Below are 144179 nucleotides of genomic sequence, written 5' to 3'. Positions count from 1 at the left end.
GTCTAGACAGGAGTAGGGGAGGAAGGACAAGTGAAGAGAAGCCAATGCAAATTGGTAGTGTAAGAGGACCTTTTTCTGCAGCGGAGAAGGAACAGCGGAAGGTTAATAAATTGTGTCTCTATTGCGGCCAGGCAGGACATTTTATACGTACATGTCCCAATACACCTTAGAAAAGTGGGGGAGGGGAAAAGAGTACCAAGGAGGTGGGAAAAGAGTTGGGCTGGGCTTAGGGGGAACAAAGGTACCAGGCCCGATGGAGATCGGTTTCCCCAGATGGGTTGCAAACACAGTGGGGGTAAAACCTCTCACTTATATATTTTGGTGATGTTATGTTTTGCGTTAACTAAACAGGAGGTCCTGGCAATGGTGGATTCAGGATTCAGGGGCTTTTTGTGGATATTACTTTGGCAAAACAGTTAGGGTTGCCACTGTTGGACAAAGTCAAGGTGGAAGGAGTTCAATCAGTGGATGCTTCACCGTTGGTGTCAGGGCCCATATGAAAGCAGACAGAAAAATTGGGCATGATTTGTGGACACGGTCATAAAGAGGAACTCACAGTTGATCTAATAGCAGCACCTCAATTTGAATTAATTATTGGTATGTGCTGGTTAGTTCTTCACAATACAAGAATTGATTGGGAACAGCAGACAGTGTGGTTTGATGAAGAGAGGTGCCAGGAACACATTTTGCAAGAAAAAGGACCAGCAACATTGTTAGTGGAAAAAAGGTCAGAAGATCATAATGTGGGAGCAGTAACAGAGGAACTTCGTTTACAGTATGTGGAGTTTAGTGAGGTTTTTGACAAAAGATTGCTGAGAAATTACCCCCGCATAGACCTTATGATTGGGTTATTGACTTGGAGGAGGGAGCAAAATTGCCCTGTAGTAGAATTTATGCTCTTACAGAAAAAGAAAATCAGTATTTACGAGAATATTTAGATGAAATGTTGACTAAGGCCTTTATTAGACATTCCACATCCCCCGTCTCCTCCCCTCTATTTTTTGCTCCCAAGAAAGAAGGGACCTTGCGCACTTGCATTGATTATCGTGCATTAAATAAGGTGACAATAAAGAACAGATTTCCGTTGCCCTTAATTTCAGTTCTTTTAGATCAAGTGAGGGCAGCCAAGATTTATACTAAGTTGGATTTAAGGGGTGCGTACCATTTGATACAGGTCAAGGAGGGGGATGAGTAGAAAACAGCTTTTAGAACTAAGTTTGGTTTATTTGAATATCTTGTGATGCCTTTTGGTTTATGTAACTCTCCAGCGGCTTTTCAGTTTTTCATGCAATAAGTATTGCGTGAATTTATTGATGCTTTTGTCATTGTTTATATTGATGATATCTTGATTTATTCCGAGTCTCCAGAGCAGCATGTAAAACATGTAAGAACTGTGTTGAAAAGATTACAGGATTGTCACTTGTGTGTAAAATTGGAGAAATGTGCATTCCATGTGACACAGGTGGAGTTTTTGGGATTCATATTGATTGATACAGGGATTTTGATGGACCCGAAGAAAGTGCAGGCCATTAGAGATTGGCCTTCTCCCCAATGTGTAAAGAACATACAATCATTTCTAGGGTTTGCCAACTTCTATAGGCGGTTTATTAGCAATTTCTCTAGGATTGTCACTCCAATCACGCATCTATTAAAAAAAAGCGGTGAAGTTTACTTGGAGTTCTGAAGCAGAGAAAGCCTTTCAAGAGTTGAAGTTATCATTCACTACTGCTCCCGTGTTACAACATCCCAACACAGAGAGGGCATTTCAAGTTGAAACAGATGCAATTAATGTGGCAATTCTGTCGCAAAGAGATGAGGAGGGAGTGTGGCATCCTGTAGCATTTTATTCCAGAAAATTGTCAGGGTGTGAGCAAAATTACTCCATAACTGATAAAGAGTTACTGGTGATAAAGTCCACATTCTTGGAGTGGTGACATTACTTACTGGGAGCAAGGCATCAGATGGTAGTAGTAACTGATCTCAAGAATTTGCAAAAAACTGCCCAAACACTAAGTCCTAGACAATTAAGATGGTCCCAGTACTTTAATGAATTTAATTTTGTGGTTACCTTTAGGCCGGGTAGCAAAAATGGAAAGGCGGATGTTCTCTCCAGGCAACAAAATTTGGATAATGTAATAGGCGAAGTGAAGACCATTATCTCGCCAGAAAAGATTGTTGGGGCCATTACTACACAGGTCATTGAACTGGTCAAGAGGGGCCATTACTACACAGGTCATTGAACTGGTCAAGAAAGCGTTAACATCACGACAATTGTCAGAGTGGCGGAACAGTCATCCGGCACAAACAATAAGGGAAGGGTTGCCATATCATCATAATCGGTTATATCTACCAACTAAAGAGTTACAAGATAAGGCTTTGTTTTGGTGTCATAAGTCTCCTTTAGTGGGACACGCAGGTAGGAGAAAAATGCACATTATGTTGGAAAAATATTTCTGGTGGCCCACATTGAGACAGGACATGAAGAGATATGTGGATTAATGTGAGAATTGTGTATGTAACAAGGCAGAGCATGTTAAGAAATCAGGTTTGCTGCAACCATTACCAACCCCTGAGAACGCATGGACGCATATTTCTATGGATTTTATCACTGATCTGCCACCCGATAATCAATGTGATACCATTTGGGTAGTGGTGGACTTTCTATCAAAACAAGCACATTTCATTCCATGTGAGGGAATACCTGGGGCAGGTAGATTGGCCAAGTTATTTTTACAACATGTGGTAAGACTGCATGGGTTGCCAAAGAGTATTGTCTCGGATAGGGGCTCGCAATTTACCTCCAGATTTGGTTGTGCTTTTTGTCAAATGGTGGGAATCAATTGTGCTCTTTCCACAAGCTATCATCCCCAAGGAGACGGACATATAGAGAGAGTGACTCAAACTCTGGAGCAATATTTACGAGGTTACTTGGGTGATGGCAGGGATTTGTGGGTGCAAGCTTTATGGTTGGCAAAATTTACCTACAACAATACTTACCACACCTCTTTGGGAATGGCACCAAATTAATGTTTGTATGGTTATGAACAGAATATGATACCAGAACATTTGCCAGAGATGGAAAGTATGCCAGTGTTGCAGGAGCGCAAACAGTTGCTTCTCGAGATTAGGCCGAAGGCAGGAGAAAATATGGAGAGAGCCAAGAGACAGTACAAGAACCAGGCTGATAAGCATCGCCAGGAAGGTCCTAAATATAAAGTGGGTGACAGAGTGTGGTTGTCTACTCAAAATGTGTCTTTGATTGGGGCACGAAAATGTACACCTAGGTTCATTGGACCATATAAGATTAGTAAATGCATCTCTACAACTGCTATGAAACTGTGTTCGCCTAAATATTTACCTATACATCCGGTGTTCCATGTATCTTTACTTAAATCCGCAGCTCCAGGCATGACTACGAAGAGGCCTCCAGCGATCATGAAAGAAGGTCAAGAAGAATATGAAGTGCAATGCATTCTGGATGCAAAGAAAAGGAATCGTCAATTATGGTATTTGATTCAATGGAAGGGTTATGGGCCGGAGGATTGTTATTGGGAGCCGGCAGATGCAGTACATGCTTCGAGGTTGGTCACACAATTTCATCGGCAACATCCGGATAAACCACATACTGGGAAGGGCCCTGGGAGAAGAGGTAATGTCAGTTAGTATGGAACAGAGGAGGTGGAAGGGTCAGGGACTCAGGAGAAGGTATATTAGGAAATGAACTACATTACCCAGCAGTCATGGGGACATTTGGTAGTTCTTGTCATGCACGCTTTTGGCCAGCTGGCACTCATTAGTACAGCTTATCAAGGGCAAACGGCGCACAGCAGGTGTGACTTATTCTGTTTACTGGGACAAAGCCCTGCCGGAGGACACAGGGAGACAGCTTGCACCTGTATTGATTCTTTCATAGACAGGCAACATGAGCTTGCAGCAGCTATAGAAGGAGAAGTTTCTGGGCCGGTGTTTATTTGCGAGGAGCAGGCACGGGATGCGCAGCAGTGGAGGAAAGACGCATGCATCTTCTACGGCTACACGAGATTGTGTCCGGGAAGGCTTCCGAGCTTCCCGGATGAAAAGATAAGTGTGGGATGGGGTTGTGAACTCTCATTGCACACAAGTTAAGCGGGATGTTCATTGCATTTTTGGATATGAGAAAGCATTGACTGTCAATGGGCATTGCTAGTGGGCGCAGAACTCATCAGTCGCCAGCAATTGTGTTGGAGGACTAACCGTTGTTCTCGCCACAAGTTTTCCTATTAGGGTTTAACGCACGTGGCATTAGCGCTGGGAAGAAGCATGGGTGGTACTTGATTAAAAGTGCTGTACTAGGGTACTTAGAGGGCGTTCAGGAAGACAGCATTATGGTTATGTCTGTTTCGTGTCTAGGCCACTTCATGTTTTATGTTTGTATGTGTGCTAATGCCTGCCCATAGGGCCATGTGTTATGTTTTTCATGCTGGGAAAACCTCCCAAGGGGTATTTTCAATTTTCGCTTGCTTATATATGCTCAATACTATTGTACGTGCTCAATACTATTGTATGTCCACCAGTGCCTGTATCAAGGGGTACTAGAGAATAAGTGATCCAAGAAAGTGTACCAGGAAACTGTATTAAGGGGTTTTGCTGGGCATTGAATTTGTGTTGATGTTCTAGGGTATGTTTGAAGACATTAGGCAGTGTAGGGTTTTTTCCTGACCCTTCCCTGATCCTATCCAAACTAGGCATTCCCTAACCCTCTATCCGGTGTTCCTATATCCCCCTTCCCATCTGCAATCTCTCCCTAACCCTCTTCCCTCCACTGGCTGCCACATGGTATCCTGTATTTTGCATGGCAGGTATCTGTGCCAACCAGGGGTGGAGGGTCGACTTCATTCGGATTCTGTAGTTCGGGGGAGAGTATCGTCACATCTCACCCCATTATTCTGTACTGGTTTTTGACATGCTGTTGGTATCCTACTCTGGTCCTGCCTCTTCTTCCCTGACTCTGAACATTTTTTTCACAGTTGTCTGGATTGTCCAGAGGTAGATGCTACCTGGCCTTGTTCTCCCTCATCTTGTTCACTTCCACGTGTACTTGCACTGGTTTCAGAGAACGTTACAAAATGTCTATTTTTAAGTCTCCCTCCAGCGTATCTTTGTGGATAATGATAACCCCTTTTTGATAAGAATCCAGTTGTAAAAAATGATAAGTCCTTTCTTCTTTGTAGTTAGCTAGATCATTTTTAAACTTCCAAATATGAGTATTTAAATTTAGCTGTCTGAATTTTCCAATTTCTTCGATCAACTTTTCAGATTTTACTTTACCATCTCTGACTTTAGCGTCATTTATATATTGACTTTCTAATGCTTTTAATTCATCTTCTTGTTATTTGAGTTCCTCTTCAGCTGTTTCTATAATTAAAATAATCCAGTCCATGCAGCACTTATTTCCTACCCTGCTGAAAATTCCTTTACATTTGGGGTTATCTATAACAATGCAGAGAATGTTTTTTTTTACTTTTTATCCTTCAGGGATTATTCCAGCTCTCAGGTACTCCGACATAATTTTCCCATGCAGCTTTAATTTTTTTCTGATTTTGCTCTATGGCAACTAACTGGTTTTTACCAAGCTGATTGTGTTATATGAGAAAGGGCAACACATTTGTTAATTAAAGCAATTGAAAGTCGAAACCAGTGCTTTATTTCCTTATGTGAAAAGATAAGACAAAAAATGAACAAAATAATCTGTGAAATAATGGTGCACTTTACTACCCCACCACCTAGCTTCGGTGTAATGATTGATTTGTATTCTATGGGGTGTTTACACATCTGCTTCTTTTATAATTAAATATGTTTTATGATTGATAGATGTATATGTGTGGAGGTTTGATATATGAATAAGGGGGGGTCGGGGCATTCTCATTAGGGTTATTCCACTGCCTTGGTTAATATCGCCTCACTCTAACGATTAACTGTATCCTCTCTCCGCTCTTCTGTTCCTATTTACCCTGATTGTATTGTTGATTTTAATTTTACCATTCTTTTATTTTTGTACAAGCACTTTGACAAAAGCGCTAGTTAAAGTAAATGAAATACAAATGGTGATACCTGAAGTATGCAAGGAATGTTGTGACAAGTTGAACAAGCTGATGCTGTGGGAGAACCTAAGAGAAGGAATCTGATACAAGAAATCTGATACTTAGGATAGGTTTGTGAAACGGTAATTGTATAGTGCCTCCTTTGTGATTAATATTGGCCTAAACCCAGTCGCTCTACGAGGAAAACCGCGTTGCAAATTTCCGATTTTGGATCGACTTCGCTGCCATTTTAAGATTCATCTGCCATTTTGATTTCTGTTCATACGATTCTCTATTCTAAAATGGTGGACTGTGTTTTCATCTTGCAACCAAACCTCCTGACCTTTGAGCCCTGTTAATGTTTAGGCTGTCCGAGAGCCGACTGCTTAGACTAGGTAAAGAGACCTTGCGCTCCATATGAACTGTCATCTAAGTATTGCCTGCTTAAGACTCATCCTTGTATAAACGTTGGGACAATGAAGAACAAACCTCGAGTGTATACTCAGGCCGAACTGCATTGTGCAGAAATGTAGAATAAGGCTTACTGCAGAATCGGAGAACATACACCACCATTGTGCCTTCATGGAAACGCAAACCTGTGTAATCCTTTGCATATTATTGTATAGGCTGTATGTGAACTAGGCACTAACTCTAGACCACAAATTATTAACATGAAGAGAGACTGGACAATATTATTTGAAATTGTATAAAAGCATGCATGAATGTTTAGATGTCCAATACTCTCTCACCTCTCTTTGTCAGGCTGGTATACGTTGTGGGGTGTTGAGAGCTAGGTAGCTATCTGTGTTTCTTTGTAAACTGTACAGAATAAAAGATCTCTGAATCTTTTCAGCCCTTGATTGGTGCATTCCATTTGTGGTACTCAGCCTCGATATTTCATTGTTCTTACAGATGGCACCGGAATAGGGACCCTCAAGATTGATGACATCACGTTGAAGAGTAGACGCGGCTATCGGACCGGGATCAGACGGTGAAAAAGGGAGCCCCTTCTTGGATGAGACTCGACACCTCAACAGTACTGCTTGACCCGATCCCCAGACGGTGAGCTCGCGGTCCGAAACGGCATCTTGACGAGGGTCCATATATATCAAGGCAGCCAGTTTTGCCAAAATCACTAACACGAGGGTCCTTTGTTGTCCATAGTAATCCGATCGGACCTCCCTTAGTCCTATGAATCAGGTGAGTCATGCCCCGATTCCTAAGTATCCTGATATTTGATTTGGAGTATTGTCCTCGCGAGTACAATTATTGACCAGGTAACACCAGTAATCTCACATGCCTTGGAAATTGTCTGCTGTTTCTGGGTGTTATTCCCAGAGACAGACAATCTTTGGAATTTGGCCGTCCGGCACCACAGGAGGGGTCACCGGCATGTACTATGTACTGTAAGTATGGCATTGGTAGTATAGTGTTTAACGATATTTGGTACAGAAAAACTAGACATGCTTCCCAACTTCAGTGGCCAATTAATGGTACCTTTTATAGAATATTTAGAATCTATATTGTTAAAAAAGAAAGCTAGACCTGCAGCATTTGATATGTTACAAAATTGGAAAAAAGAAGCTATGCAGCAGCTTAAAATTAGAGAGAAACATGAGCGCCGACATATGTCAAACACCGAGAAAGTGTTATAGTATGATCAGCAAAAACAATCAGAGTTAGTTAGAAACATGGATAGGGCTTTTCAACTTGAGTATACAGAAAATATAGCCGTCTAAAGATTTTCATGCATCAGATGAATTGATTGATAAGCTTTTAAATGAATGAAGGCCTGGTGCTACTCCAGCACCACCTTATGTACCTATTCCTGTTACCTTAACTCTTCCTGCTGTCGTTCTTCCTTCCTTAGTAATTCCTGCTCTTCTTGTTATTCCTCCTACTGTTCCTCCGCCGCCAGCTATTGCTCCGGTTCCTATTATACCTCCATCTTTTCCTGCTGTTGTGATTCCAATAGATTTGTCTTTTTAACGCCAGTAATAGCACCATCATTACCTATTGTACAAGATTTGTCTACATTCTCTCTCCCAAGTGGTTCCGTTCTCCTTTTAGTTGATAAGGGTGCTGAATCAAAAATTGTAACTTGTAATACAGTTTCTAAAGAAAGAAAGCGAGATCTGAATACATGGGCTAGACAGTGCATGGAGAAAGGTGAACAATCTGATGTTTTCACTACGCTCTCCAATCTAGAATGTTTTCCTGAGAAAAATGTCTTTAGTCTTTATTGAAGGGATAGGAATCCATTTATCCGTAATATGGAACAGGCTGAATGATGTAGATATCCCACAAGGGTTAAGGGATCTGAATGTTTTAGCATATTCAAGAGATACTGTGGAGAAAGTATATGAGCACGTCGAGAGGGTGTTTGAGTTTAGGAGGGAGTTAGAAAGGTTACGGAATGATGAAATAGATGGTGATAGTTTGAATGCACCTTTTTTGTACAGAAACGGTTCCTTCCTCCTTGTAAGTCGATAAGTGAAGAAACATGAATTTGCACACGAGATGCACTTAGATGGATTTCAGACCAAGTTATTTTTACAACATGTGGTAAGACTGCATGGGTTGCCAAAGAGTATTGTCTCGGATAGGGGCTCGCAATTTACCTCCAGATTTGGTTGTGCTTTTTGTCAAATGCTGGGAATCAATTGTGCTCTTTCCACAAGCTATCATCCCCAGGCAGACGGGCATGTAGAGAGAGTGAATCAAACTCTGGATCAATATTTACGAGGTTACTTGGGTGATGGCAGGGATTCGTGGGTGCAAGCTTTATGGTTGGCAGAATTTACCTACAACAATACTTACCACACCTCTTTGGGAATAGCACTGAATGAATGTGTGTATGGTTATGAACAGAATATGATACCGGAACATTTGCCAGAGATGGAAAGTATGCCATTGTTGAAGGAGCGCAAACAGTTGCTTCTCGAGATTAGGCAGAAGGCACAAGATGCACTTAGATGGATTTCAGACATGTCAATATCTCCTGTAGAAGTATATGACACGTATAGTCAGTATACACCAGAAATTCAGAGGAAAGTGATAGAGGTGATGGTAGAATACCTGCAGGATGAATGTATAAAAAGAAAGATTTGTTGTACCGGAGAATTATTGAATATCTATAGAAAAGCTTTTTCATCTGACCCTGCTTCCACTGCTTTAGCACTCGATTTAGCTCTGTTGCTCAGTAAGCTTTCGGAGTTGCCTGTTACTCAGGTACCAATGAGAGAGGTTCCTCTGACATTTGTCCCTAAAGTCAAGGTTCCGGCTCATGCCGCAACGGGTGTAGCCGCCTATGATATTGACGCACATTATGTATCGCAGTGTGTTCACGTCCCGTTCTCAAGACAGGAGGTGAATACGATTAGACAGTCCATTCCAGATATTAGGAAGAATCCGACAGGGTTTTAGAAAGAGATAGAATCTGTCTTGAAGTCGTCAGTGTTCACTGTGGGTGATATAGAATTGCTATTTCCCGTGCTCCTACCTGCTGACTTGTGGAAACAGATTAGGACTGTAGACGATGCAGCGGGGTTAGGTGACACATGGGATAGCTTGGTTAGGCAAAATAGAGAAAGGATAGCTGGTGAAAGACCACCGCAGGTGATACTGACTTTGCCTGATAGAATAGTGGCAATATTAAAGACTTTAATTCCCGAGAGAAGGATTGTTTGGGACAAACGTACTGCTTGTATTCAAGGAAAATCTAAAAGTGCTACCGAATTCTTTAATCGGTTTGAACAAGTATTTTCAGATTTTAGCGGGCAGGATTTAAGCACCGAGTCTGGAAAAAGATTATTTGTGGACAAATTTGTGAGTGGATTGTTACCTGACATCCAAGCGCAAATTATGACTTCCGAGAGTGCTTGGCAAGCTAAATCGCAGTCCGAAGTATTGTATATGGCTCAGTATTATGAGAACAGAGTCAATAATGAGCAAGAAAGGATTAAAAAGAAAAAAGGAGATCTGAAAACTAAGATATTGTTGCAACTTATAGTAAGAGGGCCTAGAGGGGTAGTACACATTTTTGGGGTTAGTATGTCCCACTGGGTAATGTGCCGTTGGGTCCTCTACACGTGACCAATGTGCCTATTGCAGACAAGAGGGTCATTGGCGAGCACAATGCCCGATCCTCAAGCAGAGGTCGAATTACACATTTGGTATCATGGGCAGACGATCCAGAGGCCACCCTGGCATAGGGGGTCTTGGTAGAAGCCAGTTTTCTCAGAATTCCCAGTATTTTTTGCAAGATAATCAGCAACCGAGTATGTATAATAGAAATATTTTTGAAAATCCTTCTACTGCTTACCTCTCTGAAGACCTTCCTTTTGGTGATATATTGTTTCGCTAGGATTGCCCCAAGCAGGGTTTGGAACCAGCAGCTATTCCTGTTAATCAGAAAGGTCCCTACATTGAGATGGTGGTGGGAAATAGAAAACATCTATTTTTGATAGATATAGGAGCACAGAAATGTTCCATTGATCATTCACGGGTTCCAGACATTCCACTGTCAGGGCAAACAAATGTTTCTGTAGGGTTTTCTGGAACGCCAGTGGTTAATCCGGTTTCTTTGCTGGTACCGATTTCACTGGGTCCATTCACGGATCACTGTCTGTTTCCTTTGACATCGAACTGTGAAGAGAATTTGTTGGGGTTGAATCTGTTGCAGGAATTAAATGCGGTAATTCATTGCTCTTCGGATGGAGTGCGTTTGACGATTTCAACACAGCAATTTTCTAAGTCACAGTTTCTGACTAGACCTTTGCCACCAGAATTTAGTGACGTTCCGGGGGGGGGGGCGTTGAATGGACAATTGATGACAATGATGTTGGTATTTTACAAATCGAAACTGTTAAAACTGTTTAAAAACCAGGAGTTAAGTTGCCACAAATTTCACAATATAAGATTTCAGTTGATGGTGAGCAAGCTTTGAAGTGTATAGTTTCTGATTTTGTACATCGTGGGGTAATTGAAGAAATTGCAGGAAGTTTATGCAATAGTCCAATTTTACCAGTGTATTAAAAAGGGGATAATGTAATTCCTTTTCATTTTATTATCGATTTACACACTATCAATAAGATTGTTGCTCTACAATTTTCAATTATGCGTGATGTAACGATGATATTAACGATGATTCCAGCTTCTGCTACTCATTTTAGTGTTGTGGATCTTAAGAATGCCTTCTTTAGCATTACTATACACGAGGATAGCAGATATGTGTTCGCGTTCACCCTAGGGGGACGCTCGTTTACATTCACACGTGCACCACAAGGGTACACGGAAAGTCTGAGCATTTATAGTAGGGCTTTGAAAGAGCAGCTTGATATACTTGAGTTGCCTACTACTGTCAGGGATGGCACTCTATAAAGAGTGGCACAGGACACCCAGAAAGGGTTTGGGTGGTTGTGCCAAAAATAAGTGGACAGATAGGTACACACACAGCAGAAAGGAAAGAGAACGAAGAGTAGGCAAGAGTAGTAAGGGGAAAGGTACAGAATGAATTCTCTCTTGGGGTGTATGCAGTTATAGGAAAAGAGTATTCCACAAACCTTAGGAAATACTTTAGCCTTCTGCACAGTTTGCTATAACAGAGGCCCACGCTGTTTGCTCATGGCTTGGAACAGCAGCTATGGGTGTCTGTAATGTAGAAACGAGACAAGGGAAGGGGCAGAGGTTGACTGATGGAAACCAACAGACAAGCTCTGTACAAAAGGGTCTACCAACAGTACAAGAGAAGATACTTACAGACAAATCCAGGAAAGGAGGTTGATAGCAAACTAGCAGAAGGAAAATGAAGGGAAAGTCGTGTAACAGGATAGAATAGAGAGGACAGTAAGGAACAAGGTTGAGAGCTTAGAGGAGCAGGAAAGCAATGAGCAAGCCCACAGGAGCAGGGCTGTAAGGTAGAGAGCCCAGAGGGAAAGGGCTTAGGGCAGCAGAGTAAAGCAGGCTGCACGGCAAGGAACCCAGAAGGACTGGGCAGCAAGGAGTGAGCCCTGAGGGGCAGGGCCGCTGACCGTAGAAGGTTGCAGAGGACTGTAGAGGGCTGCTAGGCCGAGAACCCAGCGGAAAAAGGTAGGTAGTAAGCAGCGGAGCGTGATCAGCTGCAAAGTAGGAAGCCCAGAGGACAAGGGCTGTAGGCAGCCGGAGTGAGGCAGGCTGCAGAGCAGGGAGCCCAGAGGACAAGGGCTGTAGGCAGCCGGAGTGAGGCAGGCTGCAGAGCAGGGAGCCCAGAGGACAAGGTCTGAGGCTGGAAAGCAGCAGAGCGTGATCAGCTGCAATGTAGAGAGCCCGACAGGGCAAGGGCGTAGGCTGGAAGGCAGCAGAGCGTGATCGGCTGCAATGTGGAGAGCCCGGCAGGGCAAGGGTGGAGGCTGGAAGGCAGCAGAGTGTGATCGGCTGCAATGTGGAGAGCCCGGCAGGGCAAGGGCGGAGGCTGGAAGGCAGCAGAGCGTGATCGGCTGCAATGTGGAGAGCCCGGCAGGGCAAGGGCGGAAGCTGGAAGGCAGCAGAGCGTGAACGGCTGCAATGTGGAGAGCCCGGCAGGGCAAGGCTGTGAGGAAGAGAGCCTGGAAGGCTATGGCTGTAGGCAGGGAAGAGTAATAGGCTGCAAGGCAGGAAGCCCAGAGGAGCTGGACTGAGGCAGGGAGCCCAGAAGGCTAGGGCTGTAGGCAGCAGGGTGTAGCAAGCTGCAAGGCAGGGTCTAAGCAGGAGTGATGGTAAACAGCATACAAAGATCCGTAGAAAGACACGAAAGGTGGAGGAAGGTCTCTCAATGCAAGAGGCTGAGCCACTGAAGGCAGCAGCCTTTTATACTGCCTAGCCCAGCACAGAGGCAGGCTAATTGGTTGCACCTGGCTAAGCACACCTGCAGACAATCGGCCACCTCCCTCTCTGTTCCTGAGCTGGTGGAAGCAGAGCCAATCCCTAGGGCTTCTGGGGGGTGTAGTTCCTTTGATGACCAATAGGAACAGCCAGGAATCGATGCTTATAGCCAAGTGCATTGTGGTATGCGTAGTTTGTTGGAAAAAATAATAAAGCACCAAAGTCTCGCAAATGGGAAATAAAGTCCCCAAAGTAAATATAGATTGATCCAAGAGTCTGTTGTAAATAAATGATAAACAAATAGTCCATATTGAGTGCAAATGGATGCGCCCATGGCGCAGGCATGGCAACTACTTGTATATTGCTTCAATATGTTGACGATCTTCTTTTGGCTGCCGATTCAGAAAGTGATTGTAAGGAAGGCACTGTGTTATTGCTTATTCATCTAGCGAAACATGAACATAAAGCTTTACTGAAAAGGTTTCAATATTGTCAACAGGAGGTCGCCTATTTAAGCTATCGCCTGTCAAAGGAGGGATGAAGATTGACACCTGAATGAATTAAAATCATTTCTACCATGTCTGTCCCAAATACACAGAAGGAAGTCAGAGCCTTGATAGGAATGGCTTCTTACTGTAGACAGTGGATCCCAAACTTTTCACTAGTGATCAAACTAATGTTGGCTTTGACAAAGAAGCGCATTTCTTTGCCATTGCCGTGGAACTTGGAACACCATAAAGCTTTTGATATGCTCAAGACCGCACAGTGTTCAGCACCGGTTTTGGGCACACCAAATCATGAAAAGGCCTTCGAGTTGTATGTGCATGAACGTGATGGATGTGCTTTGGCTGTGTTAACGCAGGAACATGGGGGGAAGAATATACTGTGTGGTTAATTTTCTTCCACCCTTGATCCTGTTGCATGCGCTTTGCCGAGATGTCTGAGAGCTGTCACTGCTCCTGCTGCGTCTGTAAAACAGAGCGAGGGTATGGTCCTAGGCCATACTTTAACCTTGTTGGTACCTCACTCTGTAGACGTTCTATTAATAAGAACACAAACACAACATCTTACTTCCGCGCGATTAATGAGATACGAAATTGATCTTGTTTGCACTGCATATCCAAATTAAAAGATGTTGTGTATTAAATCCTGCTGAATTGTTACCTCTTCCGCAAGATATTGCTTGCAGTGATGAAATGTCACACGACTGCCTTTTTTACCACAGAACAAGAAACTAAAGGCAGGATTGATTTGAAAGATACACCTTTGAATGATCCACAAGGGGAGCTGTTTTCCAATGGCTCCTGCTTCAAACTTCCGTATGTACATCCACTGCTGCTTTTGCCATCACTACACTAAGCACGATTGTGTAAACCAAGAGTATTTTGCATAACTCCGCGCAGGCCGCAGAGATTATAGCATTAACTCGAGTTTGTAAACTTTCTGCAGGGCTTAGAGTGAATACATTTACTGACAGCCAGTATGCCTTTGGAGTAGTTCACAACTTAGGTAGACTTTGGGCAGAACAAGGTTTCTTGACCTCACATCGAACGAAGATTCAAAATGGCACCTTGATAGTTCAGCTACTCTCAGCGCTTGCACTTCCCACTCAGCTAGCAATTATGAAGTGCATGGCACATCAGAAAATCATAGACGATGTAGGAAAAGGGAACACTTTCGCTGACCAGATAGCCAAACAGACTGCTACTGATCTCTATTCAGAAATGTATACTACATGGGAAACCACAAATGTCTGTACTATAGATGAAGGAATTGATTCCATAAAAAATATCCAAGTCGATGCCACTCTAGAAGAAACTAAACAATGGGCTGAGGGCTTGGCGAGGTTGGATGATGATGGGTGTTGGGTGGATAACTCAGAGGCAAAATGGATGTTGCCAGACGCCTATGTCACTATGATGGTTTCAATGGCTCATGGTCCCACTCACATATGCGCTAAGAAAATTTGCAAAATGTTAGAATCTGTCCAGGTAAATGTTAACATCCCGAAAACTGCTGAGCGTTTTGTCCAGAGTTGTATGGTCTGTCTACAGGACAATGTGGGGAAGCGTATATCGACACCAAGGGGTAGTTTTGGTCCTCCTTCTGTCCCTTTTATTGAAATGGAGCGTAGTAACAATTTTAAATACGTTTTGGTAGTTATTTGTGCTTTTAGTAAATGGGTTGGAGCCTTCCCTGTGAAAGATGCCACAGCAATGACAACAGCGAAAACCATGCTTAAGGAATATTTTCCTAGGTTTGGTTTGCCGAGGGTCATCTGGTCGGATAATGGTCCACATTTTATCGCTGCTGTTATTCTGCAAGTATGCGCAGGATTACAGATCGATAAACGGTTCCATTCGGCTAGACATGCTCAAAGTGCTGGACTGGTAGAACGACACAATGGTATTCTGACAAAATTGATAAGGTTTGCGCCGGCACCAATCTGAAATGGCTGGACACCTTACCAATAGCTCTCCTTTCAATGCCCACAACCCCCAAAGACTAGGACTGGGATCTCCCCTTATGAAATTATTATGGGGAGGCAAGCTAACATTTGGAACATCCCCAAGCCTAGATATCTAAGAGATGTGGAGCACTTACTTCTTTCTGAGTATTGTGAACGGTTAACTCAAAATCTGTATTTGATTTATCAACAGGTGCGAGAAGCCCTCCCAGTTAAATACGAGGGGCCAAGTCACAGAATTTGACCCGGTGACTGGGAGCTCATGAAGTGATTTGAGATAGCATCCAGTCTTGCACCATGCTGGAGAGGGCCTTTCCAGGTCCTATTGGACACACTTACTGCCGTACGAGTAGCTGGAATGAGACACTGGATCCACGCGATGCATGTCAAGAGGAAATCTTTCCCGTTGCCACATGACGGAGAAGACAAGGAGAAACATACTTGCTCTGTTCCCAATGATCGATCAGCATTGAGCAGCATCGAGGGTGTTTTGGAGACACTTCCTGGGCCCGCAGGGCCTGGTGTAATTGCTGCTTTGTCTCCAAACTCTTCTACACATCCATTTGCACCTTTGTCCGGTTCTTTTGCCAATTCATCACTTCCATCAGGAAGCAATGACGCACTGTTCGCAGCTCACACAGTACCAGGAGTCACAAGGTACAATCTGCGACCACAGACCTAGACTTACTGCACAGCACAGCTGTGCCCACAGGGGAACAACCACAGAGCTTGTCCTTTGCCACTCTTTTTGCACCAAAGGAAAAATTGGTGGCTGGGGATAGGGAAAGACTAAGAAACCACGGTATCAGGAGATCACCATCAAACAGACTACAGAGTTTTTCACAGGAATCTTTTCGGAGAAGAGCTTCAAGGAACAATGCCTGTTATCATCCCTACTCGTGCGGAACAAACAAGTGACTGTGTGGCTAACAAAGACATTGGACGATCAAATACATGGTCCGTGAGGATGTATTGTTTTTCTCATAAGTGCATTAACCAGTCTTACTGTATTGATTGCTTTCGGATTTTGGTATATGGAAGAAGTGCACCCACTTGAAACATTCTTGCCTACTGAGAATGTTCCTACTATGTCTACACTTTCTGTGCATCTGCACACTCTATCTCCTAGGGACGCCCAACATAGACAGATCTATTATACCAATACACTACTGTTAATAATGAATGCAACTCATGTGATTTTGAATAGGATGAACTGCTGGATATGCTCTCACTTACTGCAACATGGGGAAAAAAGGGTTGGGCTGGTATATTCATCTTTAGCCTTTAATTACTGCATGTTATGCCACTCTAAGGGCACTATTCTTTGGGCGGTGGAATGATAGCATCTAAGGGAATTTTGATGGGACAAATTTGAATGAATTTGAAAGGCGAGTCCTAACGCCTCTGGGATGCTCACTCTTTGCAAATAGGAGCAAGCTCAATGTTGCTTCTATTAGGCCTTCTGATAGACTGTCCTAACCTTTCCAATCACTAATTTCTTTCAAGATGGCTCCTTTAGGCAACAGGGATGCCACGCCACCTTCCTATACTGTTAACCATAGTCCCAACTCTGTCGCTTTCTGCATACAAAGGAATGCTACTCATTCAATGGGTGATTTCGAGAGTTGTACCAATGTTGCAAACTTGACCAGTGAGAACAGCCCTTTGTATGTAGGCGAACCTATCTACTTCATTTGTGGTAATGAGGCTTTTCCATGGCTACCTAGGGATTGGCAGGAACTTGATATTTGGGAATTCTGCTACCAGTGGTATATGTAGCCAGTACCACTGAAATCTCTAGGGCTCATCCAAGGTGGGACGAGAATGATGATACTCCTTCACAAGTTCTGGGCGATGTAGCAAAATCTTTTGTACCATTTTGGGGGCAAATTATGAATTCCGAGGATATTAGGAGACTAGCAAGAGTACTGGAGAGAACCATCAACCATACCACTGACATACTCTATAACATGACTCTAGAACAAAAAGCGATTAGATTAGTGGCACTACAAAATCGGATGGTATTAGATGTCATCTTGGCTGACGTGGTGGAGTATGCAAATTAGTGGGTTCTGCTTGTTGCGTTTTCACACCAGATTCCTCCCCAACCATATTCAAGGCAATACAAAATCTGTACGTCCTAAGTTCAGAAGTGCACGTTCCAAAGGGAAACTGGGATCTTAGTACTTGGTTCTGGGACTCTTTACGGTCTTGGGGATGGAAGCTGCTCTCGTTTTAATGATAATCTTTGGCATTTTGCTGTTTTGTTGTTGATGCATACAATGTCTTCCTGCCATATGTTCAATGCTACAGGGATGTTGCGCGCAAACAGTAGTAACATTAGGACCAAAAGTACATGCGCCTGAGAAGATGACTAATGTATTTGTGATGAAGGACATTACCGAGAAAGACCTAATGGCGATTAATATACCTGATGAATATGATTCAGGATGCATGGATATTGAAACGTGTAGTTATGAGTAAAATGACTACTTTTAGTAAAGATCTTGGCTTAAGCCAAAAGGAGGGTTTGTGAAACGGTAAATGTATAGTGCCTCCTTTGTGATTAATATTGGCTTAAGCCCAGTCACTCTATGAGGAAAACCGTGTTGCAAAGTTCTGATTTTGAATCGACTTTGCCACCATTTTAAGATTCATCGCCATTTTGATTTCTGTTCATACGATTCTCTGTTCTAAAATGGTGGACTGTGTTTTCAACTTTCAACCAAGCCTCCTGACCTTTGAGCCCTGTTAATGTTTAGGCTGTCCGAGAGCCGACTGCTTAGACTAGGTAAAGAGACCTTGCACTCCATATGAACTGTCATCTAAGTATAGCCTGTGCACTTAAGACTCATCCTTGTATAAAAGTTGAGACAATGAAGAACAAACCTCGAGTGTATACCTAGGCTGAACTGCATTGTGCAGAAATGTAGAACAAGGCTTAACGCGGGATCCGAGAACATACACCACCATTGTGCCTTCATGGAAATGCAAACCTGTGTAATCCTTTGCATATTATTGTATAAACTGTTTGTGAACTAGACACAAACTCTAGACCACAAATTATTAACATAAAGAGAGGCTGGACAATATTATTCGAAATTGCATAAAAGCATGAATGTTTAGATGTCCAGCAATCTCTCACCTCTCTTTGTCAGGCTTGTATATGTTGTGGGGTGTTGAGAGCCAGATAGCTATCTGTGTTTCTTTTTAAACTGTACAGAATAAAAGATCTGTGAATCTTTTCAGCCCGTGATTGGTGTATTCCATTTGTGGTACTCAGCCTCGATATTTCTTTGTTCTTACAGGTTTCCAAGGAGATGGAAAGAACAGTTTAATTAGGAGACTCAATGCTGAGAGTCAACGCCGGAATAGCTTCACTAGAAGATGTTTGTTATTCTGCAATATTAGCTTACGGATGGACATTTAATGATAGGCTTTTGAAGGATATGTTTGTTGGCCAAACGCTGGAACATTTAAAAAACCTACAAGGACTTTGTGTTATGACATTCTGACAGAAACATCTGAATAGTTTGTAGCTTGGAACCGAGTCCTAGGGCCTCATTAGGAGGCAGGCAGCCACGTAATGAACGGTGCCGGTACCAGACCGGTACCATTCATTACTGGCTGCCCTATGACGAGGACTGCTGCGGGACCCGCTAAGGAACGCCTGGTCAGACCAGGCATCCTTAGCGGGTCCCGCTAACAGTCTAGGATGCTAACAACAGGCCTGTCAATAACGGGCCCGTTGTTAGCATCCTGCCCATTCCCATTGGGCCCTATGGGGCTTGAATGGGAATGGGGAACGTTTTTTTCTGGAGCTCAGAAAAGGTCAATAACCGGGTCCGCCAAGGTGGGCATCACCCAATTATTGCCCTTTTCTGGGCCCTGGAAAAAAATCATTACCGGTGGCAGCTGTGCCCTTAATAAGGGCATGGCTACTGCCAGGGTCCTAATAAGAGTCCTAGACAATGCTTTTCTCACATAACTTTTTCATCACACTTAACTGATCTGAATGTTTCTAAAGCCTTTGAAAAATATGATTCCAATTCCCTTCGCTCTAAAGGTGATACAAAGTCAATGTTCTCATGGTTAAACATGCTCAAGCAGAACAATGATACACTTTTCATTTGAAGTAATTGGTTCTGCACTTCTTTATTAGTTAGCTCTTCAGGGAAGGAGTTGGCTAAAGCCTATGGAATCTAGGTTCAACATCATCTGGAGAGTCACAGGTTGCAGACTCCTCCATTAAATTGTCACCTTAAAGTCACTTCAACTAACAGTTATCCACAAAATTTCAAAGAGTTGATTGCATGGAACCTATTCAACTAACTACCTCTTAATCAAAGTGGTTCACTGAATTTGAAGTGTTTTATTATGCTATATCCTACACCACCTGTAGTACTAAAGATGTTTGCTTTTCACATCATCACAGATGTTATATTCAATCTCATCAGTATGTTTCTCTGCTACGCACCATACGGTTTCCTTAATTATGTCCCAAGGACCCAGATTTTCTCAAGAGATATCTTTATGAGAATTTAATATTTTGTAATTATCACAACAATACTTCTCATCAGTCATGATGTCATGGCCATTAAAAACATGTTACTACGCTTGCAGATAAGATTCTCATGAACACATCATTGAAACTCATGAGAATAAAACTGTGACAAATCGACTTCCGGGGACCAGTGGTCCCGGGATGAACTCAATCAACCCCACACCTCTAGTAATCCAGAAAGGATCCAAGCAGATTGGAAACACAAGCAAATTATAAACATCCTTGTCCAATTTTGGTAAATGTGGAGAGAATGCAGGCTTTTCTCTGAAAGGTACTGGATCGTTGGCTAGTTGCAACACAGCAAAAATACAATTGTTACCCAATGATAAAAGGGGCTGTCCATTCAAGGTTGTATACAAATATCTACTTTATAATTATCACAACAGGCAGTTTTAGCACACTACAAAATACAACCCACCCTGTAAAGGAATTCAGAGGACAGACAGTTTCAAAGAAGTGAAAGGGATGCAGTCTGTATACTGACAGGAGAGTGGACAGTAAAGTAAATAATTTCAATAGTTCAAGGATTCTTGGTTTCAGCACAAAGGGAGGGATGAGTCATAAAATGTCAATAGGGGCCTTCGGAGAAGGACCAGGCTGACAGAAGCACTATGTACCTTGTGCTGTAGTAGTTCTTGGTGCACCACAGGGTTGAGTTGGTTTGAGGGTGCTTTGCAGCTTCTGCGACAGAGTTCAAGATGGGAGACAGTGGCGGGTATCGGGTGGCTGGCAGGTTGGCATGAAATTTTAACAGACAGCTGCAGGCTGGCTTACATGGTAGCTCAGGGTCAGGCATCAATGTCTCAGTGCTGGTCGGCGGTTTTGAAGTACTGGTTGAGGTGTCTCAGAAGACATTCTTGCCTTCCTTCACTGGTGAAAGATGTATGGTAGACTATACCTTCAGCCAGGGTCCAATGATGAGTTCTTCCTACTGCTTCTGGTGATACCTTCAGACGATCTGCCAAAAGAAGGGATCGGGCCTCATTTAAAACCAAATATACCACAGGGATTGGTGTAGTCTAATCCTACCTTAATGAAACAATCCTGGTTCCCCAATAACAATCTTCTGTTTGCGTGAGGTCATAACCAGAGTGCTTTGCAAAAGAAAAGAAAATCTAAAGGGGTGGAAAAATGTTACTAAGTCCAACCCATCTTCCTGTCGGTTGTGGATCAACGTGTCTCTCTGGTTAACAGAGCTTTCTGTAGTTCCCTATTAAAGTGGCAGGTCTCCCTTGAAGTTGTGGCGAGACCGGACTTTCTGGCTTCATCAAACCACATACTCATACCTTTTAAATGGGGTCTCCCAGTGGGTATGACCACTGTAAACACACAGTCCCAGACATGACATTTCACTGATAATCGATACTGTGGGATGGGACCTGGCTTCAGCTTGACTCAGTTGCATATGAAAGTTTAGAGCCAATTACCCCCACCAAAAGCACATATCCCATGCTGCCTATATGTTGGGAGCCAGAGTGTAAGATGTGTGCAGTACCAGTGAAAATACCTATACCAAAAAGTATCTTGAAAGTAAGATTCCCATTGAGAAAGCCATACATGCATTCACAACAATATGTGTCCATTTGAATGAAATCCCGCAGGAAGTGTGAAAACGGAGCAAATGGGAAGACTGGTGACATCATGAAAAGCAGAGCTGATGCACCAAGAAGAGATGCAGAGATGAGAAACATACATATTCTTTAGGGTCTGAAGAGAAGGTGTTAAAGATGAACAACATTTCGGGCTCAAGATGAAGCTGCTCATGCTACAGAAATAATGAAGAAGATATCAAGTCATTTTATAACTGTACAGATGCAGTAACGCAAGCAGACAAAGTATTTCTAAAGGCTGGCTATGTAGTGAATAGATTGCAACAATGCCCCAACGTATATAATAGGAAATTTAAGGACTATGGATGATTCCACAATGTACTTTAGCAGAGCTGGATCCCGTGAGCAGAAAGACTTTTTCAGTGTGTCACAGTTAGAAATAGAAAACTTAACCCTGGAGGTGAATTAAAGAAAGGCTTGGTTGGCCCAAGACCAGGAAGTCAAGGCCACCGTCGGCCTGAATGTTCAAGCAGTGGTTACAGAATGTGTGAAAAGAACAAACTCCTGTCTTAGGTGAGAAGTGTGAACATTGAAGACATCAGCGTTTCATCATTTAATAGTATTTTAAATGCAGCAAGACTCGAAAACATGGTATGCAGTCAAGTGGTCAGATGGAAATAGACAGTAGGACAAACTGTATCGAAACCAAGAAGACAGAGTATGCCTATACTCCCTTGTATTCCCCAGAGCAAAGAACATTTCCAAGGCCAAGTTCAAAGTCTTAATTGACTAGAAGGCTGCAAGAGTGATGATAGATGACAGGCTATTTGGTGGGAAGCTATGGTTATGGCCAGCCCACCAGCACCTGGGCGCAAGCCTGCATGCTGCTTATATTTATGAAATATTACAGAGGGGTATGAGGGCGCCAACCAATTATAGAGGGCTACGTAATAGAGAGCCCTAAAGTTTGTATAACCAATTGAACGTTGTGTATTTGAGGACGTTTGTAGTGGCCTGCACTAGAGGAGGGCTTATTTGACCCACCTGATGATAGAAATCCAATCACCTTCCCTGACAAGTATGGATCATATACCTAGAGGTTCCCTGTAATTCTCTCACCTTCCCCAGTAGGTTTTTGTAGTTTGCTACGTAGGTAGACATCAATGATGATATATGAACTACATTTCATATGAAATGCATTGAGTGTGAGGATCGGGCAACTTTGTTGATGTATGTTGTAACTCCCTTTTTCAGATTATTTATATTAAAACAGATACACTTTGCCATCTTCCTGAGTAAGTTTGATTATTGATGTTTGAGTATCTTCATACATCTCAAAGTATTGCTACCTTGTCTTAAAGGGCTGAGGCAGATACCCCAGTTCAGGTTGTTGGGGTTTCATGTCTCCTTTATTAGCCTCTGCAGCCAGGCCCTATGTGGGATTGTTTGATATAAACTTTGATTAGTATGAAAATGAGTCTATGCTTATGTTGTGCAGTGAGCATAGGAAAATGTGTGTGGATTTACCCACACACATTTCTAGAGGTTGAGTTACCATCATTCAGTTTCATTGAAAATTTCAAAAGAACCCAGACGAGAGCAGACCTACCATGCCGATGGTCAAATTCCTCACATGCCCCCCAGTCTCACCATGTGAACTGCCACCCTACTGAGGTTCTGGTACATCATCAAGGTGAAAGTACCAGCTGAGGCCATATGGATTTACATACTGGGAGACTGACCTCGGCTGCATGTCCACAAATACTTGCTGTAGGGATATGACCCATCGCAAAAGCTTACGGTTCTCCCCTTGCATGGCCATTAACCATTTAAGATGCCAGTGATACGTTTGGACCAAACATCGTTACCCAAACATGTAGGGTTTCAGCTTCTTTATGTCCTGCATGACTGTGTAAGTGTCTTTTTCAACAATGGCCCAGTTCCTTTCTCTTCTTGTCAATTGCCTGCTAATGTAGGCGACAGGTTGCTCTACCACTTGAGTATTCAACTGAGTTAACACTGCTCCAATCCCAAAATCACAGATGTCTGTCTGGATAATGTACTCCTGACGATAGTCTGGCACTTTCAGAACTTGGGCCCTGCGCAATCCATACTTTACATCCCGAATGGAGGTATGATAGGCAGCGGTCCAAGTTACCTTCTCCAGAATTTTCTTGGAGGTTACATCATTCGGGGACATGGTAATGGCCTCATACTCCTTGATGAACGACCGATAGTAACCAGTGAGATGTGGAAAGGTTCTAACCTGCAGCTGTTTGGTGGGGATGTAGTGGGGATGTCCCATTCCTTCACAGCCTACACCTTCACTTCGAGAGGTTGTCACTTACCTCCACTGACCAGGTGGCCTAGGTACGTCACTGTGGCTGTTTCATGGGGCACAGTGACAAACATAGTATTCCGGTGCTGGGAAGGGCTCAGAAACTAATGGCAACCAGCACCATGAAGACACATGCCTCTAATAACAGAATACTGCCATACAAAAGACTATTATGTCCTTTCTGCAGGAAAAACAGCTCACGGACTACATCTCCCAAGCACCCCCGGGCCAAGAACTACATATTGCAGCCCACGTCATGAGGGGCACGCGCACGCATGCGCACGAGATCATCGAGAGCACGGGGCTTGTGCTCAGGACAGCAACCAGAGAAGACGTGTTCTCCGGAGCTCCGAGCAAGGGGAAGCTCACGAGGGGCCACACCCCACTCATCCTCCACCTGGGCCCCTCAAGCCCTTCAGATAAGTACCGCAAGCCACAGGCAGCGTAAGCGGATATGGGGGAAGGCGCGCAGTGCTTTGTTGAACCGTAGAGAGTCAGAGGATTCAACCAGCAGCTGCGGTCAGGGGCACGCACAGGGGGGCTCCGCCCAACTTTCTCATGTTCCCCCCCCTGCTCCAGCAAGCTAAGTGAAAAGCCTTGAATACTAACGCCATAGTGTCTGCAATCTGACCTACGCGCAAACTATAGGAACCACGCACCGCGTAGTAAAGCATGTTTTAACCCACTAACAGCCGTTCATGATTATGCGGATACCTGAGAGGCTACAACTTATTCAGTGTGACATACAGCACGTGTTGTTGCTACGCAGGAGCCCTTTAGTGGCAATTACATTTTGGGCAATAACGGACGCGGTGCCACGCGCGGCTGTAATCCGCTCGTAAAGGGGGAATGTTAACAGCTGCATGTACCTAACTACTCGAGCACGTTAATGGTGCATTAACCTCTAGTGCGAGAGTGAGTGAATGTAACGTTTGGTGTGGGATGTAACACGCAGATGGTAATTCCCACTCTCTTTTCAGCAATAACACTTCTCCGGATTCTGGACCTGAGAGTGCGCAGGCAGGAGGCCAGCACTCACCCCCTGAGATAAGTCCCTTTCTAGTTCTAGCCCTTGTTGTGGGGTGTGGGGGGGGAATTGTGCATATTGTGAATGTGTGTGAATGCGCAACTGTTGCATTGTGTTATCCTATGTCCCCTTCCCTAACCACCTCCCCTTTCCTAGTCCTCTCACCGGTTACCCTTGCTACGGAACCTATCCAACCATCGAGATCCTAAACCTCTTTCCCCGCCCGGGTCGCGGAAGCTTGTGTAAGTTTAACTTGCAGGCGCCAAGACGCTGGAGGGGTAGGTTGGTTCGTGCCATTCCTGAGCCTGGAAGCTGAAGCCATGACAGGCTGGCACTATCTGGCACTTTGTAGCCTTTATAGTCAGACCTGCATTCTGCAGCAACTGAAGCTCTTGCTTCAGGTGGGATAAGTGATCCTGCCAGGTATTGCTGGACCCAGCAATGTTGTCTAAATAGCAATGTTGTCAAAATAGGTGACACTGAAGTCTTCCAGCCCAGACAAAACCTGGTTAAGCATCTGCTGAAAAGTGGCAGGGGCATTCCTCATTCCAAAGGGCATCACAGTTAACTGATAATGTCCTTCTGGGGTTGTGAATGCTGACCTCTCTCCCACTCCATCTGTCAAGCCGACCTACCAGTACCATGCCGCAAGTCAAAGGGTACTCATGTACTTGGCAGCGCCTAACTTGTCAATGAGCTTATCTGCCCAAAGAATGAGGTGAGCATCTGTTTTCGTGACAGAATTGAGCCCCCTGTAGTCCACACAAAAGCAGACTTCATTCTTCCCACCTCTGGTCTTTTCAGGGACGAGTACCACGGGGCTAGTCCAGGGGCTGTGGGATGGCTCTATCACACCTAGGGACAGCATCTTGGAAACGTCCTCCCTGACCTTATCAGACATCCAGTGAATCCTGCTCTTCATCAGCTTACTTTCTCCAGTGTCCACATCATGGATGCAGCAATTTGCGCGACATTGGGTCAGCGAAAAGAGATCAGCAAACTGTCCCAGTAAATGGCAACTGTTTGTCAGTTGCTGTTCTGATAGGACAGTTGAAGGGTTGGTACCTTCAACTGCCCCATCCGTGGCTTCAGTGTGCAGGAGGTGTGGGAGGGGATCTGTCTGCTCCTCAGTCCCTCCATCAATCACTAATACCATGCCCAAGTCATCCCGGCTATAATGGGGTTTTAGCCGGTTGACGTGAAAGACCCTGCACATCTGTTTAGTTAATTTTACGGCAATGAGATAATTTAACTCACTGACTTTTTCCAGCACACAATAAGGCCCAGTCTACATGTCCTGAAGGGCACTGGATTTAACAGGCTCCATAATCCACACCCAATGGCCTGGACAATAGACTGTCACTGTGGCTTTCTGGTCATGCCAGGACTTCATCAGCTCCTGACTCGCTTTTAGGTTTTTCATCGACTGTTCTAGTTGCCCTGCCATCCCTCTTTCACTAGACTGAGGGGACCTCAAACAGGGTGTCCAAACAGATGCTCAAAGGGGGTAAACCCTACTCTGTTCTGTAGCACCTCCCTGTAGGTGAACAGAAGGCATGGCAGGAGAATATCACATGTTCTACTGAGCTGCTCATCCAAGCCACCTATCATCCCTTTCGGGGTCTTGTTGAACCGCTCCACAAGTCTGTTTGTTTGTGCTAGAAGGATGTAGGTAAGCGGTAGGTGACTCCACACTCTTCCCACATAGCCTTCATATACGCTGAAATGAAGTTGATCCCCCATCAGAAATTACTTCTGTGGGGAGAATATCCCAATCAGAGCCTATGCAGATCCTCAGTGGGACATCCTCAGGGTACCTCGTGGCATCGTCTACTACCACCAAGATGTATCTATTCCCTTAGCTGGTTTGAGTATCCAAGGGACCCACAATATCCATGCCTATTCTCTGAAAAGACCTACCAACCAGGGATAGTGGAATTAAGGGAGCCTTTGTGGCACCAACTGACATGTTGGACAGGGCCGGACAAATTCCTTAACTTTTACGTCGGACTGTGGCCAGTAAAAGTGTGCAGACAACCATGTCTGATGTCTTAGTCACTCCCAAGTGACCCACTCAAATAATTTGGTGAGCAGAATCTAAAAGGACATTTTTGTGACAGTGGGGAACCACCAGCCTTCTAGTGCTCTCACAACAAGAGTCTTTTGGCTCACTGAACAGGAGTCCTGCCTTTCAGTACACTTTGAACAGTACAGGGGCCTTGCCCATAGCCTGCTGTCCTGTATGCTAATGCAGACCCGCCAGAGCGGGACACTCTTTCTGGTCTTTAATCGTCAGTGTGATCTGGGCACTATGCTGATGCAAACTCATCCAGCTTGGGCAGGCCCTTCAAATCTGCACCCACCTGGTCCTCCACTTCAGGTTCATGCACAGCACCAGGCAACTCTTTAGTCATGGAGTCCCTTGCTACCAAATTAGGGTGATTAGTGACTACTCACCCTTTTCCCACAGGAGTAGGTGACTCAGCAGTCTGCAGAACTGGACCAGGGGCTACCGGCTATGCAAGAATTTCTGAAGCACTCCAGGCTGTAAGGTTTGGAGGGTGTTCAATCTGGCAAACCTCAATCGGGTAGCTGCTGTGACTCGGAGTCTGGAAGATCATTACCCAACAGGATTGGAGTTTTCACTGCTACACTGTGCTGGGTCGTTTTTACCTCACCAGCTGAACTCTTCTAACGCCAAAGGCACATACTCTTTCCGTTAAACCCACTGACTCTACAGTCAGGCCCATCAAATTACTGACCTGGCTGTACCCACTGCCGGGTGACAGCAGTGAGGCTAGCCGCAGTGTCTCAAATGACAGGAGTTGTGTGTCCATTGATACACATGTTCCAGATAGAGTTGAGTATTATTGGGAGCTTTCCGGAGACCTGCTACCATTCCGACTCATTGTGACTAATCCACATTCAGCCACTCCCTGCCCGAGTGGGAAGTCCTACTCTAGGAGTCCCACACTAATGATATCCTCCTCCAAAAGTCCAACATTCATTAGCTCCTGCATAGGTAAGCCCTTGCAAGCAGGACCCCCTTTCCTTTGGCCCAGCTCCTTATGGACAAAATAACCTTTGGGTGGAGAGAACGCAGGTGTTCCAGTGTAAGGGTTCTTCTTTTCAGGGTGTACGGCTGAATTAAAATGGCCCCCTCATATGCGAACTCATTCATGCACAAATTTGAAACAGAATATGTCTTATCAAATCACCTATGGAATCAAGATCTTATAATCTGGATCAGATATATTGAAGACATTTTTGGCATTTGGAAGAACACAGAAATACGCTTATTATAATTTTTCGAATACATTAACAGCATAGACCCTCGGATACAGTTTACCTATGAATATTCACAGAAATCCATCCACTTTTTAGATGTAGAGATTAACATTACAGAAACTGAATATCAAACAACAATACACCGGAAGAGTACAGACAGGAATAGTTTGTTACATCGGTTGAGCTTTCACCAACCAAGTTTGATTAAAAATCTACCTTATAGTCAAATGCTTAGGGTCAAAAGAATAGTCAGCAGCCCAAGCGAATATGAAGCAGCAGTCAAGGCGATGGGCAATACATTTCTTGAACGAGGTTACTCACAGGAAGAAATTGCATTGGCAGAAGCACGAACAATGACACAGAATCGAGAAGATTTACTTAAACCAAGAGAAACTAAGAAAGATATTTCATCTCCACTAGTTTTTGTTTCTAAATATTCACGACAAAGTAATCGCATCAAGGCAATTATAAGGAAAAATTGGAACACTGTTACATGCGATAAAAGAGTTGAACATCTATTTAAAAAAGTTCCCACGTTTGCCTATCAAAGAAGTTCCAACCTCAAAGATAGATTAGTTCACACGAGGCCACCACAGAAGAAGAAGAACACAGACCGAATAGGTACTTTCCCATGTTTAAACTGCAGCAATTGCAGCTATATTATGAAAGGATAAACAATCAATCATCCATATACTGGAGAGAAGATAAGATTAAAAAGCTATGCAACATGTGACACTCCAGGTATTATATATGGGATCAAATGCCCATGCGGATTGTATTACGTTGGACAAACGCAACGTACAGCTAAAACAAGGTGGAACGAACACAGATCGTGTATTAGGAACAACATTGCAAGTTCGGCGGTGGCAAGACATTGGCAGAATAAACAACATAATTTGGCACAGATAAAATTTGTGATCTTAGAGAGGATCCAAAAAAGAGAGAAATATGAAGATTTACAGAAAAGACTGGATCAACGTGAGACATTTTGGATCGATAGATTAAGTTCTCTCTCCCCAAAAGGAATTAATGAAGACATCAATTATATGTGCTTTCTGTGATGAACATAACCTGACGAATATTTTGGGATGGACATTTTTGTAATTAGTATCATTTACATGTGGTTTCCTTTATTCAGCTTACAAATATTGTGAATAATGTGGACGTAATTTTTTGCAAAGGGATTTTGTTCCATATATATCATAAGGAAATCATGATAACAAACAGATGGTGTATTCCTGAAATGGCTACATGTTTTTTCCTTAATTGAGATGTTCCTGTTACATTTATATATCGTTTAAGTATCTACTTTTTTATTTTAATTTGTTTCGTCTTCATTTTTCTAGTTATCTGGTATGTATGTCTTTTTATTATTAGATTTTCGATCTAAGATTGAAGAATGAAATGATTATATATACATTAAGATTTACGCACAGAACAATCTACTTTTTTTCAAAGTTCTATGACACAGACCACCGTGGCAACAATCCCGCCCACCTGCAGCAATGTAGAGGGGTGGGACCCGAGGCGTACGTACAGCATCGCTCGCGTTGCTCTGCGTCGCCCCGCCCACATTCCCATGGCGATCTTTGATAGCGTCTGAGTTCGCGGGCATTACACTTTCGCTTTCAACGCGATCGGTTCTACGTGGGAGCTCTACGCATAAAGGTAAGATATCCTTTAGTATAGAGGTATTAGGTATACACAAATGTATAGATAGAAGTTCTTAGACTCACTTATCATTACTTAACAGGAATGTTGGAGACAACTATTGAAAATACTGATACGAGAGGACAACCAATTTAAAGCAGGTATAGACTGCCGTAATTTGGGAATAGTTGTACACTGGAAACGCACAGTTGTTCAACAATATTGACATGCTTTTTGTTTTGTTTTCTTCCCTTTTGTTTCCTTCCCTTTTTCAATCGCACGGATCCATTTGGGGGTACGTGCTTTATCTGTTTTTGAATGATCCTTTAATCACTATATGTTTTGTGTTGAAATGCTATATGGTTTTATGAAAGATTAGTTGTTGGTATATCCACTAAAGCATGGCCCTGACGAAGGTCGTAGACCGAAATGCATTGGCATATGTGCTTATTGATAAAACAAACTTATGCTTTTCAAGGTTGCCTCACTATAAGAAAATTTAACTGGTGATACTTAACTAAGGAATGTGAATAAAACATTTCTTGCTGAAGAATTTACTACAATTATTTGAGATTTTGGAATCGACATAGAATACTGGACTGTATACTCAATAGGATATTGCAACCCTGCCAAGGGTCAACTGAGAGCTCTAGTCTTTGGTAAGGAAATATTACCTTACTTTTCTTCTTTAATTCAAACTGGTAATCAGCCTGAATACCTTAGTTTAGAGCATCATTGGCATTCTAAGCACTGAATTCTGTTTTCATTTCGCGCCTATTTTTTCAAAAATGCCTCTTAGTAAAACTTCTATAACTTCTTCATTTCTTAAGATAGAAACCTAATTTCAACTCTCACTGATACCTAAGACCCTTAGCGACATCACAGATCAGTGTATTTGACCGGTTTTGATAAAAATTTGCATAGTGAAATTTTGCCGCAAATTTACATGTTAGCAAAAGTTTCCCACGTGTCATTTTCCCATTCAAAGTGTTTCTGAACTCCCATCCTGATCTAACGTGTCTACTGTTGTTTATCATGTAGCTCATGTTTGTTAGGACCTGTTTAGTGTTGCTTTCCTAAGAATTTTTATCCATGTACGCATTTTTGCCCACTTTGCATTGCCATTTTCACCTGTCAATTTAAAAGTGTCAATTTGACAAAAATTGTTTTCTCTCTTGTTTGGGGAGGGAAGCTTGCATTGAAACTCTAGAAACTGTCTTTCATTCCTGAATAACTGCTGCTTACTTACATCTGTGTAGGATTGCTCATTTGCGCCTTAAAACTTTGCAGGGGGAAATATTGGCCTAAACGCTATCTTTTCACAAACCAAACCTGTTCTTTTTCTTGTGTTTTCTGTTATGCATTACTATAAGTGAATTCAATTGCTTTACTTATTTTTGAATTTTATTGTCACCACTTGGTGATTGCTGCCCCATATATATATATTAAAACTTATGTGTGAGTTGAATTTTAAATTAATACATACATCTTTACCTTTACCACTAGCCTGATTCCTGGTCCAGTGTGACCTGGGGGGTATTTTGAGATGGATGGGATATGAATGGTATATCATTCAGAATATTGAACTTATAGACATAATAAATAAGTATTTAATTGCGCACTACATGCTAGGCAAGACCCGGGTGTGTGCCTGATTGAAATCCTTAACAGATTTTGGGGGCTTGTGCCTTGATTCTAAGTTCGGGATACCACCCGTGACAGTCTAACACAGCATACTAGCCTGCAGGGTAGAGACACCTTACTGGGTTGGTGTACTGTGCTACACTGTACTAGCACCACTCAAAATAAATACCCCAAAAATAGGGCCTGTTTGTAAAAGTGCATTAACTCTAAAATAAGTCATAAGGAAATTGATATTTCCAAAATGGTGACCCCAGTAGAAATTAATATGACTAGGGAGCACCTCCCTGATTGTCAGGGGTGAGTGGCCAGAACAGAATGAGCAGATCTGCCTACAAGAAATCAAAGAACAGGTCACTGCCATAGACCTAGATACATGGCAGGACAAAGTCCCATTACACCGAGCTCTTAGTGAACTGTACATGGCCCCAAAAGTAAAAGAGGAGCAGACAAAAAATGCCAGGATAGCAGCCTACCTATACCTCCATATAGGTGTAATACAGGAAAAGCATGCAGAAAACATAGTTCTGGCAAAGAAGCAGGTGGTGACACTAGAGACAATCCAAACTAATCTGGACACTGTAGCGCATAGGCTCCAGAAGAGCCCAGAATCAGAGACAGAAGCTAGGCAGTACTTGACAAAACTAAAGGAAGATTTGGCTCTCTTACAGAAAAGAAGGCAGAGCAAGATACCAAATTAAAGACACTGCAAGATGGGTGTCAGGAATGGGTTAACTCTTTACAACAGGGTCACCAGAAGCTGGCACAACAGATAAAATTACAACAGAGCATGCACAGAACAGATAGTCACATTACAGAACCACATAGAATCCTTGAAAGAGGAATATAATACATTAATTATTAAAGATCTGGAATCTCAAGGAGAATTTGATGAGGAGTGCCAGAAGTCCAGTGCATTCAAAAAACAGAGGGACAACCTGGATGAACAGAGGGGCACTCTAAGTCAGGAGAGGGACGCCTTAGGCCAGGAAGTCAGCCAATTAAAAACTAAGTTAGAGAGAAAAAAGCTGGCCCTCCAGGAGATTAGTGAATTTAAAACCGAATATGAGAAGCTACTAGAGTACATCAGATGGATGGAGGATGCTCTGGAAAAGAATACTCAGACAAATAATGACAAAACTCAGGAGGTGAGTCTCCTGCAGCAAAAATTGGCCCAGTATTTCCAAACCAGGCAGGAAGCACAGAGAGACAAAGAAGCTCTTTGTGAAAATAATGATAAACTCCACAAACAGATAGCCATGCAAGAACAAATCATTGAGACCAGTAAGGCCTTAATAGAGGAGCAAAAGAGTCAGATTTTGACATGTCACCAGGGAATAGGGGCTGAAAGAGAAGAGGTAGGAAGGGACAAAGAAACCCCTGAGCATAACATCTAACCCCTTCAGTACCATGGACTCTGCTGCCTTCATGTCCACTGGCTCATATGGACCAAGGGCCACAGGGATGGTAGACTTCAGCAGAATTGGCAACATGGGACTGACAGATCAGCGCCTCCCAGAAATGGATGGGCGGGTGTCTCTGTACAGATTCCCCAATGTTAGGGCTAGCCTCTCTAATCAGTAAGGCTCATGTGAGGGGAGAATCAGGGAATTGGATCCACAAAAATACTGCCTACCAAAGGATCAGTCTGTCAAATTTGGAGAGGGACCCCAGGAAAGCAGGCCCACAAAGAGTATCTTAAAGACCTCTTCCAAGCTTGGGCAGTGGGGAGGGGGGTTACTCAGCCAATCCTGGGAGCAGTGGAGAGTCAGAAACTCTTCTGAGCGCCACAGGCATCAAGAAACTAGGCCCCCACATTCTGCCAACCATTCTCAAGCTCGCATAATCAGGGAGAGCCTAGAGGATCAGATAGCCACCTCCTGTAGCAGTGCCTCTGACTCAGAGGATGAATGGACTCAGGTGACTAAGTCCAAAAAAGCCAATATAATTAAGGGGGCTCGCCTAAAAGATCCCCTGAAACAGATCAAGGTGATTAGGAGTGTCATAACTCCCTAGCACAAAAATGCCAGGTATTCAGTTTGGGAGCACCTTGGTTATACGAGCAAATGATGGCTACTATCCATCTGAAAGCTAGCCAGAGTTGCATCCAATATGTTAAGCTGACATTTTCCCCTGAATACTCCAGCTTCTTTGTGGGGTTGGAGGATCAGAACCACTCAAGATGGTCCACCTGCAGGGAGGCCATCTTAAAACATTTTTCTGTACATAGGAACCCCCAAGAGGCCCACAAGGCAGCCTACAATCTGCAGTGTGGGGAAGACTAGGCCACACAAAAATATGTGTAAGAATTAAAACGTGCCTTTGTGCAGTCCACCAAGAGGGTGCACACAGACAGTAGGGAGTTCATTAATACCTTCTTTCATGCACTCCCTAAATACATCATGGCCCAGCTGGTGTGGGACTTTCACGAGAAGAGATCACTAGACTGGGACATTGAACAGGTGACCTGTATTTATGAAGTGCAGAAACCGGTAGAGAATAAAAATACAAATAAAAACCCCAAACCAGCCAACACCCCTGCTGCTGCTAAAGTGGCGGAGGTGAAGGTTTCCCCCATTTTAGATCTGAAGATGGGGGGGCCTAAAAATATTCCTGTACAGAATCCATATTCTAACCAAAGAACCAGAAGGCCCTCGGGCCAATCCCAAACAGGTAGTCAGGGAGCTAAACCCACAAATGGGACCCCTAACTCCCCTGATTATATTAGCCCCCGTTACAAGGGCAACACATCCATCCTGAGGTATGTGTGGACTCCCCCAACCCACGTGGGAGGATCCAATCAGGTAGGCACCGCCCCAGGAAACTTCCCTCCTAACTTTCCCCAGGAGGACAGTAATCCCCCAAATGCCGGTTGAGCTTCTTTCCAGGGTACCGCAAAACTTCAACCCACAAAACAGCCCGCCTTTCTTTCCCCACTTTCCTGAGCCCAGACAGCCCAATCCGGGAGAGGGAAGGCCAAGGGTGGAGGGTTACCAGAACTATCCCAACCAAGGGTATTATGGGAGAAGTGACAGTTACCCTTCCCGTGATCCACCTAGGATGAACCAGAGACCCCCGTACCAGCCAGAGCGGGTGTCCCAACTCGAGCGCCAGGTCCAGAACTTGTCACAGGATCTGGGTCACATGTTGAGGGCTCAACAAAACCTTCAGATGAACATGGCGGCCCAGAACTCCACAAACCTAGGGTCTGGTACTCCAGAGCAATGACAGGGAGAGAATCCCGACAACCCACCGGTTCCAAGGGAGGAGGCACAGGGGAAAAGGGGGTGTAAAGCCTTAGAGGAAGCTTCCTTCCCCACTTGTGAAAAGCCCCTGGAAACCCAGGAACCGGATTCAAAGTCTCCTGCCCCTGAAAGTCTACAACCTAAGGAACAGAGGGCGAGTAGGAGGAATAAAGAACCTAAAAAGACGCATTTTGTAGAGGAAGTTTTTGTCCTCCAATTTGAAGGAGAGGGGTCCTCAGAGGACTGTGAGAAAAAGATCTTCTCTTTCAGGGATGGGGGAACTCCTCCCAAGGAAAAATGGGTCCCGAGAGATCCTAATTAAGACTGGATAAATGTGGAGATGGAGTTAGAACCGCCCATCATTGAACCCCAGAATAGTCAGCCAGAAAGCCAACTTGCCCAAACTTATTCTGGGGACTGCCTCCAAAAAGGAGGAGGCAGCCCAGATTCAGAACTAGGGGAGCCCGAAACTCCCCCAATATCAAACTGCCACATTTTTCTTACAGATTCCCAAGCTCCCACACCGAATCCTGCCCAAACTACCCCTGTGTCAGAATTAAGAGTCAACAAATTAACCCACCAACTGGCCCAAAATGCACATTATCTTTGCCCCTTGAGGAGAAGGAGGGAAGATTTTATGACCCGGTCCAAATACAAGGGCAATGTACATGTTTGGCACAGGTGGACTCTGGTTCCCAAGCCACCCTCTGTCAAAGAGGGCCTTTGATCAGCTGAATTCAGGAAGGGGGTGAGATACCAGACCCCTCTAACCCCTCTTCCTGGACAACTTCAGAAATTCGATGGGAATGAAATTCAGGTCAAGGGGACTGCGGATTTGGAAATTAAAATTGGGCAACACAAGGTGAAACACCGGCATAGTTGCAACTCCAGAGGGCACGCCATGTTTACTGGGGAATGATATCTTGCGTAGATTGTCTTCCCTAATAGATTTTGTAAACAAGGTCCTCTGGACCCAGAATAACCGACCAATAAAATTAAAACATAGTGTCAACCACGTTAGTTTAAATGGCACATGCCACATGGTTGAACAAAAACAGGTTCAGATTGAATTCCATTTTCAGAACAATCAAATCCCTGACTTGACAGTAATTGCAGTAGGACGACAAACTGGTGATGGGAATTCCTCTCTATTTCTGAAATTCAACCTTCCTTCCAGTCTCAAGTGGCATTCCACACTGGAAGAAAATAATCTGAAATTCTATACCAATTCACAATCAGAAAATCCCACTTCCATAGACCAAAATGATGAGAAACCAGCTCAAAGCTTGGCTGAAATTCAGAAAATTGGAGAACAGTTGTTCATCCCTATTCAGTTAAATGAGGCAAAGGACTCTGTTCTCACCCGAGTGTGCGTGAACAACTGTAAGAGCTTCATTAGCGAAGCCATGTTACGAAAAATCCCAAAAAATATAGCCATTCCCATATTTAAATTGATAGACAAATGGGAGATGGACCTGGAAACTCCCAATTCCAAATATCTCCTGCCTAGCAGGTGTATGCTCAAAATGTCCATAGGCAACAAAAACATAGTGCATAACTGCTGGGTCGTGCAAGATGTCCCTGCTGCATTTTATTTAGGCAGTGACATTCTCAATCACTTTGCCATTTGTTTGGACCTGATAAACTTCAAAGCCTGGTCCCGATTAGTGGGTAATCCCATGGACTTTGATGATTCAGAGAAAGCTTTTTGATCAGCTCAACTGCTGCCATAAGCAGATGAAGTTCAGATTGGAGAGGAAGTCACCATCCGAGAACGGACCCAACTATTTCCACTTATGGTAAAAATTAAAAGAGGACAGAAACTGCAAAATCCTGATGCATATGTTTACCTCAATGCCCATCTCCAACAGCAAGGGTTGGGATTAAACCCAACACCACTAGTCAATACAGAACATGACACTATTCCAATAGTGGTGGATAACAGCGACCTTAGGAGTATCACTCTGGGCGCAGTCACCATTATTGGAATGGTGGATGATGACTGACATTTTTCCATAGATTTAGGTAATTAACTGATCGGACCTATCCCCAATGAATGTCTTGACAGTGATAGCGACAATGACACAACACCATACAGGATCTTCACCCAGAATGGGGGGAATTTCCTGGTGTACTCTGCCTGCCCTTATGGTAAAAAAGAGGTGACCTGTGACTTCAGGAGGGATGAGGTGATCTTTCAAGTCCACCAGGACTGCCTTCCCCACCTGAAACCTGAAGCCATCAGTCCAAGTTAGTACTTTAACCTGGGAATTCTCCACACAGCTGGAGGAGGTCGCTGAGATAGCCAAACCAGAACTCTTTCTGGGCTTCAGGCAAAGAGTTGAAGAAAGAGACAACCTAGCTGATGCCTGTGAGACTCTGGAGCAAAAGCAAAAATTGAAACAAGTTTTCTAAGATTTTCAGGATCTCTTTGCGGTGGACTCATATGACTGTGGTTGCACCAAAATCCATACAACAATTATTCCCACGGACCCTGGTATGACTACTGCATCCATGGAGTCTGTCACAGAAATAATTAAAAACCTTGAGTCCCGTGGGATAATTCTTCCAGGCCACAGCACCTTCAATAATCCGGTGCTGGGGATTTTGAAACCAAACAGCTAGTGGAGACTCTGTGCTGACCTGAGAGAGCTAAACAAATGGGTCCACACTTCCTGATGGCCTCTTCCCTACATTGCCCAAGGGCTGGCCCAGATCCAGGGGTCAAAGGTATACACTGCCATTGACCTGACCAATGGGTACTGCACCGCACCTGTCAGTAGGGAGGACCAATACAAGCTGGCCTTTACCTTCAGGGACCTGGACTCCCTTTGGATATGTAGATGATGTTCTGATCAAAAGCTCAGCTGTGGAGGAACACATAGCGAAGATCCATTATGTTTTGACACAGTTGAGGGCTGCCAGAGCAAAACTCTCTTTCCAAAAGACACAGTGGTGCAGGACCTGTGTCAATTTCTTGGGGCATGAGATAACTCCTGTCCGCAGGAAAAGAAAATAGAAGCACTCCTGAAACTTAAAGACTGCACAACTCTGCATGAGTTAAGGAGCTTCCTTGGGCTGACTAATTACAGTAGAAAGTTCATTGAGGATTACGCAGAGATCTCAAGACTCCTGATTCATCTGTTGAAGGGGGAAGTCAAGTGAGAGTGGGGTCCAGAACAGGCTGAGGCAGTAAGACAGCATGAATTGAAGCCTCTCACAAGCACCTTGCCTAGCTTAACCTGTAAAAAACAAGGAGTTCTTCTTGGAGACAGGGTTCTCAAATACATACTTGACCGCAGTATTATACCAAAAGCATGACAAGGTCAATAAAGTCATCTCCTATGTGAGTAAGACTTTATCCTGTGTGAAGGAAAAATTCAACGATTGTGAGAAGGCACTCCTAGCAACGGTGTGGGCATTGAAGAATTACCACCTGTTCATCCAGGGGGAACACATCATAGTGGAGATTCCACACCAGCCTCTGCAATATCTTCAAAGTGACAGAATCCGGGCCAGAAATCTGAGTAATTCCCAAATTACTTCCTGGATTCTGTCAATGCAAGGCTTTCTTGTGGAGGTCAGATATGGCCAAAACAAGAAGAGTCACCTCGCGCAAGGTCTGGCTGACTTGCATGATTGTGCCTTTGAAAACTGTCTCGAGGACTAAAGTCTTAAAATCAAGGACGACATGGAGGCGTACCTCAATTCCCCACACAATGTCTATGAAGAAGACAAGTGTGAGGGAAAGTCCACTGTGTATGTGGATGGGTGCTCCTACCATGTTGACAACAATGGGGAAAAGGAATTAGTGACCGACGTGGGAAATGTCTGGGTAAATGATGCCCCAGAAGCCTCCGCTGGGTACAAAATCAGCCCCTGTAGTAGTCAAGTGGCAGAGCTGATAGCTCTGCATCAAGCCATCCTCACTGCTGTCCAACACCAACTCCACAAACTGGACATAACCACTGATTTAGATTATGTCCGGAACGGTTTTGTGGAGCACCTGGTTAAATGGAAAACCAGAGACATGCTATGTTCTAACAATAAACCACTAAAACATGGAAAATTAATCCAAAATATTGATGACCTGGTCACCTCTAGTGTGATGACCATCTACTGGAAAAAGATCAAGGGTCATTCCAAAGTAGAGGGACGAGACAAAACCGGAGCCATCCAAGGGGATCTACTTGAGATCGAGTCCCTGTTGGGGGAAATCCAGGTCACTGCTATCACTAGGTCCCAGACAAATGCTCACAATGAACTCTCAACTGCCCAGTGGAGTAAGGAGACCACAGATGCTGATTTGATTACGGCTCAAAAAGGGGATCCAATAATTGTTAAGTTTTATCAACAAATTGAGGCCCCTGAGAACTTTCCCCTGACGGATACTGATTGCATTGGGAAAGAGGGCCTCAAAGTGTTGATGAAATGTCCAAAAATGTTCCATAACCAAGACGGTTTGTTGGTAAGGAAAGCCATATCTGGCTGTGACCAGTGAGTGGTCCCTACCTCATTCTGAAGCCTGATGCTAATTCACGCCCATGATGCGGCCACAGCCGGTCATCGGGGGTTTCATACAAGATTAGAAATCTTGCGAGAGGTTGCATTCTGGCCACCCATGGGGCTCGACCTCGACCAATACTTGAAGGGGTGTCTTGTGTGTGCACAATTTCAGCCAACATCACTCACACACCATGCTCCCCTCCAAAAGAGGGGATGACACTGCATTGGTTAGATTTGCAAGTGCAGTCAGTAGAAACCAGGCCTCATGGACTGACAGCAACTAAGAAATGTATTTCATGCAAAACAAATCCCAGCACTCAAAGACAGGATAATGCTGAGTTTAATGTGTGTGCTGCATAAGAAAATAAGATGTAAAAACCCGGTTTAAATGTGTTTCTTTTTCCTGAAGAAATTGTAAAATTCGCCTATGTAAAGCATGTTTGTGAAGGGCTTAATTCGTTTCAATGTTCAAATCCCTTGTAAACTGTGTTTAGTTTGATATGTTTTCAATGAAGGACCTTAAAGTGAATTTTAAAGTAACCCAGTATGGAGTAACTGGTTAATTCTGACTTGACAGTGCCCAGCCTGAGAAAAATGACACTTCAGTCGACACCCTCCTGCTACAGGAAGACTCAGTGGGTTCTGGAGATTCTCGCATATTGACACAAAGAGAGCATCAGACATGCGTCTCTGGCCAGCCAAGGACAATGGCAGGCTGTTTATTGATCTCTACAGGGTAGCTTCCCTCTCAAGGAAGATGATACCCCTCCCTGATCAAAGGGAATGTGATAGCTGTTGCCTGTTGAAAGGAAGTTACAAAGAGAAAAAAAAAACTGCTCAGAACTTTTGGCGTTTAAAGGCTTAATTGTGATTAAGTTTGAAACTCTTTAACTGTGCAACCTGAAGGAGGATAAATCTAAAAATGGGTAGATGTTAACCTAATTTTAGGCCATTGCTTTGAAGACATTAATGAACCCTGTACCAAGGTTACAGGAAAACCAGAATTGGAGAAAAACTATTAATGCTGCAAGTCTCAGAATGTACATTCATGCTCTGCTAATAATCGCCCAGATCTGTACTCAATTAGGAATTATTAGTCCAAACTGTTATGATTAAAATGGATAAAATTCCATACAATTACAAAGATAGCTCTCACAGAGATGGGGATTGAATGGCCATTGAATGGGGATTGAATGTGAAAGTAACCAATCCAATGTGCAATATATGTGTCTGATTTTATTAGGGGACATCATTTTAGAAATGTACCTTTGTGCAAAAGTTAGGTTTTGGTCAAAATCAATGTGGGTGTTCCTAAATCCCATCATAAAGATGACAGCCAACCAGAACAAGTCAAGTGCCTGTGGCCACTCACAGCCATGGGGGTGTGCTTTGAAATTCTGGCCACGCCATAAACTTTGTGATGTCACTTGGTAGGATAAATATAGGAACTTCACCACACATAGGGACACACTGCTTCCTGAGCACATCCAGATTTCCGTGCAGCACTTTGTTCCAGAACTCCTCATCTTGCAGCTGATTCCAGAATTCTTTGTAGACTCCAGACCTTAGCATTACTGAACTCTTTTTAGCTAGGCCCAAATTCAACCATCCCAAACTTAAGAGAATTGAATTCTGATCCAGCCTGGCTTGCTACCATCACGCTTGCCTACCGAACTCACCATCCAGCTAAATCTTCCATGTCCAGTGACCAGAAAGGCCAATCCAAATCCAGTCTGAGGTGCAGTCCAAAATGACCAGAACCACCGCTGACCATTCCCCCAGAAGTGCCCTGCAGCCGGTAGACCTGACCCAATCTGATGACCAGAACCCTGACGCTCCAATATTAATTACAGTGGACTGTAAATATCAACAGGAATAACAGTGACCCATAGTATATTGCCTTGTCTTATCCCATTCTCAACCTATCCTCTCTTTCACTTAAGAACTTGTAGTAGTGTCATTCCAGTCTGAAACCTTGCTTTTATTTCTTGTCATAGTAATAATTTCTTGAAAATCCTTTTTGTCTTTTAAAAAATCCCAAATCCCTTCACATTATCCCATGGGTAATGTGACTGAGTCCTCCATGGCGGACACAGAGGTGCGGGGTTGGTTTCAGCGGACCACTCCAGGGCTTACTGTGTTTCAAACTGGCAACCAGCCTGAATACCCTAGTTTAGAGCATCATTGGCATCATAAAAGCTGAATTCTGTTTTCATTTTGGCGCCTATTTTTTCAAAACGCCTCTTAGTAAAACCTCTATAACTTCTCCAATTTTAAAGATAGAAACCTAATGTCAACTCTCACTGATAGCTAAGACCCCTAGCAACATCACAATCAATCACAGCACAGTGTATTTGACCCGTTTCTATCACAAATCACATAGTGAAATGTTGTTGTGAATTTACATTTTAGCAAAAATTTCCCACATGTCATTTTCCCATTCAAAGTGTTTCTCAACTCCCATCCTGATATAAAGTGTGTACTGTTGTTTATCTTGTAACTCATGTTTGTTAGGACCTGTTTAGTGTTGCTTTCCTAAGAATGTCTATCCATTTAAGCATTTTTGCCCACTTTGCATTGTTTTACAAAGTCATTTTCACCTGTCAATTTAAAAGTGTAAATTTCCTAAAATGTTTCTCTCTCTTGTTTGGGAAGGGAATATTGCATTCAAACTGTAGACATTGGGGGTCATTCCGAGGTTGGAGGTAAGTATTGGTTTTTACCGGCATGGCAGAAAGAGCGAGTCCGATCTGGTACCACGCCGCTATTTACAGGCTATTCCGATCTCGCGGGCACAAGCTTTCCGCCATGCCGGTAAATCCCCTAGCGGCATACCGCTAAAGTGCCCGTTAAACCCCTTACCGGCGTGAAGCGAGACGTTCTTAACAACACCGCCATCGAAGCCTCGCCGTCCGTAATTAGCATTGACCGTAATTTACAGATACCGTAAATTACGGTCACCGCTAATTAACGGATACGGAAATTACGTCATCGCACAGGAACGGGAAGGAGCGTGGCGGCCATCTTTAAAAACACAATCCATTGCCATCCTCTCCAGGCAGCACCCATGGGACGAACCTGAACCTCGGAAAAGGCCTACACAACCGCCAGCTATGCCCAAAGCACCGAAGAAGTCAGCGGACCGCCTCAGCAAGCAGCGCTTCAGCCCCGAGGAGCTGCAGGCCATGGTGGGCCACCCGGAGGAGCACACAGACGTAGTGTTCAGCAGCGACATGCGCAGAGAGGCAGTGGTCCGGAAAAAAACATATGGGCAGAACTTGCCCAAAGGGTGAGTGCAGTAGGCACCACCACCCGCACCCTCAGGGACTGCCGCAAGCAGTGGGACTACTTGCAGTTGAGGGTGCGGAGCATCCTCGCAGCCAACCGCAGCCAGTCACTGCAGACTGGAGGTGGACCAAGTTCACCAATGAAACTAGCGCCATGGGAGGAGACCTCCACTGCATTGATTGGCACAGAATCAATCGAGGGCGTCGGTGAAATGGAGTGTGGGGCTCCGTCGTCTGCTGATGGAGGTGAGTGTCCAAAGTCAACACCGCCAATGGCAAATACATGCTGAATACACTTCAAAGCCCCGTCCAATGCACCTTGTCATACTGCCCTCCACCCATTCTGATAATGGCAAGACAACTGCCACCAAGGGACGAGTGCTACCACATAATGCCCATCAAGTACAGTGCAGTAACTAGCACATCCCAATAAGCACACTGTGCAGCAGGCTTGGCAGTGTGCGAGTCAGACTGCACATGAGTAGGCCAGGATTAGTGACTCCCCCACCTGCGTACATATCCGACACATCCGTAGAAACCAGTGATGTAGTAACGGCCAAAATGCCACCAATCCAAAATGACAGAAATGTGAATGCTGCCATTAATGACATTAGCGTCTCACACAACCACTCATGTTGTACCTTTGTTCTACACCCACAGGCAGTGAGCATGAGGGCGATGAGCCTGAGAGAAGCCGTCCCACCACATCCAGTGCCAAAGGCAGGGACCACCGCGTACCGGCCAGAAAGGACAAAACCACCACAGCTCCTCCAAGGCCCATTGAGGTTGCACCACCCCCATCCCTCACTGCATCAGCGCCTGCAACAATCACCACACCAAGGTCAGAGGAGTCCAGCATCTCTGGGGAGGTGGCAGCCACGGCCCCTCTGCAAATCGTGGACAGCCCCTTGTCCATCTGTGGGGCGTAAGAGGAGGACTCCTACCCCACTGTATGCACCCCAGAGCCCTGCAATGTCTCCCAGGTGTCGTGCAGTGACTCTGGGGAGGGTGACACACCAGTCCGAAGTGCACGTGGCGATGCACCGGGAGACGCATATCCCGTGCCCAGTACCCCATTCGAGGCCCTGTCAGGGCATGTCGACCCAATCCCCTGCAGGGATGATACGCCATCCCAGGAAGCACTACGTGCAGGACAGCTCACTGCCCTCATCACTGACTTCAATGAGGAAAACCGCCAGGGCAGGTTGGAGTTACTCGAGGAGCTCAGGCAAATGCGTCAGGTGTTCACGGAAAGCACCAACCGTGTGTGTGAGGCACTTGGACGCATTGCAGACGCCCTTGTGGCAGCATGTCCCATTCATGCGACTCAACAGGAGGACGCCCCCTCAACCAGTCCCCCAACCCCGGCAAGCCCAGCGCGCCGCTTGCTGCGTTCTCATTGGTGCAGGAATATGCCCCCTCGGGCACCGGGAGCATGGATCAATAGACAATGCTGCCACAGGTGGCCTCAATGTGCCACACGGGACTACTGTTGCAGAGTTGTGGGAGGGGGGAGGGTGTGTATGGGAGTTGGGGGTAGCGGGGTGAGGATGTGTATGGGTGTTGGGGGGAGGGGTGTGAGGGTGTGTGTGGGAGTTGGGGGGTGTAATGCTCACCTGACTCCCACGAAGGCGCTGGCCTGGTTCGCACTGCTGTGACCTCTTCTAAGGTGATGTGCAGGGTTCGGAAGACAGACTGGACCGGGCCCCCCAAATCTGGCTTGTCTGGCTCGCAGAAGTATCCTTCTGTAGGCAAAAATAGGGGATTAACTGTCTGCGGGGTAATGCAATCAGCCTCCCACTTTCCCCTCTCACCCTCCTCGAAACCCTTCTGTGATTCCTCGTAGCGTCTCACCTTAGGGTCTGGAAGGACGAGCTCTCCATCCTGCTTCTGCTGCAGGGGCGCGTTGGTATCCAGTTACTTCACTGGATTTTCGGATTGGTCAGAACCAAACTTGCTTGGCTTCCAGGTAAAATGTTTCCAAGCACTTCCATAATGAGCCTGGCGCCTATGGCGCCAGTACTGATGTCTTTTATGAGCCTGGCGCCATAGGCGCCAGGACACTGTCCAAAGGGCCCCTATATGGGGTTGCTGGGTCCTTCCTTGGGGACTGGATGTCCGCTTTTGGGGACGCAGGGCTTGAACCAGCTCCCCGGGAGCGGGCATCATGACAGAACTCCCCCCCAAGGCCCCTCCCAAGGTTGTTCCCTCCGGGGGTTTTGGTTTGTCTGGGAAGAGTCGGTGGAATTTCCTGACTAATCGAGGTGCATGCACATGGTTGCTGGGTTCCCACGACCTCTCCTGAGGTCTGTACCCCTTTCAATCAATTAGGTAGAACAGTTTTGACCTAAACATTTTTGAGTCTAAAATGTTCTTCACTTCGAATTCGGGCTCCCCATCTATTAGAATGGGTTCTGGAGGTTTAAGTAGTCGGGTTCCGGGTACCACTGGTTTCAGAAGTGACACATGAAAAACAGGGTGAATTTGCATACTAGCTGGTAAATCAAGTTTAACAGCCACTGGGTTAATTATTGCCGTAATAGAATAAAGTCCCAGATATTTTGGGTTAAAAGTTCGAGGCCCTTTGAGTGGTAAATGTCTGGTAGCTAACCACACTTGATCCCCAATCTGATACGGAGGTGCTTCACTCCGATGTAGATCAGCATTCTCCTTGTATTTTCTCTTGGCTTGTTGTAAATGCGTAGTTGCCTCTTTGAAGGCTTGGGTAATTGTAGAATGCAGATGTTCTACTGCAGGCATTCCGAGGTTCTGAGGTGAGTCAAGGTTTGAGGTTCGAGGGTGATGCCCAAACAAAGTATAAAAAGGACTGTGGCCAGTTCCAGAGTGTACCGAATTATTATATGCGTATTCGGCTATCCAAAGAATGTCTTTCCAGTTGCTTTCAGATTGCTGTAACATACACCGTAAGTATTGCTCAAGGGTCTGATTTGTCCTCTCGGTCTGACCATCGGTCTGAGGGTGGTAACTGGTCGATAATCTTACGTCGATCTGCGCCATTTGACAACATTTGCGCCAGAAGTGGGAAATGAATTGGCTTCCCCGGTCTGAGATTAGTATAGATGGGAATCCATGTAGCCGAACAATATTTTCGAGGAATTCTTTGGCTAGGACAGAAGCTGAAGGTAAACCTTTCAAAGGAATAAAGTGGGCCATTTTGGAAAACAAATCCACAATTACCAGAATAGTATTGTACCCCGAACAAGGAGGCAGGTCCGTAATAAAATCCATTGATAGGGTGTGCCAGGGTGCTGGCGGTATGTCTAGAGGTTGAAGAAGACCGGCTGGTCTTTTCTTTTGACTTTTATTATGGGCGCAAACACCACAGGACATCACAAAAGATTTAACATCTTTTCGCCAAGAGGGCCACCAAAATTGTCGTTTCACCTTTTCCTCTGTCTTGGCAATACCGGGGTGTCCCTCTATTAATGCATCATGATAACCGGAAATAACTAGTTAGTGTAATTCCTTATGTGGCAGGAATAAGCGTCCTTGGAAATAAGGTAAACCATTATCTATGGTAAAGTCTGATCCCTTTTGTATCCAATCCTGTAAGGTTGTAGGATCCAGGAGTTGTTTCACTCTGGCTTGAATGTCTTCAAGCGTCTGTAACGAAGTCATGCCTAGAATCCTCTGTTCGGGAATTATTGGTACTGGTTCTGAGTTTGTATCAGATTCTCCCATTCCAATTTGGGATAAGGCATCTGCTTTGCCATTCTTGCAGCCAGGTCGATAGGTAATCACGAAATCAAATTCAGCGAAAAACAAAGCCCATCGGAGCTGCCGTGATGAATGAGCCTTGGCGGTTTTCAAATACTGTAAATTCCGGTGATCAGTGATCACTGTGATGGTATGTCGAGCGCCAAGCAGATAATGCCGCCAGGCTTTAAAAGCGGACTTAATGGCTAACAGTTCTTTGTCCGTGATTGCATAATTAACCTCGGGTGCCGAGAAGTTTCTGGACCAAAATGCTACGGGATGCAGTTGGTTGGTTTCGGGATCTCTTTGGGACAGGACAGCTCCCATGGCTAGGCTGGATGCGTCAGTCTCGACGACATAAGGGAGATCTGGACGCGGGTGTTTCAATATAGGTGCGGAGGTAAACTTAGCTTTTAAATCCTGAAAGGCCTGCTCGGCTTCTTCAGACCATTCAAAACGTTTATTTTTCCTCAAGAGTTCCGTAATGGGTTGTACCACGCGTGAAAATTCCGGGATAAACCTGCGATAGAAATTGGCAAAGCCGAGCATGCTTTGAACCCCTTTTACAGAGCTAGGTGATGGCCATTTGAGGATGGCATCCACTTTTCTTGAGTCCATTCAGACTCCTTTGGGTGTCAGGATGAAACCTAGAAACTCGACTTCTGTTATATGGAAAACACATTTCTCCAATTTAGCAAATAGTTTGTGTTGGCGCAGTTTTTCAAGTACTGCCCTGACGTGTTTTCTGTGATCAGATTCTGAAGAGGAGTACACCAGAATGTCATCGATATACACGACAACACAAACATCGATGAGTTCCCGAAGGACATCATTCATGAAGTATTGGAAGGCAGCCGGCGTGTTACACAATCCGAAAGGCATCACCTGGTACTCGAATAATCCGTATTTATTACAGGAGGCAGTTTTCCATTCGTCGCCTTCTTTAACTCGTACCAGATGATAAGCCCCCCGGAGATCTAGCTTGGTGTATATGCAAGCGTCCTTCACCAGGTCAAGGAGTTCAGGGATCAGAGGCAGAGGATAACGGTTTTTAACCGTTATCTGGTTCAATGCGCGGTAATCGATACAAGTTCTAAGGTCGCCTTCTTTTTTAGGCATGAAGAACAAAGCCGAGGATGCCGGGGACTTTGACGGGCGAATAAAACCATTAGCTAGGTATTGATCCAAATATTGTCTCAAATGCAGATTCTCAGGTTCGGTAAGGGCATAAATCCTGCTACAAGGGGGTTGTGCACCGGGCACCAGATCGATTTGGCAATCGTACGATCTGTGAGGAGGTAACGTGTTGGCCTGTTCCTTTTGGAAGACGTCCTGAAAGTCTTGGTATTCCGGAGGTAGTTGCATGGAGGCAGAGGTTACAGATGCTAGATTAATCTTCAGGTTTTCTGGGTAGCAGGTTTGTGTACAATCCGGGAAGGTTATTCTCTTAGCTCGAGAATCAATTCGAGGATTATGTGTCTCTAACCAAGGGATTCCAAGAATAACCTGAAACTGTGGAGCCTTGATTACATCAAACACAACACCCTCCCGATGGCTGTCGGGACCAATAAGAGTGACCTCAGTAGTGGAATGTGTTACCGGTCCAGAGGCAATTTCAGTTCCAACGACTGTGGTGATGACATCTTTGCTGGTTTTAGGATGGAGAGGGAGGTTAATCCTAGAGACCAATTCACGATCCACATAGTTTCCAATAGCCCCACTATCGATGTATGCCTTTATTGCATGCAACCGCTTAGGCTGTTCTGGATCTACGAGAACCATTGGCACAATGAAATGCGAGGTCTGAGAGTTAGTTTTCAAGCTCGGCAAATGTTTCCAGGTAGATTAATCTGCACAGGATTACTGGAAACCACAGGAGCGGGGTTCCCTCCGGAACTGGGTAGAGGAGTTTGCCCAGCTTGACCTTGCAAAAGTTGTCTGGCCAGGTCATCAGTTCTTTCCTTTGATATTATTAATTCCCTCCTGAGGGCATTTGTCTCTTGACGAGCGGCATGTACTTCGGCCCATAATTCCCCCAGTAATTGGGCCAACTGATCAGTCTCAGAACTTTCCATAGCGCCTGGGTGGGAATTTGTAGGAAGGCTTTGCGTTCTGTAACGCTCACCTGACTCCCACGGAGGCGCTGGCCTGGTTCGCGCTGCTGTGACCTCTTCTAAGGTGATGCGCAGGGTTCGGAAGATGGACTGGACCGGGCCCCCCAAATCTGGCTTGTCTGGCTCGCAGAAGTATCCTTCTGTAGGCGAAAATAGGGGATTAACTGTCTGCGGGGTAATGCAATCAGCCTCCCACTTTCCCCTCTCACCCTCCTCAAAACCCTTCTGTGATTCCTTGTAGCGTCTCACCTTAGGGTCTGGAAGGACGAGCTCTCCATCCTGCTTCTGCTGCAGGGGCGCGTTGGTATCCAGTTACTTCACTGGATTTTCAGATTGGTGAGAACCAAACTTGCTTGGCTTCCAGGTAAGTTCTTTGATAAGAGCTTCCCCTTGTGTCCATGCATTAATGTACTAATGCTAGTGTCTTTTTCCCCATAGGGGCCGGGGTACGGAATGCCCGGGAACAGGCACCGACCCTAGATGAGTGGTGAAATCCTTGTAGAAATCAGGTAAGTCTTTAATGAGCGTTTTTTGGTAATGTCTTTTCATTCGCTCATTAACGCTGATGTCTTTTTTTCCCCTTAGGGGCCGGGGTCCGGAAATGCCAGGATGCGGCGTGGACCCGAAATGAAGAGGGAATGAATCAACAAGTAAGTCTTAACATGGAGATTTAGCTTTCCTTATTCCCTTCTCTCTCTCATCTTTTGTTCTTGTCTTTTTCTCCCTAGGCGCTGGGGCGTGACTGCGAATCCGGATGATCGCTGCTGAACATGGAGGCGCCCTGTAAAGGTGAGTGGAATGCGGCGCTGCAGCGATCGACGCGATGAGCTTTTAAATAAAAGTCTTCCTTTTCAGGATTGTCGGCGAGATGTCTCTGGGATGCGGATTTAGCAGGTAAGGACTTTTCCTTCTTTTGTTCTCTTCTTCTCTTCCTTTGCAGGTGATCCAGGATGCTGGCAGGCGTGGCAGAAGTCAGGATGCAGGAGCAGACACGGTGAGCGTCCAGCTGCTAGATGCAGAACAACGCAAAGCACCTGTGGCTGTTCGGTGGAGTTTAAATAGCCTTGGAAGAAGTTCCAGGTATGTATCCTTCCTCCAATCAGGTATGTATCCTTCCCCGACCACGCCCGGATGGTAAATTAGTCTCACAGGTAAAGTAGTTCCTTTCAGACCTCAAGGAGGCCGGGATCCTGCAGCATGGTCTGCATCAGGTAAGTGCACCCAAGCACTTCCATAATGAGCCTGGCGCCTATGGCGCCAGGACTGATGTCTTTTATGAGCCTGGCGCCATAGGCGCCAGGACACTGTCCAAAGTGCCCCTATATGGGGTTGCTGGGTCCTTCCTTGGGGACTGGATGTCCGCTTTTGGGGACGCAGGGCTTGAACCGGCTCCCCGGGAGCGGGCATCATGACAGGGGAGGGGGGTGAGGGTGGAGGTTTTGTTGTTCACGTGTGAACCTACTAATACAATACACCGGTTGTGCATAATAAATATCAGAGTGGACATTGATCAATGCGCATGTGTCTTTTAATGACTCACAGTGCATTGTGTACATGCATCCCCACAACCAGTGCCCGATGCCCTGTCATCCTGACACCCTCAGCTGACTTGAGTGTCAGAAATATTGTCCAATCAATGATTGCCACACGGCACATCCCTCCTGTGCATCTGCACTGTGATGCTGTCCTGCCAATTCTTCATCCACCCCCTCATTATTATCTGGTGGTAGCAGTCCCAGGTCAGGGGACAGTGGCACGTTCTGACGGATGCACATATTGTGCAGCTTTACACATGCCATGGTGATCCTAGCCACCTTCTCGTGGCTGTTGATGAGTGCTCCACCCGAACGGCTGTGGCAACAAAATGGTGCCTTCAACAGGCCAAATGTCTGCTCTATGGCCACCCGTGTACGGGTATGGGCTTGATTGTAGTCCTCCTCATGCATGTTCTGTGGGTTGCGGATAGGTGCCATGAGCCACGGCTTCGAAGGGTAGCCACATCACCTGCATGGAAGGGGAATGAAGGTAAGTGTTTGTACATTGATGGTGGCGAACTGTAGCAGTCTTGCATGGCAGCTGGTGATTCCTGGCCATACACACATGTCCCTGGTTGCATCAACCCCATTACTGGCCCGGCTATGTGTCCTGTGCCATGGAATGATGGAGGGGTAGCTGCTTCAAGATGGCTTATGGTGTGCACTCACATCTTGTTGCACGTGCACCGTATATGCGTGCAGCAGTGTTGGCCTGAATTCATTGATGTGTTGGGTTCTGTGAGATTTGGTGGCAGGGGGTGTTGACTGTAGTCAGTAGCATACTTGTCTTACTGCACTGATCAGTACCATGTTGACTTGCACCACTACTATGGGTGTGCGGAATCAGTGACACGCTGCTGTATCCCTGTTGGGCTCACTTCTATGCACTCCCAGGGACATCTGTTTTGTGTGGTGGGATGCAGGAGGCTGCGAGATAGTGCATATGCAGTGCATGGTGCAGGATGCCCTTACGGTGTGTGAGGTCCGCCGATGAGTGGTGCTTGTGTTGTGGTATTGGGCTAGGTTACCTGTCGGACGAGTAGGGTTGTATTTTCTACATTCTAGCATCGCTGTGAGGTTAGGCAGTCATGTGCCATATCGATTGCCTTGGGGCACTGTGTTCTGTGGGGTGCACATCGTGCACCGGCGTCAACATTCCCACACAGGTGTAGTATGCACCCCCCCTTTCCCACCAAGTTGGGGTGTGCATCCACCCTACTCATGGCCCCAATGCGCTGCCATGGCCCAATCAGGTGACTCACCAAGCAGCCAGGCACGTTGTCCAGAATGTTGCTCCATATAGCGTGGTAGCGTGGAGTTCAGCAGGACCAGGGGGTCATGTGTTGATCGGGGGTATCGGGCACAGCAATGTGTGATGGCTTTACTGGCATTACATACCATCTGGACGTCAATGGAGTGGTATTGCTTGCGGTTGTGATACGCCACCTCCATTGCATGTGGAAATACCAATTCCACGTGGGTGCAGTCGAGGGCACCTATGCAATTTGACATGCCTGCCAGTGCATGGTAGGCAACTTATGTATCCATTATCTCCTGGGGTGTCCGGGGTAGGGATATGTAGTCCCTTGTGTGGTTGATGAGGGCATCCAGCACTTGGTTGAGTATCTGTGAAAATATGGCCTGTGGTATGCCATGCATGTGCCCCACTGTATGCTGCTACGTGCCTGTGGCAAGGAAGTGGAGAACAGACACTACCCTGAGTAGAGGGGGGATTGCAGTGTGGATTTCTATGAGGCTCACTATGTCGGCATGTGTCAGGTCCACTATGGTGGTGATGGTGTCCCGTTCAAGGCGGTACAGGGTGTGGATCTGCTCTGGTGTGAGGTTGAAGGGGGAGGCTCTGATGCGAGGGATTGGGGGCTGCCGGCGTGGTAATGGTGGCTGCACCGGTAGGGCATGCTGGCCTGTCTCACCCTCCTTCTCCTCCTGTGTATCCTCTGTGGTGGGGGCTGTGGTTGTTGTTGTTGCTGTTGTTGTCGTTGCTGCCTTGCTAGCAGGGCCTCCAGCTCCAGTAATCCTGCTACAATTGGTATCATCTTGGTGTGGGAGGGGGTGTGGTGAGTGGGTGTGCTCCTTTTGTGCTGTGCCAGACTTCATTGCCTCCACCTGTGCTGATTGAGTACACCTGTGCCTCTTGGAAACACTGCTCAGGGTTCTTAACACCTTCTCAGCGATGCCGGTATTTACTCCATGCCGGTAAGGTACTTTGCGGCCTTGTAGAGGCCGTTTTTTGCATGTCCGCATGACTTGGGATCAGCTCCGGTTTACGCCATGCCGCTAACTTCGGCATGCGGTGTCGTGCGCATGCCACAAGACCGCTATTTACGGCCTCGTACTTTACAGCGCTGTAAATAACGGTCTAGAGGGTCAGAATGGCCCGTAAAGGTAAACGATGCCGGTAATCCTTTACCGGCATCGTTTTTCACTTAACGCCCAACTCGGAATGACCCCCACTATCTTTCATTCTTGAATACCTGCTGTTTACTTACATCTGTTTAGAAGGGTCATTTGTGCCTTAAAACTTTGCAGGGGGAAATATCGACCTAACGCTATCTTTTCGCAATCAAAACTGTTCTTTTTCTTGTGTTTTCTATTCTGCATTACCCAAAGTGAATTCAATTGCTTTACTTATTTTGTTATTGTATTGTCACCACTTGGTGATTGCTCCTATATATATATATATATATATATATATATATATATATATATATATATATATATATATATATATATATATATATATATCAAAACGTATGTGCTATTTGAATTTTAAATAAATAAATAAATACATTGTTAACTTTACAACTAGCCTGATTCCTGGTTCATTGTGACCTGGGGGGTATTTTGAGATGGTGTGATATGAGTGTTATATCATTCAGAATATTGAACTTATAGACATAATAAATATCTTTTTCATTGTGCACTACTTGCTAGGTGAGACCCGTGTGTGCCTGATTGAAATCCTTAACATTTCACTACCCTCCCAGAAGGTCTTCGTCATTTGGGTGCATTGGGTCTAGCCCATTCCCTGGGGTCTTCTCCCCAACTGCCCTCACTTCTACCCAGGCTTGGAGGCTGGTCAGCAACTCAGGTTTATTAACCATAGTGCTGAGGGGAAGTCCCCTCTCTTGACATTGGACACAAAGGACATCCTTGCTTATGTCTTTCACAGTCTCTATGTCAAGACCCATGAATATTTAACAATACCTAGCAGTGTCTAAATGTAGCCTGCAACAGTACTTTTATCGTTGGTTGACTAAGCTGTGCACAAGGCTCCAATTAGACCTGGCCACCCTCCACCAATGTGACAAATCAACTTCCAGGGCACCAGTGGTCCAGGAATATTGCTTTCTAAACCATCAATGAGCCCCACACCTCTAGTACACCAGAAGGGATACGAACAGAATGGAAACACAAGCAAAGTATAAACCTCCTTGTCCAATTTTGGTAATGAGGACGGAACGACAGGCTTATATCCGAATGTCGTGGATTGTTAGTTAGTTGCAAAACAGCAGAAATACAATTATTACCCAATGATAACAGGGACTGTCCAGTCAAGGTTGTAAAAAATATCTTCTGCATTATTATCACAACAGACAGTTCTAGCTCACTACAAAATATAGCCCAACCTGTTAAGGAAAGCAGAGGAGAGACAGTTCCAAAGAAAGGAAAGGGATGCACTCACGAACGTGACAGGAGGGTATTCGTTATAGTAAATAATCGCAATAGTAAAAGGATACTGGGTTTCAACACAACGGAAGCAATGGGTCATAGAATGTCATGAAGGGCCTTCGGAGAAGAACCAGGAGGAAAGTACTGCAATGTACCTTTTGCTGTAGGAGTTCATGGTCCTCGACAGGGTCGAGTCGGTTTCAGGGCGCTTTACAGCTTCTACAACAGAGTTCAAGATGAGAGACAGCTGCGGGTATCAGGCAGCAGGCAGTTGGGCGAGCAAATTTGGACGATGGGTGCAGGCTGGCATACACTACGGCTCGGGGTCAGGAATCATTGTCTCAGAGCTGGTCAGTGGTTCTGAAGCACTGGATGAGGCATCTCAGATGGCATTAGTGACTGCAGCATATCAACAGTCAGCAGTGCAGTTGGTTGCAGCTCGAGGGGTTTGACTGGCATGAAAATGTCCTATAGAGTGGACGTTGATAGATGCTTGCAGATGCAGTCCTCCTAGCTTCTTCAATGTTGTCATGCCGTCCTTTAAGGTGGATGCCCCAAAGCTGAGGAGAGTGTTGCAGGCTGCTGCCTTGTCCTTAGTTTGGTTCAGAGACTTTCTGGCTCTTCCCACCTAGGAAGCTTTCTGCATCGACTAGCAAGGCACACTCTGTGCTGGCTGGGTACTGGTTCTCGAGCTGCTGGAGGGTCTTCTGGATTCAGTATCTTCCTTTGTTTTCTGGGGTGCATTTACAGTCCCTAATAGAAATCCTTCCCCTTAAAACTGCATTTAAACTTTGCCACCAGAAATGGTTGGTTTGTGTTCTCCCTGGCACGTGCGTGGCAAGCATCTGAATACTGCATCCCAGAAAACTGCCCTACAATGGTTGTTTCTTTCATCTGAACCATAAAGTTGTGCACTGCATTCAAAACAGCTATACATTTGCTGTTCTGTTATCTGAAGATCAAAGTTGTGCACTACATTCAAGACGTCCCTGTGTTTGCTATTCTTTCATCAGAAATACTACAAAGTTATGCACTGCTTGAAAAACAGCCCTGCATTTTTTTTTATTCCATCTGAACGCCAAAAAGTTAGTCAATACATCAGAAAGCAGCATTAGCTGATTGTTCATTCATGTGAGGGGCAAGGATTTCACATTGCAACCCGACACAGCTTTTGTTTTCCCTTTTATGTAAACCCAGTGTTCAAAAACACTGCAAATGAAAGTAACGGCTTGGGTTTTACTTTTCATTTCATGTCACATAAAAAGAACCCTGTACCCTATCTCCCATTTCCATGAACCAACAGTCATTGCACACCCACCCAAAAGGCTAAGCTAAAAAACATCCCTGATGTACATAACCACATTCCAACAGTAAATGAAAATGCGGCTTGCACACTGGGGAAAGAACATGAGAAAAAAATTACGTTTTAAAGCCATTGTGAAACAATAACTTTTGCTTGCACATACATGTCAGTGTGTGGGTGGGCTACACATGTACAGTATTTTCTCCCCCACAAGACTTCAAGTACCTTGAAACTCAGAATACTAGTAAAACCAGTTTTTGGGCTCAATTGGAAGCCTGGCCTCCCACTGGAAGTCACACTCATAGGTGAACTATTCCACAATCACAAGTGAAGTGGCTGGAGTGTGCTGTGTTACGAAACTGTGACAAAGTGGGGGCTTGTGCCGTGATTGAGATGTGTTTTCACCCATGACAGTCCAACACAACAGACTAACCCTTTGAAGGTAGTGTACTTTTAGTGGCTAGAAAACTGTTACAATCAAAGGTGCCATCCCAAAACGTATACCTTAGGTATAAGGTCTGTGTCTCAATAGTGTAACCCTAAACTAGGCAAGATTAGGATAGAGATTTTGTCCTTGCATAGCTAACAAAAGGTAGAACACACTTTGTAATGAGCACCGCAGAAATTAACATAGCTAGGCAGCACCTTCTGTCCAAATTATTCATTAGAGGGGAATGGGAAGAAACCTGGCTATCTAGTATGATGCAACATGTGACCTCTATAAGCATGGATGTGTGGCAGGACAGTGGCCTGTTACATCAATCCCTAACTGAGTCTTATGCTATTCAGAATATCAAAGATGAGCAGATTTAGATGGACCGACTCACTGAGTACATGTACTTCCGCATGATAGTTATGGAAGAAAAATACCAAGAAAGTGTCAGTCTGAGCTTTTAAATCAAATACATAGTGAGTTGAGGCAGGCAGAGGCGAAAGTGCGAGAAAACCAAAACTCTGAGTTAGAATTAGGAAATACCATTCAGCAGCTAAAGAATGAGTTGCCAGCTCAGCAACAAAAGATTCAGAACAGGAGGCCCAATTGCCTGCATTGAAAGTGGAGTGAAAATGAAGGGTTGATTCCCTGAAGGTGAGTAAACTAAAATTGAACCAACAAGTAACATACAATAGAGTCTGCTCAGTTAAGATATAAACTTTATAAAATCAGATCAAGAAATTGGAAGAGGAGAATAGTAAGTTAATCATGAAAGAGGTCCATTCCCAAACAGATTTTGACCAGCAATGCCAGAAGCTAGGAGTTATAAAACAACAGAGAGATAACCTGACGGAAAAGATTGGCACCCTGAATCAGGAGAAAGATGCCCTATGCCAAGAAGTGTGTAAATTAAAAACAGACCTGGAGAGAAGTGTGTCATGTTTTCAGGAACTGACTAACTTAAAATTAGAGAATGAAAAATTAATGGGGCATATAAGGCAAATAGAACATGATCTAGATCAGACAATACAGAACAAAAATGCTCAGAGTGAGGAGATGTATATCCTGCAATAGAAATGGTCTGAGTACTCCCAGACAATACAAGAGGCCCAGAAAGAAAATGAGACCCTTGGTAATGAGAACAGGGGACTCCAGAGCCAAGTAGTAGCACAAGGGAATGCCATAGAGGGTAGTCAAGCCCTGATATCAGAGCACATGGCTCAATCCTTTGCATACTATAGGGGCTGAGAAATAGAAATTTGAGAGGTTAGAAAAAGAGTGTGCTAGGTTAAATAAGGACTTGAGGAACCTTGAACATTTATAGAGTGGTGCGGCAACACCTTATCACAGTGTGATGCCCTTTGTACCGAGGGCCTCAAGCCAACCTACCACAATGTATGCGCAAGGCACTGCTAACCTCATGTCCACCAGTTCACAAGAACCAGAAACCATAAGGCAGCCGGACTCAAGCAGACCTAGCATGATTGAGCTGGCAGGTCAGCGTCCATCAGAGATTGATAGCCGTGCATCCCTGTTCAGGTTCAAAAATATTGCCCCCCATGTATCTGACGAGGAAGACTCCTATGAAGAGAAAATCAGGGAGTTAGACTCGTAGAAACATAGTCTACAATGGAACCACCTGGTCACTTTGCGGATAAAAAGGAGTTTGAGTTTAGGCTCAAAAGAGTATTCTGAAAACCTCCACCCAATCAGGGAGGGGGAGAGTTCCCCACCAACCCCGGAAGAAGGGACTAGACCCCATCATTTTGTGAGAGGCTCCCAGTATCAAAGAATCAGAGAGAGCCTAGAGGTTAGGGATGAGACCTCAAAGCTCTGATTCTGAGGGTGAATGGAGTCAGGTACAACGGAAAAAGAAGGCTGCCAAACAAAAGAGAGCACTGGTGAAAGACGCCATTAGACAGATAAAAGCCATTAGAAGTTTCATGACCTCCTACTACAACAATGGCAAGTACTCAATCTGGGAGCATCTGGAGCTGTATGACCAGATGATGACCTCATTCAGCATTAAATATTATCAGAATTCTATGGAGTCTGCCAAATGGACATTCTCCCCTGTATACTCCAACTTCTTTGCTGGGCTGGAGGATAAAAACCATTCAAGGTGGTCTACCTACAAGGTGATCATCTTGAAGCACTTCTCCAAGCAGAGAAACCCACAGCAGGCTTGCAAAGTGACCTACAAACTGCTGTGCGGAGACGACCAGGCCAGAGAGAATTTGTTCAGGAATTGAAGAGAGAATTTGTGCAAACCACTAGGCGGGTGCACACGAACAGTAGCAAGTCCATCACTACCTATTTTCATGCACTCCCCAAACACATTATGACACAGTTGGTTCAGGACTTCCTCAAAGAAAGGACGCTGGACTAGGTAAAAGAGCAAGCTACCCGGATCTATGAGGTCCAAAAGCCGGTAGAAAATAAGAATCCTCCCAAAAACTCCAAACAAACCAACACCCCCGCTGCTGCCAAAGTGACAGAGGTGAAGGTTAACCTCATTTTGGACCTAGAAATGGGTTGGGCTAAAAATACACCTTCTGCTAACCAATCAAACCAGAGGCAGAGAAGACCCTATGACCAGCCTCAAGCAGGTTGTAGCCAGGCAGTGTACCCCACAAATGTGTCACCTGACTCTGCCACCTACATCAGCCCCAGGTACAAGGGAAAAAGTCCCATCCTGGAGTACATATGGACTCCCTTGGCCCAGTGGTGTGGATCCAACCAGGTACGTACGGCCCCAGAAAATGTTCCTCCAAACTTCCCTCAGCAGGGCAGTAATCTTACACCCTCTAGTTTAAGTTTCTTCCACAGGTACCCTCAAAACCCCAATGTTCATAACAACCCTCCTTTCTCTCCACGCTTTCATGAGTCTAGACCACCAAATCAGGTAGAAGGAAGGCCAAGGATGGAAGGTTACCAGGAAACCTTCCATATCAAGACTACTCCGATAAAAGTGACAGTTACCCTTCCAGAGAGCAGCAAAGAGTGGACTCTGGACCCCTTTATCAGCCAGAGAGGGTGTCCCAACTGGAGCGCCAGGTCCAACGCTTTACCCAAGACCTGAGTCACGTGTTGAGGGCTCAGTAGAACCCTCAGATGAGCATGGCTGCTCAGAACAGCTCGAATCCATGGTCTGGCACCCCGGAATAATGACGAGGAGAGAGCTCCAACAACCAGCAGGTTCCAGATGTGGAGGCCCTGGAGGAAGGGGGATGCAAAGCCTTAGAGGAAGCTTCCTTACTCACCCATGAAAAGCCCCTAGAAACCTCTGAACCTGAAATCAAATCTCCTACCCTCGAAAACCTACAACCTAGAGAACAGAGGGTAAGTAGGAGAAACAAAGAGACAAAGAAAACCCACTTTGTGGAGGAGGTCCACATCTTCCAGTTTGATGGAGAAGAATCCTTGGAGGATTTTGGGAAGAAAGTCTTCTCTTTCAAGCATAAGGACATTTCTCCCAAACACAAATGGATCCCAAAAGACAATAACCCTGACTGGGTAGGTATGGAGACTGACCTAGAATGCCCATCCCTGAACCTCAGAAATGTAATCCTGAGAACTTAGAAATCACAGAGGGATCCTCCCTACAGACCGGTTCAAGTGACTGTCTCTGGGAAAAGGCGGACTGCACAGAATCAAAAGAAAAAGGGGATTCCAAAACCCCACCAATCTCGGGATGCCAAATTCTATTTACAGATTCCCAAACTCCGAACAAAAAACTGCCCAAGATAACACAGTGTCAGAGTCCAAAGAGTCCAAAATAAAGAAATTAATGGGCCAGCTGGCCCAAAATGCCCATTTCCTTTGCCCCCTGGAGGAGAAAGAAAGTAGGTTTTATGCCCCCATCCAGGTGCAAGGACAGTGTGCAATATCAGCGCTGTTGGACACCAGATCCCAAGCCACTCTCCTGTCCAAAAAGGCATTTGAACAACTTAATTCAGGAAGGGGGGAGAGTTACCAAATTCCCCTCACACCTCTTCGTGGACAACTCCAGAATTTCAACGGGAATGATATTCCGTTGAGGGGACTACATATTTGGAGATCAAAATTGGGCGACACAAGGTGAAACACCGGGTCATAGTCATAACTCCAGAGGGGACCCCCTGTCTCTTAGGGAATTACCTCCTTCGGAGGTTGTCTCCACTAATAGACTGTGTGAACAAGGTCCTCTGGAGGCATGCTAACTGGCCAATAAAATTAAAACAGAGCACCAACTATGTCAGTTTAGGGTTGAGCAGCGATCTGACAAAATTGAGTTCCATTTTCAGAACAATCAAGTACCCAACATTACTGTAATTGCTGTATGACAACAAACTGATGAATGGAACTCTTCTCCACTCCTGAAAATCAACCTTCCTTCCAGTTGCAAGTGGCATTCCACACTGGAAGGAAATACCCTGACATTTTATACTGATCCACAATTTGAAAACCAAAGTCCCATGATAAAAAGTGATGAAAAGCCAGCTCAGAGCTTGGCCAATATTGAGAGAAAGGGTGAACATCTGTTCCTCCCCATTCAGGTAAATGAGGGGAGGCAGTCTGTTCTCGCCACAGTATGCCTGAATAATGGAAAAAGCTTAATCAGTGAAGCATCATTCAGGAAACTCCCAAAAGATCAGACCATTCATTCCCGCATTTAAATTGATTGATAAGTGGGAAATGGGCCTGGAAACTCCCAATTCCAAACATCTCCTGCCTAGCAGGTGCATGCTAAAAATGTCTAATGGTGATAAAATCATAGAGCATAATTGTTGGGTCGTGCGAGATGTCCCCTCTGCATTCTACTTAGGCAGTGACATTCTCAATCGGTTTGCAATTCATTTGGACCTAATAAGTTCTTGTTTGAATATTTTTGACTGCCACCAAGATCTGCACCTCATTAATTGCAAAGCCTGGTCCCAACCGGGGGCCAACCCCAAGGGCTTTGACAATCCTGAGAAAGCATTTTGGTCAGCTCAATTGCTACTGTATACGGTTGAAATTCAGATTGGAGAAGAAGTCACCATCCCAGGATGGACCCGACAATTCCCACTTTCCCTAAAAATTAAGAGAGGACAGAAACTCCAAAACCTGGACGCTTATGTACATTTGAAATCACCAGCCCCAACAGCAGGAGTTGGGTTGAACCCAACGCCATTAGTTACTTAGAACACAACACCATTCCAATAGGGGTGGATAACAGCATCCCTAGGAGTATCACTCTGGGTGCAGACACCTTTATTGGAATGGCGGTTGATGACCAACATTTCTCCATGGACTTAGGGAATGAAATCATAGGACCGATCCCCAATGGCTGCTGTGAGTGTGACAATGACATACCGCCAGAAAAGATTTTTACATGGCAAGGCGGGAATTTCTTGGTGTACTCTTCCTGCCCTTAAGGGAGGGAAGAGGTGACCTGTGACATCAGGAAGGATGAGGTGATATTCCAGGTCCACAATGACTGCCTCTCCTACCTGAAACCTCCTGTCCAGGCCAGCACTATTACCAGAGATCTCTCCATGCAGCTGGAGGATACTGCTGAGATTGCAAAACCTGAGGTCTTTACAGGCTTCAGACAGATGGTTGTGGAACAAGTCAACCTTGCTGATGCCTGTGAGACGAGGAGCAACAGCAAAAGCTGAAGCAGGTGTTTTTAGATTTTCAAGAAATCTTTGCTGCGGACTTGTACAACTGTGGTTGCACCAAGATACATTCTACCTCAATTCCCAAGGACCCTGGGATGACTCCCGTATTCATGAAGCAATATTGATTGCCCTTTGTGTCTATGGAGTCCCTTAAAGAAATCATAAAGAACTTAGAGTCCCACGGGATAATTTGTCCAGTCCACAGAACCTTTAACAATGCGGTACTGGGTATTCCCAAACCTAATGGCCAATGGAGACTATGCGCAGAGCTTAGGGAGCTGAAAAAATTGTTCCACATGTCCCACAGGTTCCACATGGCTTCTTCAATATATTGACCATGGACTGGCCCAGATACAGGGGACAAAGGTGTACACCACCATTGACCTGACAATGGATATTGTACAGTACCTGTAAGTAGGGAAGACCAGTACAAGCTGGCCTTCACCTTTGGGGGGCAGCAGTACACATGGATGTGAACTCCCTTTGGATATATAAATGCAAGCAATTAATTTAACATCTTTCTGCATAGGGCCATGCCCATTTTGGGTGAAAGGGGTAACCTGGCCTATGTAGATGATGTCCTAATTAATATCCCAAATGTGGAGGAACACATAGTGGAAATCTGCTATGTTCTGACCCAGTTGAAGGTTGTCAGAGCAAAACTGTCTTTCCAGTAGGCGCAGTGGTGTAGGACCCGTGTACATTTCTTAGGACATGAACTCACCCCTGAGGATCACTGTCCCCAAGCAAAAAAAGTGGAAGCACTGCTAAAATTGAAAGACCCCACAACTCTGAGTGAATTAAAGAGCCTTCTTGGACTGACTAATTACAGTAGAAAGTTCATTGAGGATTACGCAGAGGTCACAAGACCCCTGGTCCATTTATTAAAGGCCAGGTTAAAGTGGGAGTGGGGTCCAGAACAAGCTGAAGCAGTGAAACAACTGAAGAGAAGCCTCTCACAAGTGCCTTGTCTTTTTCTTGGAGACAGTGTTCTTGAATATGTGCTTAACAGCAGTATTATACCAAAAGCATGACAAGAACAATAAAGTAATCTCCTATGCAAGTAACACTTTTTCCTCTGTGGAGCAAAAATTCAATGATTGTGAGAAGGCACTCCTGGCAATGGTGTGGGCATTGAAGAATTACCGCCCATTTATCCAGGGAGAACACATCATAAAGGAGACTCCACACCAGCCTCTGCAATATCTTTAAAGTGACAGAATCCAGGCCGGAAATGTGAGAAATTCCTGAATTACTTCCTGGATTCAGTCCATGCAAGGCTTTCCTGTGGAGGACAGGTACGGCCAAAACAAGAAGAGTCCCCTCGCACAAGGTTTGGCTGACTTGCATGATTGTGCCAGAGAAAACTGTCTCGAGGACAAAAGTCTCAAAACACAAGACAACATGGAGGCATGCCTGAATTCCCCGCACAAAGTCTATGAAGAAGACACGTGCCAGGGGATTCCGACAGTTCATGTGGATGGGTGCTCAACCGGTGTTGGAAATGCCTGAGTGAATGATGCCCCAGAGCCCTCCACTGGGTACAAGATCGGTCCCCACAGTAGTCGGGTGGCAGAGTTGATGGCAGTTCACAAGGCCATCCTCACTGCAGTGCAAAAACGACACCACAAACTGGACATAATCACTGATTCAGATTATGTCTGGAACGGGTTTCTGGAGCACCTGATTAATTGGAAAAGCAGAGGCATGCTGTGTGCAAACACTAAACCACTCAATCATGGCAAACTAATACAGACCATTGAAGATCTGGTCACCTCTAATGGGATGACCATTTACTGGAAAAAGATCAAGGGACATTACAGAATAGAGGGACCAGACAGAACCAGAAATTACCTGGCTGACTATTTGGCCAAAACCAGAGCCATCCAGGTGGTTCTCCTTGAGATTGAGTCCCTATTAGGGGAAATCCAGGTCACTGCTGTCACCAGGTGCCAAACACTTGCCCAAAATGAACTCTCAACTGCCCAATTGAGTAAGGAGACCCCAGATGCTGATTTCATCATGGCACAAAAAGGAGATCCGTTTATTGTGAAATTTTATCAACACATTGAAGACCCCATGAATTTTCCTCTGACTGAAACCGATTACGTCGGGAAAGAGGATCTCTGGGTGTTGATGTAGTTTCCCAAAATGTTCCAAATCCTAGATGGTTTGTTGGTAAGGAGATCCATCTCTGGATGTGACCAGTAGGTGGTACTTCTCACTCATTCCAAAGCCTGATGCTAAGTCATGTCCATGACGCGGCCAAAGCCGGTCATCAGGTGCTTCATACTACTTTGGAAATCTTGCGAGAGGTTGTATACTGGCCACACATGGGGCAGGACCTGGACCAATATTTGAAGGTGTGTGTTGTGTTTGCACAATTTCAGCCAAGTTCACTAACAGACCGAGCTCCCCTCCAGACAAGGGGGAAGACACTGCCATGGTCACATTTACAAGTAGATTTTATCGGTCCCGTGATTCGCTCCTCTAGAGGAAACAATTAAATGTTAACAGTAACATGCTTGTTTACCAAATGGATGGAATGTCTCCCGGCCCCAATTTGCAAGGCAGAAACAGCAGCTGCCCTGATGATCAACCACATTTTCTCGAGTTTTGGCCTTCCCCAAAGGATTGAGTCGGACCTAGGAGGTAACTTCACCAGTGTGGTGATGACAAAGATGTGGGAGATACTTGGGGTAAAGAGAAAACTCCATATTGCCTACCACCCAGCCTTTAGTGGAGGAGTTGAGAGGTACAATAAAACAATTGTAAGCATTATTAAAAAGTTTGTGGCAGACTCTGGGCCTAGTTGGGACATCCGACTACTGCTTGTCCTGATGGGCATTAGGTCTATTAGGTATTAGGTCTACTGCGACCAAAATGCCTCCTTTTGAGCTAATGACTGAACGAAAAATGGTTCTACCCCAGCATCTGCTCTACAGAACACAAGAGCAGACACTGATTAACAAGTCCACCACACATGTATATATTGAGAATCTGAGAAAACACCTTCAGCATGCTTTTGCGTACGCTCAGCTGAATCTGGAAAAATAGGCAGACGGGATGAAAAACCACTATGATTACAAACAACTCAAAAAGAATATCAAGTAGGAGACGGGGTCTACTTGTACCATTTTAATAAGAACCAGAGGAAGGGGTGAAAATTCCTCCCCTCCTGGTGTGGCCCCTTTGAAATTGTAGACAAAATCTCACCTGTTGCCTATAAGATAAGAATCCCCAACGGAAAAGAGTCCGAAGAGAAATGGGTCCACATCAATCAGTTGAAAAGATGTCACCCCAGACACGCCTTGTGGCTGATTGATGAGCCAAATGAAAATCGAGTAGAGGAACCATCGGAAGAATGAAAAGAAAGAAGGAGAAAAGCAGACTGAAGTATTGAGAAGCATAGGGATATCTATATAACAGGGAGTCATTTTCTTGGTGTTGTTATAAAAATGAAAAAGAAGAGTAAAGTGATATATGGAAAAAGAATACAAGGATAAAAAAGTCTGATAAAAGAATTGCAAACATTATTATTGATGTTGTTCCCTTGTTGTAAATCTTTTAGGAATAATGTCAGTAAAAAGTACTAAAACTGTATTTTGTTATCTTCTATTAGAGAAATATCATCCTTGCATTCCAGTCTGGAGAGGGAGACCCCGGGGACCTGGCATGTAAGGAAGGAAAGAGGGTACCGTGCCACACTCTCCAATGCTGAGACGGAAGGAGATCCTGGTGCAATACTCCATGATGAAGGAGAACTCTGCCAAAAGAAAACCCACTCTGCCCTACTCTCCCCCAACAAAAAGTCATGGAAGAGCATGGGGGGAATCTGTAGGATGCATTTACAGGCCTTAACAGAAATCCTTCTCCTAAAAAACACATTTAAACATTGCCACCAGAAACGACTGTGTTGTGTTCTCCGTGGCATATTTGTGGCAAGGATCTGTACACTGCATCCTGGAAAATGGCCCTACAATTTTGGTTCATTTCATCTGAACCATAACTTGTGCACCTCATTCAAGATGGCTCTACATTTACTGTTCTGTCATGTGAAGATTAAAGTTGTGCTCTACATCAAAGACGGCCCTGTGCTTGCTGTTCTTTCATCAGAAATACCACAAAGTTCTTTACTGCTTGAAAAACAGGTCTGAATTTGTTTTATTCCATCTGAATGCAAAGAAGTTAGGCAATACATCAGAAAGCAGCATTATCCGACTGTTATTCACGTGAAGGGCAAGGATTTCACATTGCAACCCAACACAGCTTTTGTTTTCCCTTTTATGTAAACCCCAGCACTCAAGAACACTGAAAATGAAAGAAATTGCTTGGGTTTTACTTTTCATTTCATGTCACATCAAAGAACAATGTGCCATATCTCCCCTTGTCCTTGAACCAACAGTAATTGTAAACCCCCCTAAAAGGTTAAACTAAAAGAACATCCCCTGATGTACAGAACCACAGTCCAACAATAACTGAAAATACGGCTTGCACACGGGGGAAAGAACATGAGAAAAAAATGACGTTTAAAGCCAATGTGAAACAGTAACTTTTTCTTGCACAGAAATGTCAGTGTGTGGGTGAGGGTTGGCTACACATGTACAGTATGTTCTCACCCACATGACTTCAAGCACCTTGACACTCAGAATACTAGTAAAACAAGTTTTTGGGCTCAATTGGAAACCTGGCATCCCACTGGAAGTCACACTCATAAGTGAACTATTCCACAATGACATGAGGTGGCTGGTGTGTGCCGTTTTATAAAACCATGACAGTTTCCTGGGAGATGATTACAAGAGGGATCTTGCTTCCCTCTTGGAGGTATTGGTCTTCCTTCACTGGCGGAAGGTGTAAGACAAACTGTGCCTTCAGCCACGGTCCAATGTTGAGTTCTTACTTCTGCTTTTGTTGAAGTCTTTAGAAGATCTGCCAAAAGAGGGCCTCAGCTGTTTTTTAAAGCAAAATGGACAACAGGGATTGGTGTAGGCTAAGCCTAACTTAATAAACCAATCATGGGTCCCCAACAACAATCTCCTGTATTTGTGAGGTCATAACCAGAGTGATTTGCAACAGAAAAGGTATGGGGTGAAAGCATGTATTACTAAGTCTCATCCAGCTTCCTGTCTGTTGTGCATCAAAGGATCTCTCTGGTTAATAAAGATCTCTGTGGTTCCTAATTAAAGCGGCCGGTCTCCCTTGAAGCTGCAGCAAGACCAGACTTTCTGGGTCCGTCATACCACATACTCATACATTCTGAATGGGGTCTCCCTGTGGAAATGATGACTACGGTAAACATGCAGTCCCAGACGTGCCATTTCACTGTCTGTTGATACTGTAGTTGGGAGCTGGCATCAGGTTGATGCAGTTGCGTGTGAAAGGTTGTTCAGGTTTCCTGTCTCCTTTGTTAGCCTCTGCAGCCAGGCCATGTGTGGCCAAGTTTGAATTAAACTCTGATAAGTATGTGAATGCTGCCACCAGCTACAGGGCACAACAAAACGAAGGGCAGATTCATGGAAGCTTTGTTAGGTAATTTGGCTGGCCATGGCAGGGGGAAGGTTTGGCCCTCCCCCTTCTGGAGATGCATCATGTACTCCACCTGTCAGATCCCAACGAAATATATCAGGGGGGACTGCACTTTGTAGGCTGCGTCCACCCAGAATGCACCAGTATATGCTTATGTCATGCGGTGAGCATAGGAACATGTTTGTGGATTATCTCCACACATTTTCCAGAGTTGGATTTATCATCATTGAATTTGTTCAAATTTCTCACAAAAACACAACAAACAATATGATCTCCGATACTACACAAACTCAGATGTGCTCAATTTATCCACCTCCTCCTTCAGGGCAAACGTTCCCAGCACAGCATTATTGTCATTTTAACCACACATTTTCACACCCAAAATGTAAACCAAATTCTCATGAGAATGTGAACTTACTTGCAAAAAGATTACATGAATTGAAAGAAATATCACTAGCCAGCCACAAACTCTCAAACTTCTCAAGCAACTGTTTCACCCTCCCCATATCTACCCGGATGGCAAACATCTCATTCCCTATCCTCTAATATGAATTTTAGGGATGTTTTAATTTTCCCCAGAAAATGGAAGCTTTCCATTTCTATAAAGCTGGAGTCGCTGCAAAAGTCTATTGTAGAGGAGCAGGTAAATGCTTTCTCACTAGTCCCTGCTCTCTCACCAATGTCATACTGGAGCAGTCGTCGTAGAGCAGTAAATGAGATCCCTTGTATTGTTTCCATGCTGCATTGAGTGTATGAGAGATGTTATGCTCTAAGACAGCTATACAGAATGTATCCTTGTACTGAACGTGTGTAAGGATGCTGCGTGGAAGGATGCAGTGTGGAAGGGTGCCACATGGAAGGATGCTGCTTGCCAGGATGTCAAAATGCACCTATGGACATCATGGATGTACGATAATGATATCTGACGAGGACATAGTGATGTCATAAAGAAGATATATGAACGTATGCAACAATATGAAAATACTTAAGAGTAACAATGCAACTGAAGCACTAAGAGAAACATGTACCTAAAGCTAAAGTATTCATGGGTATAAAGAAGATGAAGTAACTTGCTATAGAGGAATATATAATGTGGCAAGGACGGCCATAATGGGAATATGGACGCTGGCTGATGTTGAACCAAGCTACCTCAGAGACAGGCTGAGGCTATCGAATCAGGAGACGTGGAAACACAGCCTTGTGTGCAGAGCCGATGATGAGTCAAGGTTGGCCCAGAAATAAGGATGCTATTTAAAGGGATAAGCACAAAGCGCAAAGGGAGTACACACATAAGCTCTGAATGTGGGCCGTTCCTCAAGAAGGAAGAAAAAGAGAACATCTGTCAGAGCACAACTGATGGTCAATAAAAAGTATAAAAGTTCATGTGAGATAGAGTGTGGAAGTCTCTAGAGGCCAAGAGGAGCAACAGCACCTTGCATAGCGGTAAATAAAAGTCTGAAATGGACAAATTTATGGTCTCTTCGCACATGACTCAGAAGTTGAAAACAAAGGCTATTCATTAGAGCCTCAAACTTCCCTGAATGTTCCAGGACAGCGGGCAGGAAAAAAGGTGAGAGATGATGGATTCATTGGAAAAATGAGGCGCAGTCTGATGGGATTCAAGCACCTAAGTTTCATTTCATGTACCTGCGGCAAAAGATTCAAAAGTCCAAGGTTGGGATAGTTAGCCAAACAATCAGTGGGGTTGGGGGACAACCTAACATACAATGTTTCATAGACTAATCCACTGTTGTTTTGTCCAATATAATCAGTACTATGCATATTTAGAGGTAGTTCAAGGTGGACTTGAGGGATGTTGTGACCCACTAGGCTCTGCCCTGCGACATCCCTGTGTGCTGATGGTGAAAGAATCATCAAAAATGGCCTCAAAAGCCCTATGTGCACCAAAACGTATGAAAATTGTGCTTTGAAACCGGAAAAGATGGCTGCCAAATCTACTTTGCCTTTTGTCAGTAGTGGGAAGGAGACAGCACTGCTGAAATATGCCACGGGGCTGCCTACCAAGGAAAAATGGAAACTGCATGAAAGGCAGTGCTTTATTGCAAGAAACCCGGAAGTTGATTTTAAATCCCTTTTTCTTGGTTACAGAAAATACAAAATACCAGACCTAAATACCACAAAACATCCAATATCTTTGCTGGGTGTTACCCGCCACTTCATTTAAGGAATCATTATGAACACACAATGTCAGGAAAAGCAGAATCTATCATCAGAATATCCACAGTAAAAAGTGTGCTTGCCTGCGAAAATCTGTCAAAATATGGGTGCAGTCCCAGCGTCTGCCTGTATGACAGCTGTCATTAGTTGCATCAGAAGCTTAAACTTGTATAATTGAAATCAAATGTCTATAAATTAAGTGACCTGTTATCAAAAGTAATATAGGTTGCAACTATTTAATCTCCATGGTTTAGAGACTGGAATTAGAGTTCGAGTTGCCTGTTTTAAAATTGCAAGTTTATTTTCAACAAAGAAAAATGTAACAAAGTGACTTTTAAAGGAAGCCTGATGCAAGCCGAAACTACAAAGCAACTCCCCCCACTGGGCAAGGCACCTCCCTCTTCTCTCTGGACCAGGAACTCACATTCAGGTGTTGATTAAGAGGGGAGGGGCACTGGGGCTTCTCCTGGGAGAGACAATGAACCTTCCTTGGCTGAAAGGATATGCAGATTGTAAAGTGTCAACAGTGGCCTCTGCCAGAGGAAGAAGTTGGGGATTGCTCTTGAGCTGCATGATGAAGATGGAGGCGGAGACAGACATTTCACAAAGAACAGAAAGCATATTTATAAAAAGGCTGATAAAGGACTGCGAATTTGTAAAAATTGTAGAATTAGTAGCAGTGTTCATGTGATTTTTTTGTGCACATTTTGAGAGGTGCCAGAAATCTGTGCAATGTTCTGAGAAGACACTGTGAAAATTCTGGTTTTGCAGCAATTGTATTTGTGTCAGAAGCATGAAACTTCATACGATTATGCCCAGATATCATGCACACATATGTACAAAATTGTCGACAAATCAGAAGTTGTGTCCTGGACAAAAAGTGTGCAATTTTGTCAGATCCAGACCCAAGATCTCACAGCAATGAGGCTGGGAAGAGGGTGTGCTCCACAAAATATGTGATCTATATATGTCATTGATAAAAAGATTGTACAAATGTAAGGATGTATTATATCAAAAATAGATTTTATGTGCAAAAGGCAAAGGGGAGGATGTTTTGCCTCATAAACTACATCATCATGGTGACACACTGTTTTCTCCCTCAATCAAGGGAGAGAGCAGACTTTAGCCAATAGACTACCTAGGGGGTGCGCCTAGGATAATTCAGCATACCCACACCTTTATCAAACACATATATAAAAACAGCTGAGGACCAAGAAAGACACTGATCCACCCACCATCCCGATACTGGTGAAGCACTCTGAAGGAGATCCATACATACTCCTTGTTCCAGACTCCTGAAACTTTGCAAGCAAAAAGGCTCAGAGCACAGCTGAACCACTTTCAGCTGGGCCTAACTTCCAGAACCCATCCCTCAACTTAAAGGGGAAACCAAAGAAGCAGCCAGGCTGTGCTTTCTTTAACTGCTTGCCTGCCAAAGAATTATCTTCATAACCAGAAGGGAAGATTAAATCCCAGTCTGGTTCCGTGCCGTGCTGTGCTCTGCAGACCAGAGAGCCATTGCAGATCCAGGGAAGTCATGCTGTGCAGTGTACACCAGAGTGCCTTACTGTCCAGTCCTGCCATGCGGTGTCCAGAGCGCCTTGCTGATCGCTGAACCAGACCAGTCCAGTGTGCCCAGCAGTCTGTCCCGGAAAGTATCCCTGACCAGAATACCTGACAGTTCCATTCAAAACATTGGTAGTGAGTATCCATAGCATAGGATTGTCACTAGCTTATGTACTGTCCCTAGTCATCCCTAGCCAAATCGAATCTATCTTATATCCAGAACTGTATTGTTAGAAATCCTTTTTGTCTTGCCTGAACGCTCTCTCTTATCCTATAGTCCTTTTGTAATAATACTGTTAAAATCACCTTTGCACTGATGTATCCATCTGAAGAAGGTAAGCATCTCGGAGGGCAAAAACCTGATCTGAGATGTCCTGGTCTGGTGGCTCTGCTGTCGTGTAGTTTGTTTCTTCATAGTCCATCCCTAGTTTAAAGAAACCTTGTTTGTATTTTACATTTTTGCCTCTATCTGAAAAAAATGACCTCAGCGAAAACGTCCATAACTTCTTCATATTTTCTGCTAGAAACGAAATTTAAGTGTCTACATGTAGCTAACATCCTAAGCTTTCAAAAGAACCTAAAACCACATCTCAACTCATGGTTTTCCGCGATCGCGTTTACTGCACGCAGAAAAGTTTGCCGCAAATTTTTCATTTGGCTAAAATCTATAACATGTAAAATAGCTTTTCATTGCACCTGGCCTCAAAATTAAGTTTTCAACTTGCTTATTACTCTCAAATCATTGTTAGTGTTTGTCCACAACCAGATAAAGTGGTTCCCATTAGTATTTCAACAATTTCTGTGATTTAGCCCAGTTTCATTGTTTTACCTCTTCCATTCTAAGCCAACTTTAAACCATTTTTGACAATTTGCCAATCAATTCTGTTTTTCTCTGGTGTTTGCTTGGGGGAAATTGGGATTGATATATCTGCTTGAATTCTGCATTCCTGAAACCTGTTCTCTCTCTTTCTATGTCTTCATATTGCATATTGGGGGGATTGAAGAGTGTGCAGGGGGAAATATTAACCACATTGCCATTTGATTGAACAAACCCACAAAAGTACTATCTCTGTGCTGCATTATTTTTCCCATCATTACTCCTTCTGATTAATTAGATTGTTTAGTGTGACATCACCCCATTGGTGATCATTGTATACCCATTAAAATAGTGTGATATATATATTGTGAAATCCATAAATAAATATTTTAACTCTGCAAACCAGTCTGCTTCCTGGTTCAGTGTGACCGGGGGGATTCAAAGAGAGGGGTATGATATAAGTGGTACATCATTCAGAATAAAAGAACTTATAGACACAAATAAATAATTAAGGGTTTCAGTTGTGCATCCCATGCTAGGCATTGACTTAGGTGAAGTGCCGGATTGAAAACACTTACAAGATTGGGGGCTCGTCACAAGATTTCTGAATTAGACATACCACTTGTGACAGTCTAATACTGCATGCTAACTGATGGGGTACGTAAACCCTGTTGGGCTACCACACTGTGTTACACTGTGAAAAGCACCCTTCAATAGGAAGGATCTAAGGAATTGGTCTGTTTGCAAAAATAAAATAACTTCCGGAATTATTTCCGGAATGGTGACCATAGTAGAAATTAATATGGCAAGGGAACACCTACTGCACAAATTATTTGTCAGGGGTGAATGGACAGAGCAGGATCAGAATGTGTGGTTGCAGAAAATCAAAGAACAGGCCACTGCAACAGGATGTAATATATAGCAGGATATGGGTCCATTACATATGGCACTGAGTGAACTGAACTATATATGGCCCCTAAGGTAAAGAAGAGCAAAGTAAGATTGCCAAAATAGCGGCATATCTGTACCTCCAGATTGGAGCAATACAGGACAAATATGCTGAAAACCTAGATCTTGCAAACAAGCAACTACAATCATTAGAAAAAGCCCAAACTGATCTGGACTCTGCAGAGCAAAGGCTACAAAAGAGCCATGAATCAGAAAATGAAACCAGGCAGTACCCGATCAAAATAAAAGAAGATTTGGATATCCTGCAGCAGGAGAAGGTAGAGCAGGATACCAAAGTACTGGCGCTGCAGAAGTGCCAAGAAAGTTTGGACTCTCTACTGCAGAGCCAGAAAAAGCTGGAACAGCAAATACATTTTAATAGAGCATGCGCAGAGCAGGTAGTCACCCTGCAAAACTGCGTAGACCAAAAAAAAGAAGAGAATGCTAAATTAATTCTCAAAGACCTTGACACCCAGACAGAATTCGATGAGGGGCGCCAGAAAGCTGGTGCACTCCAAAAACAAATGGACAACCGGGCTGCACAGAGGGCTACTCTTATTCAGGAAAGGGACACCTTAGGCCACGAGGTCAGTTATTTAAAAGATAAGATGGAAGAAAATCACCTGGCCTTCCAGGGACTGGGTGAGCTCCAAAAAGATTACACAAAACTGTTAGAGCACTCCAGGAGGATGGAAGATGCTCTGGCAAAGAGTGACCAGGCCAGTAAGGACAGGAATCAGGAGGTAACCCTCCTGCAGCAAAAACTGGCCCAGTACTCTAAAATGACACAGGAAGCACAGAGAGACAATGAGGCTCTCTGTGAGAAAAAGGATAGGCTCCACAGACAGGTGGCTATGCAGGAACAACTGACAGAGACTAGCAAGGCCTTAATAGAGGAACAGAAAGGTCAGGTTATTGCATGGCAACAGGAAGCAGGAGCTAAGAGAGATGAGGACTGCTGGGAAAGGGAAACACCTGAGCATAACCTCAGGAACCCTAGTACCAGAGGCCTTCATCTCTTCCACTCCATGGACTCTGCCACCCCCATGTCCACTGGCGTACATGAGCCAAGGGCCACGGGGATGGCAGACTTCAATCCAATGGGAAATATGGGGCTCATAGATCACCTCTTCCCAGGAATGGATGGGTGGGCATCTATGTATGGGTTCCAAAGTGCTAGGCCATATTCTCTGATCAGGGAGACTCGAATGAGGGGAGGTTCAGATAAATGGATCCTCAAAAACACCATTTACCCAGAGACCAGATGGTAAAAGTTAGTTGGGAACTCCATGAGAGTAGGCACACCAAGGGCATCCTGAAAAGCTCTGCCCAGCTAGGACAGTGGGGGGCGGGTGTACTCAGCAAATCCTGGGAGCAAGTAGGAATCAGAAGACTCCTCTGAGGGCCACAGGACTCAAGAAACTAGGACCCACATTCTGCCAGCCATTCACTAGCTCGCAGAATCCGAGAGAGCCTAGAAGACCAGACAGGCACTTCTGGTAGCAGTGCCTCTGAGTCAAAGGATGAGTGGACTAGGGTCACCCGAACCAAAAAAGCCAACAAAGTCAAGAGGGCCTTGCTCAAGGATCCCCTAAAACAAATGAAGGCCTTTAGGAGAATCATCACACCCTATCATAAGAATGCAAAGTATTCGGTTTGGGAGCACCTTGAGCTCTTTGAACAAATGATGGACACTTTTCATTTGAAGGACAGCCAAAGCTGTATTCAATATGTAAAGTGGACCTTCTCTCCCGAGTACTCCAGCTTCTTTGCGGGGCTGGAGGATCAGAATCATTCCAGATGGTCTATCTATAGGGCGGCCATCTTGAAACATTTTTCTGTGCACAGGAATTCCCAGGAGGCTCGCAAGGCAGCCTATAACTTACAATGTGGGGAAGATCAGGCCCCACAAGAATTTGTTCATGAGTTGAAATGTGCCTTTGCACAGACCACTAGAAGGGTGCGCACTGACAGCAAAGAGTTTGTAAATACTTTCTGCCACGCTCTTCACAAGTACATCATGACCCAGCTAGTGAGAGACTTTCACGAGAAAAGATCACTAGACTGAGTCATTGAACAGGCCACATGCATTTATGAGGTGCAAAAGCCAGTGGAAAATAAAAATAATCCCAAAAGCCCCAAAACAACCAACACCCCTGCTGCTGCTAAGGTGGCGGAGGTGAAGTTTGCCCCCATTTTAGATTTAGAGATGAGGGAGCCTAAAAACCTGTCTGCACAGAATCAAAACAACCCCAAACCCACAAGGCCCTCGGGCCAATCACAAAAAGGGAGCCAGGGAGTTAGTCCCACAAATGGTACCCCTAACTCAACCTGACTACATCGGCCCATGCTACTAGGGCAATAGATCCATCCTGGTTTATGTGTGGACTCCTCCGGCCCAAGGGGTGGGGGGATCTAACCAGACAGCAGCTAATCCAGGGAACTTCCCTTCTCACTTCCCCCAGGAGGGCAGTAATCCGCCAAGTATTGAACGAATTTCTTCCCAAGGTACCCGCAAAACTTTAACCCCCAAAACAATCCATCCTTATTTCCCCAATTTCCTGAGCCCAGACAGTCCAATCCGGGAGAGGGGAGGCCAAGGGTAGAGGGGTAGCCAAACTTTCCTAACCCAGGGTATTTTGGGAGAAGGGATAGCTACCCTTCCCGGGATCTGCCCAGGGGAGACATGAGGACCCCGTACCAGCCAGAGCGGGTGTCCCAACTAGAGCGCCAGGTTCAAAACATGGCACAGGATCTGGGTCGCATGCTGAGGACTCAACAGAACCCTCAGATGAGCATGGCGGCTCAGAATGCCTCAAACCCAGGACCTGGCGCTCCAGAGCAATGAGAGGGGAAGAACCCCGACAACCCACTGGTTCCCAGGGAGGAGGCACAACGGGAAGGGGGGTGTAAAGCCTTGGAGGAAGCTTCCTTCCCTACTTGTAAAAAGCCCCTGGAAACCCAGGAACCAGAACCAAATTCTCCTGCCCCTGAAAGTCTGCAGCCCAAGGAGCAGAGAGGGGCTAGTAGAAATAAAAAGCAGAAAAAGACCCATTGTGGGGAGGAGGTACACATCTTCCAGTTTGAAGGAGAGGGATCCTCAGAGGATCCTAGGAAAAGGATCTTCTCCTTCGGAGATGGGGGAACTCCTCCCAAAGAAAAATGGGTCCCAAAGGATTCAGATCCAGACTGGGTAGATGTGGGGACTGAGTTAGCACCGCCCGTCATCCAACCCCAGAATCATCAGCATGAAAATCCCCTGGTTCAAACCCATCCTGGTGACTGCCTCCAAAAGGGGAGGGGGGGGCAGACCAGAACCGGAACCAGGGGAACCAAAAACGTACCCCATATCTAGCTGTCACATTTTTCTTTCAGATTCCCAAGACTCCAAACAGAACCCTGCCCAAATCACCTTCCTGTCAGTGTCCAAAACCAAGAAACTAACCCACCAGTTTTCCAAAAATGTACATTATCTTTGCCCCCTTGAGGAGAAGGAGGGAAGATTCTATGCCCCAGTCCAAATGCAGGGGCAGTGTACAATTTTTGCATTGATGGACACTGGATCCCAAGCTACCCTTCTGTCAAAAAGGGCCTTTGATGAACTGAATTTGGGAAGGTGGGAGAAATACCAGATTCCTCTCACCCCTCTTCCTGCACAACTTCAGAACTTCGTCGGGAAGGAAATTCCCGTCGAGGGGACTGCGGATTTGGACATTAAAATTGAGCGACACAAGGTGAAGCACCTGGTCATAGTTGTGACTCCAGAGGGCACCCCTTGTTTACTAGGGAATGACATCCTGTGGAGATTGTCACCCCTCATAGATTGAGTAAACAAGGTCCTCTGGACCCAGACTAACCGACCCAACAAATGTTAGTTTAAATGGCACATGCCACATGGTTGAACAAAAACCTGACCAAATAGAATTTCACTTCCAGAATAATCAAATCCCAGACGTGACAGTTATTGCAGTAGGACAACAAACTGTTGATGGGGGATTCTCTCTATTTCTGAAAATAACTAATTACAGCAGAAAGTTGAGGACTACGCAGAGATCACAAGACCCCTGATCCATCTGTTGGAGGGGGGTTCAAGTGGGAGTGGGGTCCAGAACAAGCCAAGCCAGTAAGACAACTCAAGAGAAGCCTCTCATAAGCACCTTGCCTAGCTTACTCTGTCAAAAACAAGCAGTTCTTCTTGGAGACAGTGTTGTCAAATAAATGCTTGACTGCAGTATTATACCAAAAGCATGACAAGGTCAATAAAGTAATCTCCTATGCGAGTAAAACTTTATCCTCTGTGAAGGAATAATTCAACGATTGTGAGAAGGCACTCCTGGCAATGGTGTGGGCATTGAAGAATTACTGCCCATTTATCCAGGGAGAACACATCATAGATGAGACGCCACACCAGCCTCTGCAATATCTTTAAAGTGACAGAATCCAGGCCGGAAATGAGAGAAATTCCCGAATTACTTCATGCATTGTGTCAATGCAAGGCTTTCCTGTGGAGGTCAGTTATGGCAAAAACAAGAAGAGTCCCCTCGCGCAAGGTCTGGCTAACTTGCATGATTGTGCCAGAGAAAACTGTCTCGAGGATGAAAGTCTTAAAATCAAGGACAACATGGAGGCATACCTTAATTCTCTACACAAAGTCTATGAAGAAAACAAGTGTGAGGGAATGCCCACTGTCTATGTGGATGAATGCTCCTCCCATGTTGACAACAACGGGGAAAAAGAACTTGTGGCCGGTGTAGGGAATGCATGGGTGAATGATGCCCCAGAACCCTCTGCTGGGTACAAAATCGGTCCCTGAAGTAGTCAAGAGGCAGAGCTGATGGCTGTGCATCAAGCCATCCTCACTGCTGTCCATCACTAACTCCACGAACTGGTCATAATCACTGATTCGGATTACATACGGAACAGGTTCGTGGAGCACCTGGTTAACTGGAAAACCAGAGGCATGCTATGTGCTGATAACAAACCATTGAAACATGGAAAATTAATTCAAAATATTGATGACCTGGTCACCTCGAATGGGATGACCATCTACCAGAAAAAGATCAAGGGTCATTCTAAAGTAGAGGGACCAGACAAAACTGGAAATGACCTAGCTGATCAGCTGACCAAAACCAGAGCCATCCAAGGGGATCTACTTGAGATTGAGTCCCTGTTGGGGGAAATCCAGGACACTGCTATCACTAGGTCCCTGACAAATGCTCACAATAAACTCTCAACTGCACAATGGAGTAAGGAGACCCCAGATGCTGATTTGATTACGGCTCAAAAAGGGATCCAATAATTGGTAAGTTTTATCAACACATTGAGGACCATGAGAACTTTCCCCTGACGGATACCGATTATATAGGGAAAGAGGACCTCAGAGTATTGATGAAATGTCCAAAAATGTTCTGAATCCAAGACGGTTTGTTGGTAAGGAGATCCATACCTGGCCATGATCAGTGGGTGGTCCCTACCTCATTCTGAAGCCTGATGCTAAGTCACACCCATGATGCGGCCACAGACGGTCATAGGGGGTATCATACAACACTTGAAATCTTAAGAGAGGTTGCATACTGGCCACACATGGGGCAGGACCTCGACCAATACTTGAAGGGTCGTCTTGTGTGTGCACAATTTCAGTGAACATCTCTCACACACCGTGCACCTCTCCAAAAGTAGGGGATGAAACTGCCTTGGTGAGATTTACAAGTCAATTTTATCGGACCCGTGATTCGCTCCTCTAGGGGGAACAAGTACATGTTGACCGTGACATGCTTGTTCACTAAACGAGTGGAATGTCTCCAGGCCCCAAATTACAAGGCAGAAACAGCAGCTGCCCTGATGATCAACCAAATCTTCTCGCGTTTTGGACTAACCCAAAGAATCGAGTCAGACCGAGGTAGCCACTTCACTAGGGAAGTGGTGACAAAGATGTGGGAGATGTCTGGGGTCAAAAGGAAACTACACATTGCCTACAGGGCAGCCTCTAGTGGTGGAATTGAGAGATGCAATAAGTCAATAGTGAGCATATTAAAAAAGTTTGTGGCAGATTCTGGGCCAAGTTGGGACATTAGATTACCTCTTGTCCTGATGGCCATCAGATCTACCCCTCTTCTGCAACAAAAATGTCACCGTTTGAGCTGATGACTGGACGAAGGATGGTGCTTCCCCTGCATCTGTTCTACAGAACCCAAGAGGAGACATTGATCAATGCCTCCACAACTCATGAGTATGTTGTAAATCTGAGAAAACACCTTCAACATACTTTTACCTATGCTCAGCAAAATCTAGAAAGATCTGCAGACAGTATGAAGACCCACTATGACCTAAAAACTACTAGAAAAGAATACCAAGCAGGCGACCGGGTCTACTTATACAATTTCCAAAGGAACCAGCAAAACAGCGCACATTTCTTCCTAGCTGACGGGGACCTTTTGAAATTGTAGACAAAATCTCACCAGTCACCTACAAAATCCGTATCCCCAAAGGCAGTTTGGCAGAGGGGGAAAATAAGTGGGTCCACATCAACCAACTGAGGTGTTGCCATCCTAGGCACACTCTGCAGAAACTAGAGGATTCATCTGGAAACCCAGAGGGGACATCCCAACTCCCTAGAATTCTAACTATAAAACTATTCCACTTGTTGAAAATGAGTAATAATTTATTTTATTTTTTTATTGTTTTTAGTTAATTAAATTTTACAATCTTATATTTTATACAAATTGTTAAAAATGAATAAAAGAAAAAAAATCATGTTTCCTTATTACATATTAAAACACACTTATGAAATACTTATAATCTCAAAATGTTAAAGTTATGACAAAATTAATACAAGATTAAATACAAAATTAAATAGTCAATTGGCTCTATTTCCATTTCATGTACAGTTAGCAACAATCCTTCACATTTCTTTGGTTATAAATTCAGAGCATTCAAGAAATTTGCAGTTGCAATTCTGATTCTCACTAAACGAGCCGAGAACATTATTTTCCGTCTTAACTCTTGATTTACATATGCAAAAAAACAGTATAAATTTGCAAAGTGTATTTTCCTCAATGATACTAGCTGAGAGCAATGCATAATCAGATGTTTAACAGTTTCTTGCTTTCCAGGCAATTGACAAAAACGACAGATGTTATCTGATTTCTTAATTATGCGTCTGTCAGCTAATACTTCCCTTGTTGGCCATAAATTGAATCTTAAATGCATAATTGCTGATCGAACGGACAGAGACAGTCTTCTTACTAAATAGGGTGTCATAATTCTGTACTTTTTGTCAATCATGCACTTGCCATCAAAATGTTTATAGGTCAGGCATAACTCTCTGGTGTGGATCCAATTAGTGGTAAAGATCTGAAGTTTGGCTTTCACTGGGTTTTTGACTAGAAGATCAATTGTTACATTTGCGTTTGCAAGCGTGTTATAAATACTACGCAACCATCTCTTAGCAAATTCATTACTAGACGATAATAGGTAAGATGAAAATGTCTTCAGAACAGTAGTAGTATCATTACACATGAGGCATTTCCTTAATAGAGCGCATAGGCGCCAAAGATATTGAGCAGCCAGTGAGATCAAGCCTAATTCATAACGGATGCATGCTACTGGAACCCCTTGGGGTAGATGTAGAATCTTTCTCCAGAATAATGCTTCCATTTTGTCAAAGGTATGATCGTCAATTAATTCCAACGCTTCCATTCCATATAACAACACAGGGGTGCATTTTTGGGTATCGTAGATCCACACTGGCATGATTGAAAACTTGCCATTTTTTTTCATTATAATTTTAGTTTGGGATATTGATATTTGTAATTTTTGTTGCAATCTTTCTAGGTGGCTTTTATTGTGTTGACTCATGTCAATAGTGATCCCCAGATAAATGTATTGGCTTACAACATCGATTTTAACGTTTTGTATGGTCAAGATCATTGTGTTGCGAGTCGTTCTTTTTGGAGCATACATGACAATTTTGGTTTTCCCAAATTTATACTTAAATGATTGACCTTAATATACTGTGTTAGAAGAGTTAGTAGGGTTTGTAAGCCTACCAGACTTTTAGAACAGAGGACCAGGTCATCTGCATATAATAATGCTGCTATGGACCTACCATACAATTTTGGGGCATTTGTAGTTTGTTTAACAAATGCTTCTTTAATATCATAAATAAAGAAGCTAAACAGCGCAGATGTCAAAATGCACCCATGTTTCAAACCCCTCGCAGTTTTGATTGCTGGAGAAAGTAGCCCTTCCGCATGAAGTCTAATCTGTATGGAGGTGTTTGAATGAAGTGCATAGATGATATCTTTGAGTGTATTCGGGCAATTTGCTGTCAATAATTTGGCCAATAATAGTGGTCTTGAGACTGAATCAAAGGCCGCGTTGAAGTCGACAAAAGCCAAGTAAATAGGCTGTTTGATGGCTCGTGCTTGGCTCTTAATGGCACTTATGCATGCTAAATTGATGGCGGTACCCATGCCCGGTACAGACCCAGTTTGGTTTGGGTCTCGTCTTTGATGAGATATGGTCCAAGAGTTGAAGTCTTGCAGCACTAGTCTGGCAAAAATTTTGCCAGGTGCATCAAGCAATGCAATTGGTCTATAATTGCTGTGTTTGGATCGATAACCCTTTTTGAAGAGGGGTACAACAATAGAAGTTCACCAGGAGTCTGGTATACTTCTGTTACAAATGATGGTTCTAAAGATTTTATCAAGTATGGCCGCCCAACCAGTTGGATTTGCTTTAAACATTGCATTATTTAGGCCGTCAGGTCCTACCGCTCTGGATCCGCTTGAACGTATTATCAGATCTTCTATTTCGATTGGTGAAAACTTTATGTCCCATCTAGCTGCTTCTGGAAGGTGATGATTCATATATGAGATGCTTGTGTCACTATAGAGTTCGGAAAAATGGTGTATCCATTGCGATTTCATAACACTATTTATCTGGCTGTGATTGTGTTTATCGTGTTGAACTTTATTTAATAGCGACCATATTTCTGCAGTGCTTTTGTTCTCAAGGGTCTGCAGCATACATTCACTATCAGCCTGGAACATAAGGGCAGCTCTTCCGCGAGTCCAATTTCTGAATTTGGTTTTGGCTCTTCTCATGGCTTGAGATTGTTGTTCAATTGGAAGTGACTTAATTACTCTCCTTTCTCTTCTCAATTCTGATTTGCGATCCTTCACTTCTTGATTGAATTGGTGTTTGTGGGAGAAGGCATACTAGTTATTTTTCCTAAGAAACGTCCTATATTTGTTCAAGATGCTTGCATATGAGATGCTGTTCTTTTCTTGCATGCTCAGATCATTTTCCAGCATGTATAGATTCTTATCGGTCCACCTAAATCTTGTTTTTCGCATTATTAACTTGTTGAAAATTAGTAATAAATTGCAAATAGAAAAGATTGTCATTATATGTTAAATGTATGCGTCTGCCCACTACATGAATATAGGTGGGGACATGTCTACAAATATGCTCTGTTTTGACATCCTAGAATTTGAAACCATGGATCCTAAGTATCAAGGAGGACTACTCAGGGACCGGAAGGGAAGAACCAAGGGACCCGGGGTATCGCTTAATACTCTCAACAGGAACTGGCGATGAGAACCGGTCCCCCCAGCACTGATGGGAGAAGCAAATGCATTTTGCCATTTGGACCAGAAAGAAAAAAACGGAGCATCCCAACCTCGTGACTTCCCCTTGAAGGGCGGTCAAAAGTCAAATTGCGAGGGGGGGCTTGTGGGATGTTTTGACCCATTAGGCTCTGCCCTGCGACATCCCTGTGTGCTGATGGTGAAAGAATCATCAAAAATGGCCGCAAAAGGCCTATGCGCGCCAAAACCTATGAAAATTGCGCTTTTAAACCAGAAAAGATGGCTGCTAAATCTACTTTGCCTGTTGTCAGTAGTGGGAAGGAGACCACACTGCTGAAACATGCCACAGTGCTGCCTACCAAGAAAAAATGCAAACTGCATGAAAAGCAGTGCTTTATTGCAAGAAACCCTGAAATTGCTTTTAAATCCCTTTTTCTTGGTTGCTGAAAATACAAAATACCGGACCAAAACACCACAAAACATCCAATATCTTTGCTGGTTGTTACCCGCCACTTCATTTTAGGAATCATTATGAATACACAATGTCAGGAAAGCAGAATCTATCATCAGAATATCCACAGTAAAAAGTGTGCTTGCCTGTGAAAATCTGTCAAAATATGGGTGCAGTCCCAGCGTCTGCCTGTATGACAGTTGTCATTAGTTGCATCAGAAGCTCAAACTTGTGCAACTGAAATCAAATGTCTATAAATTAAGTGATCTGTTATCAAAAGTAATATAGGTTGCAACTATTTAATCTCCATGGTTTAGAGACTGGAATTAGAGTTCTAGTTACCTGTTTTAAAATTGCAAGTTTATTTCCAACAAAGAAAAAATTAAGAAAGTGACTTTTAAAGTAAGCCTGATACAAGCCAAAACTACAAAGCAACTCCCCGCACTGGGCAAGGCACCTCCATTCTGCTCTCTGGACCAGGAACCCACATTCAGGTGTTGAATAAGAGAGGAGGGGCACTGGGGTTGCTCCTAGGAGAGACAATGAACCCTCCTTGGCTGCAAGGATATGCAGATTGTAAAGTGGCAACAGTGGCCTCTGCCAGAGGAAGAAGGCAGGGATTGCTCTTGAGCTGCAAGATGGAGATGGAGGCAGAGACAGACATTTTTGTTGATTCACAATGCACAGAAAGCATATTTCTAAAAAGACTGATAAAGGACTGTGTGAATTTGTAAAAATTGTAGAATTAGTAGCAGTGTTGATGTGATTTTTTTGTGGACATGTTAAGAGGTGCCAGAAATATGTGCAATGTTCTGAGAATACACAGTGAAAATTCTGGTTTTGCAGCAATTGTATTTATGGCAGAAGCATGAAACTTCATTCGATTATGCCCAGATATATTGTGCACATATGTACAAAATTGTGGCCAGATCAGAGGTTGTGTCCCAGACAAAAAGTACAAAAATGTGTCAAATCCAGACCCAAGATCTCACAGCAACGAGGCTGGGAAGAGGGTGTGCTCCACAAAATATGTGATCTATGTATGTTATTGGTATAAAGATTGTACACATGTAAAGATGTATTATATCAACAATAGATTGTATGTGCAAAAGGCAAAGGGGAGGATGTTTTGCCTCATAAACTACATCATCATGGTGACACACTGTTTTCTCCTCCAATCAAGGGAGAGAGCAGATTTTAGCCAATAGACTACCTAGGGGGTGCGCCTAGGATAATTCAGCATACCCACACCTTTATCAAACACATAAATAGAGACAGCTGAGTACCTAGAAAGACACTGATCCACCCACCATCCCGATATTGGCAAAGCACTCTGAAGGAGATCCATCCATACTCCTTTTTCCAGACTCCTGAAACTTTGCAAGCAGAAAGGCTCAGAGCATAGCTGAACCACTTTCAGCTGGGCCTAACTTCCAGAACCCATCCCTCAACTTAAAGGGGAAACCAAAGAAGTAGCCAGGCTGTGCTATAACTGCTTGCCTGCCAAAGAATTATCTTAATAACCAGAAGGGCAGATTGAATCCCAGTCTGGTGCCGTGCCGTGCCGTGCCGTGCTGTGCAGACCAGAGAGCCATTGCAGATCCAGTCCAGTCGTGCTGTGCAGTGTAGACCAGAACGCTTTGATGTCCAGTCCTGCCATGCCGTGTCCTGAGCGTCTTGCTGATTGCTGAACCAGACCAGTCTGGTGTGCCCAGCAGTCTGTCCCTGAAAGTATCCCTAACCAGAATACCTGACGGTTCCATTCACAACATTGTTAGTATCCATAGCATAGGATTGTCACTAGCTTATGTACTGTCCCTAGTCATCCCCATCCAAATCAAACATTTCTTATATCCAGAACTGTACTGTTAGAAATCCTTTTTGTCTTGCCTGAACTCTCTCTCTTATCCTATAGTTTTTTTTGTAATAATATTGTTAAAATCATCTTTGCGCTGATATATTCATCTGAAGAAGGCAAGCATCTCGGCGGGCAAAAACCTGATCAGAGACGTCCTGGTCTGGTGGCTGTGCTGTTGTGTAGTTTGTTTCTTCATAGTCCATCCCTAGTGTAAAGAAACCTTGTTTGTATTTTACAAGCGCATCTTTTGTTTTACATTTTTGCCTCTATCTGAAAAAAATGACTTAGTCTACCAAAACGTCCATAACTTCTCCATATTTTCTGCTAGAAATGAAATTTAAGTGTCTACATGTAGCTAACATCCTATGCTTTCAAACGAACTCAATAACACATCTCAACACCTCATGGTTTTCCCGCAATCATGATACCTGTGCGCAGAAAAGTTTGTCACACATTTTTCGCTTGGCTAAAATCTATAACGTGTAAAATAGCTTTTCATTGCACCTGTCCTCAAAATTAAGTTTTCAACTTGCTTATTACTCTCAAATCATTGCTAGTGTTTGTCCACAACCAGATAAAGCGGTCCCCATTAGTATTTCAACAATGTCTGTGATTTAGACCAGTTTCAGTGTTTTACCTCTTCCATTCTAAGCCAACTTTAAACCATTTTTGACATTTTACCAATCAATTCTGTTTTTCTCTGGTGTTTGCTGGGGGAAAATTGGGATTGATATATTTGCTTGAATTCCGCATTCCCGAAACGTGTTCTCTATCTTTCTATTTCTTCATATTGCATATTGTTGGGATTGAAGAGTGTGCAGGGGGATGTATTAACCACATTGCCATTTGATTGAACAAACCCACAAAAGTATTATCTCTGTGCTGCATTATTTTAGCCATCATTACTCCTTCTGATTAAAGAGATTGTTTAGTGTGACATCACCCCATTGGTGACAATTTTATACCCATTAAAATAGTATGATATATATCGTGAAATCCATAAATAAATATTTTAACTCTGCAAACCAGCCTGCTTCCTGGTTCAGTGTGACTGGGAGGATTCAAAGCAAGGGGCGTGATATAACTAGTACATCGTTCAGAATAAAAGAACTTATAGACTCAAATAAATAATTAAGGGTTACAGTTGTGCATCCCACACTAAGCATTGACTTAGGTGAAGTGCCGGATTGAAATCACTTACAGGCTGTACAGATAAGGGGTAGCCAATGATGCACTAATCCTTATATGTTCTATAAGTAGACATGTCCCCTTAACCAATCCCTTCCCTTGATAGGGTTTGCATTTTGCAATGTAGAATGAAGTCATAGATAAACGCATATTGGGGTATAGGACCTCTATGTCATCAAGCTACAATGCAAGTGTGCAAGCATCAGTCCGATGTCTGTGAGTTTTCCCTACTTTCTTAAATGACAATAAAGTAGTGCTTTGCCATATTCCTTGAGTTGGTCCGATTATTTAGTCCCAGGGACACCAGGCTCTCTGCCATTTGTTAAAGAAACTTCTGGAAAGATTTACACCAAACCTCAAAAAGGTGTATCTGCCACTGCCAAAAAATATTTGATGGAGATCCATCCAACGGCTTAGGCTGTACACACATTCAATTACTGTGCTTCTTTCCCTATGTGAAAACCAATAAAAAAAATTAAAGAATCATATGATATGATATGATATGATATGATATGATATGGTATGATATGATATGATAAGGCATTTATAATGCACCTTTACACAAGTGTTTCAAGGGGCGACGTGGCAAGGGAAGGGGAACAGAGGGAACACAGAGACAACAATCCTACTAGGGCAAGTGTCATTCAGATCGTGCAAGTGCAAGGGAAGAGGAAAAGTACAGAGTGGGAAGGGGTGGGGACAGTGCAGTACATGGTAAAATAGAATACATACACAATATGGGAAGAAGGGCCAGCTAGTGGCAAGTGCAAGGGTAAGTACAAACATCAGGTGTCAGATGCTGGCGGGGGTCTGTAGGGATACAGAAAACAGTCCCCAAGTGTGGGGGTTGCCAGAGAGGCAGTGCAGGGGCCAGATTACAGAAACTTTGCACCGGTGCAAGTGCAAAGTTGAACGGTTTTAGCACTAGGGCAAAGTTTACCTTATTTTTTAAAACAGTGGGACATATTAGAAAACTATTGCACCATGACAAATGCTGTTGGCATGGTGTAGGCATCAGGGCATCAGGGCAAAAACTGCTCTTGGGCAAACAAAATTGATTTTCATTGCATTATTACAACAGGGCAAAGTTTGCCCTAGTGCTAACACGGAATGGTATTAGCACTAGGGCAAACTTTGCCCTGGTGAAAAAACGCATCCAAAATGTATCTTTCTTGCACTAGGGCAATGTTTTCCCAGGTGCTTATACAATGCCAAGGTTCAGTTGTCATGGTGCAATAGTTTTCTATTAGGGCACACTTTGCCCTAGTGATAATATCATGCAAATTTGCCCTTGCACAGGTGCAAAGATTCTGTAATCTGGCCCCTGGTGTGTAACTGGTGGGGGAGGGAACCTGGGCCCGACATCAGAGGGTGGCCAGGTAACCAGTACAGTTCAGCCAGGAGGAATCACTCTTTTTGCTCACACTACATAATATTTAAACCATTATATGGACAGTGAGAATTGTGCACCTCGTGTCACAGCGCAAATAAGCTAAACGTAAACTCCAAACGTTTGTCAACTTGCCTATTTTCTGAATGATCATTGTCGACGAAAGGCTGGCAGAGCTGGGATATGCCTATCACGGGTCAAACTTGAACTGACCCGTGATAGGCCTATCCCAGCTCAGTTCACGTTTTCTGGATTGTGCCAGAGTCTTACCATTCTTTTGTAGGCCAGGACACGTATATACGCCCTTTCATTTCCCATGCCTTACATTTTTCTTATTAGCAGAGTCACTTCTGGACCGAAGCCGGTGTTTGACTATGCATTAGCTACCATCATCACCGTCATCAAACAGGTAGTGGGTGCGAATGGAGGTTGTGGTGCGCATGTACATGGGCAAGCAATGGGAGGGCAAATAATCAAGCAATACCCCTTGATTGCTTGATTATTCACCACTCACAAGTCCTCCCTCTGGTGCTTGAGCCCCTTTTGATAGCCAAAACGAATGAACACTCTTTGTCTGCAGGACTTAAAACATAAGCAGATCTTCATAACAATAATAAATCAGGACAGTATGGACATAAATGAATATCATCTGATGAACAGGACTAAACGACTAAACTACTACCAATAGGGAGCACAGTAAAGCTAAACTCACATTCAACTGTGCAGGCAGCAGCTGCCATTTTCAATAAAGCACAGCGAAGGGAGGTGATAGGTCGGAAGCAGCCGCGCGAGAACTCACTCTGCGCTTTCCTCCTCCATGCTTCCTGCAAGGCGCTCGTGTCTGTGCAGCTGCGGCCTGGCGGGCCACGCGCCAGCCGTACTCGCTTTCTCTCGAAGGCCTCAGCAATGCCAGCTTCCACTTGGATGCCGGACTACCCTCATTCACCCTTATCCCCTTATGGAGTAACCCCAGCAGCCCACATCAATGGGTTGGCAAAAAAACACAAACACATTCTTGTCAACTGTGCCGACGAGCCAAGCACTATCCACAGCAGTGCTTCACCGAAGCCGCATTAACATTTCAAACCCATAAAAAAATTAATAGGGTAAAGAAAAAAATAATCAACCCCACCATAGAGGCAGCATAGCAATGTACACTGAAACAGATGAGAGCAGATGTGTGCGTTCTATTGGGGTTTTACAGAACCATTTTGTCTAATTATTCCTTATGCCGCGGCCATTACATTAGGAGATGGTAGTCTGTGTTTATTTCTCACTTCTTCTGCCCTGGAGGAAACAAGCTGTTTCTGCTTGGAGACATTCGCTGTGTGATAAGGGGGAAACCTCGTGAGATCGCCCATTCCAGCTGCATTGATTCCCCTGTTGAGACACGTATAGGCAATGCATGCTTAGCCCTAAGCACAAGACATCACTTGTCCTGGTTCTCGATGGCAACAGGGTAGAGCTGGGGGAGACAGAATTCGCAGACACAGCCGATCCAGTATCAAGCAAGGGGTCAGGCTTGGCTTTAAGAGCCTAATCATGAATAGCACCGACTAAAAAACATTAGCTGGCATCCGGTCTCCCCAACTCCCACGACACAAGACCCATGCCTGTCAAGCAAGCACCTCCACCCATCAACACAGGACCCATACATAATGGTGTTCTGCCACCTCTCTCCCCGCAATACAAACCAACACCTGGCATTTCGCTTCCCCAACCAGTACAACGCAAACCTCGTCGCCCCCGCCCCTTAATGCACAACCTGTACCTGTTGTCCTGCCTCCCGCACCTTACATCAGAAACCCCATGCCTGGATCACATTAAAGGGCTGTGGTCTGACACCCGAATTTGCTGTCTGTAGCTATTCATGAGTAGCTGTGGGCAATCAGTTTATAACAGACGATGGAAACTGAATCACTTCAAAGCACTCGTAATGAGATACGAAAAGCAATGGGTGGCGGCGCGAGGAGGGCAAACTAAATAAGGTTCTCACATTCCTGTTAAGTCTAATTTCCCTTTAACGCTAGTCTTCAGTTGAAATCTTTGAGGTCTTTCCCTTTAATTGCTGCATGCCCTTCTGATACATAAGCACATAAAAACACTGCAGGCATTACAGCAAAACATGGGATATGAGACGAGGCACAGCCCAGGCCAGGCTATCACCATCATAAATCATCCTTTCCAGCACTGCACTGCATCACAGGGGTGTCATTAGAGCCAATTATCCTCACTGTCACCAGAACACACAGCCCGTGGATGCAGGCGCTTGCTACGTGCAGCGGTGCCTGCTACACCAACTGCACAAGCGGGTGCCTAGTGCAGTGACCAGTAGCATCGCTTGCGGTCCCCAGTCGAGCCCCCCAAACCTGGATCCAATCAATTAGCCAGGGAAGGGGGGATCGATTTGTTGTGCATCAGGGACGCAGTTATGCGTGCAAAGGTTCTAGGCATGCTTTCACAAAAACCTGTTCAAAATGGATACATAACTTATTTTTCAGCTCCTCCTTTTGGAATTTAGCAACGTCTTCTGACACTCTATACAATTTTAAATAAAATATTTAAGTGTTGTCTTGGTGCTTATGCAGTTGGTGTTATTGTTTCCCATCTCAGAGGTCCGGCTTGGGCTTACTGATGTTTCCTGAAATGCCTCAGAACAAGGATTTGCCACCTGCTGCGCGCCAGATGTTCTAGACTGTGACTCCCATGATGCAAAACTGACTTCCTAAATTGTCACATTATTAAGTTTGTTGTAAGCAGTCACTCCCAGCAGCGTTTTATGTCGCTCCCTTCTGAGGCTTCAACCCTGCTGTTTGTGAAACTCGTACTTGTAAAAGACAAATATGTTCCCTGAATTGGAAAAGAGTAGGGCCTTTCTAAGGGACGTTTTCAGGTAATGCCCAAATCACACAGCATGTCATCCGGATTAACTAATCTTTTGAGTTTGGTTCCATAGCTCCATATGATAGGATGCCTTGAACAAGCTGTCATCAGTCAGGAGTGGATAAACGGAAGAACCAGAACCTTAATTGATTTGATTGAATATGAAGCAGAGAGGGACCTGGCTGAATGCAAGCAAAATGTCTTCCTAGCAACCACCAGGGGAGAATACTCTGCAAGTGAGTAGTCATCGGTAAATATAATTAATTCCTCTTAGTTTCCATTCGTACTAGAGAATTCCAGTGGCTTGGGAAGGGGGGTCTCAAAACCTGTGTGCTACTGCCCCCAACATCCCTTAAAACTGCCCAGCATACAGTCATCCTTTCCTGACCATGTTGAACCTGCTTCCCAGCTACAGGAAATTATCATACTTAATGTGATGTCATTAATAGCAACCTCCAAACATACGGTCAGATTTCAGTGATGTTGTTGTTCAGGACTGAGGTATATATACATTTTGGCTGTGTCCATTAGATGCAGCCTCCAATGCCCTATCTTGGTCATTCCCGCTCGGAAGCAAACTGTGGTCATCTCATAGCGACTTAGGCGCTGACCTTGCCTTAGGTGTCACGTTTCTTCTCATGCTTCCTTTGGATCCTTCTTCTTCTTAATTATCGGAAGCGTGGGCGGACCCACGCAGGCGCTTCCCCATCCTATAGGATGATGTGCACCGTACCCACTAATTATTATTTGGCTCCATTTTAGCTCACAACTCCTCCCACCTCCCCGTCTGCCTCACAAAATCCAACATCACACTACTCCTCCTCCTGCCTCTCTCCCCATCACCTCCCAGTATAGTCCTCTCACTCAGCTCAGCCACACCCAACGCAGTCAACCGAACCCTCATCAATTCTCTCTCTGCAACATGTCTTTCACACCTAATCAAAAAATGTCCCACCGTTTCAGGCACCCCACACACCACACAGTCCCTTGATTCACGCTTCCCTTTTCGAAATAGACAGTCATTCAGCCCCACATGACCTATCCTCAACCGATTCAGCATCACCTCCTCCCCCCTCCTCCATTCTGAACTCCCTGCATCCACCTTCACCGAGACTTTCCCACGAACACCGAACATCCACCTGCCCTTCACCCCATTCACCCACCTCTCCTGCCACTCATCCAGGACCCGTCTCACCATCACAGCCTTCACCTCATCCACACTCAAAGGCAACCTCACATCAATCGCTCCCCTCCTCATACCCTCACCCGCCGCCAGATCCACCAACTCATTTTCCAAAATGCCACTGTGACTGGGAACCCACGCCAACTCCAAATCCATACCCCCCCGCACACACCGATCAATCTTCATCCTAATGTCCAAAATCACATCCTTCCTATCACCATCCCCTGCCACAATCGCCTGTAACCCACTCAATGAATCTGAGAACACCACCACTGAATGCAGTTTTGTGCATAACTGTTGCTTGGTGAAGTTCACTGCAACAGCCTATGTGTGGTGCTTTTCAAAATTCCTTTTGGAATTGGCTTCATTCTTTTTCTGGAACGCTGGGCAGCCGTTGTTACAGGTCCCATTTGTAACCGTTTATTGAGAAGTCACCCTCAACACAGGAAGTTCTTTCCCTCCCCATTTAAGTGGTTATGCAACAAACTGATTAACACATTCTTTTTATTAGCCTTATTTCAGACACATAGCCTACCCCTTGGATCCCTCTCCCCTGAGCTAACAATGAGCCAAGAACCGGGCCGGTGTACAGGAAAAATATTGGTATTTATTTAAATTAAAAGTAATATAAATTAGCACGAAAATTTAAAAAATACCACTTTATGCACGGCACAACACAATCAACTTATCTCAGCATAAATAAATCACAAACGTGATTTAAAAAGAACACCGACAAAATTCTTACTTTCTGCAAATTTCACTTCACAAAATAATTAAACTGATCAATACAAAGGCACTTATGTAATGTTGGTTGTGCAATTTTGATTTTCCTGCAGGCTTAAAGGGATAGGACTAGGAATTCAAGATTGGTAGAAATATATATGGCAAATATAATTTTGTCCACACTTTTGGTTTAAAATAAAAACATGGTGATTTATCACTTTGTTTTTCAGAGCTCCACTTGCTTGGGTCTAGGTTGGGAAGTCAGACAGAACAATTGGAATGCTTTAGGAAATTTTGGAATTCAACCTTCAACTCCCCCTACCCCTCTTACTGAAAGGCCTGTGTTGGGGAAGCTGGATAAAAAGGTTGGACTGATTAAATAACAAAGACACCCCTCTTCTTTAAGAAGTTAGTGTCAGCTGGACGACAAGGATTACTCAATTAATGTATAGGCTATAGTTTTCAGAACAGACTGGGAAGTGAGCTTTTTAATTGTGAACTTTAACAAAATTCACCCTGTAGTGTTCTGCCAAATGCGGAATTAATTCAATTAATATTTCTGGTTGTATAGGCTAAGGATCTACACAGTTTTGACCCCCTGCCCACTGTAAAGGGAAGGGATTCAAGGCAAGCAGACACCCCACCTTTTAGTTTCCCAGGGCTCAGTTCTACGTACATAGCAAGCCTTTGTTTAAGGTTCAGGAAAGCCAGCTGTGTCTCAGGACACAATGGAAAGATAGGGCATTGCTCTGGTCATTCCACTCTCAAAGATGGCCTCCCGCCCTCCACCATAGGACCCAGTCAGCTTTGAGGCCTTCCTAGAAATAGACAGCTCCACCCAGATGCATTCTTAGCAACCTCCTCTGGTGTCTCCTTACAGCTGTTAGATTGAATGTTTCAGCAGCCTTCCTGATGGTCTGTCGCTTGTCTCGGTCCTCTTGTCTTTCTCCCTTTTCTGTTTGTCTCCTTTTCTGTCTGTCTCTCTGTTGCAGTGCAGTCCTCCTTATATAGCAGCTATGACACCACCAATTTTACAATCTTAGGGAAGTACACTGCAATAATCCCTGCCATTAGGTTTGGACAGTTACCGTTCTCTCTCCTTCCAACCTAGCCTCCAAGTCAGGATTGGATTAGGGTCTGGAGCAACCTATGGCAAATGTCATTTGTAATCACCCCTGTGTTCTCCTTTCAACATGTTTGCAAAAACTAGTTATGGATCAAAACTTCATAATTTTACTAGCAACTGCCATATTAAACATATTTTCTGATTCCACTAATCATGGAGAATTAGATAGGCCGACCACCAAATCCGTATGATGCAGCACGGCCATGTGGCACATTTCTGCCATTTCCATAAAAAGTACAACAGGCATGAATATGTAAGTTGTTATCCATATCCCTAATTTCATTTTCCACCCACCCACCAACTCTCACATTTGGAACATGTTCAGATCAGCCAGAACCCTAGTTTAACTAGCCATTACACTTCCCAGAGTCACAGGAAGATGAATTTTATATCCCCAAAATCACCTGGAAATTACATAAGAAATGGTACATAGATGAAATCCATCAGCATTATGATGGCTGAGAAAAAGGCCTAAATGATAATAGTAAAGTATATACGGGCCCCTGGTTGAGACCCTGTTCTAGCCAGAAGGGCTCTACGGTAAGTAAACAAATGAAAACGGTCAGTCTTGCCTAATTGAGCATCCCAAGGGAATCATTGACGTAACATTTTAGACACACCTTTTTTCAATAGATGTTTATATTCAAAAGGAAAATACCTATTTGTCTAATGGCACACAGAATACACAGAACATCTCATAACTGGCTAAACATGAACCAAATGCATGGTGTTGTACAGAATACATATTCGAGAAACTTGACTCAAATTATTTGGTACATGTTAACACTGAATGGTTGAACACCTACTGTTATAGAGAACAGGTGTTACAACAATTAGTGCAATTTCGAAACAAGGGATTGAGACAATGGTAAAACAGTGTGGACAAATGACACACAAAGGGTAAAGTGGTCTACACAGGTGTGTTTCGGCACTCGTAGGCTATTGAATGGGCCTATCTTACACGGGCCTTCATCAGGACAAAAAGAGACTTGTGGAAAATGCCTGTACAGTGAGTGTGCTGCCTACAAAATGAAAGGCAAGAGATCATTTCAGTATTTTTAAATTGTCAAGAATGCAAGGAAGTATATTTATTTCTTATTTATAATCTATTAATGTTTGATTTATCTTACCGTGCTCTGGTGGATTGCTCTGCACAGTTTAAATTTAAAATTGGATGGAGATCTATAACGTGTTAGATGTCCGCTTGGCTGGACTTCATGCTTTCAAATGTTGAAGTTCAATCTATGAATTAATAGTCGTGTCAGTAATTGTCTAACATGTTCGATGGTGTCATAATAGTGCCATGTCGTGTCATACACCAAAAGGGAGTCTTACCTGTACAAGCCACGATATGGTGATGAATCTATGAAGGTTGAACAGCAAGTCTGCATTAATTAGTGCCGCTGTCAGTCAAGGGCCTATCTTTGGAGGATCGTCAGGTACCTGGTTTAGGTGCATGTAAGTTTAGAGACACAAAAAGGGGATGATTTTGATGTCTAAACAACTCATGGGATTTGCATGTAAAATATCCCAGTGTCTGCATACATTGATTTAGTTGAAGAAGATATTTGACCAAACAATTCCGTTTGGCATAACAACTTCTATTGCCAGATTGGGTACCGACACATTTTATGGCAATTTTTTTTTCATTTAGTAAAAAATGTCTCTTTTATTCTTAAATGGGGTACTTACATCATGACAGTATCGTACTTGATTAGTTGTAGGTATCATGCAAAGATAAGAAGCAGCGTTGCTACCTTAGTAAAGCTTGTCTATGAGTGAGAGTGGCAGACAGCGTGTACTCGGGTAGCGGGCAGGAAAATCCTATGGATGCATGGGGATCCAATCTTGTGGATGTCTGGAAAAGACAGTCCACATTCACATACTATATTAAGGGGATCGTGCAGTGGCCCCTCTCGGCGCCCTTCAGAGTGATCACTTACCTTGGGTGTTCTCAGACTGAAACAGCAGCCGCACGGCAATCTGGCTGTGGCAAAAAAGTTGGTCTCCATGGCAACGGCTTGTTTATATACCGGTCGGCCATTTCAGGACGCGTGCCGGATAAAATTCTGATTTTCAAGGCTAATATGCTTAAATGTGCCTTAAAAATGTTTCTACCTATTTTAGGGAGGTGTGTGAAAGATTATGAACAAAGTCATGGTGATATGAAGACATTGTTAAATGAATGGTTGCCATGGTAATCATGCATACTTTCAATGTTGGTTGAGGACTACCGATACGCCTATTGGTGGCATGGTTCAAACAGTGCCGAAATGGATTCATCGTGGCAAAAGATCTGAAAAAATGTGCATGATTATGACATGCTGGAGAGGTCATTACATTTAATAGCGTGGTTCAAAACAGATACCTAGTGTGTTTACTACATATGTGTTTCAAACAATGCCCTCACTGAGTTTGGCCAAATAATGAGCACATATTGTGTTGTCCTGTGTTTGAATATTGATTGTGAGATGTTGCTTAGTGATGTTCTGCAAAAAAGGCTCATCTTATTGACAGAAGGTATACAATATGCAACGTTCATGTTGGAATAGGTCCTTTGAGTTATCTCAGAATCATATAACTTCAAATCGGTTACATTGAACACTGTTATGTCAATTGGACACAGAGAAGCCTGATTGATATCTGCGTCAAATGTACAAACATGTGTATATACATCATCATACAGATGAATCAAAAGACAACACAAAAAGGCCATCGTGGGTGAAGGGAAGCGAGAGACAACATTGTAAGTTAGTATTGTCCAAGTGGCTTACACAATCAGAAGAAAGACTTCCATTCAACACAGAGATTCAGTCCCTCATTTACAGTGTTGAGCATGTGAACCCATCTCTGTTCGAGTTGCATCAGAGCGTTGTTGATATTGCCCCCTCTTATTGTGGGTTTCAATTTTTGTAGGACTAACCATTTTTTGTCTGTATCAGTGTGTTTTTTATTAGTGAATTGGTCAAAAAATGGTTTATCAGGCACCTTGTTGTGGATACAGGAATGATGTTCTGAAATCCTGGACCCCAGAGGGTGTTGGTTAAGACCTCGGGTTCTGTGAAGGCATGGTCCAGAGACTCTTTCAGGTTCTTGTTCTTTTTAAAGGCAAAACGGGGTACTTTGTCCAGTGTCCCTGGGTGTTTCACTAGGTGCCAGTGTTGTTTCACAGTCTTTTGGATTAGGATGCTCAGAGAACTGTAAGTGGTTACATATACAACATGATTCATATTTGCCTTAGTTTTGGTTTCTATGCATATTTCTAGTGGGGTGTTGGCCGCTCTATTCTTAGCATCTTTAATTGCTTTTCTGGGGTAACCACTATGCTTGAGTCTGCTCTCTAAATCCAATGCATGTTATTGGAATTTTTCAGGTTCTGTGCAATTCCGCCTAAGGTGCAAAAACTGCCCATATAGCAAATTATATTTTAATCCATCTGGGTGACAGCTGCCAAAGTGCAGTAAAGTATTTCTGTCCGTACTTTTTCTATACAGTTCTGTTGCAGGTCTGTCACCTGATTTGTAGATGTGCAAATTAAGGCATTGTGATGATTCCATCCCAGTGTCAGGTTGATATGTCTGTTTCGTTCATTTAACCATAGATGGAATTGTCCTTTTCCATGAGATGATGTTCTCTAGATACAGGTTCTCAATGGATTAGATGTTATCAATCTCATATTTGGCCATTTACAAATTGAGATTATATAAAGTGCGCCTGGCGGATTCCTGATATGCCCAAGAGGGTACCTGTATGCAAAATGCTAGAAATCAGGGTGAGAGATCCGTAGACAGCTGTCTAGTTTTGAAGCTATTTTATTTTGCCCTCAAAACGATTTTGCACAGAATAGAATTAAGCATTCACAAGACTTTCGATAAGCATGAAAGTTTATAGGACAGACATTTGTTTTTCAAGGGAAATACAGGTGAGTATCGTCCTCTTCAATTATCGAGAGACAATTTCCACAGTAGTGCACGGGTATACAATACAGGTAAGTGGTGACATAGAATTTTCGCAGGGTGCAACCCAGGACTGTGGTAGGGTCGGGGGTACTGAAAAATAGTGTACACAACACTATCTATAAACACATATATACAAGTGCTGTGCCACAAAACATCAACACAGAAGTGTTTCGGCCAAACTGGGCTGGGTAAGAGCCCGTGGTGGTGGTGGCCTTCATCAGGATAATCACTGGTAGTGGTGCTGTCCGTATAGGTTATCTGTGGGGGAAGGGAAAGCTGTCAGGATCTCGGGGGATGATAGATTTCAATATTAATGAATAATGGCTGATTAGTGCCTAAAATACACTGGTGCTTGGAGTCCTGTTATCGGTACCGGACTCTGAGAGCCATGTCATCAGGTAACATGGGACGACTCGTATGACTCGGGTCTACTAGGCCAATTAATGCAGCCTTGGGCCTCTAGAGCTGTAAAAGAAGAGGATAACATGCAGTTATCTATGCGCTCGAGGGGGACCGTGCCTGTAAACAGCATGGTCCAGGCACATCCAGCCTGGGATTGTGTGGTACGTGACTATGGACACCAGTGACATGGGTGTCTGCAGAGCAGGTTTTCAGGGAGGTCATGGTCTAAGCCAAATAGAGTGACTATTAGAGCCCTGCCAACTGTGAACTTTGGGCTAGGAGGAGCTGGCAGTGGTCTAAAGTGTTTACTGGCTGTTAGGGAGTGTTTAAAAGGTGTTTAAAAAAAGGCTCATAAGACACGCGTAGTGGAGATAACAAACAAATACATGTGGGGGTTCAATGTTACCGTGGTGTGTCATCTAGTGACAGTGCATATGGGACAACTGAGTGAGATTCGTATTGTTATGTTAAATGCTGCCCATGAGGTAGTCTAAAAATAGTCAGAAACCTCCAAACAACAGGAAACGCCAGCGGACTGTGCCCGTGCGCCTGACTATGGAGGGAATGTATCAAAGCGTCTAAAGTGCACGGAGGATCTATGGTGAGTTGAGAGCCATTTGGAATGTTAAAAGGCCCTGTGAGGTAGGTGGGGAGAGCTGGAGGTACCTGGACCCATACTGCAATGAGAACAAAGGCACAAAATGTATAAAAATGCAACAAAATGGCAGCATGACTTTCTGATGCAATAAATGGCGACTGCACTCCTTGCGGCAATGGATTCTGCCGAGGAGTGTTGCTGCCACTATAAAAACACTGACTCTGACAGAAATCCAGCCAATGGGGTGCCGGCTGGGTACAAGGGTAAGCCAATTGCTACAGAGTGAGCATCAACAAAAGCAATAGGTTGGTAGTATTTGACCAATGGCATGCAACCCCATCATCAGTGCAAGAGCCGGGTTGTGTGTGGCCCATGGCAGTGAAACAACATACCCCCAATGATGGATGTCACCACTTACATGTACTGTATACTTGTGCACCACTGTGGAAATTGTCTCTCGATAATACTCACCTGTAGTTCCCTTGAAAAACAAATGTCTGTCCTATAAACATTCGTGCTTATCGAAAGTCTTGTAAATGTTTAATTCTATTCATCTGTGCAAAATCGTTTTGAAGGCAAAATAAAATAGCTTCATTTACAAATTGGCAACATCTGGGGCAAAAGTTGCACCCATACTGACCCCTTTTGTCTGCTTCTATATCTGTTTTTTTGTAGAGAACAAAATTCTCAGACATAGTCAGTCGGACACCTTCACGGATGAAATTTGTTGGTGTGGACTGGATATCATCTCTCTGATCCAGCAAGGTTCTTAAGGCTTCCAGACCGTCCTGTTGGGGATGGAGATATATAGTGCCTCAACATCCATAGTGGCTAAGATTAAATCATTGTGTATCCTGATGTCATCCAGAAGTAAGATGGTGCTCGTTGTGTCCTTGAGGTAGGACAGCATCTTTTTTACAAAAGGTTTAAGAAAGGTGTCGGTATATAGCGACAAAGGTTCCAAAAGGGACTCACAGGCTGACACTATGGCCTCTCAGGTGGTTTTGTAGAATGTTCATGCACTTTGGGTAGTATGTAGAAGACTGGTGTATGTGGGGATGCCTTATTCAAGAATTTGTGTCCATCGTCACATATCCAACCGCAGTTCAGTGCATGTTCTGTGAGACTCTTGATTTCTTCCTGTAGGTCTCTAGTGGGGTTGTGGCTAAGTTTTCTGTATGCTTCCTGGTCAACAAGCAAGCAGAGACATTCGGTGTCATAATCAATGATGTCCATTATGTCAATGCCTCTGCCTTTGTCCGCCGGTTTTATGATGATGGAATTGTCCATCTGAAGTGTTTTGAGTTCCTCTCTCTCATCTCGATCGAGATTATCTGGGACGTAATTGCATGTCTTGAAACCAGCCATCACTTTCTTGGTGACAAGTTGTTCAAAAGCCTCTATCATGCACGGTTTAGTGTGTTGTGGCAGACAGAATGTGGAGATTAATTTCAGACAGTGGTGTTTTCTTCATTCAGTGGGTCCTCTCTTGTTCCCATTGGATCAATTTTATGTTGTTCCAGTAAGTATAGTCCTCTGAGCATCCTAATCCAAAAGACTGTGAAACAACACTGGCACCTAGTGAAACACACAGGGACACTCGACAAAGTACCCTGTTTCACATTTAAAAAGAACAAGAACCTAAAAGTGTTTCTGGGGCATAACTTCACAGAAACCGAGGTCTTAACCAACACCCTCTGGGGTCTACCGCCAGTTCAGGGCCACTTTAAATGTGGCCATTGTGTAGAATGTGACTTCACAGTACAAACACATACCTTTGAACACAACATCAAATGGAAGTTATTGGACGACACTAATTGCAACACCAAAATGGTCTTTTACATCATCAAGTGCCCTTGTGGGCTACTATATGTAGGTGAAACCATTAGAGCAGTAAAAACCAGGATTTCAGAACATCGTTACTGTATCCGCAACAAGGTGCCTGATAAACCATTGGTTGACCATTTCACTGAGAAAAAACACACCGATACAGACATAAAATGGTTCATCCTACACAAATTGAAACCCAGAATAAGAGGGGGCGATATCAACAAAGCTCTGACGCAACTCAAACAGAGATAAGTTCACTAGCTCAACAATGTAAATGAGGGACTGAATCTCTGTGTTGAATGGAAGTCTTTCTTCTGATTGTGTAAGCCACTTGGACAATAGTAACATACCATGTTGTTTCTCGCTGACCTTTACCCACTGTGGCCTTTTTGCATTGCCTGTTGATTAATCTGTATGATCGATGTATATACGCATGTTTGTACATTTGACGCGGTTACCAATCCGGCTTCTCTGTGTCCAATTGACATAACAGTGTTCAATGTAACCAATTTGAACTTATATGGGTTCACATGCTCAACACTGTAAATGAGGGACTGAATCTCTGTGTTGAATGGAAGTCTTTCTTCTGATTGTGTAAGCCACTTGGACAATACTAACTTACAATGTTGTCTCTCGCTTCCCTTCACCCACGATGGCCTTTTTGTGTTGTCTTTTGATTCATCTGTATGATGATGTATATACACATGTTTGTACATTTGACGCAGATATCAATCAGGCTTCTCTGTGTCCAATTGACATAACAGTGTTCAATGTAACCGATTTGAAGTTATATGATTCTGAGATAACTCAAAGGACCTATTCCAACGTGAAAGTTGCATATTGTATACCTTCTGTCAATAAGATGAGCCTTTTTTGCAGAATATCACCAAGCAGCACCTCACAATCAATAATCAACGACAGGACAACACAATGGGCCTCATTACGAGTTGAGCGGTAAGGGATTACCGGCACCGGTAAGGGCACCGGTGCCAGTAATCCCTTACCACCCTACTATGAGTTCCCTTTGCGGGTCCTCCCTTAACTGCTGGTTTTTCCAGGCGTTAAGGATGGAACCCTCAAAGGGACTTTGAAGCTAATAACGCTACCACAATTTGCGGTACCGTTATTAGCGCCTTCCCCATTCCCATTGAGCCCTGTGGGGGCTCAATGGGAATGGGGAAGGTCCCTGGTGAATGGGGAATTACCGCCCCCGCCAACCTTGGAATGGGGCGGTAATAACTTCATTCACCAGGGCGGAGTCGGTAAGGGTTTGGAGGCAGCCATGGCGCTGTTAGCGCCATGGTTACCTCCAAATTCGTAATGAGGCCCAATGTGTGCTTATTATTTGGCCAAACTCAGTGAGGGCATAGTTTGAAACACATACGCAGTAAACACTCACAGTATCTGTTTTGAACCACACTATTAAATGTAATGAACTCTACATCATGTCATCATCACGTGCTTTCTTTTGGATCTTTTGCCATGATTCATACATTTCGTCACTGTTTGAACTGTGCCACCAATAGGCGTATCGGTAGTCCTCAATCAACATTGAACGTATTCACAGTTACCATGGCAACAGTTTGTTTAACAATGTCTTGATATCACCACAACTTTGTTCATAATCTTTCACACACCTCCCTAAATTAGGCTGAAACATTTTAAAGGCACAATTAAGCAAATTAGCCTTAAAAATCTGAATTGTATCGGCACGCATCCTAAAATGGCTGACCAGTATATAAACAAGTGGTCGCCATGACAACCAACTTTTTTGCCACAGTTAGACCACCACGCGGCTGCTGTTTCAGTCTGAGAACACCCATGGTAAGCGATTGCCCGCAGGCCGCTGAGTTGGGCCACTGCACGATCCCCTTTATCTAGTATCTGACTGTGGAGTGTCTTTTCCAGACATCCACGAGACGGGATCCCCATGCGGCCATAGGATTTTCCTGCCCGCTACCGAGTAAATGCTGTCTGCCGCTCTCACTCATAGACAAGCTGTACTAAGGTAAGAAACCAGGCTGCTGTGGTCACAACTTATTACTGCGCCAGAAAAAAAATTATGCTGGAGACCATCATTTTTTTTCTGGCGCAGTAATAAGGTGTGACCACAGCAGCCTGGTTTCCTAATTAAACAAACGGAGTTCAGGAACTCGAAGTCTCCGTTCTATGGCACACCAATGCAACAGTGCAAATGTTTGCATTTAATTAGGTTGCGGGGGTTCTAAGTGATATCAACCCAAAAGTTCCTTCAAAATCTGTACTAAGGTAACAATGCCGCTTCTTATCTTTGAATGATACCTACAACTAATCAAGTACGATACAGTCATGATATTAGTACCCCATTTAAGAAAAGACATTTTTTACTTAATGAAAAACAATGTTTTGCCATAAAATGTGCCGGTACTCAATCTGGCAATAGAAGATGTTCTGCCAAACTGTATTGGTTGGTGAAATATCTTCTTCAAATAAATCAATGTATGCAGACACTGGGATATTTTACATGCAAATCCCATGAGTCGTTTGGACATCAAAATCCTCCCCTTTTTTTGTTTCTAAACTTACAGGCACCTAAACCAGGTACCTGACGTTCATCCAAAGATAGGCCCTTGACCGACAGCAGCACTAATTAATGCAGATGTGCTGTTCAACCTCCATAGATTCATCACCATATCCTAGCTTGTACAGGTAGGACTCCCTTTTGGTGTATGACACGACGTGGCACTATTATGACATCGAACATGTTAGACACTTACTGATACAATTATTTAATCATAGATTGAACTTCTACATTAGAAAGCATGATGTCTAGCCAAGAGGACATCTAACATGTTAGAGATCTCCATCCAATTTTAAATTTGAACCGTGCAGACCAATCCACCACAGCACAGTAAGATAAATCAAACATATAATAGATTATAAATAAGAAATAAAGATAGTTTCTTGCCTTCTTGACAATTTTAAAAATTCTGAAATGATCCCTTGTCTTTCCTTTTGTAGGCAGCACACTCACTGAACAGGCTTTTTCCACAAGTCTCTTTTTGTCCCGATGAAGGCCCGTGTAAGAACGGCCCATTCAATAGACTACAAGGGCATAAACACACCTGAGTAGACCGCTTTACCCTTTGTGTGTCATTTGTCCACACTGTTTTATCATTGTCTCTATCCCTTGTTTTGAAATTGCACTAATTGTTATAACCCCTGTTCTCTATAACAGGAGGTGTTCAACCATTCAATGTTAATTTGTACCAAAACATTTCTCGAATTTGTATTTTGTACAACACCTTGCATTTGGTTCATGTTCAGCCAGTAATGAGCTGTTCTGTGTTTTCTGTGTGCTATTAGACCAACAGGTCTTTTCCTTTTGAATATAAACATCTATCTGAGCAACCACATGATGACGCCAATACAGAACCCCACCACACCACCCCAGGTAAGATACAACGCTGCCCATATTGCAACCAGGGGCATCGTGGAGCTCACATTCGGAGTGCTCAAGTCACACTTCCACTCCCTTGACCGCTCTGGCGGGCAGCTACTATATGCAGCCCCAGTAGTGTGCAGGATCATTGTGGCAGCATGTGTCCGGCACAATGTGGCAACACTGCAGGGTTTACCGGTGGACATGGTGGTGCCCCCACATCCACAACCACAGGCACAGGCGCTGCCCATGGGAGCAGAAAGGGCATGTGGCGAGGCAGCCCGTACCCAGCTTGTCGCCACATTTTTCACCTAAACTCCCACCCCTGCGGAATGCACACAGGCCTGGCACATACCAGGTGACAATCGATTATGACAAAGAGACAGTCAACTGTCACAACCTTACCATGCTGAGAATATTGCCATGGAAGTGCTACATTGTGTGCATCCCTAGCTACTTAACATAACCAATCCTCTGTGACCAAAATGAACACATGCAAGGTGTATACACCACCCCCCTGCAAAACAGGCCATGATAATCAGTGATATGTTCCCCAAACCCTCCCAATCACCCTTGTCTGCCACACCATGACATGGCATGCAACAGCAAAAGAGCAAACCAAAAGCCCAACACATGACCAATTAGATACAAAGTGACACATGATAAATGGAAAGAGGCCTGAGACAATCACACGTGAGATGGAATCTGATGAAATGACTGACCAACAACCTCCCACACATACACAGTCATACACAAATTCCTGCCACCATTGGTACCATCAAAAAAAGATAGAATGCCTGTTGTCATGCACATTGGCCAAGCCAAATCCGCAAATCCCTAACCCGTGTGCTGTGTGTGTCTCCTGCAACACACTGCTCAGCACACAGCACAGTGAGTAGCTATTGTGTTGGGGATACACCTTGAGCATCATATACAAAGGACAAGCAACAAAAATAGGGACATGCACTCAATGCATGCATATGCAATCAAGTGACCCTCTGTGGCCTGTACACATCACATGTGAACATTGGCCATGTGTACACCCCAGTATGTCAAACCACAACAATCCCCTGACACCTGAAAATTAAACCCAAAACAGGAACAGCCATTGACCAGCAGAACACATCATGTACATAGTACACCCCACACTGAGAATGTCGGAGAGTGCTCAAACAATGTAGCCCAAGCATGATGTCCGACAAGAAAAGGCCCTCCCTCATTTAGTCATCTCCATGACCTTCAGAAGAACTGTGTCTGGGGTCCGTTGCCTTCTTCCTTCTAGTCTACCTGGCATCAGGACCCCCTACCCCTTGGTTTCCTTGTTCTACCTTGCATGTAAATAGGGTCCAGCCCCCTCAGAGGCCACCGTGACTGGTAAAAATACCAACTCTCAGAGAACTCCAAGGAGCCAAACCCCCAAACCCTGGAAAAAGCCTGTAGCCACCAAAAAACCCTGGAAAAGTCTCCAGTAGATAACTTGAAGTCGCTGAATATGGCCAAGCACATGTCCAAGCAGAATGATAGAAGAACTACCAAGGTAGCACAGTTGAACAATGGTTCAACAGGATGGGTAGCATTTTCAGTACACAATAATCAATGAGGATGCAACAACTGATGGGTAGTTTCACATCTCCGGCCTCCGTGGTCTGGGCGCCTGCAAGGTAAAACTTACACAAGCCTCCAAGACCCTGGTGGGGAATGAGGGTTAGGGATCCCTTGTTTGGATAGGCATCGGTATTCAGGAAACCGGAGAGAGGGTCAGGAGAGGGGAGGTGGATGGGCAAGGCAAAAGTAGGCAAAAGACAAAATAAAACTATTGACAATTACAGATACTCAATCAGAGAAACCATGTTCTTCATGCACAGTGCACAAAATGGCTCAGAGGCGAGCCAAAGAGAGCCTTATCTCTGGGGTGAGTGCTGGCCTCCTGCCTGAGCACTCTCAGGTCCGGTAACAGGAGCACTTCAATGCTGCAAAGAGAGCATGAGTTACTATTGTGTGTGTGTTTTCCCCACACACACACATAACCCCATTCATGCCTCAAACTTAGTGATTCCTCCCCAAACAAGCACTTGTCTGCTGCTTTGTTTGTATACTTTTGCTTGCACCCGTGATGGTTCATACACTGTTAATGCGGTGGCCCCGTGGTAAATGGAAGACCATGTGTTAAGAATCACACACGATAGAATGGTCCTTGGGTGAGCTGCTAGACGTGTGTGGCGAGGTGCAACTTCAGTACAAGTCGCGTTCTGCCAGCCACGGATTTCTATAGGTAGCGCATGTGGCAATTTGCATATGCTAATGATATGTACTGAACTCGAGTTTGTGCATCGCTGGGTGCCCCCCAATGTGCTGTATTAGTTTGTTGTTCCGAACACTACTGTGCTAATAACTTAACTACTATGGAGCAGGGTGGACTTGAGGATATGGGCGACGTCCCTGCGTGTGCCCCTGACAACTTGGAAAGATTCTTGGCATTTGGTCCTCAGCGCAGCTTAGCTGTGCTGTGTGCATCTTCACCAACACCTGGCCAAGCCACCCAGCACTGGGGCCACTTAGCTTGCATGTGTGAGGGGTCAGGAGGAAGGTCTGCTGGGGCATGGCTCCTCGTGCTGCTCACCTTGTTCGGAGCTCCTGGAAACACGTCTGCTTCTGTGAGACGTCTGAGCACAAGCCCTGTGGTTCCGCTTGTGCGCGCATGTGCACGTGTGCCCCACACAATGTGGCAAGGGTTTAGTACTTCATGGCCCGGTGTCTGCCTGGAAAGGTAGTCTGGAGGCTCCTTTTCCTGCAGAAAGGGCATACAAGGCTTTAATAAGGCCGGAAAGTTTTCTTTGTGTGTCTTCATGCTGCTTGTAACTGGGCCATGTCTGAGACCTATATCTGACCTCCTCCCACACAACCCCAGGTTCTGTAACCTGACAGGTAGAGCTGGAACTTGAGTAGAAAATAACCAAGGAGGCTGGCACAACTGGACGGTTGAGCTGAAACCCAACCAATCCTTGATAGCGTGAACTAAGAGAGGCAGAGACAGCACAAGCCTGGAAAGGCACAGTGAAAGCAAGATAGCCGGAAACAGCTGACAGCAAGTTAAGAGCCACAAAAGTTGAATAGCATTGGCAAAAGCCAACACTCAACACTCAACATAAAAGCATGGATGTAATATATGAAAGATAGGAGGAGCGACATAGAGATGCATTTGAACAGAAGTGTACTGGGCAAACCGAGGCAGTGTAAGAGTACGTGGAAATAACTGCCCGAGAGATGGGCAGACAGATCTGCAACAAGGACAGTAGCAGGAAAAAGAACAGGGACTAAAGGCACCAGAGTGTGAAAAACAAGTAAAAGAGCTGTAGTCCAGTAGGGAAACTGTGCCGTCAGGCAGCATCAAAGTCGTAGAGGGAAGACAGACACAACGTGTAGTCCAAACCGAACGGAACGTAGTAGTAGTATAGGCAGACATCTCAGGTGAGGACTGGACCGTGAGCTGTGCCTCTTGGGTCACATTCCTAATGCATCCTCCTATGCCACAATCCCCAGGGGCTGTACTCAACAAGTACCAACTTTACATTGTCACCACCCGGCCCCCTCCCACCATCAGTGTGACTTTGACAGCTAAAGGGTGCAGGCTACCATCTAGCATGAAGTCCCACCATCAGTGTGACTTTGACAGCTAAAGGGTGCAGGCTACCATCTAGCATGAAGTGCATCAAGCAAGTATAGAGGCAAGAAGTGAACATACATCCCAATCAACATTAATAAATGGACAGTTCAATAACGTACTCATCGAAATTGATTGCAGACATGCCGTGGAGAAAACATCCATAATCCCCACTAGGGGTGTTAACACAAGTAGTACAGCAGCAGACAGGCCACAGATATGACGAAAGCCCATGCCCTTGTGTAAAAGGTTGTAACACCAAACCATCCTTGCGAGCCCATGGATAGGGGAAGCAGGAGTGGCATATGTGGGTCAGGACCCCAAGCTGCAAACGCATACACGAGACAAGCTTGAATGGGCCCAGCTGGAACAGACAGTGGATGCTTTCAAAAGCCACAAAGCATCACACTGTCACATGAATGCACAATAGACAAACAATTTTAAACTATATAAACTAATTAAACTAACTATAACATGAAAAATGGCCACATACAACCCAGGGGGGGTTACAGGAGGGGGGAGGTACAGGGTGCACCTCAACACCCACATGCGATGATGTTGAAATAAAAAAAAAAATGGCCCGACCTGTGTGGGAGATAAGTCGTCGTCCTGCTCACCCTCTGACTTAAAAGGTGGACGTGGCACAGTACCCTTCCCATGCCTATGCGCAGCTTGCCCCTCATCGGCAGCAAGCCTGCGGGACTGGTAAGCCTGGTCCTGTGTGGCGATGACACGTAGGTCAGCATGCAGCACCTCACATGATATGCGTGCTTCCTCTTGCAAGGTAGCACGTGTAACACGGAGTTCTTCCTGCATGGCCTGGCATGACATCTGGAGCACCTCCCGGCAAGCACGTAGCTCAGCCAAGATGATATTCTCAATCTGCACCAAACTCTCTTCTGTCCGCTGCCTCTGGGTCATGTTGAGCACACCCAGAGTAGATCTGAGGGATTTATGGTCATCCCTCAGGGCCTCCCTGTGTGCCTCTGCGTGAGCAGCAAGTGCTTGACACAGAGACACCATTTCAGCCCGGCGTACCCTCTCTGAGGCTGCCATGCCCAGCCTGAGCGAGCGGGCCATGGAATGTGCTGCCCGCTGCTGGAGATCCACCTGCCTAGCAGGGGGGAGCACGGATTGGGCCACACGTTCCATGCTCTGAGCGATCTTAACAATTGCTGCCCCCTGTTTTTTGGAATTGACAACCATGGCTTGCTCCCACTCAGTATAAGCTGGTGGCGCACATCCATCATGTTGCTGGGATTGACACCCGCGGGGTCCAAGGAGCCGTGGTCCTAGTTGGGTTGGCACCACCCGTGGCTGCAGGACTACATCCCTCCGTTGACGTGATGGCCCAAGCACATCAGCAACTGGTGTGGAGTGTGACCGTGCGTCCCGATCCACCACAGGTGGAGGTTCCAACACCGTCTGGGACCTCAGTGCAGGTGTTGCGGACAGAGGATCGTCCACATCAGAATCACTCACCGTCGACGAATGGACATTGCGCGCATCCAACTCACCATTGTTGTCAGAGTGATCATCCGATCTAGACCCATTGCCAGCCCTGGACATGATGGTCTGCAGCACAAGTGGGTTCTCGTGGCCTACCACCCCACAACCCCCACTTGTGCTGGGTTGCCGATGTAATAGCAACCCTGTGTCAGGACTGACATCACTATCCTCTGGCTCCATTGCGTCATCATCTGTAATGTGGAAAAAACAAACATGACTACACATGTCAGATGCACATAACGCATACGCACATAGACATTACATCGACAGCCAACACATGAAGCAGACATGTCACACACAAATGAAATTCCGGCATGCATCCAGTGGCATCGATATGCAAACACATCCCAAACGCAGAAATGGATGTGTGTAAATAGAGAAGCCTACACATGTACTGAATGTAGTATATCACCTCCATCACACACCACCTCTGTCAGGCACATGTTACAGGCAGAAATGACCGATGGCAACAAAGAGATGGCACATTCCATAAGCATGTCTGAACTGCCGAATGGCCACAGCTGCAAGTGAATCCAAACACACCATAACTCACGTAATATGCATGTACACATGCATCACTAAATCATCATCACCAATATTGCTTCATCCATCTGCAGCTCGTCCCGTACCGGGTGTCATAGGACATATACACATAGTGAATGTCCCGAGCAAAGCGAGGGACTGCAAACAGGCATGAGGGACCATAACGCACAGTACGGTCTGAGCTGCCGGCCATGAAGCCTCCAGAACACCCCTCAGGGCCTGATTGAGCACATTGTGCCATGAATGTGCCCTAAACCATTATTCAGTGTGTCAAATCATCACGGCAAAGTACCACCAGATTAGCTAAGTGGGCCTGGGCGTACACATACTGCACAACAGTGCACCTTCAGGATTGCGTCAGTTGAACATAACGGGCGCAATGCTGAATCTCACCAGCATTAACGTCAATCAACTACATATTAGTCAGTCAACAAAAAAGCTGCAGAAGACACATGTGTAAATGAACACTTTCACACACACATAAGTGAGTAGCCACAATGTTGCACTACACAACGTTAAAGATGCTTGCATATGTACATGTGAACGTGTTCAAAAACACCTGTTTCCCTATACACCTGTATTGTGAACATGAACAGCAACCAATACAGCAAAGCAAGCCTCTCCAATGCTGCTTGCTTGGATGTATGTGAAAGTGTACACAAACACACGTGCAGGTAGCTCCACAGTCTTTACAACCTGATTGGCAGACTACAGTCAATCTGCAGCCTATACCGGTTAGTATAGGCTGCAGATCGACCTATCAACTTTGCTAAACACCCACTAGGGTGTTTCAATACTGAGTACATGTGTCACAGGATGCACTTGTGCCTGTGGCTTTCATGACAGTGAATGGATGACAATCTGACCATACATGCCAGGTCATTTTGACATTGCATCAGTGAGTAGGCATGTAGAATGGTGTGACATGGCTCAGAAGTGGGTTGGTGCAGTGCAGAGCTTGTGCACATTACCGACTATCTACATCAACAAGTACATTATAATGTCAAACACTAAACAAGAAGGCAGTGTAAGTGCAACGTCAGGCATCACGTGCAATGTGCATGCAATGGGTTGCATGGATTCAGGCAGCCCCCCCCCTTAGTGAAAATGCAAGGAGGCATTACACTGCAGTGAAAGGTTCACCAGATAACTCTGTATTGGCAGTCAGTGTTGAGTACCATCAATTTCATCATCTGAGTCAACTGACAACACAGCCGATGAGAATGGGACAGTGAGCAGGACACATGATGAACCCTATGTAGTATGCCCATTTGTGCCGAAGGACAGAGTCAGGGGGCCTGAGACAGGGGGAGGTCTGTGCCCCACACAGACTATGACACCCTAAACATGTGCGTGATGCCGGACTGAGCCACAGTGAACATGGAATTATTGATGAAATGCTATTAAATATATGTCATCCTGGACACGTACTACAATGATCATGCTCCAAAGGACACATAGGGGAATGCATGTAATGCACATGGAGCATGGATGGGCACTCATGTCCCTGTGGAGCATCTGACATCTCCACAGTCCGAGTGAGACACCCTGAATCAAGGACATGGGATGTACCCCAAAGTATGTGTCTGGCAGGTTGGCAGGAGGAAGTGTGCATGTACACAGGAGCGTTGAACAGGCCATTGCAGTAGTCGTACATGTTACCCACCAGGGCAATGGTGCAATAGTGGTGCAGGGGGGTGGAGGGACAAGGGAGCATGCCTATGTGGAGTACCAGCATGCAGGCAGAAGACACATTTATGTCAGTCATGCAATGACATAGTCCGAGTGCTGAGTGGAAAGACACCCCAGGCTACATGCAGAAGGGCCAATGAGCTGGAACATGGACCGGATTGGCAGTCGAGTGACTAGCATGTGAGTAGGGTGCAAGTGTGGTGATAATCTGCACTACATGTCCAGCATGCTGCACAGCAGGCACGCATTAATGAAGCATTGCATGACTCATTGCATGAGGACCATGTACACATAGCATGTATTGGCAGTCAAGCACAATATATCGCACAAGCAAACCACACAAGGCCTGGACAAGTACGCAAAAACACTCACTGGATGGGGCGTCAAAATTCAGCATCCCTCCCATTCCTTTGTACAATTCTGCCGGTATGAAATCTTCAGCGATCAACTCGTGCAGAGTGAGTTCTTCCTCCTGAGGTGGTGGCCCACCGCCACTCACCCCAGTCATGGCATAATTGAGGCAGGCTTTAGCTTAGCACAGCATCAGAGGTCATCCCAATGCTTTTTGCACTCCTTAGCTGTGCGCACCTCATGTACGAATGCACCAACACTCTCTACAACACGCTTCCAGTGGTCCCAACGCTGGGCAGCCGTAGTGTGATAATTTGGGCCTACTAGCATATCACAGTCGTGTTCCGACACGTAGCCCACAAGGAAGTCCAGTTCCTGCTTGCAGAAAGGCTTCTTCCTCAACATGCCAGAGGCCGGAGCCATGTGTGGGGTCCCAGCCTCTTGTGCAGGTGCAACCTTCCTCCTCTTGGGCAGTGATCTGGACCCTGATTGGCAAATGCCACCCTGATCAGTAGGGGCAGTGGCGCTAATGGATTGAACTGAGGGAGTGTCAGGTGGAACAAGGACGGAAGCCCTGACTTGCATCAGTGGCTGCTGGGTGCCCTTGACTGGACCCTGCACAGCAACATCCGCTGTGATAAGGTCATTGACCGGGACTGTCCTGGATGGTAGACTCACAGCCGGAGTGGTGTCGGATGCATCTGCCCATGCACTTGCCAACACCCAGCTGCTCGGGGCAGCAGATGACAATAATGCCCCAGGGACATGTGCCTCGGCCAGGGCAGCCCTACATGCACTTACCATGTACCTCCTGACCTCCTGGAAATCAACCTGGGACGCTTCAGGTGCAAACGCAGCATGCGCTGCCCGACCCTGAGCCTGGGTGGTGGTGTCAGATGCAAGAGCTGCATCTCCCGGAACTACAGGGGGTGGTGGCATGACTGTACCAACACGTGGCAGACCATCCTGCTGAAGTGGCGCACCCCTGCCTCTTCCCCCTCTGCAGCCCCCCTGGACACCCTGGAGTCCCCCTACTCCCTGGCCACATCCCTGACCACGCCGCCACATGGAGTATGCTCAGCTGAGGCACCCCTCACCTTTCGTGGCCTCGCAACAATGGCACAGATGTAGTAGTGCCCATGGAAGGTGTACACGACAATTGTCCTGGGCAATTGGGGTGAAAGGGGTGGGGTACTAGATGTTAACAGCACCCCTGTGCCCCTGCAAGGCTGTATGTGACCCCTGTGATGAAGTGACGGGTCATGCAATGCTGAGGCACCACAAAACTGCAGTAAAAATGTGCATGCAACCCCCAGTAGCCCATGTGTGTGGAATTAACCTCCCACAGTACGCGGTGGCACCCAGGGACACAAAAAACACGTACGCGTGGGACACACAGGCTATTATGACCTCGAAAATGGGTAAGCGATACACAGGGGGACACACAGTGGGAAAAATAGCGTGCAGGACTCACCGTCTGACTAGCATGGTAATGAAAAAAATGCATAGCCAATACCCCCGCCAAAAGAAGAGATACGTCCTTGATCCGCTGTGAAGTAGTGATGGCGTGTGAAATAACCAGAAGTAGCAACACATGCGTCGGTCTCCACCAAAGGCACGTACAGAGAACTGCTGGGACCCGCTCACCTTTAACCCGCGCCAAACGGAAACACCCGTGAGCGTCATGTCACCTATGCGCTTAGGCCCTTTCCTCGAATTAAAAACATTAACACGCGGATGTGCTGTTTTTCACGTGCTGAATCACTATGCACCCGTGATGAGGGAAACGCCCGCGCTTGTTACGTCACATACGTGCTTATGTGCTAAGGGCCTTTCCTCGAATTACACGCTGAAGTGCTGTTTTTTCACGTGTCAAATCACTCTGTATCAAGCTGGCCACGTGACAACACATGGAGGACAACGCTCCTGCCCAGGAGGCCATTTTCCTGCCCCCCAGAGCCCAGAGCTGACTTCCACCAGCCATCTGCTGCTGCCTGCCTGTCTGATGGCCAAGTGCCCTGCTATTTGATGCCTGCACATCAGCCATCTGCAGGGGTCCAGTTGCTCTGAACACCCCTGCTGGTACAGAAGACTCCCGACTGCAGTTCCATCGCTCCATAGCCCAGCACCAGGTCCATGTTGGCCACCCACACCTTGTTAGGCAGAAACCTGTGCAGTTCCCCTAGGGACCACTGCAAAAAGTTTAAGACCACAGGAGTAAGCAGTAAACCCAATTGGTAGCAGTCTGCACCACCCAGATTTACCTGGTAGCTGTGGCTGAGCAGTCAGACTTCTCTCAAGAAGAGTTTGGCAGTATATAGAGTATACACAATATGGCTAAAAATACAGTAGAACAAGCAAACACTGACCAGAGCTTTGGTATTAAAAGTATATAATGATTTATTTAAAACACACTTATGAAAATACACTGACACTAATATATCAAGCAAGTTCAAACACAGTCACTTTAAGTATATACACCTCCCTAGTTAATTATTCGACAAGTCTAGGTTAATACACCACTTATTAGCACAATAGAGGTGAGCGCGTAATCGTAGATGGCACTCCAATAATTGGTTAAAAAGGGAGAGAAAAAGCAGAGTATGGAAATAACACAGTACCAACACTTTTAAGAAACCACAGCAAGACAAGAAAGGCAGCGTCTACTGTAGAGCCAAAGTTCATAGGCCAGGCGCACCCTTGGAGAGAGCAAGACAGAATGTGCCCAAGATCTCACAGTGGAAATGCACTCAAAGTCTTTGCAGAATATGTCAAAAGAGGTTGGATCAGTCAAAAAGGTAAAGTTAGAAGGTTGGGAGGCCAACCCAGTTGGAAAGTCAAGGATTTACGGGACACCTTGGACAGTCCGTTGCAAGGGAGGCTTCGACCAGAGGAAGAGATGATCTCGACGAGGAAGAAAGCTGGAGCTCATTGCACTGCCAGGGAAGAAACCAGCCACGGAGTTCCTGATTAAAAGGTACAACCCTTTAATTCATGGCCAGTGGTGAAGCGTGGCTATACCGGCCGCCGGGGTGCTGGGCACGGGCGATTCGACCTCGAGACGTCCTAGAAGGCAAAAAAGGCAAACTGGTTGGTCCCACCAGCTCAAAGGGAGGAAGACTCTCCTGGAAGAAGATCTCCTCTGTCGTCAGGGAAGTGGTAAGTTCAGACAGCAGGGCTCCAACAGTGGTGTCGTTGTTGTAGATGGCTCAGCTTCTCCTCTCATCGGATTCATTAGGTCCTGTGGAGACTTCTGAAGTTCCAGTCCCAAAAGCCCTGCTTTTAAGCAGAATACAACCCATTCAACAGCCTAGCTGTCACTCAAACATGCTAAGTGGTGAGCCGGGCGGCTCCCCACTGGGCGAATCACACAAGAGTGTGACATGAGTTGCCAAGGCAACTCAGTCCAGGGTGCCTAATCCCCCTCCCACACATACTGTAGACCCCAGACAGAGTGGCACCATTTGGAGGGCTCGACTTGGGTTAGAGTTTCAGACGCAAACACAAACGCCATTTTAAAACTGAGTCCTGGCAAAAAGACACAGCCGGGGAATTGACATTAAATAAATAACCCGGTGGTATCTTTAACAGTGCACCAAAAAGTGGTGCATTTAAAATCAATGGGAAAATCCCATAAGAAATATTCTGGTGGAGTATTTCACGTGGTATCCACTGCCACCAGCCAGAAACCTGACAAGGGGGGACTGGACAGTGCCCCCTTGGAAAAACAGACCAAGGGGCAATCAAATTACCCCTCCCAGTACTTCCACAATATGATGGTTTGTACTGCTTCTGTTCACAATTTGAGACTAGTAAAGCCAATGGTGACTTTACATGCCCTGGGAGACAGTAGTCAGTCCCAGGGTATGGAGTCTATGTTTAGGGGTCACTATGACATCCCTGTGTTACTGCACTGAGGGTGCTGTGTAACACACATACCAAAAACACATGAAGCCCTATGGAGTATAAGACCCCATTGTCCATAAAACACATTCACAGTCAAATAACATTCTCAAATCATGCCTAAGAGTTGGAGAAAAAGAGTCTCACTCTTAGCAGGAGAAAACAATAAACCCCAAAAATCCAGCAAAGCTGCTGGGGGACTCACTAGGTTTGGGAAATTAGCCTTAACAGATAATTCTCCCTAACACACCTGCCTTGGGGATTGCCATGTCAGGGCAAACACCATCGGAGACCACTGACCCCCAGCCAGAGAGGCAGAGGGCTGCCAGCTTCACAGCAGGAGAGGTTGGCATCCTGGTGGAGCAAGTCATGTTGCATTATGATGCCCTCTACGGAAGAAGACGCACCACAAGGATGGATGGGAGAGGATCTGGCTGGACATCGTGGTTGCCATCAACGCGGAGGGGGTGGCAACCCTCGACCTACCACATGCCCGCAAGCACTGGGAGGACTTGAGGTCCAGGACCCTCAGTAAGGCCCGGCGCCTATTGGTAGCAGCGGATGCAGAGGGGTGCCGGGTCCGCCTTACCGACGACCAGATGAGGGTCGTGGAACGCATACGACCATCGCTTCACCTCCAGGTCCTTGAGAGGCAGACCAGTCCGGAGTCGAGCGGTAAGTGTCCATGTGTACTGATTGGACGCAGTGCATGTTGAGGCGTGCCAGGAATGTGCAGCATGGACATATGTCTGGAAAGGCCCATGTATGGATGTGTATGTGCAGGGATATGAGCCTGCTGCATGCGAGTCCAGTCATGTGTGATGCACAACAATGGTGTATGTGTTCCAAAGCATGATGAACAAATGCACGTGGATACGCACACATGTTGGCATTTCTGTGTATGTACGATGCCATGTTTGGGGTGTGACACATGGATGCTGGTTCCACCTTCATGCACGTGCACGGCGTACATGTGCATGTGTGTGTGTTTTACATGTGTGTGACTGTGATACGCCATGGATGCATGTGACACAGACATGTAGTGAGGCAATTGGCAGATGTGACAAATCCGAGTGATCCAACTGCGGCTGATATGGCCGCGATCGGAACATTCGCGTGAGAAAGGTGCGAACTACCAAAAGTTTGCACCTTTCTCATGCAAACACACATACTACGGGGGCTGCAGGGAGTGTCCCCCGCTACCCCGCTCACTATACTGTGAAGTCGCTATCCCGCTCACTATACTGTGAAGTATAGTGAGCGGGGTGTTGCGGGGGGCACCCCCGCAGCCACATTTTTTTCATTTTTTTTTTAAAGGGTGTGTTGCGGGGGTGTCCCTCGCAACACCCCGCTCACTATACCACACAGTATAGTGAGCGGGGTGTTACAGGGGACACCCCCGCAGCTCCTGCAGTTTTTTTTTTTATTATACTTACCTGCAATACTACCACCAAAGGTACAAACTTTTGGTGTTCGAACCTTTGGTGTTAGAATTTTTAGAACTTTTGGTCATTATGACCATTTGTTCGTGGTAAAATTGACCTAAACCGATGTGACATAGTTGCCGGTGATTGCACTGTGACAGGTTGTGGAGATGTACAGATGCATGTCTGTCTGGTGGCATGTGTGCATGTGTTTGGCACTCCCCGTTTTGCTTGTGGCTTCTGGCTGACCTTTGGGTGTTTATGCTGTTGTGTGTGTATGGATGCTGCTGCCTGATGCACCATTCCTGTTAATTTGTGCATGTGTGTGGGTTCAAATGATGTGTGTTGGGGAATGTGATGCCATCTGTGAAGTTTGACAATGCCACTCATGTGCAACTGTCATGTGTGTATACCAACACTGTACAGTGCCCTGATGCCTGTGTTCTGTCTCTCCCTGTCTGCAGCGTCAAATGATGAAGAGGGTGTGACGGTGCTGTGGAGCACAGCGTCATGGATCCCACTGCCACCCGGAGATGCAGGGCCCAGCTCCCCTCCCAGGTTGTCATCTCTTCGGGAAGTGAGGAGTCTGGTGCCGCAGTAGGGGCAGCTGAGCCCCCACAGGGGCCAAGGAGGAAGATGGAACAGAGTCATCCAGGTTGGTGGGGGGTTTGGGTGAGGAGGAGGCCGCGGAGGGGCAACACACGGGGCCTGTAGGGGGGATTCCACTGGTGCTAGTGGTGCAGTCCAGGGGCAGGGACAGGAGGCAGCACAGGTCACCACGGAGGTGCCTGTGTGTAATCCTGTCCCCGATCCTGACTGCATCATCCGGCACCAGCAGGGATGTTCCGGCCAGACCGGTTTTCAGGGAGGGGATGCACGTACAACAACTGGCCTTCCTCTACCTGCGGACGTTGCAATCTGTGACCGTATTGAGCCTGTCCTAGCTGGGGTGGTGTTGCTCCAACGTGGGATTCGGGATGACATGCAGGGTTCACGTCAGGACAATGAACATCATTTCGGATCCCTCATTGGCCACGTCGACCTACTAGGACAGGTCGCCGGCACTGGGTTCATCCGTGTGCTGGAACTCCCTGCAACCCCCTCCTCAACTGAACCCCCTATGCACCAGTCATCCTCCGTGCCATCTTCCCACCCAAGTATCACCTGGGCCTCCTGTGGAGCTGCCCCTGAGCCAGCGGCCAGGCTGGTGGAGGACACATCCCTGCCGCAGTCGGGAGTTGGAGGTCCAGCAGGGATGGCCACCCCACCAACTGGACCCCAGCAGATGGAGGACGTACAGGTATCATCAAGCAGTACATGTGCACGGCAGCCACAGAGGTTCCATCAGTCTGGAGGCCATCGTGGTACCAGAGGCATTTGCATTGGAGGCAGCAGCAGGCTCAGGGTTGGAGCGACGATGGCTTGGACCATCAACATCATAGGGGCAGGCATTAGCCGGAGGACCCATGATTGTGAGTGTCTTCCGTGTGGCAGTGGTTGGGCCAGCAGATAGATGTGGAGCGGCGGCAGGTGGAGGAGGCACGGCTCACTATGGTCAGGGTGGAGAACTCCATGCGCAGGGCATTGAGGCGGGCTGAGTGCCTTGAGGCAACTTGCAGGGAGTTGGAGGAGGACATGGCTGCATCCCTGCGAGACCTCGAGGCCAGGAAAGAGGCCCTCCTCCGGAACATCGACGTGGAGTTTGATGAGGCCCTGGCCCGGAACATCAAAAAGTGAGCCGTAGGACTTGCCCGCCGCCTTTGTACATAGTTCTTTAAGGTTAGGTTTCCTTTGTTTTATATTTTTATTAGGAGTTAATGGACATTGTTCCACTTTATGTGTATAGTTTTTTTATTCATAGGACTTTTTTGTAGGTTTACATTGTATTATTTATTTTTTTGTTGCTTTCATTATTTCTTTATTTGCAAATTTGAATTTTCATTATGTTATTTCATTACGTTTTTGAATACATTTCATATATCTTCATTATTGGTGTGTACTCTCATTGGTTTTGTGCATGTCTCTAGGAGCATTGCCTCAGTCATGTGTTGCACTGTGTGGCTCTGTTGTACTTTAATGCATGGCCATGCTGGTTCTTTTAAGACTCTCATGGCAGGGGTAATGTGGGTGTGGGTGCAGTGGATGGTTGCGTGCTTGTACTGGGGGGCAGGGGGGATTTGGGTTGGCAAAAAGGCCATGGGTCTGTTTTGTTATGACATGTTTTTTGGTGGCCCATATGTTGGGGCCTGCTGGCAGGTTGCTGTCACTGGGGGTGGGTTGGGGGACATGAGTCAGGGCTTGCTGGCAGGTTGCCGTCACTGGGGGTGGGCTGGGGGACATGAGTCTGGGCTCCTAAGTGCAAGGTGCCATTTGGGCTGTCTGCGGGTCATGGTCTGGGGTGATGGGCTGCCTGCGGGGCATGCCCAGGGTGGATGGGCTGCCTGCGGGCATGCACAGGGGTGTAGGGTGGTCCCCTGTGGTTTGGGCTGCCTGCAGGGCATGGGGGGAGGGGCACACCCGGGAGGGCCGACAACACAAAATCGCATGTATTACTCCCCGCGCAACCCGAAATATGCGTACCCCACTCGCTCTAGGCCAATCGCATGTAAAACTCCACGTGCACCCCCAGTATACACGTACCCCGCTCGCACCAGGCCAATCACGTGTAAAAGTACCCGTGCACCCCTCAGAATACACGTACCCCACTCGCACCAGGCCAATCGCGTGAAAAACTCCATGCGCACCCCGAGTATACATGCAAGTAGCACATCCACCCTGGGCATGCCCCGCAGGCAGCCCATCCCCCCTGGGCATGCCCCACAGGCAATTCATCCACCCTGACCATGCCCTGCAGGCAGCCCATCACCCCTGGCCATGCCCCGCAGGCCGCCCTTCACCCTTGGGCATACCCCAGAGGCAGCCCATCACCCCCGGGCATGCCCTGCAGGCAAACCCATCACCCCTGGGCATGTCCTGCAGGCAGCCCTTCACCCCTGGGCATGCCCCGCAGGCAGCTCATCACCCCTGGGCATGCCCCGCAGGCAGACCATAACCCCTGGGCATGCCCCGCAGGCAGCCCTTCACCCCTGGGCATGACCCACAGGCAGCCCTTCGCCCCTGGCCATGCCCTGCAGGCAGCCCATCACCCCTGGACATGCTCCGCAGGCAGCCCCTCACCCCTGGGCATGCGCCGCAGGCAGCCCATAACCCCTGGGCATGCCCCACAGGCAGCCCTTCACACCTGGGCATGCCCCGCAGGGAGCGCATCACCCATGGGCATGCCCTGCAGGCAGCCCTTCACCCCTGCCTATGCCCTGCAGGCAGCCCATCACCCCTGGGCATGCCCCGCAGGCAGCCCTTCGCCCCTGGCCATGCGCCGCAGGCAGCCCATCACCCCTGGGCATGCCCCACAGGCAGCCCTTCACACCTGGGCATGCCCCGCAGGGAGCCCATCACCCATGGGCACGTCCCGCAGGCAGCCCTTCACCCCTGCCTATGCCCCACAGGCAGCACATCGCCCCTGGGCATGCTCCGCAGGCAGCCCTTCACCCCTGGGCATGCCCCACAGACAGCCCATGTGTGGGGAGTTTTACATGCCATTTTGCTGGCGCAAGTGGGACACGCGTATTCAGAGGGGTGCACGGGGAGTTTTACACGCGATTTCGCCTCCACGAGCAGGGTATGCGTATTCAGAGGGGTGCATGGGGCATTTTCCACGTGATTTCGCAGTCGCGAGCGGGGTACGTGGATTCAGAGGGGTGCCCAGGGAGTTTTACATGTGATTTTGCTGGTGCGAGTAGGGTATGCATATTCTGAGGGATGCGCAGGGAGTTTTACACCTGATTTCGCTGGCGCGAGAGGGGTACACATATTCAGAGGGTTGCGCGGGGAGTTTTCCACGTGATTTAGCTGGCAAGAACGGGGTACGCGTATTCCAAGGGGTGCGCAGGGAGTTTTCCATGCGATTTCGCTGGTGCGAGAGGGGTGCGTGTATTTCGAGGGGTGCGCAATGAGTTTTACACACGATTTCGCTGGCGAGAGAGAGGTATGCATATTCGGAGGGGTGCGCAGGGAGTTTTACACGCGATTTCGCTGGCACGTGAGGGCTGTGTGGCGTTTTTTTGGTCCTTTTCGTGGTTGGGGGGCTGTATACTGGTTTGCGCCATGTAGGGGATTTGGGTAATGTTTTTGGAGCATGGGGTGGGGATGGGGGCATAACTGGCGCTGCTGCAGGGTCACTGTGCCACTCTGCGCCACGGCTGGTTATGGATATAAAAATCCATGAATACTCTGTGCGTCAAAAATGGGTTTTGGCGCAGGTGGCTGGCGCAAGCTGCCTCACGCACACTCTGCGCCAGCCGTAGGCACCACTTCTGCGCTTGATTCCATGAATTACTCCCATCATGTTTCGTTTTGCTGACATTTTTCTGTGAGCAGTATTATTTTATCACTTTTACTTTTTCTTTAAACCGTTTTTATTTGCACGCACATGTGCAGGCCGTTTTTGTTTTCAATGTTTAAAAATACTGTTTTACATGCGACTGGGATCTTTGATTTCTCCTTTCGTAAATTAAAAGGCTGCTCATCTATTGGTAATGACAGGTAGGCCACTTTACACATGGCTCTTACATTTTTACTTGAAAAACAAAACATGAGTCCAGGCGGTTTTTGTTTCAGTGTTTAAAATGCCTGCCATTAATGTGAAAGGGACATTTGTGGCCTTTAAATTCACCCCACACGTCGAAGTGCGTGGCTGTGATTGAGTTGACCTCTTTCCCTGATGAAGATGTTTAAAATTAAATCTGTCACATCGAACCCAGTCGGTGCTTTGGAAGAAGCCAGAAAATACATATAACTATTTATCTACCAGTGTCTCGTAGTGGCTACATATGTTTACACTAATGAGTCAATTTCATGTTTAGGCACTTATGTCTGATACATTCTATATAGTGCCCTGTTTGTATTAGTTGTGTGGTTTTATGTTGTTGTGGTATTTCCAGCAAGGACGTGTGGGATGCCGAATGACTTCCTAATGAATTACAAAAAAATCTCGTTTCGGAGTATGTACTATTCAATTGTGTCTTTTAAATGCGTTGTAAATACATGTTTTGCTTTTTAATTGGGTACCCAGTTGTTAATATGAATTTATTGTTCCAGATGTTGTTTTCAGTTTATCTTGATTGTTGGTCAGGACACCCGAGTCTGTTTCTTAGGGCTCCTGCCAGATTCAGGGTAAACGTTATCAAAGTTAAGTTGTATCCCTGTCATACTATGCACAGAACACTTATGCAAATGATTCTTGAGAGGTTTACGTAGATATTTTTTGGTACATTGCATAGGCTTAGACATTTTCAAAAAGAATAGCTCGGAATGTGTAATGCTACATCTCTGTCTTTTGGGATTTCCCTTGTGCTTTGTGCAACAATTCCCAACTGAGGTACTCTGTCAGTTTGTGTAAAACCAAACACTATTCCTTTGTTCTTTGCTAAGGCACAGTAAATGTAATGTCGCTAATGCGGGATTTTTTTTCTCCAATCCCAAGGGAACAGTTTAATGGCATTAGACAATTCAGCAAAGAAGGCATGATTGGGGCCATTGCCAATAGAAAAGTTAATTGCTGCAGCAATGGAAGGTGCACATCGCTTTTCCTAGTGGTCATCTGTTCAACCTCACTACGGATCAGAGGGGTTCCTTGATAGATTGTGTATTAACATAGTAATGCGAGAGAAGGAATATACATTTATCAGGGGATGGATTGTTCAGGATATGTGCTTAAGATACTTCGAACACTTAACCATGTACAGATGGTCCTAAGTGAGAAGATCTTTTTACAAAGATCTTTTCACTTAAAGACCGATTTAGAAAGACTGCTTCGAGACCGCACAGAGAGATTTTCTAAATCCAACTGTCATGCCCCTTCTGCACATGAGTGTCGCAGGGGCTGACAGGCAGGTCAGGACCCAGAAGCGCATGACCAGGAGAACGGGTAAGTGAGCGGGTGGTTGTGGGTTGGTGCGAGTGTTGTGTGTATGTATGTATGTGTTTTGATTTGGGGGTGGTGGGGTGGGTGGAGGGTGCTGGGGCTGAGAGATGGGGGTGTGTGGGTGCATGTGTGTTGGTGTGTGTGTTGTGCGTATGTATGTGTTTTGGTTTGGGGAGAGGGAGGTGGTGGGTGGCGGGGAGGATCAATAGGGGGGTCAGGGAGTGAAACCCCCCCAAATATGTTAAAAAAAGGGAAACCATATGTTAAAGGTCTGAAGAGAAAAATAACTTTACAATGCCTATTTTCGAATCAAAGGAAAATCGGTCAATGTAAATTGGTCACTTTCTCTTGAGACCTTTAAAAAAAGGTATTTTCAAATAGAGTCGCACAGAAACACTGTGGACATCTTTGACTACCCAACCAATTATTTCACATCTGGGTGGAATAAAAGAGCATAAAGGAAGGGCACAGAGAATGGCAAAGGGAAGCAAGAAGGGAAGGTAAAACAAATTTGACAGGAATGGACGAACAATGTGAAAGAGATAGGTAAGGGAGGGAGGAGAAAGGGCTCAGCAATTGTGGAACGTGGCATATGATTTGCAGGGGGAAGGTATGCGTAATGGGAAAGATAAAGACTAGGCAAAGTGGAAAAGGGAGGAGACTGCAAAGGGATGCCTGAGGGGAAGAGAAATGAAAGGAAAGAGAGAGAGAGCTCAAGGAGACATTATGTATCAATGCCAAAACATATTTGTACTATTGGTTTTTAAATACCTATAGTGCTTTGTGTACAATGTTAATGCAGAATACAAAGTGAAATGCACGGCACACTAATATGTTTTAAACTATTAGTATGTGTAAAAGAGAATTTGTCAAGGAAGGCACATGAGAGGAGATAGGTGGTAAAACCCTGCTTTTCATGAAGCGCTTGGTGCCACAGTTTGTTTCCAAGCACTCTAAATGAAAGATGTTACTATAATTCAATGTAACAGTACACCATCTACAATATCAAAAGGATCAATGTCTTGCTTGGATTCCCACTGAAAGGATGAACTAAGATCACAACATTGGCTGAATAAACTCACAAAATGTAGATAACAAAGGACAGAAGGTAGTCTCAGTGAATGCCATAATTAACTCTCATTTAGAGATTAGAAGCATAATCAACATGAGAGACAAGGTAGGAAAAGGTTGCTAACTAGGGATGGCATATTGGGATAAGCAAATGTATTGGTGATTTAAAATATAACAAAGAGGAAAGTTGAACTAAAGGTAGTAAAGAAAATACATCTTATGAAAAGAGATAAGCCACTGTGCAGGAAGAGTGGAGAAAATAATTGTATACGTGACAGGTAGCAGTTTTGAAGAAATATTGCAACAGGAACGGCAATTTAGCTACAACAGCCAATTAGAAACGATGAATAAGAAGTAATTTAACCAATGCAGAGTTAGAGTCACCTTTGGGGGATGCATAGTTGACTGGACATATAGCAATATAGATTGATATAATGTGATCAACGTTTTCTGTGGGGGAAACTGTGGCATTGGGGGTGTCCAAGCTGGCTCTTGGAGGTCATCATGGCTCTCCATGAGGATAATAATGCCTGGATTAGACTAAGTGATCAGGGGACCCTGTCGAAAAATAATGTGCATTAATAGGGGGTTGAGACAGGTGTGTATGTTAGCCTGCTGCTTTTTTAATATATACATAGTGGATTTACTTGTCAGATTGTTGGTGAAAGCGGGCTGCCCCCCAAATACTGTAAACACCAAAATTGGTGGCATGCTATATGCCGATGACTTAGATATTTTTGATCACATGCTGCCTGATCTCAAGGCGATTCTGGAGGAATTGGCTATCTATGCAGAAGAATTCAAGTTTTTAATTACACTTGGTAAAACCAATAGGATGCTGGTGTCCTCCAAAAAGAATCAGCAGGGTGAAACTATTGATCTCTATGGGGACCATTGAGTATGTAGATAGCTACAAATATTTGGGGCTGGAGATCTCTGGGACTCAGTGTTATGCCGACATTATAGCTACTAAGGTAAGCAGGGCACACAAATAACAGGGATTTGCAGGAAATGTGTAAAGTATCACTCAGGCTTCTCACTGACGGGGGTTCTAACGCTTTACAAGCAATGGTTATGACCGACAAGTATTGTATGGGCTAAAAGCTTTAGCGTTGAAAGACTTGAAATGGTTGGTTGGCGTGGAGGCTAGAATTTGGAGAACTATACTATACTTACCAAGGTCAACCTCGGTGGAATACATTTGTCTGGAACTACGATTCTTATCTCTTAGAGCCCAGTTACTAATACGAAGAGGTTGCCTTATGTTGAAATCTAGAACCTCCCCCACTTGTCCATTGTTGAGCACTTTGGGAGCAAATTACGAATTAGAACTGGGTAGGAGAAACAATTCCCCTCACTCCCAATTATTCCATGATTTATGTGATAAGGAGGGATGGCTACCTGACTATTATCGCTGTTCCAACTTTGAATTACTTGAAAGGTGCTCACAAGCACAGGGTACGGAAATACGACTGGGTTTACAATTATAATCAAGTCAGTACCCTGGAGAGCTATCTGAGTGTTGCGCCCATGGTAATCCGATACATGAAGCCTGAATGTTACCTTGAACTTTGCCCTGACCCAAAAGCCTGTGATTTGTATTTACAGCTAGATTTGAATCAATTACCAGTGTTATCTATATGTGGTTCAAGAGAAAAGATTCCCTGTGATGCTAGATATTGCAGGATTTTCCAAATTGTTACCAATCTTGAGACAGCAAAACATGTCCTGAAGGAATGCCCGAGACTAGGTTCTCTTTATATGGTTGCACTGGGACATCTTGTGCACAGTTTAGATTCTTCCAAAAGTGATGAGTTCTGGGTGTTCTGTGTAAATTCTACATCAATTTCAACATTATTGGCCCTTTGTAGGGTCTGGAAGACCATAATGCAGCTGTTGGTTTAGCCCGCTTTGTGTAAGGAGTCGAATACCAGGATATCCCTGGATGGTGTCCCTCCCCGGTAAATGAGATCCGTGCGGCTTTCATGTGGGATGCTGGGTAATTTGTGAATAATAATTTGGTTCTTCTTTTTCTTCTTTTTAATGTGATGTTTTATTATTTTAATTTGAACACATATTTTTTATGTGATGGACAATGTTTATTATTTGAGATAATACGTGTCATGTGTGTTAAGCATGAGTAATTGTAAATATTGTAAAAGTTCAGTTTTTGAACTGTTATACAATAAAAAAAGAATGTGAACATACAGAACGGATAATATGAAAGTAGCATACTCAGGTTCCATGCAGATTTAGAAGAATGAAATATCCCGGACACAAGGTAGAGTTTGGGCAGGTTTAGTGGTGAGTAGCAGGAATATGAGTGTTATTCTGATTTTGATGCACACAGTCAGAGCACATCAATGAGTTGGCAATGATATGTTCAAGCTAGAACCACAACAAGGGGCAGAAGAAGGAGTAGAATGTATTTAAATGTTTGTGATTGTTACCACACTACACTACGAAAGCCTTTAAGTCAATGGGCCAACCAGGACATACAAAAGAGTGGGCCTCATTAACATATATTTCAATCAAATACAAAAAGATACATTCCTTTCCTTGACGTTGCAATAACATCTGGTAAGGAGAACTGTTTCAGTATGTGATTCACGTCATATATGTCTCCTAGAGAGTGCTCAGAATGCTCATGGGGGTGTATTTTATGGAGAGCTTAGGTACATAAATAAATACATAAATAAACCTAACTAAAAGTGGTTCAGACAATTGTCCACAAGCCCTAGATGATGACTTTGAATCTCCTCAGACATATACACAAGTATTTTTTATATTTTGTATGGTGGATGCTTGATATATTGTGAACCTGGCTCCAGGTAGCATCAGTGTGGTACACTGATTTTAGAATGACGGTCTCTAACAGGAGGTGCAGTAACTAGAAGAGTACGGTGCATGGGTTTCAAATCAGATTTGAAAAAAAAAAGGAAATGGTTATGTTAATTCACATTAATGGTCATGTTACCTATGAGCAATGCAGGCCCAATAAGAGAAAGTGATTTGTCCAGAAGCACAGGATATCTTTGATGGAATGAAGAAGTCGAGATTAGAACTCAATCTCCAGGTTCCAAAGTTGTCATTTTAGCCGCTAGACCACATCTCCTCCCAGGGTATGTGGTGGCATATGTGCTCACATGAATTATAAGATCACTGGTGCTCGAAATGTCCTGTGCTCTGACTGCAGGCAATCAGGCATGTGCAGATTTCGGTCTTCTAGTCCTTTTTGTGGTAAAAGCATACGGTGTCAACTCCAGTCAAATGTTTATTTTGCTAGGCATGCTTTCTAGGGCTTTTTGGCTGCATAAGCCCCAGTGTTTCCTCTTTGTTTAACCCATATATGCTTGATTGTGACAGTGACTTAAGAACTTCTACTCTCCGTGCCCTTTTGTGTCAGGTTTTGCTGCTGAGTAGCCAGGGGCTCATAATGACGCAGGTTTATTTTCCTAGTTTTTTCATGCAGCTATTTTACATCATCCTACTACCTACGAATCAGATGGCTCCATTGGTATCCGTTTGCTGATTCTAATGATCCTATCCAGAATGGTTGACATACAACTGTCGGGCACCACCAAAGGATTCCGACCTATCCCAGTCATACTTTTTTTAATAACACATTTTATTAGTTTTAAGGCTGCTTGTTGAAACTTACACATTGAACATCACATGGTAAACCATCCATGAGTAAAACAAACAAGACAACAATTATAACAAACTCAGATCCAGTAAATTCAGTAGACTTAGTACAGCGTGTTACATCTCTAGCATGCGACCCACTCATGTATCACATGTATACAGAAGTTATACCAATTTATTGTGTATCTTCCCACTTCTGTGCTTTCCCAGGACATCCTCTGGCTCTATCGATACGCTGTTCTATTTACCTGCAAATGTCCACATCTGTTACCCATTGTGCGTAAATTGGGGTTAATGTTAGATCCCCACAGTTTCGCTAAATTGCGTTTGATTCATCTTGTGGCTATGGAAACAAACAATTTCTCAAAGTGTGTCATGTCCCTCTCCTCCCCAACACCCACAAGCATCATCTTGGGGTATCGAGGAATGGTGCAGCCCAGGCCTGTTGACAATTTATCACAGAAACGCTGCCAGAATTCCTCAATCCGGGGGCATTCCCACAGTATATGGAAGAAGGTAACTTCCTCCTGTAGACAGCATAGGCAGTTAGGATCAGTGGCTCAATTCCAGCAATGGAGAGCTACTCTGGAGTAATACACCCTATGCAATATTTTTAGCCGTATCAATCAGAGCCTAGCTGAGATTGCGATTTCTCGCAGATACATCAAAACTGCAACTCAGTCTTCAGGGAGTATCCAACCAATTTCTCTCTAACATTTGGGTTTTCAGATTGCAGAGTTCAGATGTTGCAAAGGAGGATATAGCATTATACATAACAGTAGTCATTTTGCTAGTGATTTGTTCTAGTACTGTATTTCTTTCTAGCGGTGTGCACTCTGGCATGTTAGACAGTAAGGGGAGTTGAGCATGTAGTGCATGTTGTAGCTGGACATAGCAGTACTGCTCGGTGTTGGGGAGACCAACTTGAGTCGTCAAGTCCTCCCAGGGTGCTATTTTACCATTTATAATGGCATCCCCTACTTCAGTTAATCCCAGCGCTATCCATCTCGGCCATATCAAAGGTTTGCTCAGTTTGGGTAAATTACCATTGCCCCATGGTGCCTGTACTGGGGTGATTTTGTTGTTCCAACCTCTATGTTTGAGACAATCTTTCCATATCAGAGCTATGTCTGCTGCCATAGTGCAGGCGGTTTCAGTTTCTCATAGAGGCATCCCAATGGGGAAATCTCTTGCATCGGAGCAATTTCTGCACGGATATGGGGAAAAACTCTGTTTCCATGTACTGCATCATTGATCACTGGCATTTGACTAGCCCAATTGTAGGTTTAAAGGTGTGGCAGCCCAATTCCGCCCTCCCAGACGGAGTGTTGAAGTTTTTGTAGTGCGATCCGTGGGTGTACCCCACCCCATAGAAGTGTTCTGAGGGTGCTATCGATTTTTTGTAATTCTAGAGTGGTTTTGTAGAGTGGGGCATTCTGTAAAATGTATAGAAAGTGATGTAGAGCCAACAATTCAAAAAGTGCTGCCCTTCCTATAGTGTTAGCGGGAGCAGTACCCAGTGCCTTACATCTCTCACAAATCTCTCCGTAATCGGGCGAACGTTTTTCATCACATATTTTGAGAGATCAGTCATGATCTGGATGCATAGGTAGAGGAACTGTTCCATTTCAATGCGGTATGGGCTGTTCATTGGGATGCCATGTTCTGCGTCACTGACTGGAAACAGGATGGACTTAGACCAGTTCACCCTCAAACCGTTGAAGGACCCATAGTGTTCCAATATCTTTGTAACTGCTGGGCAAGACCGGACTGGGTCAAAGTATACCAGGAGATCATTGGCATACAGGGAGACTCTGTCTTCAATGCCTTCCCACCAACGGTAACCCTTCCACATCAGCGTGTCTCTCAGTAGTATAGCCAGGTGTTCAATACTTAGCGTAAAGTGCAGCGCCGACAGGGGACAATCCTTGTCTTGTTTCTTTGAAACACTCTCGAAGGCCATCCGTTCACCCTTACCTCTGCCTCGGGAGAGATATACTGGAGTTGGACCCATCGCATGAAGTATTCTTGAAACCCCATCCGGAGCATAATTTCCCAGAGGGACTCCCAGAAGACAGAGACAAAGGCTATTGTAAAGTCAATCGCTAGGAGTGCTAGGGGTTCTTGGAGGGTAGGGGCTCTTTCCAGTGCTAGGTGAAGTCTGCAGAGAATCATATGCATGGATCTCTGCACCATGAACCCACTTTGCTCCTGGTGGACCAGTGTGGTTATTACTTTCTGAAGTCTATTTGCCAGGACTTTGGTTTCACCATTGATCAGGGAGATCGGTCTATATGAGCTACACTTCTCAGGGGGTTTGCCTGGTTTTGGAATGACAATTAAACTTGCTTTTCGGAGATCGGGGACAGTGTTTTCCACATATCAGTTGGGAAGCTGTTAGGTTCCGGTGTCTTCCCTGATTGCAGCTGTGATATCACCAACCCGACTGCATCTTCCGTGACATCTTTTTCAAGGAGGGCTATTTGCGCAGTGTCTAGAGGGTAGAGTGTGATCCCATTAAGCTCCATGGTGTCTATTGGCCCCTCTGGTGGTTTATACAATTCAGCATAGTAGGTTGCAAAGCCTCCCGCTATATCGCGGTCAGATCGCAACGTCTCTGCATCATCTGTTTGGATCTCCCTGACCTGCCAGTAACCTTCATCTCTCTGTTCCAACCAGGAGAGCATTTTACAGGTTTTTTCTCTGTTTTGTACAGTCTCGTACGCATTACCGCGTGTGCCTGTTTGGCATTGTCAAAGGCTATATTACAGAGGCATACTTTGGCTAGGATGAGGGACCGGTGTGTCTCACGTTAACCAGTAGCAACATGTGATGCTTCTTTTTGTAGCACATCTTGTTCTGCATCTAGTAATGCCTGTTGTCGGCTTTTCTTATGAGCCGACGTCCAGTAGAGAATCTCACCTCGGAGGACCGATTTAAATGTCTCCCATAGTGTTGCTGAGTTAGCCACTGACCCCGTGTTTATCTCAAAATATGTGATTGTAGCTTTTTGAATATGTTCATTGAGGTCTGGGAAGCCAATATAGTGACTGTTTAGGCGCCACAAGGGGGGGGAGTCTATTTGTTGTGATTACCATCAAAAGGGGAGAGTGATCTCTGATGCCACGCGGGAGTAGAGACACGCTAATTGCCCTATGTGCGTCCATTGCCGGGAAAAAAAAAATAATAATCCAACCTTGAGAGCCTGGCATGGACTACCGAGTGATGTGAGCACCCATGCTCCCCGGGATGTAACTCTCCCACATATCTCTCAGCCCAAACGCAGAGGTGAAGTTGGCGAGTTTGGTATTGGTTTTCTTGGATTTCTTTCCCGCAGATGTGCACGGTCAATCCCCACGTCCATGACCTCATTGAAGTCTCCTCCTATCACCAAGATGTCTGCTGTGTTATCTATGATTATAGGTGTGATGTCTCAGATCAGGTAAGCCATGAGCGAAAGTGGGGAGTAGGACGCTAGGATGGCAAGGGTTTCATTCCATAGCTTACCCCGTACAAGAACAAATCTACCTCCCATGTCCTGTGTATCCCAGTCATACTTAAACCTCATCCTTAGATTCTGCACCTGATTTTAGCATTTTCTCATAAAAAATGCCCCCTAAAAAAAAAAATGAAGGCAGATCCTTGAACGGAATTGTCTTGAATGCATCTCATGTTCAAGACTGCAAAGATCTTATTGAGGATCACCAACCTCATCTTGTGTTTATCTCAGAAACTTGGTTTCTGGAACACTCTGACCCATCAGTAATTCAAACCTTGTCCTCTAATTACGAGAATGTATGTCTAGATTGTGCTTTGCTCCACCCTGGTCGGGGGATTGCTGTGATTTTTAATAATACTTTTAAAGTCACCTCTATTCACATTAAGAATTCCTTGAAAATGGAAAGTCTCCTAAGTTGTATCCCAGGCTATACCACAACTACCTTATTTGTTATTTTAGTCTACCACCCCCCATGCTATGATTGTGTGTTTTGTAATGAGTTTTGTAATGAGTTTCCTGCATGTGTAGCTGATCTCCGGCTGAAATATTGTAATCTGATCATTGCCACTGAATTCAATCTTCCGAAGAAGAGGTCCAATGGACAACTAACATTCCACTTTCTGTCAACGATGCTGGATATTGGCCTTCCTCAGCAGGTTACCTATTCAACACATCAAACTGGGCAAAATCCTTGATTTCATTTTTGCCCAGAAAGCCATTATCTCTGTTTCTTCTGCACTTCCTGTTATTTGATCTGACCATATGGTAGTGTCTTTTTCAGCACATTTGCAGGTTTATCTCCCATCTGTCCCTAGACCGTTTGTTTGGAAATGCTGTTGGCATTCTATCCCCCATCAGGACCTTAGTTCTTAGATTGTTGATCATTGTATGGTGACCAATGATGGCCCTTTGTCTACTCTCCCCCATGCATTTAACTCCGCGGCTGATACTCTTGCCCCCTCTAAGTGGTGTTAACTGAAAAACCACTGGTCGGAACACTGGAATATGGTTGAACTTAAAGCACTTAAGCTTTTGTGCAGACAGGCAGAGAGGAAATGGAGAACCGGCTATCAACTAGCCAATAAAACCCTCTAACGCTTTTCCACTGTTATATACCAAAAAGCTATACTAGCCGCAATACAACTGTTCTTCATTGAAAAAGTTGAGCGTGCTATTAATCAACCCACAGCTCTATTTGAGGAAGTCCAATAATGGGCCCTGCAATCCAAGCCTCACTCCAATTTCACTCCTTCACAGGAGCTTTGAGACACTTTGTCCAAATTTGTTGAAGAAATTATTGTTATCCGGAACAAAATTGCTGCGACCTGCTTTCACTCTACTTCGTCTGACTCTTCTCTTACTGAGATCAGACCTAGTGCTGATTGGTCTATGTTTCCAATCTTCACTGCCCAAAACACCCAGTATGAATCTGCATCACCTCTTGACCCAATCCCGCTTTCCATTTTGAAAGATGTGTTGGGTGCGATTGCACCATGGCTGGTAAGGGCAGTCAATGACTCGGCTTCGTCAGGCATCATTCCTAATGATCTAAAATAGGCTTTGGTAATTCCTCTTCTAAAAAAAAATCTCTCTTGACCCCATGGTTCTTTCTGATATCTGTCCCTTTTCATTGCTTCCATTTTTTATGAAATTACTTCAAAATTTGATTTCTCTTTCTTCAGAGTTATTTTCTTGAATCTTCTTTTTTCTTTGATTCTTTTTGGGTTTTTGCCCAGGCTGAGGTACGGAATCTGTCCTTGTATCAGTAGTTGATGATTTAACGTGCTTAGTAGACCAGGGTGGGAGCTCCCATTTTATTAGACCTACCCACTGCATTTGTTACCGTGGACCATCTCACCCTGGTCTCCCGTCTCTCATCCTGTCTCTCATTTGCTGGTTTATCTGGTCAGGTGGTTGCCTGGTTTACTTTCTTTTTGACAGGACAATCACAGTCCATCTCCCTGCCACCTATCCACTTAAAACCAGTGCATCTGCTATGCAGGGTTCCACAGGGCTCCACTCTGTCCCCTATTATGGGGTACATTCACCGGCTCTACGTGATTTCGCCGAAGTATTTTTCAACGTGGGACTTTTCATCGCCACGTTTTCATCGACCAAAACTCTTTTTTTTTTATTTATTTATGGAGGGGTTCCCCCCAGACCACCCCTTAATTAAATAATCATACCCCAACCCCAACAAAACACCCACCAAAAAATGTTTTTTTTTAAACAAGTTTTGGTCGATGAAAATGTTGGCGATGAACTGTCCCACATTGAAAAATACTTCGACGAAATGCATGTATACCCATTTACCAGCCCAAGAGAAATCCCCAGCATCACAAAACTGCATTTTAGCAGAAATAATGGCTGTGCTGTGTCTGCTGAGCACATATGGGGCGAGATGGAACAAAGACCCCGTGAGAAGGGCTGCATTTTATTTTCTTCATGTGAATCCAAAAAGAAGAAATCAAAGGCAGAATGGCTCAGTGTGCTGTCCTGGCATCTCAAAAGCTTAAAACTGCACAAGAAAATGTCCTGTGTTTAAAACAACCTTGAACTTCTGCTGCTTTCATCATTACACATCACACAGTTTGGTTCTAGTAAAACACAGCCATGTCCATGTATGTCAGGTTGAAAACCATCAAATGAGGGCCATCCCTCCCTGAACGGCATTGTTTTGTCAAATAAAGTCTGTGAAAAGCAGGGAATTTCATTTGAGTCTGCACGACTTGCATTCACTTTGGAAACAAATGAACACATGCAAAGCACTTCAAAGGAGCTCTCTCTCTCTGTTGCCTGGTGTCAGTTTTAAAGAATCCATCTTCCAAGCATATCTCTGTGTAGAGAAATTGACCAGAGCTATGAAAGCCTTCAGAAAGTAAATGCGAGGAAATCCGCATTTTGTTAAATGAATATGAAAAAAAAACGAACCCATGTTAACCTGCTTTGCAAAGCCGTGAAATGACATTGTGAAAGCGAAATGGGAAATAATACTGTAAAATGCACAGAAATAGAACTGTAAATTTTGAGAAGAGGGGCTGCAAAAACATAGGTATTTTGTATTCTGTGTATTTTTCTTTTTCACCACAAAAAGAAGTCAACAGCCTGGATGTAGCTCAGGCATTACTGTTAGACCAGTGTGGTTTAAAGTCCAATGTCGCACCTCCCAGTGATATGATACTGCGAGGGCAGGGGCCATGTCCTATGGACTGACAAGTGTGATAATTACAGGTTGCCTCACACTACCTGGCAGAGATGCTCCAAAAGACAACGGAAGATTAAAACCCATGTGTTTGCCTCAGAAGTGTGAGTTTGCCTGCATTCAAACTGGAGAACTTCAAAAGGGGGAGCCATGGAAACCCCTGTGCCAGATGACCAAGGGAAGACATTTGGCTGGGGGGTTGGATATACCGCCCACATTTGGGAACAAATCCAGCCAATTTGAATTAAAAGACATTTTACATTAAGACATTTGTTGCAGAAATCTGAATAAGCAGTAATGTGAAATTATGGCTTTTTTAATGTAATTCTTGTATAAGCAAGATGAGACTATGTGGGTCTTCCTGGCATGTGGTGGACGTGTATGGCATTAAAGAGGCATTTCTGGGAAAAGCATAAATGACACAGATGTAAAATTTGAAGAGAATATGCCAGACATTAGTAGGCGTATGTTTAGCCTTTTGTAGAATTTAAGGTAAAATGTTTCCCGTGAAAAACTGCAAAATGGTGCCGAAGGGCAAAGCAGCATCGCACAGACTTGGCATTTGAAATGGCATATTCCTAGTAAAATATGGGATCTGCCTCTCGAATTTTCATGATGATAACAATTGTAAATATATGGGTTTTGTTTCATAATTGATTTTGGCAAAAGTAACCGTGGTGAAACAAAGCAAGTCATGAAACACACACACTAAAACTGATGTCACTTCCCTAAAACCAATCTGCTTGCAAGGGAGGTGGCGACATCCACAGCCTGACCTATCCATTTTAGAAGTACATCCAGGTTACTTCTGCCCACATAGTAAACATTCTCTGATGTCATAGTGCTTATATAAGAGGGAGGTTTAGGGACAGACAAGAACATTCAAAATACGGACCTTCAAAAATACAGACATTCAACACTCACACATCCACCCTACAAGATTCCAAGATCCAGAAACACCTATCCTGCCTCCAAATCCAGGCAGAACCATCTATCCAGAAACTCCATACCAGGCAGAACCACCTATCCAGAACTAAACCCTACAACAATCCGAATAATTAAGGGAGAAAGGAGGAAAGGCTGCTGATCCCTTTGGGATAATCCAGTTACCAGACCTGTCTTTGCCCAGCTGATGCATCCCACTGTCCACAGTGACCAGAACCCTGTTGCCCCACTGTTCCCTTAAAGGAGATCCCAGCCGCTGCCCAGGTGACCAGATCCTTGTCCCGCTGTCCAGAGACCCGGTTAGCTGTCCAAACTACCCAACTCAAGTGCATTTTGTAAGTATCAACCTCCCCAGTACAAGCAACTGCATACTGCTCTGTTACCTTGCATTCTGTCCAACCCTATAAAAAAACCTATTAGTACACTAGTAACTTCCGAAATTGTGAGAATCTTCTGTGTATGCTGTCCTAAGAAGAATCTGTGTTAGTCTCTCTGTGTTAGCGTAATTTTTTTCAAATCATTTCAGTCCTTTGTGTAAGTCCTGAGTACTTTTTTTGAATACATTAATACATTTCCCATAAGGATGAATGCAGTACGAATAAGTTAACAATGTAAATTAACCTCCTTGCCTGCAGTGTCTTTCTTTAATAATCTAGCCACTAAAATAAGTCACTGTAGAACAAATCATTTTGCTAACAAAATCGAGTTTGCCTGTGAAATTGTTTCCATTCTAAAATCTGAATTTCCTTTCCTATAAAGAATCCCATACTGTCACCCATAAGAAGTCATCCTTTCACTTCAGTCTCATACCGGTTATGTGCCTTTGTACCTCATCAGAAAAAACGATTTCTGTTTTTTTGGACTGTTAAGCTCATTTCCTACGCTATTTGCTTGTTTTAAACCAGTGAAAAAAAAATAATTGCAATTCTGCCACGTGTGAATTTTGCTGCAGTGTTTTCCTTCCCAAAGTCGATTTTCTCACCTGTACTCATGTTGTTTAGTACCTTGCCTTGTAGCTTGTAAGCGTTCTTGCCTCTTTAGCCCAGCCACACAAATTCCTGTCTTATCCATTCTACTGCACAGGTAATCTGACCTCTAACTAACCTGTGAATTCTGAGTGCCATTTTGCTCATTTTTCAAGGGTTTTAATTTTGTTTTGGCCTCCCATTCTGGTGTGTTAGATCAAATTTGAAATCTGATTTCTCCCTCTTATATCTGACTCTGTGCTACTCCTTTCCACCCACACAACAACTTTTAACAGGGATTTGGGGGAGTGTAGCAGGGGGAATGCATAAGAGTTGTGCCATCCAAAAGTATGACCAAAAAGTGATCTTGCTTCCATGTATATTTGAATTGATGTATCTGATGTCAGAAAGTTAAATTAAGTGTATCATATCATTTAATTATCACCACACTGGTGATTGCTGCCCTATATTGAATCTGTTTGATTTAATTTGAATTTAAAAATAAATAAATATTTCATTATTGCACACCGGCCTGGTTCATGGTCCATTGTGACACACAGGGTGTTCATCAAGGGGGGGCGTGAGATGGGTTGGCTGCCTTCTCAAAACAGAATCCGAAATAGTTTTATTGTGCGCCACATTCCTTGCCAGTGAAAATAGTCCTGGTCTGGAGTGTGCCATGGCTTTAAATCTGTTACACTACCCTGTTCAACATTTATATCCAGCCTCTTCTTGGCATCATCCACTCCCATGGCTTCCTATGCTACTCCTATTTCAACGACACACAGATTATTCTGCGGCTTGAGCTGTCACAGCCTGATATAGCAGTTTGTCTTAGGGGTTGCTTGGAGGCGGTGGGTGGGTGGATGGATGGACAGGAATTGGCTGAAGTTGAACGGGAAGAAGACTGAGGTACTGGTTGTTGGTTCTGCTCACCTGCCAGCTTTCTGGACCCTGACTTCTGACCTGAAAACCTGGGCCCCTTTCCACTGCAAGCCTCCTCTGTGAAAGACTTAGGCATTACGATCTCGGCCATACTATCTATATCTGAGCAGGTGGCATCTACTTGTCAAAAGGGAAATTTCAAGCTTGGGACCCTTGATAAAGTCCTGCCCTAAACCCATACTAAATTCCCTGCTCCGTTAATCTCCTCCTTAGTGATAAGTGGAATTGACTATTGTAACACTCTCTATCTTGCTTTACTGGCTCACTTACTTCACTGACTCCAGCTGTTGCAGAAGATGGCAGCCAGAACAATGCTTCATCCCCATTCCGGCTCCCACATGACTCCTATTCTTAGCCAGTTTCACTGTCTTCCAGTTGAGAAGAGTGTGCTGTTTAAGTCTCTGTGCATTGTGCACAGAGCCTTCTACAAACAAGGGCTGGAGTATCTTCAGATAAAATGTCCTTATGTTCCCTCTAGAGCACTGCACTCTCAATCTACCCAGTGGCATCACTAGGGTTGGTGACAACCAGTGCAGTAACACTGGGTGTCACCCCCTCCTGACTTTTCCCATGGGAGCGGTAACACTTCATCTTTGCTAAACCTTCAGCATGCACACTTTTCTTAGACAGAGCAGAGCCACACCTGACACCTGTGCAGCACTGAAGCACTTTCCAGACTCAATCTACAGGCCAGGCTGAAAGTCATTTGCAAGAGAGTTCGGAATGGGTTGCTTGCTGCTGTCTGTGACCTGCCATCACTTCCCAGCATATGTTTCTCTTGTACAAGGGACTGATGGAGTGTATTCCAATAGGCAATGCAAACAGATTACAGAAAGTGTTGCAGCACTCTGCAATATTGCAAACCATGCACAACTGCCAGGATCACATTATGTGGTGCAAAGCAAACATACACTTTTCAACATTGTGCCTCCCCTGTGAAAACCAGGCAAAGTTCAGTTCTCCTCGAGATCGGGAGTCATGCTTGTGCCTTGTGCGTGTGGCTCCACTTTGGGAACACTAGGTGTTGTGCCGGCTGTGGGAGTATTGTGTAAAATAATGCATTTGGAAGAATTTGCATGCCCAATGCAATCTCTGTGTACACATATAATAACATACAGATCAATTGACAAATGTCATGTGTGCATTAAGGTACAAATGCAGAGGTATAGGGTCGTGTACTTCGTTTTTACCTAGGCACACTCAAAAAAACAATTCTAGTACACACAGAGAGAAGCACACATACTCATAACACACATAACACATCAACTATGTGAACATATAGTCAATATACTGTTTAGTTGTATGCTTAGAACACAATATTTGTCAACTGATGCATTAGATATTGGTATACCAACGTCACACCATAGCAGCATGACATTAAGGCAGTTGTAACATCATGTCCTCACATGCGGGCTGCCGTCTATCATGTGTGAGTGCATGTTGTTTTTTGCTATCATGCATTTACACACATAACAATACACATTTACAAAAAAGGAATTTCTTCATTACCGGTAATGAAGTGGCTTTCTTGTGCAGGGGTCCCCGGAAGACTCCTACTGAAGTGCCCATTGCTAAGATGTATCTTATATCACGTCATACGGCCCGGTGTCTCCCATATAATATGTGTCCTGCCTTGATCTATGTGGCCCAGCTTAGCCCTGGCAGCTTTGTCGAATGGAGCTGGGATCATGAAGCCTTTACATTCAGCAGCACTCAGGTTACAGCCAGCCCCCTCTGAAGAGTCTTAGCCCCTCCAGTCCATATTGCTAATCATTGTTCAGAAGACCCCCGCCTGTGCCCTGCTGTGATCCCTTGAAACAGCACAGACTGGCAGCGCCCGTCTAGGCCCAAGCACAGTGTCACTGCTCCATGTCTTCATGTGAACCGATCCTGTGCCTGTGCTGTGGTGTGTTCCCTGTCCAAGGGGACGCGAGCTGAGCCAGTCTCTCCCCTGCACCGCTGCTCCGCCTGCTGTCTGAGGTAACAGGTAGAAGTTAAGACTGCGGCCTACTGCACTATCAAAACAACCGACCCTGACCACGTAGTGACGCAGCTGACAGCAGTGCTCTGCGCCGCCGATAAGTCACAGGAAAGTTAACTCCTAACATGATTGAAATAGGAGTTAACTTCCACGTGGCTTATAGTTGTTTATTCACTTCACCGATTCTGATAGTGACCCCTGCTGCTAATGAAACTTAGCAGCAGGGGTTGCAGCACGGCAGCAGGGATTGAAAGGAAGAAGACTGATGGGCAGGGAAAGTTAATTGGAGGTTGTTCATGTTAGGGCCCAGGGCTGCGGCAGGTGAAGTGATCCTGTTTGGGGATGGCACACCTTACTGTCAACTGCTTCCCGCCATGAAGTGATTCTGTTTGGGGATGACGCATCTTACTGTCGCCTGCTTCTCGCCATCCCCCCAGTGTCGTCCAGGTCCACTACCCCAGCTTAAGGGCCTGACAGGACAGACATAGAAAGCTGTCCTCCAGGAGCAACAATCACCCAGGCATATGGGACTCCAGCTCACCTGCTATGCATATGGGACTCCATAAACAGCCAGGTAGGCAGCCTGCAGTGCACCCAAGGGCAAGGCAGAGCAGGACAGTGTGGGGGGCTCGGGCATCTGCAACCCTGTCAGTCACAGATCAGGTGGACATCACAGACAGTATGACCACCCTGGCAGCACACACACTGGCTTACTGACATGGGTACCATCAAAACGAAAGGCCAAGGGGAAATCAGGCCTACACCTAACTGTCCCTTAAATAGGTTCAAAACCTTTAACTTCACACAAACCATGTTATTTGTTCCATTGCAAAGTGGGTCACACATAGCCGGAAACAAAGGTTTGTAGAACCTAAAGCTCAATCACATGAAGCAAACGTGTACCAAAAAATATATCAATTTATTAATTTACGAAAAAATGCAATATTAAAACCAAAGGGCTAATACAGTAGTCAGGTTGTACAATTTCAACAACTGCCCATTCCTCAATAGGAGGGTTAATTACACAGTGCAAACATTATGTGGCAGATAGTAGTTGTAAATAAGGGGCTACCAATCGTTAGCCCTCAAACTATTTCTGTGAATAAAGTGTCATGTGCCATACAAATGCAACAATCAAGCACATCAAAACTCCAATCGTACTGATTCTCATAAATTCATACTCATTCTAACTCTCATTCCAACGTGTTTCTTTAAAAAAAAAAAGTGTCTGAATTATTTGGAAATTCATCAGGAAACTGTCTGTAAACAATTGGATGCACTTCAATTCATAAAACCATATTAAAAAAATCAAACCATTTTAGCACTAGAACTCCATCATCGAACGCTATAATGCCAATAGATGTGTCTGGATATCTTGGACCCAAATTATTCAAGATAGTGCTCGGAGTTGCCGTGTACCCCTCAAGGTTCTCTTTGTGGCCAGCAACTGCGGGCATCACCTGCAATGGAATAGACACTGGCCCTCATTCCGAGTTGGGCGCAAAGGGATACCGGGCACAGTTAAGAACAACAATGCCGGTAATCCCTTTGCGCCCTATTCCGAAGTCCCTTAGCGGGTCCCTTCCTTAACTCCTGGTTTTACCAGGCATTATGGACGCGGCCCGTTAAGGGACTTCAGAGCTAATAACGATACCGCAATTTGCAGTACCGTTATTAGCGCCTTCCCCCTTCCCATTGAGCCATATGGGGCTGAAATGGGAATGGGGAATGGCTTTTTCAATGGGGACTTACCGGTCCCGCAAATGTCGTAATAGACCGGTAAATTCCCATTGAACCAGGGCGGACTCGGTACCGGTATTGGAGGTAGTCATGGTGCAAATAGTGCCCTCATTCCGAGTTGGGCGCAAAGGGATACCGGGCACAGTTAAGAACAACAATGCCAGTAATCCCTTTGCGCCCTATTCCGAAGTCCCTTAGCGGGTCCCTTCCTTAACTCCTGGTTTTACCAGGCATTATGGACGCGGCCCGTTAAGGGACTTCAGAGCTAATAACGATACCGCAATTTGCAGTACCGTTATTAGCGCCTTCCCCCTTCCCATTGAGCCATATGGGGCTGAAATGGGAATGGGGAATGGCTTTTTCAATGGGGACTTACCGGTCCCGCAAATGTCGTAATAGACCGGTAAGTTCCCATTGAACCAGGGCGGACTCGGTACCGGTATTGGAGGTAGTCATGGTGCAAATAGTGCCATGATTACCTCCAAACTCAGAATGAGGGCCATTGATATAATTATCCATATGTCTACTAGGTTGACTTTTTGACTAGGTCAAAGACGCACAATTCTATATTAGTTAGTTGTGACATCACAGTGGAGATAAAAATCTCTAACTGGCTGGTTTGGGGCAACAAGAAGGCCAAACGGTGTATTACGGACAATAGTTCATTTCTGCTGGTGAAGGTAAATAATCATTAAAACCTGACGTGGCAAAAGGCAATGAGCTACCCTTTTTACTCGTAGGGGCAATACTGTATACATCGTGTAAACTAGCTACGGGTCAAGATAGGGACTCAGAATCGGTCATTCATTGATTTGGATTTAAAAGCAGCTTACCAGTCATCACGCGGTCAGTGACTCGGGTTATTGGTAAGGAGTTCCAGCAATCCCGTTCTATTTGACTTCGAATCTGGGTAATTGCTTACTGCTGACGGTGTACTAGTCGTATGCAGTGATCATGTTCTGATATTAAGTAAAAGTAACGGAAACCGTGTAAATCGTCACGGTTTAAGTATCCAAGACAGCAGATAGATAGTTTAACTGGGGGATTCCAATCGGTGCCCTATTACCAAAAGGGTGTACAGGAATAATAAGTGAACACCCTTGTTAGGGTGTATGAGGAAGAGGTATTCTTTTACCTGCTTGTTTCCCGTTGTGTTCACCGTCATTAAACAGTAGCTGTTGGGAGGTCTGACAAGGGTGGCAGACTGGTCCTTACTGGGGGCAGGCAGCAGCTCATTTCTGGGCTGCGCGTGCAGGTGGATCATTTGCTTCTGTAGCAAATGTGTTTCGGAACCCTGCCTGCCCCCCCGTATGTCGGCTCCAGATAGTCTGGGCTTTGGGGCCCTGAGCGCATTTGCAATATGGTGCGAATTGCAGTACCTGTCCAAACGCTGTTGCCTGGCCCAGCCCTGGGGTGATTAAACCCTCTGTTTTGCCGAACAGATGGGATCATCACCCTGGGCAGCCAGCACCCAGCACCCACAGCAGGGTGTGACGCGGCTCACTCCTGTCTCCTGCCACCTCCTTTATTTATTATTATTCATTAATTTATTTTATTTATTACATTTGTTACTCGCCCAGACCCAAGGGTATCACGGCGAAATTTCAGGTGAGTTCTTGCATTTTTATACAGTGTTACAGTTACAATCATATAAAACATATTTTATATTAAATTACAAATAAAGTTATGTGATCAGATTTCTTATGCTAAGTTATTTTTTATTTATTACATTTGTTACTCGCCCAGACCCGAGGGTATCACGGCAAAATTTGTCTGCCAGAACCCCGTTCTTCACATGTGTACAGCCCCAGGGCATGCAAAGGAAAGCATAGGCACCCAACAGGCTTGTGACCCATCACTTCTCTCCCAGCTTTCAAAAGCATATGAACACCAAAAACCCAAAAATATATTTTACGAGTGGACTCTTAAATTAAAGGGGGCTTTGAAAGCAAAGGGAACATGAAGTGCTATTTACTGTCACTGTACGTATTACTTCTCTCATTGCAGGCGAAGTGGGTCTCCCGCTTCCTGCGCTGCCCCATCTTGTACAGGACTGAGTTATTGCATGAATGAAGCAGATTCCCACTAAAGCCTCTCTGTTGATTGGAAAGCAATTCCACAGCGTTCTGCACACTTTGCATGTTGGTGTCACCTTTTGTGATGAGGTCACCGGGTGTGGTCCGCAACCCCTGCGCCTGCCAGTGACATCACTGAATCTACCTTGACTATCCAAATCCCAAGTATAAAGTTCTCCCATATCGGTGGTCGAGCCTTTCGATGGCTGCAGCACGGGCATGGAATTTTCTTCCATTGCTCCTCCATGGTACAGAGGTACATCTTTCCTTTCGCCGTGCTCTGATAACCTTTTAATTCTAGTTTCCCGGTTTCCATCAGTGGGGGTCATTACGAGTTGGGCGGTAAGGGTTAACGGTCACTGGTAAGGAGACCGGTGCCGTTAAACCCTTACTGCCCTAATCCGAGGTCCCTTAGCGGGTCCCACCAGGAACGGCTGGTCTGACCAGCCGTTCTTTACGGGACCCGTTAAGGGACCTTGGAGCTAATAACGGGCCCGCAATTTGCGGGCCCGTTATTAGCGCCTTCCCCATTCCCATTGAGCCCTATGGGGGCTCAAATGGAAATGGGAAATGGCATTTGGAATGGGGATTTACCGGGTCCGCACAGGTTGGAATGTCCCAGTAAGTCCCCATTCCACCAAACCGGACCCAGACCCGGGTTTGGAGGCAGCTATGGCACTAATAGCTAATAGCGCCATGGCTACCTCCAAACTCGTAATGACCCCCAGTGTGACTGTGCACTGCTTAAGGTATAGCGCCAAGATGCCCCCAGACTGCCGTTGCACTTTATAGATGCTGTTAACATAAGATAACAGAACATTGGTTGAGTTGTGTTAACTCTGTATACTGACCATTAATGAGAGAAGTGCCCCATCCCGTTCACACTTCTACCTGGGGACTATGGAACATTCAGCGCCCTCTGACCATAAGTTTATCGTGGATGGAAATAATACAAGCAAACAGTATCACTGAGAATGGTTGTAGCCGCTACCCACGTTCAAGATGGTAGGGATTTCAGGGAGGGAGGCAGAAGAAGAACTCCGGGGTCACGATGGAACCTGATGGGTGACTACGCTGTGGAGTAAATGCTGTTTAAGACAGAAGGCCTTCCTAATGATGCAGGCCCTCTTGAAGTTAATCTTCTGTGCCACGGGCACACAGAGCAAGGCAAGCAGGCATGCAGAGAGCTAGGGAGACATGTTCTCTGCGATTCGCCCCCCCCATTGTAGCCAGTTTGCAGTATTCTCCAATCATGACCGAACAACCACACAGCGAGCGGTTCAATTTGATGTTTGACCCCGGAAGGGTTGACGGACGTTCCCATTCTGAACTTTCTAAGGAACATTTCTGTGAATGAGACCCCCCTCAAGCCCCCCCCAAGGCGAACAAAGTTGCGCTTGACAGTTGTGCAGTTCAATGAGTTGCAGGTGGTCATTAAAATTCACCTGCGTTCTCGATGCAAATGTGGAGCGAGTGGGCGGAAAAGATAAAAGTTTTTCCGCGAGATACGGATCACTCTGTTTTGACAAGCAAGGCATACATTTTCTTCTGTCTATTTTTAATTGGGAATTTAAGTGCTGCTTAAAAAGAAAACTAGGCGTGACAGCGATGCTTTTGATTCACTGTCGGAGGGGGGAACAGGCCGGCTAACAGAACGTGTGTGGGGCAGGTTATGCTGAGTAAACAGCCTTGCCTCTGCCTGACTCCAGCAAGTGCCAACTATGACTCAAGGACGAGCAGACGAATGGAGACAAAGTGGCGAATCACGCCTGATAATCATATATTCAACCGCTCCATTAATTGGCGTAACATGAGGGGAATGAGAGGTTCACTAGCAGTTTACTCGCTTTTTTTCTGCGTTCTGTACTGCTCTCTGGTCACCCTGAAAGCAGTGGGCAAGCAAGCAGTTCCACCATGATAACTCGACTGTATGTTCATTATTATGCATTTCATGGATGTCCACCCCCTGCTGGCTGAACCCACCCCATGACTGCTCCTGTTGCTTAACTGTGATGAAACACCGCACCTTTGAAACATATGACACTTGCATGTGTTTCTATGAACATATGTGCTGCACTGGTTCTCGAAGCTAGGTCGAGCTCAATAAATACATAACATAAAAAAGGGGAACAAATAATTGCAGGTGGCCTACTTATGTGGAGCTAGTCTCCACATTTCCTTAAATCCAAAAGCCCCGCATAGAAGTAGTTTTGCTTTTCATTTATGTGGGAGGTTTTTCTCACATTTCTACCAGAATTGCTAGGCATAGGGCCAAGAAAACATTGGCACGTGTTAGACCAGTTTCAAAGTCATACAAGATGCAAGTTTTCATAACATGATATGACATTTGTAAAGCGATATGAAATGGCATTTGTAACGCGCCTATACACAAGTGTTTCAAGGCGCGATAATACTTTCCAGAGATGGAACAATGCATGCTGGGCTTCTTGATACTTTGTAGAGATGGAGGAACTATGCAGCTGCTTAGGTGTCCCCCAGCATG

This window comes from Ambystoma mexicanum, chromosome 11, assembly GCF_040938575.1.
Source record: "Ambystoma mexicanum isolate Mex_15411 chromosome 11, UKY_AmexF1_1, whole genome shotgun sequence".
In the NCBI taxonomy this organism is placed as follows: domain Eukaryota; kingdom Metazoa; phylum Chordata; class Amphibia; order Caudata; family Ambystomatidae; genus Ambystoma; species Ambystoma mexicanum.
Note: the sequence above shows the minus strand (reverse complement) of the source record.